Source organism: Typopeltis vanoorti, chromosome 1, assembly GCF_054136105.1.
Source record: "Typopeltis vanoorti isolate ZY-2024b chromosome 1, IOZ_Tvanoo_1.0, whole genome shotgun sequence".
NCBI lineage: Eukaryota > Metazoa > Arthropoda > Arachnida > Uropygi > Thelyphonidae > Typopeltis > Typopeltis vanoorti.
This window is the reverse complement of record NC_143549.1, coordinates 50,710,423-50,824,880: the sequence shown is the minus strand read 5'-3', so window position 1 is coordinate 50,824,880 and position 114,458 is coordinate 50,710,423. Positions and strand designations below refer to the sequence as shown.

The window sequence follows — 114,458 nt, the reverse complement described above, 5'->3', positions numbered from 1 at the left end:
TGTATAGAGCGCAGCTTTGCAGTGATTTTTTCCGTCATATTAATTTTAAATAAGGTACTTAATCTCATTCCTTGTTAGTTGCTTTCATCAGAGTTAGACGGCATGCATCGTATAAGGTCTTAAATATTTTTCTCAAAGGAACACTAAAACGCAAGCATTGACATCATAAAGGACTATCCAAAGGTATCGAAATGATAAAGATGGACTCACAAATGACATTCATCTTTTTCATTCTTTCTCTCATTTTTGTCAAAAAATCAGCTTTTTTTTTCTTTTTCATTTATTTTTCTCTTTAGTTCTATAGTCCCTTATTTATGACTTCTAGTACTTGTTTATCTGTTTCCTTCTCATGTGCAGCACTAATAATAATAAAAAAATGAATCAATATTATAACCTTTATGCTTTGAATGACAGAGTCTTGCTGCTGAATTTCTTTTACACAAATAATATGTTGTCATGCGATGAATTTTCAACTGATTCTGCATTATTAACCACAGAAAAATCACTGAGTGGGAATGTGTGGAACGTAAATAGAATCTCGAGTATACTTTGCATTGGAATGACGCAGATTTTAGCTAAGCGCTTAACAATCTTAAAGAGCTCATTCATAAGAACTGGCTATGAAACATACACAGAAATTACTTAGAAATATTGATAGAAATATTGACGAAAATAATCCATATCACAGTTTAAAGAAAACGCATCACACACACACACACACACACACACACACACACACACACACACACACACACACACACACACACACACACACACACACACACACACACACACACACACACACACACACACACACAGAGAGAGAGAGAGAGAGAGAGAGAGAGAGAGAGAAAATAGATACATAGAAGAGAAATAATACCAAATGGATAAAATGAAAGAATGAAAGAAAGAGAGATAAACAAAGAAAAACAGCGGAATATTGCAGTATAAGAGAAAGATAAACAATAGATAGAATAAGTAAGGTGGGAGCGAATGAAAGCGAAAAGAGAAATATAAAGATTGATAGAAATTGAAAGAAAGTAATAAATAATAGACTGAAAATGTAATACGGGAGAAAGAAAATGGAGGAAAAGAATAGATAAGAAAACAAAAAGAAAAGGAAAGAAAAAAGAGAGACCGAATGAGTAATGACAGAAAGTATAAATGATTAATCAAATGAGAGAAAAACAAATAGAAATGGAGTGAATGAAATAGAAAGAACATGAGATATATAAACAATAGAAATATATACTTAGATAGATAGATAGAGATAGAGAGAGAATAAAAATGGATAGAAAGAAAAATGTGTGCGATTAACGTAAATAAAATATAAAGGTAAGGCCACAGTAAAGAGAGAGAGAGAGAGAGAGATAAAAAGCGTTCGCTACCATTTTCTGTGCAGAACGTAGTCAGCGTCAACTACGTCCAATTAACGATGGCTTTTCGTTATAAATATTTCACTGTTGGTTGTGTTCAAAATATTTTATTTATTCACCTTTCGTTGCGCAGTGGTTCCTTCCTTGATGACTTCGCTTATTATCTGCGAACACGGAACCTCCATACAGAGTAATGAAGACGTCACCCAGCATCCTGAATTAGGGACGCCCTAAGTGATTTACGTGTATTCACTTAACATGGTGTCTAGTGAGTTCGCCACCCGGAAGAGAAAGTTCAATAATCCACGGTGAGTCTATGTAAAGCGTAATTTATGGTTCCAGTAAAGAGCCCTGTAAACAGGCGACCTCTGCCTACAAAAACGCTAATGGCTTCTGTGGATTCCTGCAAACACACTCGCTAAAACCGACTAGAAATGACGACGCACAAGACACGAGTACACTTGAAACGCCTTTCTTTCGTTTTCTTCTAAAGGGATTCTAGATATCGAAGGGGGAGGAGAAGTGAAAACATATGAAAGCCTTTCGCTTCTCTTCCTTTCAGGTAATTCTTTTTTCTTTCTCCAGTCCAAACTCAAAGTTTGTGGTCTTCATCTTTTTCTAAGACAATTTTGGCGCCGGTTCTGTCTTACGTCATTGAGTATCGCTGTTCATTTTTCTTGAGCTATGTTTAGTGCCCGATATTGCTGTGAATTATATTCTATTTATAGTCCCCCACTGTATGAAACCCGCACACTCTTTGATGAATTGATTTTGGCTTACTGTAGCGTGATGGGTCCTTTGCGAATAGCCCCATAAATTGTTTAACGGGGCTCCCTTAATAACGGCTTTAGACTACGGTAGTGTTGACAGGTAAAGCACCCATTAAAATATCTCTGCAGGTGTGGGATACTAGTGTTTTTTTAACTTCTTTCTTGAAAAAAACGTTAACCAGACATTCTATTATGGGTTAAATGGCTCTCTACGCTATTTTTTTTATACTGTGGAAGGATTCTTCCTAGTAGGATGACGTTTGGAAATTTTATATTTGGTAATCCTTTGTTTAATTGGAGTTAGTGATGATAAAATCTTATTTATTTGTTACGTGTTGCTCATATGTATTCTATCTTAAGGAATGCAAGATGAGCGTCTTGAAGCGTGCACGGGACACCTGTAGAGCCTAATAACACACACACACACACACACACACACACACACACACACACACACACACACACACACACACACACACACACACACACACACACACACACACACACACACACACACACACACACACACACACGTAAATGTGCTTGCGATTCATCTGATTATTATCAACATGTGATTATAGATTTTAATACTTACTCTTTGTTTCACTTGATTGGAACAACGTAGGTTCCATATCTTTAGTTTCTCATTATGAACTGTACTAGATTTAACGAGAATTACTACCGCTATAACTGTTTCGTTTACTTTCTATTTCACTGTATTTTATTATATTTTTTATTTTTTGTCCTTTTATAGAACAAGATTTAAAAAGAAAAACAAAATGCATCAATCATTTTGGCTTAATTTTAGTGAAGATTGCAAATAAATTTGGAAATAGATAACAGTATATGCAAAACTGGTATGTTATGAAACATATTAATACATGTATACGGATTAAAGATATCAACCTATCGTAAACATTAAATTAGTAATGCATGTCAATGTTAAAAGTAAGGATAGAAATAAAAGACCTGCTCGAAATGGATGCTACAGATTAGAGAGTTCCTTGGAATAGAACCCTATTAAACATAAGGTTATTGGGAAGAAACTTGATGTTTTTAATATTTAATAAAGTACTAGAAGAGTAACTTTATTAAGAGATGGAAGCCAGAATGACATGAAAAAAAAAAAAAAAAACGAGGAAAGACCAAGAACTTAATGGACTGGTGATTGATCTGACAATATTGGTAACTTCAGAAATACCATATTAATTTGAAAGAAAACTGTTGATGGAAGCGCCAGTAATAACATAAACTTAATTGTGCAGTATTATCATGGTATCCATTACACAAGTTGCGATTACGTACCAGGAAGCGATGCATCATATGATGTTTCCTTATTTTCTTTTTTTTTACTGAATTTTCTTCTTCTTTTTTTTTTTTTACTGAATTTTCTTCTTCTTTTTTTTTTCGCTTAAAATTTGGTCTCTTTTTTAATTTTTTTTCTTGTTCAATTTAGGCTCTCTTTCTTTATCATTCTTTAGCATTTTATGACTGTTTTTGTATATTTTATTTAGTTTTGTTCTTATTCGGTTTCTGTTTTTTGTTTTTTTAATATATGGTTTCTGTCTGTGAAAATAGTAGTGGTGGTCGGCGGTAGATGGCGTTGGTGTAGATGATGACGGTAGTTGCGGCTAGTGGAGTGGTGGAGACGGAGAGTTGTAGAGTGGGTGCCCTCCCTCGATGAGTCTTTGGACTGCCTGGGGGTGTTATCTAATAATAATAATAATAATAATAATAATAATAATAATAACAAATTCCTTCCTCTTCTATTTTCATTTCCGTTTCGACGATGCTTTCTCTTCCGGTTGCTTTGTTCTATTGTTAGTGTTGTCTCATTTCAGAGTTTGTGTTTTGTTTTCTATTTTTTATACTCAAAAAATATTTTTTATACTCAAAGTAAAAAGGTTTTAATATTAAAACACTACTAGTTTCGGCTTTTAACAGCCTTCATCAGGTGACATTATAAAAGAAAGAAAAAAGAAAAAACACTAAAACACTGAAGCTTAAATAAACTATGAACATCACAGAGAATCTCTATACATAATTAGCATTAAAACGTTGTGGTTGTATTTAAAGCTGTTCTTTCGTTTGTGGAATAGTTGGGAAAGTACGTGCTATAGCATCTCATTATATCAGATAGTCATTCAGCTGTAATCATGTACTAGCGTTCACGAGATGCTACTAGCACGTACTTTCCCAACAATACCACAAACGAAAGAACAGCTTTAAATACAACCACAACGTTTTAATGTTAATTATGTGTAGAGACTCTCTATGATATTCTTAGTTTATTTAAGTTTGTGTTTTAGTGTTTTTTCTTTTTTCTTTTTAAGGCTGTTACAAGCCGAAACTAGTAGTGTTTTACTATTAAAACCTTTTTACTTAAATCTCGGTTCTAGTCATTCAATTCTTTTAAAAAATATGTATGTTAACCGAGTTAATGATCATTCATTCATATATATATATATATATATATATATATATATATTTTTTTTTCCATTTATATAAAAAATCTCTCCTTTGGTCTCTCTCCTCTGGACTCACCTAAAGTTGAAAAGTCTTCGTAAAACTATTCGCATCCCAGACAGGATTCGAACCCGTTTTTTTTTTTTTTTAAACATTTTGTTATTAACAACTAAGATACTGATGTTATCTGAAATATCTGTCTCAGGCTAATAATGAAACACTGTAAATTCATTCTGCAATGTATACACAATCTTCATCTTTTTATTCCTTCTCTACTGTGATAAATTTCTGTTTTTCCCTTTCGACTCTTTCATCTTTTTATTTGTTCCATCAGGTTTTTTTTATTTTATTTGAATAATGCACCACTTTAAAAGATCATTTTGCTGCGGTCTTTATCACATTATCTTTCTTTCAACAATTGCATTTTTAAGCAATCGTTTTTAGCAAAATCATTTTCCATTAATTCACGTCACCCGTTCTGTTTTTCCACTTGGAAAAATTCTATAGCCTGTCTACATATCACAATAGTGAATTATTGTTTTAAATCTCGGTTTGGATTTGTTTTGTGCTTCCTTTTGTGCACACCTCTGTGGCAAAAATACATTAAGATTACTTAACCCGAAAGAGAATGATGAGATCCGAAAGAATTTATTATATTTCGCGGTCTAATTAAGATATTAAATAGCAAGAGTCAACAATAATTATATTCTTTCACGTTCAGATAGATCCATTGAATTTACCGAGACAATGAGCGTGCGCAGTTGGATGAATCCAACAACACAAGAAGAACCATCCGTGTGGAAATGGTCGCGAGACGTGCTAGCTGATAAACGTTATCGCACTTCATGCCGAGTTGGAGTGATTTATAAAAGAATGTAGTTTTGCAGACAACAGATTGTGTAACGTTTTCTAACTGAGTTATGATAGTTACAACTTCAGCTGATATTTTGTTTTACTTCCTATTTCTCAGCTTTATATATCGATCGTTCTAGTGTCAAAGACTACAATCATGGCCATTTATTCTAGCAGTTCTATTACAATTATCCATTTAAACAATGCCATACGTTCGTGGCAGCTACTGAAACCCGATGTGATAGGTGAGCTATTAAAACAATGGAACTTTGCCCCATAGAATCATAGCGTTTCCCAGATAGTACGTTAATCCGAAATTTCCTAAGCTAGATTAATTTTAGTATTCTACTCATTTCCAATTATGATGGTAGAATAACTTCAATGCGCAAACGATTAGTTCTAGAATATGCCGCGCATATAATCATTATGACGTTCTTGTTATAAAGCCATTCTGATTGTAATATGATGCAAAAAATTATTATTTACAGCTGCATTGTGTTTCTACAACAGATTTGTCTCTTTTTGCGGGGAGAAAACCATTTCCATCCCTGTATAAGACTAGATGTCTCATTTCCTGTTTAGTGTAGGAAAAAATCATTAAATCAGCTCATTCTTAACATATAGTTATGTACAAATTTCTGCAGCTATTTAGAAAAAATATGCATCCAATTCTTTGTATGACATCAGTAACAGTATGACATCACATACTTTTATACAAGTTAACCATATTAATTATTAAATTTAATTTTTATAAAGCATTAGTAAAAATAATGATAAATCTTTTTAGCTTTTATAGTTTTTTAAATATCCAAAATATTTTTTAAATTTAAAAAAAAATTCAAACACTTTTAAATATTTAATATCATTAAACTATAAAAAATATAGATATCAATCGAAAGTTTAATTTCATGAGTATGCTATGATGTACACATGAATTAGTACAATATTGATATTGAAGTAACAATGTCAGAGTAACATTCACAGCCTCGGGTTATTCATTGAGTGGTATACCATGTAGAACAGTATTTCCCAACGTTTTTTGGATCATGGCCCGCCTCAAAGATTTTGATCCCCCTCGCCGCCAATGCTGAGTGTTTTGAGTATATCAGTGATGAGGTGACGAATGCAACATCATTTTCTAATTGCCCCCCCTCTTTGGGGCTTACGCTCCACGTTGAGAAACACTGATGTAGATCTATCGTTTATATGGCATGATAGCTGCTGTAGAATGAAGACAGCTTTAGAATGAATTTCTGAATATTCTTACTTGAATGTAATACTACAAGACTATGCTACACTTATAAAGATTCTTCGCGTCATGCACAGGATTCGAACCTGCGCCTTTCCAAATTAAGCACAAACGTGGCGAAAAGTTCGTAACGAGCGACGAAGGCTCACAGAGTAGCTAATGATCACTTTTCATGATACATTACCGAGCTCTGAATACCACTGAAATATTCTTTAAAAATAAGTCTTTACTGGTTCGCTTACTGCTAGGACTTCGGAGAAATAACAGGGTGTTAAAAGCGACAGTAAACCAACAAAGACCTAGGAATTTCCCCAAATGCATTTCGCGTATAAGTCAGAAATAATAATTGTAATCCTCAGAAAAGTAAGAAGATCACGTCAACGAGGAACAATTTTTCTCTTCTTTAATTCTTTTTTTTTATCGAAATATATCTAATTAGCCTTGGTGCGTTTGTATCCTCAAAGGAATTACTCCTGGGATCTTTTTTTTTTATCATTGGTTGTATGTGAATTGTCTAAAAGCAGGCACAACAGTTTCTCATTAAAGCTAATAGTATTGAGGTTATTTCGCGCGTGCACACACTCTACAGCAAGAATGAAACGAATTATATTGAATTGCACGAAACGTGACAAAATCAGCCTTTTTGTGCATTGTCTTGACAAACTAATGACGTGTTTTAAGTCATTAGTTCAAATGTTATCGAAAACATTATCACCTCCACACAGTAAGAATTATATAGATCGACCCTTTCTAAACGTTATTCAGTTCATGTTGTTATTGACAAATACTGACTAATAATTAAAATATTTATACCATTATATAAATTATTATTATTATATTTATTACTGAATCAGAACTTCGTTATTTAAGAAGTTTCGAAATAAAATTTAAATTACCTCCTAGATTACAATTAATTAAGAAGAAACGGTGTAACATTTCCGATTATAAAATCAGACTATTACATGATATGAATATATAGTAATTATATTTAAGGAAAATTAATTTATGCTTAGATAAGTTAGAAAAAAATTAGATGAAGTTGCAAAAGAATACTATAATTAAAAATACCAAACAGATGATAAAATAAAATCCTGAAAGACCAAAATCTTTATTTTAAGAATGGAAAACAGGAAACTACGATAATCATACATAGTCCTTATCCTTATATAAGGACTGGCTTAAAGGGGCGAAGCAAGAATGCTTTTCATCTTCCCGATTATCTGTAGAGGACAGTGTAAGGATAAGGTGTTATTGAGCTATTAAAGCTCTGATCATGGCAGGAGGGTAACAGCAATAGCCGAGCCTCAGTTAGAAATTCATTGCCATCCATTACCCTCCAAGGGTATTGGATTGAATGAATCAATCACCGCATCTCACGGTCGATTGTTTTCGTCACCAATGTCTCACCAAAGAATATTTAAATGAAATATATTCAAAAAAATACATGGTGTTTTTAAGAAAAGTATGGAAAAAAATTAATTAGGAAATTTATTTTACATTTACATATGAGTAATATACGATAAAATGTAAAATATAAAATTATATATTTATTTAAATATAAATATAAATATATTTATATATTAGAGAAAATGAAAATGTGAACGCTGATCGTGAAGGAAACGAATTTTTTGCATCTTTATTCAGAATTATTATTCTGAATAATTCTGTAAACAAAATTATGGAAATAAGGTTATAATAAATTTATAATGATCGAAAAATAAGAATAGTTTTAAAGACCAGATAAAAGTAGAATATCGTTAGGAGCAGACAATTTAAACTCAGGATTACAAATATGCAGAAATAAAATTTAGAGAAAGTTTCTCAGTATTTTTGGATATACTCTGAACCGAAAACCCATTAAAGAAATGCAAGGGAAAAAAAAGGAATAGCAATTCATCTTTACAAAAGACGATCCACCGTAACTATTATAGACATCCGAGCATTTTAAATTGCTATTTCAAAATATACTGCAGAATATTAAATAAGGAACTTACAAAATATTTTGAGGATTTTATTCCAAAAAAGAATTTTGAAAAGGATGTTTGTATATCAGATTTCTGTCTAAAATTCATAATCGGGAAAAAAGGAGAAAAGAGTGCCTTCTAGAAACGCATTTCACATTTATGGCAATCGATAAGGTAAAAGAAAACAGTTTAAGATATAAAAATACCAAATCCCATTCCTTAGAATGGCATTTGGTATTTATATTTCCGTTATACGCATACCCGAATATGATGAAATACAGTTAAGATAAAATTCTTGATTATCATCATAAAAAAAAAGATAAAATAAACTGAGTAGTTAGATTCACCCCCCCCCTCTACCCTAAGAACATCATTTAACATACACCCAATTCGTAATCCCATCTTGTGAAATTCGGAGGTGGCGGCGCGATGGTGTGGTCCTGTTTTAGTCTCGGACTTCTGTTTGTGTTTCCAGGAACATTGAACTCCGACAGGTATCTGGACATTCTGGATAATGCTTCCTGGTTTGTAGCATTTCTACAGAACTGACCATTGTCTCTTTTCAGTAAGAAACTGAGTGGTTTGTGGATGGGCAAGAACGTCATTACACTTGACCTCCGCCCCAGAACAGTACAGGACTTGATTACATGCCTACAGAAAGAATGGTCCAAAATTCCCATTGATCTCTATCATACGCCTGTGGAAAGCATGATGCCACGTCGGATGGCTGTAGTGATCACAGCGAAAAGAGATCACACATCATATTAAGGTGGGCGCTATGGGTGTTTGCTCTTCACCCTAGGGTGTCCATTCCAAACAGTATATATATTTAATTGAAATAATAATAAATTGAGTAGAAAGAACCATCAACGTATTGACCTCATCTCTTATGTTATGAATTTAAAATGAACTCCGCGCAAATGACCTAGTTAGGAATGTCATCCGAAAGCTAATTGCTAATTTCGGGATGATTACCGTAAGAGAAAACATAAAAAATAAAAAATAAAAAAATGGCTAAAGGTCAAGATTTTAATAAAATATTAACAGTGAATTAAAATGATGCTGTTTATAATAGGGCAGTTAATCTTATCAACATAGAGTACTGTGGCTGTCAATTGCGTGTGTTCTTTTGGCCGGTTGCCTGTTTAGCGGGATGAAAAACCCAGTTTCCGTGAAAAAACTTCCATCACCATATGAGCATGGATAATGTATAGCAATGTATAAAATGTATAGCAACGACCGTCTTCTGTTGCTACGTTCACCCTCTTATTCTCCTATAGTAGTGATAGCAAAAACCTCTACCCCTCATATGAGATCAGTACACTCTTTACCCTCAGAAGTCCTTAAATATGCCTCTCCTATCCTCAATGCTAAACGTCACGCACTTATTTTTTACTCGAATACTGAGTAAAAAATAAGGACTGGCTTAAAGGGGCAAATAAACAACTGGAGTTGCGCTACTACTGAAATGGGCACGTTTTAGGGTTAACTCTTAGTGAGATGTCATCAGTCATACATCTGCGATTGCAAATTTATTCGTTACCCCCCCCCCCCCCTGGAGTCGCTTAATTTCCCGCTTTTAAATTTAATTTTTCGAACATTTGTGGATCATGTGGAACGCAACAACTACCGATTGACGCTAGTATGTCGCTCGGTCTCCGAACCTCTAAGACGTTATTCTGTCTGGTTGGTCCAGAATGTCTGAGGACGCTTTCCTTTTGTAATTTAGCGGAGTCAGCGCCAAGACGGATGTAAAGGATTAGTTCTGCTACTGGAGGTCCAACACGCTACTAAGTAGATGGTCGTAATATTTTGCAAATGAGCGTATACTTGTCATATACATGACAGATCGTGGGATTATGTATAAGTGGCTACGAACAGTGGCGCAAAGAACTCGCGAACTGAAGAGGAGTGAGACCAGGCGCAGCGGCGTCGAATATCAACCCTAACTCCGTGAGAAATTGATAAGAGAGAGAGAGAGAAAGAAAGAGAGGGGGGGGGAAACGGAGATTATCCTCTAGTATCACAAAACGAACTTTATGTAATAAAAATTAAGCATTATGAATACTTTTATTAATTAATTATTATTAATTACCAACAATATTAGGAGGTGAGTTAATTAATAAATTTAAATAAAAGTAATGAATTATATATTATTAATTTATTAACTGCTAAAAGGTTATTATTATTATTATTATTATTATTATTATTATTATTATTATTATTATTATTATTATAAGTGTTACGTAGTAAGTTTAAGTCTAGTTTATTGTAAACTTAACTGTTGGCTCAGCCAGAAGTCATTAACCTCCAGTAGTTGGGTAAACCAAATTATGATCTAATATGGATGAAAGTGAACCGGGCTTAAAGCACGCGTGACAGCTGCCTATAAAGAATCCATGTCGTGATATAAAGCATCTTGAGTTTTAGTACGTCATTAAATATGGTGAATATGTTTACCAAAAAACAAAAAAAAAAAAAAAAACGACGTTCTCTGGAGAATTAATAATCGAATATAGACCGCCGAACAAAAGATTTGTAGTGGTCTGCTAAAATAGTCTGTAAGGCGACCGGTTTTAATGAGCTTTCTAAGAATACTACGATACTAAAAATGAGAATAACACCAACTTAACAACGTTCGATTATTTCGCATATATTGCTGCACGCGGTCTCCAAGACAATCAAATACGTAATGAACAATCTGGCTAATACTATCGTCTAACAATGAGCTTGTAGTCACGGTTACTGTAATATGATTGTTAATATGGTTCGGGAATTTTGATTTATTGAAAACTACAAGCGTGTATCCATCTCGCGATTAACAAAATGAGTTCTGTCACGTGATCATCATGAAAGTGCATTGTGCATTTCATAATTTTCTTTTTATGGTTCAATTCTAGATGCTATATTTTATGAAAGCACAACAATGCTGAAAAAAAAAAACGATATTATAATCACGTGATATAACTGTTGTGTGATGCATTTGCTGAAACAGGCAGAGAAGAAAATAATTGATTTTATTATTTTTCTTTTTTTTTGTACGTTTCTGCAATCTATTAACGTTTATTCTCTTGGAATGAAATTTTAATTTATTTTCACGATTTCTTCGATAAAACTGGTAACACTAAACTCGGATGATTAAACCGTAATTAAACTCTGGGCTTCGTCTTCCCCGATTTAATAGGCCTTGAGTCTTAAGCATGCAATATCGCTTTGCTGATAATTGATAGTTCCGCTCGGGACTGTCTTAATTGTTTCGAAGACAAATGATATGTAATCGCTGTTCATTTAATACTGATTAACTTCTCTAGTGCAAATAGACCGCATCAGGACTTCACTGGCTGACGAAACCCTGTCACTTCGAGTTCAGGTGGGCCTTCAAAACTCTGCATACGAATAATGCCCGCTCAATGACTTCAGCATGTTCCGAAAGATTCGCACTTAATAATCATTTCCCTTCTAGTCTCAATGAGATTCAGATGCATCGCACAAGATATATTGCTCGACTGAAAGAGGGTTAACTAAGTAGAGAACAGCCGACACAGGGCTACGGCAGTTGATCGACGAAATACTTCGACTAGTTTCTAGTTAGAGAAGGAAGAAAACCGGATCAGAACTAAGTCACATGCTTTCCTTAACGGTCTTTATTTATTTTAGGAATTCGATATTTATTCTAATTTTGGACATTCCTTGGAATTCATATAATATAACAGATCTTGCAAACCATTAATATGCACAATGTACACGATTAAATATCAACGTAAATGAAACAATAAATGACATTCGTTCAAATTATTATTTCCTATATAAATGCATGATTCACGTACTTTTATACTACAAATGTCCATTCATTTTAATTGGATTGGATTACTCTATTCATGCAAATAACTGATATGTTAATAGATTTTAATTCAAATGAAAACAGAAGCTTGTGTAACCGCATGGCTTTTGAATCCATCGAGCTAAATCGCCACAAGGAAAACCGTTCTAAGTTCTAATCCATTGGTTGACTGATTAAAGAACTTTCTTCAATAGGTTTTCGAGTTAGTCGATCACCCCTAGCCTTTTTTTTTTATTTGTCTTTTTATTTCCCACAACTTAAAAAATCGACCTTAGAACTCACCATATATCACGCAACAGTTAGAGATACGGACTACCAACTGGTGGCAGTTGTGTATCGCTCTTTTCCCTAGCTGTCAGTTAAAATCTTTGATAGTGTTGAACCAGTTGTCGTGATTGGCTGAGTAGAGCTGGCTGTCCACAATTTCCAAGAAAGTTAAACCATTTAGTTAGTACTCAATGGATTCAACTACTCTATTTAAAGAATTAAAAGCATTAAGGAAGTGTTTTGTTAAATAATTTTTATTTATTAAAATTAAATACATTACTTCATTTTATTTCATTTAATTTATTAAAATTAAATTAATAAATATAGATATTTAATTTCGCAACTCTGGAAACATGCGGTTTTATTTACAGGAGATAATACAAAATTCTGCCGCCAGGGAACGTTTGGTCCTATATTATTATATGGCCCAACTACGTACTTAGGCCCTAAGTGCGTAGTTTGGTATTAAATAAACAGTAATGGCCAGAAGAGAGAGACAACAAATCAATTTTCGTGTTCATATAACTTACAGATGTGACTCAATATGTCCTCCTTTCAGATATTCTAAGAACCGCATTTTGTGAATGGCATTTTCTATAGCGGAACGCAACAGATTTGCATTGATTTGCCTCACGCGCTGCGTTATTGTCTTTCAAGACTGCTACATACATCACGCGTTTCAGATAGTCCCACAACCAAAAGTCACAGGGATTGAGATCAGACGAACGAGGTGTCCATGCTATGTGATATACACGAGTAATCAATCACTCTGTGTTCTGTGAAGTGTTTTGTAATTCGCTGTACCGGCAATGCAATGTGAGGTGTTGCTCCATCTTCCATGAAAATGGTAGAGTCAATGCATCTTCGCTGCTGGAGCTGCGCAAGAACCAAGTTGCACGGCATCTCTCGATATCTAACAGCAGAGACGGTACAAGTCATTGGTTCTGTCTCGCGAAGTTCTAAAATGTACGGACCAATAATAAGCGATGCAGTGAAATGACACCACGCCGTGACTTTCGGTGAGTGCAAAGGGGGGGGGTCTGATGGAACACGTGAGGGTTATTCGCAGTCAAAATGCGGCGGTTGTGTGAATTAACACTGTGTCTGGTCATTGCACACGATCTTGCATCATCCACCTCCACTCGAGCTAAGAACGTCACGGCAAACCGCGGACGAGTTTCCGCATCACCATGAAGCAGAACTTGAGTATGACATACCTTGTAGAGAAAAATCTTAGCATTTGACGAAGGATTTTCCACGTAGTTGAGAATGAAGTTGCCTTGATACTACCCGAGCACTTTTGGACCCTTGTGCGCTATTCATTCCGTGTTCCACGACGGCAGTTGCAACTTCTTCAACGTGTTGAGGAATAATCCGTTTGCGCCCTTGTGCTGGCTTCACTGCTAAAGATCCTCTAATTTCAAATCGCAAAATCATTTTTCTTATATTTATTATTGTCATTGAACCGTTCTCCTTTCCTTCAAACGCCAGAATTCTCGAAGCGCGGCATTAGCGTTACGCGTTGTTAAGGGTAAAGCTTGACTAGCAACGCCCATTAAAGTGAGATCCAAAGCACTTCAGTCTCATCAGAATGACGCGAATCCGTTTCCGTTTGCCTTATATCCACCAAATCGTCAGTAGAAACAGATGCAAACATCATGTGATTCTAGCGCCAATTGTCCGCTGGTGGCAGAATTTTGTACTTTTATTCGCCTTACTGGCCTGACAATTGATTGGTTGGTTCTCTTCAGAGACCAAGCGGAAACCTCATAGGACAAGAATTTATATTAGTATATTACTATATTTATATTAACAATAGTTCTATAAGTTGCCACATAGCGCTGCAATACATGCAAATCGGGTATGATACTTCTGCTATGCAGCGAAACGCTGCGACATTTATGCATTGACAAATGTCCCCAATGACGTATGCTTCGAAAGAAGCTTCGGTAACAGCAGGTGGCTACGGAATGCGTCAGTTCATTACCAATGAAAAGACAGCAAATGTCACCATTACCGAAGGATCGCTTACTTCTCGTGAAGTTATTATAATAAAATACCTTGCCTTGACAGCATTGCGAACGTTTAGAACATTAAAGGGATTAAAAACGTCATATGACTGCAAATGGTTTATGCAAAATGATTCGAGAATTTGAAGAGACAGGTTCTTTAGATGTCAAACTTGGCAGGGGACGAAATTCCATCCCGTAAACCCGCAGAAACCATAGAAACCCAATTAGTTCTAAAAGTTGCCACCAGGGTAACTTTTAGAACTAATTTTGTTTTTTTTGCACAAAATAAAATTCCATTTCTGCGCACATCGTCATGCTAAAGATTAAATCGTTCTGCCCCAGTAGTTAGCCACTTACAGCCTTTCGAAATACGAACTTTAATTATAATCACCCTTTATATAAGTATTAAGTGTTATCAAATACATTTCAGGGAATATACATCATTATCAGTTAGCAAAATACGTTTAAATTCTCAAAAATGCATCACTCCATTAAAACTTTCATTTGCAATCGCACCGTAATCTTACAGGCGACTCTTGGATATATGATTTTTTTTTTTTTTTTTGGCTAGATGGGTGAAGCAAAAATGCTTTTCATATTCCGCTATATGTAAAGAAAATGTATGGATAGAGTAATACAGTCTATAAGCTCTGATCATGGCAGGAAGGTAGCAGCATTGTCATCCATTACCCTCCCTGGGAACTCATTTTAGTCGCCTCATACGACATGCATGGGCTACAGTAGAGCGATTTTTAAGTAAAGCCCTGTTTAAAAATTAGAACGATCCCTAGACTACTTAATAGTGGCCGAAACGTCCAACTCAGCATTGGTTCCACTCAGTGACGGGGCCTCCTCCACCACTGCGCAGAAACGCTCAAATTCCAGGGAAAAGCATCCACCGACAAGCCACCCCCCCTCCCTCACGGGCCACTCCGAAAAATACCCTCCCAAGAGATTCAAAATGCTCTCCCAGGACAAACTCCCCCGAAATCTAAGCTCACCCCTTCACATCAGAAGCAAAATTCCGGGAGAAACCTAAGAGAGCGAAACTCCGTGTCCCATGTCGGTCGCCTCTTACGACATTATTACGTGATTGTAATGCATTACGTGACCGTAATTATAATTTTAAATAATAATCACGTAATTATTTAATTACGTGACCGCGCAGAACGTTACCGACTTGATGGGTGGAACATAAAGGCTTTTCATATTCCCCTTTGTCTGAGAGGGAAGTTCTTTGAGTGGAGAATTATTGAGCTTTAAGCTCGCCCTGAAAGGGCAGTGAGATTAGCTGTGGTCAGCTGAGCATAAAATTGACTTGGGTCTTTTGTATGTATTTGTAGAATTCTCTTTCATTCTAGTCTGAAGCTTGCTTGATCAGCGGGTTTGGATGATTGTTTGTCTTGGTAAAGAACTTTGCTGCTAGATCATGGAAGAGGGATGCGATGTAGGGAGCGTTGACTTCTCTGTGAATCTGGGAGTTTTTGATAAACCATGGGGCATCCAGAATCATTCTCAGGCATTTGTTCTGTATCCTCTGCAGTTTTTGAATATCTTAAAGTTCTTAAAAGAACTGGGAGATGGACTGAGTCCTTGACTCTTTATCCTGTCATCTGAATGAAGAAAATCTGTGTGGATGGAGTGTTATTGAGCTAAAAGCCCTAGTCATGGCTGGGTAACGGCAATAGCCGGGGCTCAGTTAAAACTTCGTTGGCTACTGAATAAGTAAAGTCATCTCTAAAAAAAGGACGATCCCTAGACCACTCAATAGTGGCTGAAAGACCGTCCAACTCAGCGTTGGCTCCACTCAGTGACGGGCTTCTCCACCACCGAGCAGAACCGCTCATATTCCAGGGAAAAGCATTCACCGACACAGCCTCCTCACCGGGCCATGCCGGAGAACACCCTCCCCGGAGACTCAAAATGCTCTCTCAGGAAAACCCCTCCTCACCGGGAGCAAACCTAAGAAAGCGAAGCTCAACGTCCCAGGGGGTAACAGCAACAGCCGAGCCTCTGTTAAACTTCATTGGCTACAGCATTGCTATTCCACTTCAAGCAAGGCAATCCAGTTTTGGAATATTTAACCTTTAACCTTTGTGGCTGGATGGATCTCAATTCCTTGGATTATAATCCCTTCATCTCTATGAAAAATGGCTTAAATTAATGAGAATGTATCGAGCACCGATGAGCAGAGCCGCTTTCGGACACTTGTGTTTCCACCTGTCGTTTTCATCGTAGTTAGATGACTCTCGAACGAGTTGATTGGGATGACTAGCTGCTTTGGTGAAATATGTAATGGCAGGATCACGGAGAAACATGTGAATATCAGCGTCTCGGTGGAGGAGAGCATGCTTGACAAACCACGGAGCATTGAATATCATACGGAGACATCTTTTCTGGATGACCTGTAGATTTTTTTGATGTTGCTAGGAGAGGTGTGACCCCAAGCCGGTGATCCATAAGTTAATATGGGTATAATGATTGTTTTATAGATCCGTAGTTTGTTTTCGGTGCTGACACGGCTTCTTCGGTTGAGAAGAGAGTAAAGTTGCATAATTGCGGAGTTTGACTTGATGCAAGCGTAGTCGACGTGAGAGTTAAAGTTGAGGCGGTTGTCCAGTTGAATACCTAAATATTTGGTGCTGGATTTCCATGGAATAATTGTGTTGAAAAGTTTGACTTCTCTGTAGTGGGATGCCTTCCGTCTTGTGAAGAGAATGGCAGTAGTTCTGTCGGCATTCACACATATTCTCCATTTCCTGAGCCATTTTTCTAGGTTTGTAAGCACTGTGTAGTTCGGCCTGAGAGATCTACTCAAAATTGCCATGTCATCTGCATAGCAAGCTGTGATGGTTGATGTCGTGTTAGGGGCGTCAGCAACGAAGATGTTAAAAAGCAGCGGAAAGAGCAACGAGCCTTGAGGAACACCTGCAGTGATTCTTTTCAAAGAGGATTTGAGTCCTCTCAACTTGACCTCTCAAATTTCCAGTTTTTTGGAAAGGAGTCGATAAGTTTGATAAGGTAGAGCCATAAATAATTTATACATGAGGCCTTTGTGCCAATCCTTATCAAAGGCTTTTGCTACATCCAGACAAACAGCTCCTGTATGTTGTCGTCAATTGAATCCAGTAGTGATGAATTCGACCAGTCTTATCCTTATAAGGACTGGCTTAAAGGGGCGAAGCAGAATGCTTTTCATCTTCCCCGTTTTCTAGAGGACAGTGTAGGGATAAGGTGTTGTTATTGAGCTATATAAATAAAGCTCTGATCATGGCATGAGGGTAACAGCAGTAGCCGATCCTCAGTTAGAACTTCATTGGCTATAACATTGCCATCCATTACCCTCCCAGGGTACCCAGTTTAGTCGCCTCGTACGACAAGAATGAACTACATTGGTGATACGTAAGTAAAGTCGTCTCTAAAAATTCGGACGATCCCAAGGCCACTCAATCGTGGGCGAAATACCGTCCATCTCAGCGTTGGCTCCACTCAGTGATGGCCTTCCACCCACCCACACACCACCACCAAGCAGAACCGCTCATATTCCGAAGAAAAGCATTCACCAACAAAGCCCCTCACCGGGCCATGCAGGAGAACACTTTCATCGGAGACTCAAATTGTTCCCTTAAGGCAAAAACCTTAAGAGTGCGAACTCAAACTCTTGAATCTCAGCGTCCATTTAGTCGCCTCTTACGACATGCTTGGATTTGCATTGGCGCTATTTTTATCCCGACAGCCACACGGGTAATTCGACCAGTCTTAAAGTTCTTAAAAGAACTGGGCGATGGACTGAGTCCTTGACTCTTTATCCCGTCATCTGAATGAAGAGAATCTGTGTGGATTGGGTGTTATTGAGCTAAAAGCTCTAGTCATGGATTAGTAACTGGCAATAGCCGAGCCTCAGTTAAAACTTCATTGGCTACAGCATTGCCATTTTACCCTGGAAGTCCTAAAAAGGACTTTTTTCCTTTCTCCTCATCAACCTCTACCAGTCTTTATAGTCCTTATAAGGATTGGCTTAAAGGGGCGAAGCAAGAATGCTTTTCATCTTCCCCGTTATCTGTAGAGGACAGTGTAGGGATAAGGTGTTATTGAGCTATTAAAGCTCTAATCATGGCAGGAGGGTAACAGCAATAGTCGAACCTCAGTAAGAACTTCACTGGCTACAGCATTGCCATCCATTACCCTCCGAGGGTATTATTAATCACCGACTGTTTAAGTAAAGGTGAACTAAAAAAAATTCGGACGATCTCTAGGCCACTCCATAGTAGGCGAAAGACCGTCCATATCTCAGCGTTGGTTCCACTCGGTGAAGGGCTCCCCCACCACCGAGCAGAACCGCTCAAATTCCGAAGACAATCATTCACCGACAAAGCCCCTCAGCGGCCCGTGCCGGAGAACACTTTCCCCGGAGACTCAAATTGCTCCCTTAAGGCAAAAACCTTAAAAGAGCGAACTCAAAACTCTCAGCGCCCCAGGGGGCAACAGCAACAGCCAAACCTCAGTTAAACTTCATTGGTACAGCATTGCCATCCATTACCCTCCAAGGGTATTAATCACCGCATCTCATGATCGATTATCCTATGAATCCCTCGACCAGTCTTAAGTTCTTAAAAGAACTGGGCGATGGACTGAGTCCTTGACTCTTTATCCCGTCATCTGAATGAAGAAAATCTGTGTGGATGGAGTGTTATTGAGCTAAAAGCTCTAGTCATCACTGGGTAACGGCAATCCCCGAGCCTCAGTTAACACTTCATTGGCTACAGTATTGCCATCCGTCACCTTGGAAGTCCTGAAAAGGACTGGGACGTTCCCTTACTAGCATTTTCCTTGACCAGTGTTATCCTTATAAGGACTGGCTTTAAAGGGGCGAAGCAAGAATGCTTTTCATCTTCCCCGTTATCTGTATAGGACGGTGTAGGGATAAGGTGTTATTGAGCTATTAAAGCTCTGATCATGGCAGGAGGGTAACAGCAATAGCCAAGCCTCAGTTAGAACTTCACTGGCTACAGCATTGCCATCCATTACCCTCCAAGGGTATTGAATTCACAGCGACCAGTCTGTGTATGCAATTATTATAATGCCTAATATGTATACAAATAATAAATTGGTGTCTTAATATATACATAGATTAATTTTTGATATTTGAGAAGAACACTATTTTTTTAATTTTTGATTACATTTGAAATATGAGTCAAATTTAATTAATATATCTAGGTAAAAATTTTTATATCCAGCCAACGCTGCAATCGAACACTTCATAAGATGCTGGAAAATTAAAATTTGATTTCACATTTGTGTTTGTTTTTTTATTCTTTTCTCTCTCTCTCTTTGTTATGATGATCATAGATGGATAAACTCCTGAGTTTCTTGAATTTCGAATTATTTATATTTTTCTTGATTTATTTGGGAATATATTACGAAAATTCTGTTCTTTTATTTTTTTCTGTAGGTATTTATTTTTAATGAAGGCTCTATCATAAATGTTCTGAAAGAAAAACTATTTCATTTCTTAAGAAATGAGATTAAAGATGTACTTCTTTAAAGTTTAGCACTGAATAAGGAATGTGCTGCCATCTAGGATTATGAACTGTAACATTAAAGAAATTCGTTTTTGTTTTTTGTTTTTTGTAAAGGAAAATTGAAAAAGATTCTCGTTAAAGTTGATAAAATAATTATAAAGAAGCAAATGATAAAAAAAAAGCTCACAGAATTCAAATCAGAGTCTCTCCTAGAGATGTTAAACAGAGCTTAACATCTGTAGGAGAGACTTCGATTTGAATCTTCTAGAGTTTAAATCTCCTAGATTTGAATCTCAGACTTCTAAGCCAGTTTAGAACCACTGATGAGGTGTGAATGTTCAAAGACAAGCAACATGAGTTTTAGATAAACATCTAAGTAATCCAGATTTGCTAAAAGTGAGAATACCCCCCCCCACACACACACACGCGCCCATCATGCTACGCAGTGACTTAATTGGATCATTTTTTTTATTTCTTTAATTAGTATTATGTTTAGTAATATGCAATGACTTATAAGTACTTTAATTTCTTTTTTCTTTTTTATATGCCCACATTTCATTTTATCTTTTAAGTTGTGCAGAAATATCTCGCAGAATCCATTTGGGAAACCAATGAATTACATTTTTCTTTATTATATCCCCCAAACCCTCAAGAACACTTTTGTTGCACTTGTGCAGAAACAGTTTTGAAAAAATATGAATAAATAAATAAATAAATAAATTAGAGAAATAATGCAAAGCATAGGGAAAATATTCTTAAATTTGTTTATCCAGGAATTTTTTTTTAATATATATTTTGGAACATTTTTATGTAAAAGTATGTAACTGTACTAATCAGACTATGATTGACTAGATTGCATCAGTCGTAAATGTTTAAAGTAATGCTGAAGTCCCCAGCCGCATCGGTCGATGACTGAACTCTTATCTGACTGAAGATATTCAAAGACGTTGACAGTCTTAAATTGAATAAATATTTTGTGAAGAAGCGTTGTAGTTTTTTTCATAAAGATTTGTCTATTTTTGCTAATAAAGAGTGTTATATTTATATATTTATTAGAGGTTCTGAAGAAAACGGATCAATAAAAGAAAAACTATTTCGTGATAAGCGAATATATCCTTAAGGAATACGAGTGATGAGTCAGACACGTGCCAAAAATCGATTTGGAACCTGATTTGAATTTAACTGAAGGAATGATTCGGTATCATCATCAAATAACAGAAAAACTAATACAAAATATGTGTGATGTTGTATCCGTCATCTAATTAGATATTTAACTCTAAGGAAAACAAGAAGTACATCGCGTTTTAAACATTTCTTATTAACTACTCCATGAAATTTTTTTTTCCAGATTTTCAAATGTTTCTCTACTGTTTAAAATGCCAACCGGAGTTCGCTTTAGCCATACGTGAGACATATTTCTTCTGAATAAATGTTTCACTGCATGTACAATATTCCTTAGAAGCAGACTGCGAGATCTAGATCAATGCTTGGAATTGCCTGGATCTGTGCAGGAGATGGGAAGGATCTTTAGGACTATAGTAACTGACTTTGACCAATTAAGGGTCAAAAAAAAAATCTGTTTCATTAGTGGCTATTTGGAAAGAAAAATTCCGTATTATAAATTTCATTCCAATTAAATGGCACATTCTGTCAAAAATAAAATATAACAAAGTAAATTTCAATTGATATTTTAATTATTTTAATTGTAGCATTAAACCCTGTAGTTCTATATGCCAATTTATATATAGAACATCAAAATTTAAATTTTATCATTTGTTATAATTATTTAAAACGTACAATACTGACCACAAAGTCATCTGCTAGTCCGATATTAACATTATTCCTGTTAAACGAATTTGTATCTTGTAATTTATCGTGTTTCCACCTCTGAACGATAGATGGCAACACTTTCCATGCATATTTCCTAACTTACAAAGGTGTTGGTGACGTTCAAAATATAACTTTGAATAATACTAATACTAATATATAATTATTTTTATAATAATATAATTATATATTTCATTATAAAGTACAAATATAATTACATAATTACAAATAATTATTGTAAATTATAGTAATATATAATTATACAGTTGACATCAAATAAACAACTAAAATCAATTTAATGGATATAATTTTTATATCACATACACCAGTGCTTCCCAAACTTCTGGATGTCAGCGCCCCCTTTGGAAAAATTAAAATATTTCACGGTCCCCTCGAAAAAAAATCGTGATATAGACATATATTATTATAATATTTATTGTATTTATATTCAATACAAAACATACACAGAGAATATTGCAAAAATCAAATGCAAATATAACATTTTTATTATTAAACGTAAAACGATTAGTAATAAAGAAAAAATTAAAAACATAAAAGAAGTTTAATAACAATTTAATGTGATGGATGTGTTTCAATACTGCTACTCCAATATCAGGCGAAATATTTGAAACTGCAATTCTTAGATTCCCGCTTCGAAATGAAACTTATATGAATCAGCATATATTTACTAATATTCATTAAGCGCCAAGGAAGCAAAATTTGTAAACCGCACCAATGCGTGATTTTTTTTCCATTAAAATATATAAAAAATAACAAAAAAAAAAATAAATAAATAATAAAAATTAAATACGTTTCTTTTAAGATAAACAAAACGTACTTAATCTTAAAAGATTTTAAATTTGTTTTCATTATTTCACGGCCTTCCTCAACAAAACCTACGGTCCCTAAAGGGGCCGCGGCCCACAGTTTGGGAAGCGCTGGATACACCACAACGACGAGAATTTTTGCTAATATGTTTATGATCCAGGTAGGTAATTGTTTATGTTTTCTAAGTAGCTTTCCTCTATATTTGGCAAGAAATGAGATAAAGGAAGAAAGTCTTTGAAAAATTCAATATGTTGCGTAAACCAGAGATCAGCACACTTTTTCTTTATTTTTATGAAGTATGAAGCACTGAAATTATTCTGTAGGATACAAAATTTCTGATTTTTCTAGCTAGGGCCAAGTGGAGATTATTTTCCTGTTTCTGGTGTTAACATTTTTTCAATCGATTTTTTTCCCTTTTTTTTTTTTTTGTCATTTCCATAAATAAATCGTTCCAATCCTGCATCGACGCCAATGCGGCAGTTATATCGTACTCCTTGTATTTTTTTTTTATCTAACTTCAATGCATATAATTATCAGGCCCTTTTACTTTTTTCAGTTTTAAACCATAAATTGCAAAATCTGTAACACTTTGGTGACACTTCTGGGCATATATTTCAATACATTAAACATTAAAAAAGAGATAGTCTCATTAAAACGTATTTTAAAATAAATATGTAATTTTTTGTAACCTTCGATATACTATTAATTAAAATCTTTAGAGAATTCATAAATTTGAAACTTATTCTCTAAATTATCTTCGAACACCATTACTTTTTCTATATACAGAAGCTACTTTATGATTTTGCATCAGTTAAAAAAAGGAAGTAGTCGTGTTTTTAATTGGGCAATATGATGGCTCGCGTGTTAGTGTTTCGTGTATTATTGATGATGAATTGCGAATTTGATTAATATGTTTTTTAGCGCTTTGTGCTTTAGTGTCGAGTATTATGTTCACATGTATTGATCAAGCTTTTTGATTACGAAAAGTTTTTGTAAGTTACAGGTGAGTAGATACTTTAATTTCAATTTTTAGTTTCCGTCGGAAACCGTCTTCTAAGCCCAATCACAGGGCATACTAAACAGTATATAGTACTGCTGGAAAACACCATATTGTGTCTACGGGATTTGCTATGGCAAAATCTCTGAACGAGACCATTTTCAAAGAGGTTTATAATGAATTCCTCAGATTAGGAAAACTTCTGAGTGACAGTTGGCCGGGAAAAGTTAAGGTTTTTGACTCATTCCTACCCTCTGCAGTCACAGAAGATAACTCGGACGATACAAGTGAGGAGCTCATTACTCAGTTGCAGTCTCTCTCAGACTTTGAAGACGTTGGTATGCGCAAAACCACTGACACAGAACTTCCCATAGATTTGGTATGGGAGGATACTCCCAGTTCCAATCCCTCGACCGCCACGAAAGAGAGGGTTCCACCGACACTCTTTCCGGGAAAAGTAAAGATGTAAACAATTAAGGTCCACCATGATAAACTCACAGATACAGTATCTCTCAGCCAAGAACACTGATGATGGTATAAAAATTCAGCCGGCTACTGTGACTGATTACAGGAAACTGACCAAAGTGTTAGACTCTAGCAACATTCAATACCACACCTTTTCTCTTAGTTCGGAGAAAAATCTGAAGGTAGTACTGCGGGGTGTCACGGAGGATATAACTACAGATGAAATTGAGGCTGACCTCCACCACCAGGACCTGCAACCTATTAAGATCAGCAGAATGACTAGAGTGGACAAATCCCCTATGCCTCTGGTCTTGGTGGAGATCCACAAAGCCTATAAGAACATCTATGATTTAACATCTGTTTGTGGACTCCGGATCACCCTAGAGCCACTCCGTAAAAGGGCATCTATGGTCAATGCCATAGATGCCAGAAGTTTGGCCATACTCAGACTCTGCAAGGCAGAGTATAATGCCTGAAATGTGCTAAGAACCACCCCACTAACACCTGCATCAAACCAAAAAAACCACCTCGGCTAAATGTGCCAACTGTGGTGGCCCTCATTCAGCAAACTACAAGAGATGTACTCAGCACCCAAAAAAACAGAGGGATGAGACAGCTAAACCGCCTTCTTCCCTAGTAAAAGAACACCTGAGGCCCCTGCTCCACAGCCTGAGACTCGGCAGCAACAGTCGGTGACCTTCAAAGACAGTGGAAGGCAAACGAGAAGTTATGCTGATGTGGCTCGTACTAACAAACCAATATCAGAACAAAATCAGCCAATAGCACGTACTAATCTGACAGCAGTTATTACAACCTCTTTAGCTAACATGCTACAAGATTTCAGCCTAACCCTTCAGCAATCGCCACTAAAAGATTCCTACAGGAAACACAGGCCATCCTCACAGCAATCATAAATGAATTAAAACAAACTCATTCCTGCCTCTCTTCAGACCATTGCATGGAATGCAAACGGCTTAAGGAACAAAATTCTGGAGCTACAAGATTTCATTTACAGATACCAACCCCTGATATTATATTAATCAGTGAAACACACCTTAGCCCCTCTGACAGTCTCAAAATACGGGGTTATCTCGTGTACAGAAATGACAGATCCAACTACAGAGGTGGTGGCACTGCCATCTTCATTAAAAATGACATTAAGCACCATTCTCTGAACAATTCACCAACCACTAACCTTGAAATTATAGGCGTGAAAGTTTTCACCTGCTGTTTCGGCAGATCGAAAATCTATTCAGTTTACAATCCACCCTTAAAAACTCTGCTGCACACTGATCTAAATGCCATTTTAGGAGTTAGAGAATACCCATCATTATTGCTGGCGATTTAAACTCCAAGCACCCTGTCTGGAATAGTAGAACCAATAACAAGAATGGCTGCATCCTTTCTAACCACATAAGATCAAACTATGCTGTCGTGGCTGGACCTACCGAACCAACTCATCTCAGTACGTTTGGCACTGCTGACATTGGATATAGCTATCCTTCAAGACATTAAACTTCAGTACAGCCTTAAATCACTAAACGAGCTGTCGTCAGATCACAATCCAAATCAACTACAACTGGAAGAACAGGAATACCTGTCTCCTCCCTCTCAGTCATGCACATCGTGGGACAGATTGTTTAATGCACTTAGGGATCAAATTGTATCTGTCCCTCACATATGCATAGAAGAAGATGTGGATTCCGCAGTGACCAGCCTCACCCGACAGATTAAGTCCGCTATAACGGCTGCAACCGTCCACAAACCTGTTCGAAAGCATGGTCGTTTGCCCGAGAATATTATGGACCTGATCAGAGACACAGAGAGAGAAGAACAGAGCTAGGAAGAGATTTCGTAACACTTGCACTTCTCAGGACAAACCAGTTCTTAATAGATTGAATGGGGCAGTGAGAAATGCACTTAAAACTCATAGAAACCAAGTTTGGGATGAAAAGTTAGTCTCTATGTCACCTATTGATCACTCTATCTGGAGGATACTGAGAAACATCAGAAATAAAAACAGATCTCCCCCCCCATAATTCCTAACCAGGGCCTAGTTCACACAGATGTAGATAAGACAGAAGCCACAGTAAAGAATCTAGAGGTACAGTGCAAACCCTCTTATAACAACTTAGATTTCAATCACTTGTACAAAACCCACAGACAGGTGAGACACGCATTAAATCTCCCAGATACCAGCGCTGACCATATTGCACCCACATCACTTGTTGAATTATATGATATTATTAAAAAACTTAAGAACAATAAAGCTCCTGGACCAGACGGCATCTCAATCAGGGTGATCAAGGTGCTGCCTCGGAAAGCTGCAGTGCACCTGACCAGTATAATAAATGCAATCTTAAGATTTCACTATTTTCCTTCCACCTGGAAACTGGCTGATGTAATTCCTATACATAAGCCAGGCAAAGACCCACACTTACCACAGAATTATCGTCCAATCAGTCTCATCTCCAATCTGGGTAAGGTTGCGGAGAAGGTCATCCTCTCACGACTCCAAACCTCAGTAAATGACCGAAACATCCTCCCTAAAGAACAGTTTGGTTTTCGGCAACACCATAGAACTACCCAGCAAATCCACAGAATTGTGGAATACATCACCATCAGTTACAAATGACGCCAGTGCACAGGAGTTGTTTTCCTAGACCTATCCAAAGCATTTGACAAAATCTTTTGATAGGTCTTTGGATAACATTATCAAAATATCATAGACGGTATCTCACTAAAAATGGTTCATCTAATCCATTCATATCTTCAGAATAGATCAATGCAAGTCAAAATCAACGGTTCTACCTCATCCCAGCGCTATATCTTTGGAGAGCCGCAGGGATCCCTACTAGCTCCATTGCTGTTTTCTATATACATAACGGACATCCCGCACAATCCGATGTCTTCCATTTTGGCCCTATATGCGGATGATACAGCAATACTATCCAGATATCTCCGATCCCATTTAATTACCAGAAAGCTTCAAGAAAACCTTCTAAAGCAGGAGGGTTGGTTCTCCAAATGGAGATTGAAAGTCAACCCCTAAAAAAGCTCAGCCATTCTTTTCTCGAAGAGGCCAATATCTCCAGAAGGAGATGTGCTACTATTCAATTAAAATTCCCTAGCAGACTGAAACAAATTACCTGGGTGTAATTCTCGACAAAATGCTATCTTTCAACCAACACATTAAGTCTGCGTGCGAAAAAGAATCTAAAGCCATAGCTCAGATCTATCCGCTAATTAATAGAAATAGTAAGCTCAGCAACAGAAAATTGCAACTATACCAGATGACGATTCGTCCTATAATCACCATGGACCTGATCATTGTGATTATAGGACGAATTATGCCTCTCCGGCCTGGAGCCACACCTCTAATACTAACATTATCAAAATACAGCGAGTGCAGAACAAGTGCTTGAGAATGATTCTGAACACCCCGTGGTATGTTAGAAAGAACCGACTTCATATAGATACAAATATTCCCTATCTTTTCTCTTTTCTACAATCCCTAGCATCTAAGTTCTTCCTAAAGACGTCCATACACGATTTGGTTCAGCAAGCTGCAGCATACGAGGCAACAGACATATTCAAATATAGAAGACCAAAAGCTATATTAGCCTCCTATAGCGATTCATAATCTCCATGCCCATTCAGGCCGAGCAAACTGCTCATAAATTTTGCCCTCACTGTAACCGCAACAGATATCGGGAATATGAAAAGCATCTTGCTTCACCCCTAAAGACTTAAATGTCAATTGTCAATTGTCAAAATTAAAAAAAAGGAAAGTCCATTCATAACATTTGAGCTTTCATATGAGATTTTGTGGATGTCCTATAGCTTGTTGAAGTCCGTAGAATATTTGTAGATTCTTTATTTTCGTAGCAAAATATGTGTGGATGGGTAAACGGCCATCATCATCATCATCATCAATTTCCCGATATGTATCCCAAGGGATGTTCAGGTTACTATGACAACATTATATGATTAATTTGTATTAATAGCATTCCAAGATTGTCAAATCTGACATTTTGTGCTTCTAAGGCACTTCTGACCGAATCAATCCACCTAGACTTTGGTCTTCCTCTGAGTCTCTTTCCTGCCATCTTGGCATCAAAACACCTGTTTTACTAACCTCCCTTTATTCTATTTAAGTGGCCAAGCCATCTTATTTTAGTTCTACCGATATATTATCGAATGCTAATAATATCATGTGGATTTCTAATATCTTCATGTTTAATATGATTCTGCCATTGGTTTACTCCCCTAATCTTTCTCAGAACCCTCATATCTGTGGTCTCCAGTCTTTGATCAAGTCCTTTATTTCTAACCGAACTCTCAGATCCATAACTTAAAATGGATTTAAACTGTCGTGTATACTGCTAGTTTAGTGTTTTGGCTAATTTCTCTCTTATTTGATATAAATTTATTCAGCTGGCTCCCCAATATACCAGATTTGTTTATTCTGTTGTCTAATTTCAGATTTAACCTGCGATCTTTCGACTATTTTGGATTTTCGGATTCTTAGATTTTCGGATTCTTAGATTTTCGGCTATTTAGGCACTAAAAACTGTGCCTAAATAGCCGAAATATTTTAATTGTTCTATAGGATCCCCATTCAGAATGCAGCTGAAGTTTTCTGTTCCTGCCTATTTTCGTAATTTTGGTCTTTCTATTGCTGATTTTCATGCCAAATTTGTTATAGCCGTTATTCAATTTAGTTAGAGAATCCTGGAGACTTGCTCTAGTTCAGGTTTCGGAGTACAACATGATCTACTTAAAGCAATGAGCTACGTTTGACAACTTCAATTCTAATACCAGGCTCGATGCCACTTTCTTTCATAGTGTGATCCATATGGATGATGAATAACAGTGGAGATAATATGCATTCTTGTCTTACCCCTGATTTAACATCAAATCATCTTCTTGTATTTCCAATTGCTGATTGGAAACTTAAATACAGACTGTGTATTGCTTTGTATGGTGTTCCATTCACCGCATCTAATTGTAGCCTCTTGAAAAGATTTTTTATGGTCACCTTGTCGTATGCCTTTTCAAGATCTACAAAACTTAAGTGCAAGTTCTTGTCATACTCCCAAGATTTCTCAACTATTTGTAAAGTGAACATCTGATCTTGGCAACCTCTATTTGGCCTGAATCCAGCTTGTTCTTCTCCAAGTTTCTCTTCCACAATCTTTCTCAACATCTTTTGAAGTATGCTTGCATAAATCTTACAACACTCATTAGAAAAATTCCTCTGTAATTCTCACATTAGTTTTATCCTTATTTTTTTAAGGATGGGTCTTATGAGAGTTCTACTCCAATCATTGGGAATTCACCCTTCTAACCAGGCTCTGAGAATTGTGCAGTGTAGAACTGCAAAACTTTTATACCTCCATATTTAAGCAATTCTGGGCGAATGTCATCTACTCCAGCTGCCTTTCCACATTTCAAATTTTTGATAGCTTTTTCTACCTCAAGTATTGATATGTAATTCCTCTTTGCAGTCTTTCAAAGTAATTACTCCAGACATCTAAGATATCTTTCTCTTCAGCTTGCATGTCACCTTTTCTATCTTTGATTCCTTTTACAGTACTCATTCCTCCATTTCTGAGCTTCTTCAACAACCTCCAGAATATCTTGCCACTTCTTTGCAGTCTTTCAAAGAAGTGGCAAGATATTTATTTTTTATATTCCTACCGAAATCTTCACATGGCTTTTGTTTAGCTACTCTTACACATAACTTAGCTCTCTTACATTTTTTCTGTATTCTTTTAGATCATCTGCTAACTTATTTGCTATGAACATTTGGTATGCTTTCTTCTTTTCCAGAACTGCTTCTTTAACTTCTTGTGTCTATCATGGTGTCCTTGTGTTTCTCTCCTTGGACAACTTCACACATACCTCCCCAGGTTTGGTTCTTGTTTTCAATTTGTTTAATTTTTTCCTCAATAATGTTTGTAAAAGTCTAGTTTACAATTCATTTGTAAAAGCTGCTCAAGTTTAATTCTTTTTAAACATTTCTTACATACTTGTTCTTTTCAATGTGATATTCACTTTTATCCTGCTTAGCACTAAGTAGTGGTCCCTTCCGATTTCAAATCCTCATGTACACTCATGTATCCTGAGCCAGCAGAAAGATATCACTATAAACAATGACTTAGTCAATGACGCTTTTCTTATTTCTTGTGTCTTCTCTCCGTGTGAGCTTGTGCACGTCTTTATGTTGAAACATGGTGTTAGTAATGACTAGTCCGAGTTCTGAGAAGAAGTCCAACAGGCATTTGCCATAATTATTAGCTTTGCTAACTTTCTTCAAATTTTCGCAAAATGTTCCACTGTATCTGATGAGATTCATTTCCTACTCTGCTGTTTAGATCTCCAATCAGGACCATTTTTCCATGTTCTGTATGTCAGCTACCTGTTCTAGTGACTCATAGAATTCTTCCACTTCTTCCTTAGAAGTATCTTTTGTGAGACCGTAGGCACAAATAAGTTTCATTGTCCATTTCCTCATTTTGAAGTGTGCCCACATAATTCTACTTGAAACTATCGTCCAATCAAGAAGTTTATCTTCGTGTTTGGTATTGAGTATTTTCGTTACTCCATCCTTTCCTTGATCATTATTATCTGAATATAATACTCTGGACTGATTATTTAGTAAGATGTCACCTATTTTTGTCTTCTTTGTCTCAATGATTCCAATTATGTCCACATGGTACTTTTCCAAATCTTCTGCAAGTTCAATTTTGTTTCCATTAATATCCTTATATTGATGGTTCCTGAATTCACTTCTTCTGATGTTGGCTTTATTTTCTTCTTCTAAATGTTGAGTTGGCGCTTGTTCCAGTAGCTGACTTTTCACTGTTCACCCTGGTTCTCTGACAAAAACAGCGGGGACCACTGTTTAACCGGGCGCAATCCCAGCCGGCATGAAATTTCATGCTGTACCACCATGTGTATTTAGGGTTTAAGCCAAGAGAGAGAGAGAGAGAAAGAGTACAATTTGGTCGGCTAAGTTCCAAATTACCAGCCCATCCTCTTTCGTTCAGTACCCAGTAGATACTTACTAACACGCCGCACCACACGAAGGTGAGGATTGGACATTAGGTCAGAAGCCCCAGTCGGTTCTCCGCATTCCTGAAAAGCAGTGTGGAGGTCTCCTCCCAGTTATGTGGTTTTGACCCTCAAGCAGGATCAATGGTAAAATCCGTAATACATGTTGCAAGAGAAGAAAACCTACGAAAACGCCAGGCTTACCCTTTATAGGGTAAGCTATAAAGACAATATAAACAGATATTGATCCGTCCTACGATGGGATCAATATCTGTTTATATTATCTTTATAGCTTACATAAGGCAGTAAGGAAGTTACATTCCATCTTCGTAATGTTTCTAGCTTATGGAATTAGCTGCGGGGTGTTTTGAAGAAAATCAAATTCGAAAACGAAAGCTATGACGTAATATTTGAAGGTACGTTGCCGATTTCATGATCTGTTACATGTTATATAAACAAAGACAAGAAGGTTAATGTGATATTGCATGCACTGGATTGCAATTAATATCTATTACTTCACTAAATACAACCACCATCTCCCCCACCTTAATACTGAAGTCGAGTGCCCTTCCGCTATGAGTCCTTGAATTCATGGAGATGTCACGTAATAATAATAATAATAATAATAATAATAATAATAATAATAATAATAATAATAATTAATATCCATAAGGAATGCTTAAAATCATAGGTAAGGATTACTTCACTATGTGAGTCACTTGCAAAATTAAGTTGCGCTAGTTGTGCTACTGGTCAAGTGGTGGCGCAACTAACTTCCACACATCCCCGCCAAGCTATTTTGGTCTTCCTATAAAATAGTTGTTAATAGTGTTCAATTATAATAAAAATTAAACATGTTCCTCACAACCTCGCCGCCAAAGACTTAAATTTCAAGTTTAATCACCGAACTGATTTATACGAACGGACGGACAGACCGATAATATGACTAAGCTCATCAGCACTATCCTCTCGAGGGCTCCCCGTAAATATAAATAATAAAAATAAATTGCTTCTTCAAATAGCTCGTGTACTGCATTTTTGGAAAGTCAGAGTATTACTTATCATGCGGAATATTTTAAATTTGCCAAATGACAATGGAAAGACTGCTTATTTAAATAAAAAAAAAATGTTAAGCAGATACGATTTTGTTTGTATTATTGTTTAACTTAACAATGTGACCGAATGGTTGAACAATTATTAGCTTAGACCGTTTATTCATGATGCAATTAGTCGATCATTGTTGCCAACTTTCCACGATCATTGTTGCCAACTTTCCATGAAAAGAACACACTGTGTTCTTTTCATGCAAAATTCTTTTAATAAATGGAATCACAACATTACAGAAAGAAATACATTTATGTCAGCAGCAGTAATATTAGTTATTTGATGAGTAACGTCTGCTAATGAAAGAATTCTCTTGGATGTTGTATTTCATTTTATTAACGTGTATGATTGTAGGATGTTTTGTTATTCAATATCAACTTGAAACAATACATTTAACGATATAGTTACGGAAACAGCAAATCTACACTTTTCAAAGATTTCTTCCACGTGATAGCCACTCAAAAAATATCTACATCAATTAGATCCGATTTTTAAATCCAGGAGGAATTTGATTTAGCTCGTGATTTCAAGGAAATCAAACCTCAAGTTGCTTTTTTAGCTGCTAAAAGAAGAATTTTGTGTTTCTTTTAATGCATTTCTAAAACGTTTTAGAATAATAACTCCATCGTTACGAAATCAATTTAATATTAATAAAACCGAAGCTCGAGATGCTGTAATTTTCACTGGAAGTTGCGTTATTCGCGTAATAACCTAAGTACAGTACATCTTAAACGAAATAGATGTCATTGAACAACAGAACTTTATATATTTATTTTTCATACTACAAGTGATAGATGTAGTATGTAGTAAAAAAAAAATCTTACTCAAGAATATACCCAAAGAAGAAGAAGACAGAGCAACAATGTAGCATTCCAAGAATTAAAAGCGGTATTGGCAGATAGCAAGCTAACAATTACAAACAGATTACGCCTGATTAACACTCTAGTCGAAGTGAAACGTGGTCTCTTCTAAACAAAACATGAAAAACGGTTGCTGGCATTTGAAATGATGTTTTATGAGACGTCTCATAAAACATCATACATCGTTCATATCGCAAATTCTTTGGCCAGTTCAAGAGATAACATCATAATAAAGATTAGAAGTAAACAAGGCATCTAACTTGGTCATTCCAGCAGATCTAATGGCCACAAAATGGAAGTTTTTAAAGGATTTATTTCAGGACCCAGAAAAAGGAAGTCGACCTAGAATATATTGGATAGACAATATAAAACCTGGAAAGGCGCTTCACTTACGGAGCTTAAAGCTAAATGCCATTCAAGGATTAATTAGAAGATTTCTGTGTGGAGCATTTTCTAATACCTACTCAACGGTTATGTTATTGACTGTGGGAAGATTAATAATAATAATAATAATAATAATAATAATAATAATAATAATAATAATAATCCCGCCGATCGAGAACACGGCCTTGTCGTGGCGGTGGGGCTTGCGTGCTTCAGTGATGTTGAGAGCTATTCTGGCGGTAGCATGGCTGCCAGCAAGACCACCCTTGTCAGACAGGTCTCAACTGAGGAGCCAGACTAACAGAGTTCCATCCACCATCTTAATGGTGAAAAGCAAGAAGAGATCCATACCGGATCAGTCAACGTCCGGGTCATCAAGGACTGCGTCAGATGTTGGGGATCCTGGGCATCAGGCAACAAGTGGACTACAGGACCCAGCTCTCCTTGCTGGGCAATCTGGGCAGGAAGCAGAAAAGCGACTGCAAGAAACCAAACGTAAAAAATGGACTGTAGAAGAAAACAGAGAAGTTATGAAATGTTTTTCCAGATCAACACCAGAAAAACGGGGTTTTAGAAAGCGTATTCATTTAATTTGGAAACAGGAATTCCAAGAATCTGCAATTACATATTCCAAAGTCGTATATCAAACTTTGGAACAGTGGCGGCTTGTACATAAGCACTGCGACACTGCAACACCCCGGAGGAAAAAATGAAAAAATTAAATTTTGTTTGTGTTTATAAATAATAACAATGCTTACAACATTACATAAATGCAATACAACATGTTAAAGGTTACAGCTTATTGACATTGATTGAATAGTTAATAACTGTAATTGTTCGATTAACGCTTTAGATTACGAAACAAATGCACTGCGATCTAACGCTGATATTCGTTTGCGCTTGTCATTGCACATTACGTCATTAGATACACTGCCCAAGAGGCAGTGTATCATGCTTGGCGCGTTATTTCTGGGATATGAAACGTTTATTATCGTGCGTGTTCGTGGTGAACTATTTTTGGTAAATCTTATTTTAGTTTGTTAAAATAACACAGAATTATTTATTTATTATAGATACAAGGCTGAATTATGACGAGTGTCACTGTTTAAAATATGAAAAGAATTATATTTTTTCAATTATGGTTACACAGAAACAAATGCACTGCGATCTAACGCCGATATTCGTTTGCGCTTGTCGTTGATATTGATACGAAACTTTTATTATTGGTGTTTGTTCGTGGTGAGAATGAAATATTTTTAATAAAGCAATTTTTTAATATGTAAATTTATTTATTAATAAATTCGTTACTGATTAAGAAAATATAATTTTTTATTTATTATTTTATTTTATTATTATTATATTTTTTTTTGTATATGCAGCCCCCCCTCCCCCTTTGTTCAAATTTTCACCGGCCGCCACTGCTTTGGAATTCAACTCAGTAAAGATCAAGCTGACGACATACCTCAGAATGTTTCGACAGAAGTGCAGTGCAAACTGAAGTCAGGGATATTGAAACATATGAACTCCATAAACGACCGTATAAGACTACTATCATTAAACGTTTTACAGAAATCTAAGCTAAAACAGCTCCTCTCAGACGCAAATGCCGTAATTGAAACCATCACAACCAATAGTATAAACGAAACAAATCAGCTTTTTTGCTACACGGCCTATATCATTTCAGTGAAGCTTGGTTGCAAACCGAAAGAGCAAAAGCCGAGGATGAAACAATCTGCACCATGGAAAATCCGGTTGGAATGAAAGGTCAACAAACTTCGAGCTGATCTGAGCAACTTAAGGAGTTTTAAAGAAGGACGGCTGAAAAATAATAAAATCAAAAACAAACTGATTAACACATATAATTTGGCCAACAAAACAATTGCTGAAGTTATCGAAGAGCTAAAACAAAGAATTACAACGACTGCACAGAAAATTAAAATATACGAAGCAAGAATAAACCAATATAAAAAAAATATGCAATTTCGACAGATCCAACGTCGGTTCTCTCCAGAGAAATACAAATGCAAACCATCATTCATCCGGAAAAGAAGAAAGACTGAAATTGTGGAAGTTAATCTGGGACAATCCTATTGAACAAAATAAAGATGCTTCATGGATTAAGGAAATAGAATTAGAAACGAAACAAAAACAAATGCAAAATGTCATTATCACTAAAGAAATGGTCAGTTCTCAAGCTTGAAAATTAAAAAAACTGGAGTGCACCTGGCAAAGACGAACTACATGGATTTTGGTTAAACATCTAACCAGTCTACATGATCGAATGGCAGAACAATTTAATTATTTGTTGCAGTCAGACTCAGTGGAAGACATGATGATAGCTGGGCGCACTTTTCTCTTCATGAAAGATAAGGATAAGGATCGAGACCCAAGTAACTATCGTCCAATAACATGCCTACCAACTATGCTTAAGCTGTTCACTGCAATCATAGCAAATTCCATATACCACTACTTATCAGATAATCAGATTAATCCGATTGAACAACAAGGCAATTTTCAAAAATCTAGAGGAAAAAAGACCAAATCTTTATTAATAACATGATTCTCAGAACCTCAAAAAGACGAAAAACTAACTTAAACATGGCACAGATAGACTACAAGAAAGCATTCGATTTCCTCCCATACTCCTGGATCTTAAAATCACTATAAATATTTGGAATTAGTAAAAATATGTGTTAGTTTCTGGTATGAAATCATGGAAAACAACTTTAATAGTGAATAATGACCGATTCGGAGATATCAGCATTAAACGTGGAATTTTCAAGGTGATTCCTTGTTACCATTGCTCTTCAACATTTTTTGATAAATTGTCCATGATTCTGAAGAAAACAAAACTTGGTTATGAAATTTCTAAATGTAATATTAAAATTTCCCATCTGTTGTATATGGATGACTTGAAGCTATATGGAAAATTGGCCTAGCAAATAGATTTTTTATTGAACATAGTTCTTATTTTCAGTCAGGACATCAAAATGGAATTCGGTTTAGATAAATGCGCAATTTTATCTATTAAACGAGGAAAAATTAATGACACTAGCAATTTTAATTTTGATCAAGAGAAATATATAAAAGCAATTTCAGCTGACGAACACTATAAATACCTAGGAATATTAGAAGTCAATGATATTCTCCACTCGAAAGTTAAACAACAGGCAGCATCAGAATACATCAAAAGAACTACAAATATTCTGAAATCAAAACTAAATGGATTAAACACAATTATAGCAATGAATTCTTGGGCTATACCAGTGATCCGAAACATAATAGATTGGACAAAAGAAGACCTAGACAAACTGGAGCACAAAACTAGAAAACTAATGACTATGCATTACGTCCACGAAGTGATGTTGGTCGGTTGTACCTACCGAGGAGAATAGGTGACGGGTTCTGCTGCAAGTGAGACAGACTGTGGAAGAAGAAGAAATTGGTTTAAGAAATTACATCGACAATAGCTCTGAGCCAATGCTTCAAGCAATTACACAACAGGGCCTTCTAAAAGCAACAGGAAACAAATCCGATTAGAAAAAGGAACAACAAAATATCCAATATGTGGGCTGGAAAAATAAACCCTTGCATGGCCAATTTCTTCGAGATACTGAGGAAAAAATTGGCGTAAACAAGATATGGCAATGGCTACAACACGGATATATGAAAAAAGAAACAGAAGGATTTATTCTATCAGCTCAAGAACAGGCATTACAAACTAATGCAATCAAAGCAAACATTTTCAACATCAATAATAATAGCAAATGCAGATTATGTGGTAATAAATATGAGACTATAGAATATCTAATCAGTGCCTACAGTAAAATAACTCAAACTGACTAGAAATACCGCCATGATCAAGTGGCCAAAACAATTAAAAAATATGGCTTTCCTACTTCTGATAACTGGTAGCAGCATAAAATAGAGACTGTATTGGAAAACGAAACAGCAAAAATTCTCTGGGACTTTAGAATACAAACTGATCGGCATTTGGAACACAACAGACCTGACATCACAATTATCGAACATCGACAGGTTTGGATTATCGATATCGCAGTACCAGTGATAACAATATTAACAACACAAAACTGGAAAAAAATACTGAATATCGAGATCTGGCAATCGAAGTTGGCAGGCTGTGGCTTAAACACACTTAAGTTATCCCAATAGTTATCGGTGCACTTGGTGCAACTTCAAAGAAGCTATCCAACTATTTACAGCAAATAAACATTAATGAAGTGACCCCCATATGAGCTACAAAAAACAGCATTACTTGGAACAGTCCATATTTTACGACGCTACCTGAAGGACTATTCTTAGATTCTTGGAGAGAGTCTGAATTGTTCTGAATCACCAGTCAAATTTTTATTTATATTGTTTTGACTGTGTATCAATTATGTGAATAAAATAATAATAATAATAATAATAATAATAATAATAATAATAATAATAATAATAATAATAATAATAATATAGGGCCGGTTATTCTTGAAGAAAAGCAATGAATGTTCCTAAAGTAAGCATATTAAACTAGCAAAATTCATAATTGAAAATACCTTCATTTTCATATTCCTATTTCCATATCGATAGAAACACGTGTAAAACTGAGACGAATGGTTTAAGTGTGCATATATAACATCCATAAAAATATAGGCATGCAACAAATAAACTTGAATATCTATGAAAAATGAATACAAGAATCCACTTCAATTCTCTTTTTTTTAATAATTAATCTTCTCAGCATATAAATTACAGCAAAATTGAATGATATCACAATGATTTTATACATAATGTCTTACAAAATACTCTAATACCACCATGCATGTGTAAATAAATTATTTAATGAGCAAGCATTGGGTCGTCAAGCAAAATTTCTACTTTCGAGATCAATGTGTTTCTTTCTTGGTCCACACTTCTCCAGAATATGTTCTATGCCCCATAAAAAGGCCGATATCCCAGACATTGCAGCTAGAACGTAGAAAACACAATCGTAGGAGCCTGTATAGTCTCGAAAATAACCTAATAAAAAGAGATTAAGAAATTGAGTTTTACTGCATTGAGTAATAAAATATCCATTCAGTGGTGTACGCACACACACACACACACACGCAAGGTTGTAAGTAGGGGAGTTTATGCCCTCAACGATTGGTCTGAGTGGAGAGTTTAATTTATGGATTTTTGGGAGTCTATATAATCTTGGGATCCATAAATTAAACTCCCCACTCAGATCAGTCGTTGAGGGTATAAACTCCCCTACTTACAACCCATCTAAATACCTCGCATCTTTTTTAAAAAAACCTATTTGGAATTTCCTTTTCTCATATAAAAAATTCAGCTGATTTTACAGGGTGTCCCAAAATTCACGCAAGATTTAAATTTAGCGCCATTTGTGCGGTAAAGTGTTGCCAACGAGAAAAAAAAAAGACAGCGTGACAGCTGACAGTTCAGGGTTATTAAAAATGACCACACACAGCGAAGAGAGTTCGTTCAATGGATTATGGAACGACAACAAGTGGATGCTTATTTTTCGAACAAAATCATCTTCAGCGATGAGGCTCGTTTTCATCTTGATGTCTTCGTTAATCGACAAAATTGTCGCATTTGGGGTCCAGAAAATCCACGAGTGATTGTTGAGAAACATATGCATCCACAACGTATCACTGTTTGGTGAGGATTTTGGGCTGGAGGCATCATCAGTCCATTCTTCTTCGAAAATGCGGCTGGTAAGACAATAACAGTTAATGATTCTCGCTATCGCGAGATGATAATCCAGTTTTTTGTGCCTAAATTGCAAGATATGGATGTGGACGACATGTGGTTTCAACAAGACGGTGCCACATGCCATACAGCCCGAGAAACAATTCAATTACTGCATGAGTAATTTCCTGGTCGTGTAATTTCCCGTTTTGATGATCAGGATTGGCCGCCCAGATCATGTGACTGAACGCCGTTGGACTTTTTTCTTTGGGTTTTTTTTGAAGTCTAAGGTTTATGCCAACAAGCCCACGACCACCCACGCCTTGAAGGAGGAAATTGAGCGCTGTATCAACGAAATTCAGCCACATTTATGCAAAACGGTCATAGAAAATTTCGACAAAAGAGTGCGTATGTGCCAGCAAAGCCGTGGAGGCCATTTACCCGATATGCTATTATTCAATGCATAACCCTATACTGTACGCTTTATGAATAATAAGAAATTACAATTTGTAATTAAAAACCTGTGTTTTCTATCAAAATTACTTTTGCATGAATTTTGGGACACCCTGTATGTCCAAAATCAAGACATCAAACTACAAATCAGATTTAATGGCAAGTTTCGATATAGTTTCTCTCTTCACAAATGTACCTACTCAAGAAGTCCTCCATCTTCTCCAGAACAAACTATTCAAGAAATAATTTTCCTTACTTTCTCACTGTGTAAATTCAGGTTGGGCAGTCCGCTCTCTCCGATTCTTGGTGACATATTTCTTAAGAATGTTGAAGAAAAATCAATTAATTTCTCTACTCTAAAACCCAAAATATGGTATCGTTTTTCTTTCGAGACCACCTCAACAAGTTTCATGAGAAAATCAATTTTACCTTCGAACTGGAATCCAACGACTGTCTCCCCTTTCTGGACCTAAAACTTACGAGATGCGCTGAAAATATCACAATCTCCATTTTTAGAAAATCCCCCCACATACAGACAGATACCTTCTTGCTTCTTCCCATCACTACCCTCCGCAAAATTTGGTATTATTTTAAACTTTGGCACATCGAGCCAGATCGTTACTAACAGATGGAACAGAAATTGAAAATGAACTCCATTTACTAAAAAAGATTTTTGTGAACAATGATTTCTCTCTTAAAAAGATTGATAAATTTTTCTCTTTCCATCGCTCAACTGCTATTAAATATTCTTTTCTCCCCAAGAGCTTTTATATCGTTGCCATACATCAGCTCTCTCCCCCCAAAACTGGCAAAAATTCTTAAGAAATTCAACATTAGAACTTGTTTCACTACGTTTCCAAAACTTTGCTCCATATTAAGTAGAACTAAAGTGAAACATCTTCCTATTCAGTATCCAGGAATCTACAAGATTTTCTGTGATTGTGGCAAAGCATACTATGGCCAGACAGCTAAATCCATCCTTTTACGCATGGAAGAACACAAAAGAGACATTTCCTACAACAGAACCAGAGCCAGCGCTCTCTGTAGCCACGTTCTCTTCTCTATCAACTCGGATGAGGGCCGCCAACACCTCGTAGACTGGCCGCAAACTTCTAATATCCATGTGTGTTATGATGAACTCGAAAGAAAGATTATCGAATCTAGAGAAATATCGCTCGATTCATCCCATATTAACAACAGTTAGCTACAATCTTTCTGACGCACACATTCCCACTGTCCAGTATTGGCGCACTCGTGACAGCTCAAGCACGTAGTCAACTTCAATTGGAACTCCAGCACGCATTCCTGTTTTAAAATGTAAAATTGCGTTTTATACTAGATCTGTTGATGTAATTTTATCATGTCTCTGTGATTTTATATAATTCTTTGCCTGTGATATCTGAAGAAGTTGATTTATTTAACGAAACTAGTAGTATCTTAACATTAAACCTTTTCTTTTTCACTTTCGGTATATAGTCATTCAAACTAACTTTTATAACATTATCTACCGAGTAAATATGAACATATGCAAACACAATAATTACATATAAAAATATGTAATATATGTAATTATTGTGTGAATATTATGTGAATTATTGTGTAATTGTATAATTATTGACTCATGTTATTTAGTTTTTCTAAATTTGTTTTCTATGATATTATTAAAATAGTTAATGTAAACTAAAAACACCTTTTTAAAGAGAAAATCAAATGATATAATAAGCGATATTTTACTCTGTGTGATGGCCCGAATAAGAATAGTTCCTAACCCCTGCATATCATACGTGGCGACCAAAATGGGCACCCAAGGAGGGCAATAGATGGAAATGCTGTAGCCAATAAAGTTCTAACTGAGGCTCGGTTATATATATATATATATATATATATATATATATTTAGAGAGAGAGAGAGAGAGAATTATAAGGATGTTCGAATTTTTTTGTGTGCAAACACACAGCCCAGTCTCATAAGCAATCTCAGAAACTATAACAAAATTGAGTAGTGAGCTTAAAACGAAGTAAACAGACCCAATAATGTGTTTATCTAGCCAGCGAGGTTATCATTAAATCTATGATCGAGAAGTGAAGTAGGATTTTGCATAATTTAACAGCAAAAAGAAAGCTGGAAGATTTAAAATCTCAGAGCGATTAGAATTCAGATTGTTAGCATAGTAATTGAAACTGGAGACACAAACATTTTAACGGACAAATATGTCAGTGATGACTCAACTTAGTAACGCCATGAAATACAAATCAGTATAGCGTTTACAAGCAAGTAAACAAAGTTGCAGTTCTATTTATTTTCTATTTCTATAATTTTGCAAAAATAAGTGCCTATTTAGAATGTGGGGGATGCTTAACTAATAGCACACCTTTCCTATAACCTTCAAAAAATAAAATCAAATATCAAGTAATTATAATATCCTATGACATGCTAACAAGTACGTGATAATATTGTTGTAAAATATCCATTCCTACTGGTTTTGGATAGGGCACTGTGGAATTTATTTCTTGGAGGTTTGTGATGTAAGTTTTGCATCGTTTTGAATCTTTTTTTTTGCTTAATTTTTAGTTTTAAATTAAGCGAAAATTCAAATTACTTCAAATTTTGTTATCTAAAATAGCAAATTTCATCAAAATTCTTCCAGCCAGGGTGGAGTCGTTATGTGTACCGACAGGGAATAGAAAGGTTTCATTCTACGAAGCACTCTCACGCACTTATACATACAGTTACAAATATCTGGAGTTGTGACTTTAGTATATGTTACATAAATTATTTAAATAATCTCAATCCATCCAAATCACTAGAAACGGGTGCACTGTTTTAGTGATTTAATACGTATGAAACTTTCAGCTAGGATAAGAATAAACCAAGCTTCTTTCTTTCTAATGACATTCCAGTTCGATTTAGACGATTGATGATACTGCTCTATCCCCCCCCCCCCCCGGAAAAAAAAAACATTTCCTCCTTGTATGTGATACCAGGATTAATTCCTGGAATAAATTCGCTTGAGTTAATTAAGTTATTTATTCCTTTCAGTTTACAACTCTATAGAATTTATTCAACACTATTTTTTGCTATAATGAGTTTTCGACGAAAAGTTGAGAACTTGGTTCAACTTCATTGTACTAGGCTTTTCTTTTGCGAAGGCAACGAGTTTGGTCCGTTTATTATGAATTTACGTTGCCTTAAACAATTTTTATTTAAAATTCTAAAGTAGCTGACGACGCACTTTGAGGCTTAAAATAGATTTTAACATTAATCCCGTTTTTCGTAAATTTCTCCAAATAAATAAACGAAAAATGGTACATCGCTTCCTTCAAATGAAAGGAGAATGTCATCGATATATATGTCGTAAATTAATAGACTGTAGGTTTTATATTATGTTATTATTTTTATTTATTTATCTTTCGCTAGATCTATTGTATTTCCGACTCAAGTGTCGCATTGGATAACGTCGACATGCATCTACTCTGGCATAGTTGTATGTGATGTCTTCAGGTAGCAAATGAGTTTCATCATCCGATGTAACACTACTACCCAACCTGCTTATCTGATCTGAGACCTTCAGGAGCATGAAGATCTCTAATAATACTATGTGCGGTTGGAGTAAGTTATTTTTTTCATCTAACCGTTAGCCACTCAAGGTAATTTACTTAAAATATGCTGTAGGCTCTGGTGGATGCGACTGTCATAAAAAGTTGACTTTTTAAAAACCCAACTTCCACACGACTACTTTATTTGCACCGTAATAACTTATATAGCGAAGATATAAAGACAATGCGACATTTGCCCTTTCAAGAAAGACCTAGATGCGTATCCCATCTAGGAAGCAAAGTATCTTTATAAGGGTTATCGGCTAATGACAACTCAGACGGTCTCATAAGGATTTTGTCTCCAAACTTTCTCATTCCACATAGCAGACAATCGGACCAGACACACCTTTAACAGGCATCGCACCACCCTCATTCCTAAAGAAACATTTTAAGTCATTTAAGATCCAAAATATGTGCCATCTTTTTAATTTTTTTTATTGATAATGGCCAAAGTTTGTTAACTTTTTAGATAGTCAATAGTATAATAATGAAGCGAAATATGTAAATTAAATTTTCATCAATTATTATTAGTATACCCAATGATCATAGCAAGACTCGAGATGCAAAAACTTGCTACAATGCAGTAGGAAATGGATCTCATGACTCCCACAGGAACACTGTCAAGATGTTGCTGTGAAAATCATAGATGCTGTCTCTAAGCACCCATCAATGAACTTTGATGTCTATCCACGTACTTATAATAACAATCTGATGGTAAGAGTATGTGTGTGTCCGTTACATTAAGGAATTATAGGATATCAAGGGTAGTATATCATCACCATTTTATACTTTATTATACTTTATCCTTAATTTTTAATTATATTTATAATATATAAGTTAATAAAAGGTGTATTTAATATACAGGGTGCCCATAAAATAACTTTCCCTCTTTGGAGGCATGTATAGCTAAAACCAATAAACGGAATGAGACCAAATTTTATATTGAGACTTTGAAGGCATGGGGAGATGATTTCTGCGAAAAAAAAAAAAAAAAAGGTCCAAAAGTCGCCGATAGGGGAAATTTTGGCGCTGGTAGAGCCGAAAACAAGCGGATAATTATATTAAAGGCAGATAAAATGGAATAATAACATTTCGACGGTGTAAGCGACAGCGGCATCACTCATTCCAGCTGGATATGTGGCGCGTTACAATGATAATAATAATAATAATAATTAAACTAAAACAACTTGCGAAAGACACAGAAATTAATGTACACACATGCACGATTTTCAATGCGCTGACCTTTCTTGTGTACAACAAATTGCATCCGGTGTGTGACATGCTCTACAGCTGAGAGTAAGGAACGGATTGGATGTTCATAACAGCCCGTTTTATGTTCTCTTTCAAGACATGCAAGTTAGGAATGCCACCAACATACACAACGGATTTCAAATACCCCCACAGCCAAAAGTCACATGGAGTGATATTGAGCACAATTCGTTAGTCATTCGAATAATTGCCTGAACGTTCCCAATCCCTTTTCAAGTGGAATTGGTGGCGCTACTGTCACGTATGCACAGTAAAATTTGCACAATTCTTTTTACCTGCGTTTACTGCAAATATTTGACTGATATCGGCTCCGCTAGCGCCAAATTTCCCCCTATCGGCGACTTTTGGAATTAAATCTTTTTTTTTCTTTTTTTTTCCCGCGGAATTCATCTCCCTATGCCTTCAAAAGTCTCAATATAAAATTTGGTCTCATTCCGTTTATTGGTTTAAGCTATAGATGCCTCCAAAGAGGGGAAAGTTATTTTATGGCCACTCTGTTCTTTAACAAATTTTTGCAACTATTTGATCACTTATTAGAAGAATAAGTATTTAAAAATAATATAAACATTAATTTGAAAAAAATTAATTTTTTCAAAATGTGAATAAAAATACAGTGTATTAACGATTTACTGATGGTTGCATTCGCGAAACGATGACGTAAATAAAGATTCACGTAAATTAAGACAAGTTTTCCTATAAAGAAAAATGTTAAAATTCAGGTGGATATGTGTTACAGAAGTAATTATCAACGTCGCAATTTTTTGGCGTATTTTATGCAAATAAATTAAAATTAATGGAGTTTTTAGTAATTGACGTAAACAAGATATATCATAATAGTTTTCACTTTTACTAGAAAAAATATTGCAAAGAAATTATTGCACCTTCCTTGCACAGAAACACTCATAGAAAACAGGGCATTGTGGGTAATTATATATTTTGTGTTGCTGCACGCAGTAATTGGTACAAAACAAACACGTTTAAGGGGGGGGGGGGAGAAATATTCCTCGATGCGATCTCTTGTTTTATATTTTTATTTTTTTTTCAGTTACAGGTAAATTCTGTAAGTGTATTTATTTAAATTTTATTTTTACCTTAAGCAAACATATACTACGTTTATCATCATCGTCATCATTAGACCTCCATGGAATGAACAAGAATTTATTTTTACTGGTTTTTTTTATTTATTTTATAAAATGAAAAATTTGATCACTGCAAATGACTCCCTTATCGTGTTGCAAATATCTCAAATCGCATAAGATTGTAAGCTGCACTGGCGTAATGTGCATGTGTTCGTGATTAGTCCATAACGAACTGAACAAACCTATAAATGCAGCAATCATCTATTTATATTCCAATCTTACTTACCGATCATTGGCGCCACGCCAAAGAGAAATATTCCAGCAAAGAAATTCATCGATCCCATGGCAATAGACTGCTGATCAGGGATGTAATAAGCCACGAGCACCGGATACATTACCATGATCATGCCTTCAACCAGTCCGTAGCAGATGGACACTGCCACCATTCCTTCAAATTCTGTAACAAATACGAATCCCAGCATGGATGCGCTTTGCAAGGCAAAGGTGATTGTCATGAAGTTCTTCTTGGACACAAACCCTTTGTCTGTCACCCACCCAAATCCCAGACGCCCAAAAAGATCTCCAAAGGCAAATGCCGGAATGATGTATTTGCCTTGGATTTCTGGTATCCCCTTGTCAATGCCCACATCTACGATGATGGTGCACAAAGAGACAAACACATACACAAACATCCCTAGAGTCATTCCTATTAAAAGAAACACCGGATTCCCTAAAACCCCAAGAGTTTTCTTAAGGGCACTCTTAGAACTCGATTCTTCCTTGACGTACTTCGGTGGGTCAGGTTTAGGGACGGGTATGTTTGTCGGTTTGTTTTCATCCGGGTAAGGCACACACTGTTTTTCTATTGGTGGCGGACTGTCCGAGATGGCTCCGTATCTGCTTTGTGAATGCTGGACGATGCCATCCTGGCAATGAACATCGCTGTTGTTGATACCATCATTGTGGGATGCCGTCACTACTGTGGGAAGTTTTTGGAAGCTTTCCTTTTGTCGAGATTCGTAGGCGGAGATTTGTTTCTTTAGTCTTGCTTCGCGCTGGATCCAAGAAGGAGTTCGAAGCAATAATCCGGCTGGAATTACGTGCATTACAATGCCACCAAGAATGAGGAAAGTACCGGACAGACCGTAGTAGCCGATTAAAATTTCTACGAGGATTGGAAGAATTAGAGACCCTAAGCATCCTCCTGAAAAGGCAATTCCAGCAGCCGTAGCACGGTACTTTACAAAATATTGGTTGATGGACACTTGAGGAAGAATGTTGCTCAACCCGAACCCGAGGCCTGGAAGAAAAATTATAAAGTGTTGACTACTGAACATGATATTTTACATATAAGGTAGAGTATAAAGTAACTTATATTATTTTTCAGACTACAAGTAATATATGATGAAATATTTCGGATGACTACAACTCAGGGTATATGCGGTTTCATGTTTCATATAATAATATCCAGTCTTATAATAACGAGTTATTATATAACTTTACATAATATTAAATTACCATCATAGCTTCGCCTGCTTACAATGTTTCTGTGATGTTTTCTGATTCAACGATTCGGTGATATTTTCTAGTTCTCATAAATTGTATATTTACATAAAATTTATTCGAAAATCTTTATCTTTTTGTTTTTTTTTTGTTTCGATTCTAGAAGATCATCATCAGGCAAGTGAAAGCCTTTTGCATCCCCCGATTAGCAAAAGTATCTCTGGCCTTCATAACCAGAATTTTAAAATGATAAAGTGATTATGTTTTTTTATTTGTGTGGAGGAAACCCCCATGAGGGATTGAGTATGTATTTTTCACCGTAGTAGCGTGTGTTCACGGGACCGGTTTGCCTGTTTTGATGTATGAAAAACCCAACTTACCGGGCGATAACACTCCCCCCCCCCACCTCCGTATGAGATCAGCTAACTCACTTTTAGTCGAAAGAGACCAGATAAAGGTTCCTCACTTCATAGATGGAAATCGAACCCAGGTCTTTCCGACCAAAGGGCTTCTTCTATACCGACTGAGCTACGGAGGGTCTACAAGGAGGGGAGAAACCGTGCCACCATAGTATGCAACAGGATAAGTTCACCTTAGGGAGGCGACATCCCTTTTAGATATTCTTCGCGTCCTAAACAAGATTCGAAGTCAAATGGATTTCAGGAAGTTCCTTTCTTTTAACCGACATTCGTTACTAAAATCAGCTGAACTACTGAAAAACACTTAGTCAGCTCATGATGCTTCATCAAATACTTTAATGAATTCACGTTAATTATCTTTTTTTTTTCCAGGTCTTTATTGGACGCATCATGACAGACAATGTATTTAACAGAACAAAGACGCAGTGGCAGCTCGTGCCTAAAAATCGTTGGGATGCTGCAACTTTCGAAATGTACATACACACTGTAAGTACAGTGTATATGTGTTTCGATAAAATATCAAAATTATAGTTAAAAAATAAATAAATAAATAAACATGTAAAAATATCGTTTATTATCGATAAAATTATACAGTTTAGTATAATTCAAAATTACTTAAAAATAAAATCCATTATCATAACCCAATGTTCTAAAATAAAAACTATAACAAATGTTATGTCTTTAATTGTAATGTCCAAATATTTAAAGAGACGGAGGAAACACGAAGAGCACGACGACCACTCTACTACTGATGCAAACTGCATATAAACAACAGTGGAACTGCGCGACGGACAGTGCCGCATTATGCTAATAGTTCGCATCTCACTATGTTGTGCATATGCTTGCGAGCGTAGCAATATGACACTATGGTAAATTAACACAGTGTTGCCTGCGTCGTTCGCCCTACTAAGTGCTACAAGATGAATTTTTATTATTTTTAATACAAAATAAGAGAATTGTATAGTATTCTTGATGATGAAATTAAATATTACAAGCAAATACAAATAAATTAATTATTTAAAATAAAGAGCCAATAGGCAGCGATGTAAAACATTATGTAAATTAAAGAGATATTAAATCACGCATTGTTTTAAAACTGAATAAGAAACTCAACGATCGGAATCAAAGAGTTTCATGCCGAATATAGTAACTATAAACGTATCGGCGACTACTAGCGTAAGCTAAAGCACGTAGTTCAAGTACGTAGTACAAACTAGGGCAACTCGTTGCAAAGTTGGAGAAAGTTCTGATCGCTATTCTTAGTATTTTCCCTAATGTAAAACCCATCTCCTAGGAGATGTATGATGTTATACATTATGGTGGGAGGTCACTACCCAGACCGGTTTCGATCTTTATTGAGATCTCATCAGTGAGTAGCTAATCCAAATTATAATACTAGGGTTTTTTTTTTTATATATAATTAGCTTGTAAGGACTGGCTTAAAGGGGCGAAGCAAGAATGCTTTTCATCTTCCCCGTTATCTGTAGGGGACAGTGTAGGGATAAGGTGTTATTGGGCTATTAAAGCTCTGATCATGGCAGGAGGGTAACAGCAATATCTGAGCCTCAGTTAGAACTTCATTGGCTACAGCATTGCCATATTTAAAGGTAAAGCCGTCTCTAAAAATTCAGACGATCCCTAGGCCACTCAATCGTGGGCGAAAGACCGTCCATCTCAGCGTTGGCTCCACTAAGTGATGGCCTTCCACCCACCACCACCACCACCGAGCAGAACCTCTCATATATTCCGAAGAAAAGCATTCACCGACAAAGCCCCTCACTGGAGAACACTTTCCCCGGAGACTCAAATTGCTCCCTTAAAGCAAGACCCTTAAGAGAGCGAACTCAAAACTCTCGAATCTCAGCGCCCCAGGGGGTAACAGCAACAGCCGAGCCTCAGTTAAACTTCATTGCTACAGCATTGCATCCATTATCCTCCCATCCTACCAGGGTTTCCTACCTACCAGGTTTATAATATAATACTAAAGTCCTTATAGTCCTTATAAGGACTGGCTTAAAGGGGCGAGCAAGAATGCTTTCATCTTCCCCGTTATCTGTAGAGGACAGTGTAGGGATAAGGTGTTATTGAGCTATTAAAGCTCTGATCACGGCTGGAGGGTAACAGCAATAGCCGAGCCTCATATACCCCTTCATTGGCTACAGCATTGGCATCCATTACCCTCCAAGGGTATGGTGGATTTTCCTAGTATCAGCCCACTCTCTATAATAGTAAGGGTATAGCGAAAAGAACTTATATACTCTGCTATACGAGTTGTCAAAAAGGTGCACCCATAAATTATTTAAAATAAACAGCCACTATAATATAATATAATATAATATAATATAATATAATATAATATAATATAATATAATATAATCATTTCGACGATGTAAAACATTATTTAAATTAAGGGGATATTAAATCCCACATTGTTTTAATACCGAATAAAAATATCAAGGTTAGGAATCAGAGTTTCATGCCGAATATAGTAACTATAAACGTATCGCGACTACTATCGTAAGCTAAAGCACGTAGTACAAACTAGGGCAACTCGTTGCAAAGGTGGAGAAAGTTCTGATCGCTATTCTTAGTATTTTACCTAATGTAAATATAATGTAAATACTCCCCAAAGTATTTTCCCTTTTTGACAACTCGTATAGCAGAGTATATAAGTTCTTTTCGCTATATCTTTAGTATTATACTTTGGTCTAGCTACTCACTGATGAGATCTCAATAAAGATCTAAACCGGTCTGGGTAGTGACCTCCCACCATAATGTATAACATCATACATCTCCTAGGAGATTGGTTTTACATTAGGGAAAATACTAAGAATACCGATCAGAACATTCTCCACCTTTGCAACGAGTTGCCCTAGTTTGTACTACGTACTTGAACTACGTGCTTTAGTTCACGCTAGATCGGTTTTAAAACAATGTGGGATTTAATATCCCCTTAATTTAAATAATAAATAAATAAATAAATATAATTTATATAGCGAGAAAAATTGGGGGTGCTGCAGTTCCGTAGCGCCTATGCACGAACCGCTCCTGAAAGACGTTCGATATTTTAAAGAAATGTTTCCCTAACGTAACATATTTATATTATGTTAGGCAAATCTCTCTCTCTCTCTCTCTCTCTCATTCACTCAGAGAGAGAGAGAGAGAGAGGGGGGGATACGTCTGTTGCAAGTTGCAATGATTTTATTATGAGCCATCTCAAGAAAGGATAACTACATTAGAAAGTGAATTTAAAAAGGGTTTCCTTATATAAAGAAAGACTAAAACGTGGACATGCATTAACAAGCTCACGTTCATAAACCTTTCTTTGGTGTTTTTGCTCAGAGCTCTTAACATTGCTGCGACATTCCATATTCAGTCACTAAAAGGATTTTATACAGAAGAGATACAAAAGTAGAACAGCCTTTGTAACACAAAACAAGGTTAGCCTCGGGCTTGGCAAATACTTAAAAAATTCAAAGTGGACTATTAAAAACAATTTAGGGCATCAAGGAGATAAAACAGTATTGACTTAAATTAATTCTATTGATAATTCGCATGTAAGATTTTTACTTCAATCAAAAACATATTTTAACTTAGAGTATTTAAATACAGAATTAAATTTTCATGAATTATATGAGTTATTATCTACGGAAATATTTATTTGCTTTTAATGCTTCGTGTTCCAGATTCTTCATTTATTTATGTTGTTGAAGAGTTCATGAGTTATAGTTAACAGTACTTTGGAGAAATAGTGTTCAATAGCAAACTGTCAGAGTACTTACCATACATTCCGCCCCAGAATATGGTGATCCAGAGTATGTTGTTTGCAGTGTAACATAGCGTCACTCCTAGCGAGGCTATAATACCTCCGAGAACAATTATCTTTCTTATCCCAAATCTTTGGCCTATAATACCAACGAGAGGACCTACAAACACAAGATGGAAATATAATCAAACGCATTTCATCTACATGTTATACAGTTTAAATTTCTTCATTTACAGGAGAAAACATTTTGTGCTTTGGGCCATTTTTATTACACGCAAACTTACTTCTAGTGTCGGAGAAAGTGGAGGTTCCTAATATTTTCCCCCGTTTGCATGCAAGAATTTATTTTTAGGCTTTATTGAAAGTGTACTTTAACCCTCCTGTTAAGATACGCTCTGAAAACATATTGCGACATTTGGTGACCTTTGTCGAGTAATATTTCTAGGTCAGCGTTCAGATGAGCTACGTCACATCAATATTTACTTAGAAAAATGACCTAGCCACCTCAGCGACGCCTAGCAATAGCCCGCTGACGTCTTAGTAATACTGAATTCGTCCTTGTGACGACACTTACCAGTTTCTGAACAGCTTTTTCTTTTAATTTTTTTTTCCTTTAGGAAGGAGGAGAACTTTATAAACAGCTGAAATTTTAATTGATGCAAGTTCCACACCGAACTGTGGAATGTAAAATGGAAAATAAGCTCGGTTATGAGAAACATTGACATGAAGCGAGGTTCGTAACAGTTTGGCCTTCACAAGGATGTTTTGATAGCCATAACGCATTTTAAGTGACTTGATTGCCTTCGTTTCGTCATATGATTGTGTAAACGAAGGTTCGTTATAATAAACAAATCAAGTGGAGATTTCAGTAACCTTTGACGGTTGTTCTGTTTCTTTGTAACGAATTATTTTCTGACTAAATTAAAAAGGAAAGAAATCCGAAACTCCCAAGTTGGTTAACATATTAAAATTAAACCAGTATGACTTCGATTATCTGTCATTTGAAGATTTCAGTTAGATCTGTTAAATGAGATAGCAAACACATGTCTTTTCTAAAGCAAAGTGAAATTAAAAAAAAAAAATTAATTAGCTCTCGCATTTTCTCTCTTACTTTTGTTCGGTTTTCACTCTCCTTCTCTTGCTCAGTTAGCCGATCTGATACGGAGATAGGAGGAATTTTTCTCCCCTAGAAAACAAAGGAAACCTTCCCCGCTGCAAAGAACAGTTAATAGTCATGTTGTACTCGCCTCATGACCTTAGCGCTTAGGTTAGAATTCTAAACAATGACGCCATAGTCTCTCATTTTCCTGATTTATGTTTTCTTTGTTTCGTGTCTTCTTTACCCTCTGTTCGTTTCTTTTTATTCTGTTGCTCTCTCTTTTTATAAACTCTTTCTTTTCTTTCTCTTTATCTCTTCAGGTGCCTTCGTAGTGCAATTGGAAGAACAGCGGAACATTTGTGCCCTTCGATTGGAAAAGACTTGAGTTCGATTCTTGTCGTGACGAGAGGAATCTTTATAGGACTTTTTCAAATCAAGGTGAGTTAGCCGATCTATAAGGAGGTAGCAGAGTTTTCTTCTCCCGGAAACTCGGGTTTTTCATCCTCTCGCTTACAGACAAATCGGCTTTCAGAACACGCACAATTTAGAGACAACAAATACTGTTGTTAGTGATGATTGGCGGTAGATGGCGTTGATGGTAGTAGTGTCGTAGTTGGAGAATTAAGTAGTAGGGGAGAGGGTGAGATGTATTTAGCGAAGTAGAGTATAGTGTTCTCCGCGATGAGTCCTTGGACTCCGTGGAGGTATCAGGTAATAGTAATAATAATAATAATTATCTCACTATTGATATGCCTACCTCTCTAATATTTTGTCTTTTCTCGAACTGCCTTTTTCTTTTTCTTTCTTTCTTTCTTTCTTTCTATCTTTCTTCGTCTGCTTCTTTTCACTTTCTATACGATTTTTTCTCGTTCTTTAGTTTTAATTAACTCTCTCTCTCTCTCTCTCTCCTCAAGGGACTTATAGGACTAGATAAGTAATAGACTACTGCTACCCACTACCTCCACCTTCTTTTTTATCACGTGCTGTTACTTTGCTTCAGATTCCTCTTCCGTTACTCTTCATAACAAAATTGTCACTTTTTAAGGAAGAGAATGTTATTTAAATACATTTATTGTTTTCTAAGTGTGTTATTTCTGTTTTTGTTACTTCTTTAATTATATATATGCAATACATATCATATTTCGAAATCAGCACATGAATAAACATATTCTAATAATATTAATTTCAGTGTTTTTGTCTTTTTATTTCAAATTCTTTTATTTCTTCTACTCCTTTCGTGTTTTATACATAATTAGAACAACCTTCTTTAATTATATGGCATTCACAATTTCAGAAATGTAACGCATTTATAATTAATAAAGAAAAAAATATTACCATTACGCTAACTTACTTACCAAGTAGATACCTGAGTGTCTGAGCTAAGGTGAATGCGCGTAGAACTTCAGTCCTCCCAACTGGAAACTGTTTCATACACGCCACAAATAGGATAGTAGTGGTTCTATTAACGCCACTTAGGGAGAAATATATAATCATCCCTCCGAAAGCTACCACCCAACTCCATCCCCTATCGGGTTTATCTCTTCTGTTAATACATTCGTCGCCTAAGAGCTTTAAAGAACCACTTCTGCTTCGAATCTTCATTATGATCACCTGTAATAGCTACCAAGAAATTAGCCCACATAGATATACCCGCTAAGCAACGAACCAAGATTCAATTCTATTGACGATTCGAGATTCTTCGCGAGAATGTTTATGTGCGGCTAGATTTCGTGAATATGAACTGCAAGCGAGTGACCAGTGAGGCGCACGCGACTGGGTTATCAGAATAAGCGTAAACAACTCTGGGAGTTTTCCATGCAAAGGTGAAGTAACCACCACAAGATTAAGAAAGGGACCGGATGTGTTGCCAAGACCTTGACGCATCAGGAAAAAACTCGTTTTCTAGAGAAACACTAAACCCGTAGGGGCGAAAATATGGAGGAAAAGAAAACTCCCTTGTAATTTTGTAAATAACTCTCTCTCGTTCTCCATATTAATGTTCGGCAGAGGTCTGAATGGTAATTTGTTTCATGTCAGTTTCTATTTTTGTTTCGGGAATAATGACGTCACTCCTAAAAAAAACTATCGCGATTTAGCTCAAGTATCACTTTCTTAACTACTAAACAGCAATAGCAAATTATCAAATGTATTTCAACTTTTCTGACGTTAAATTGAAAGATAAACTGAGAAATCCCCCCCCCCCGAATTTTAAGTAGTTGTTTAAGTGGCGATTACGTTTTTAATCAGACACTGTTCCTAACCACCATCCAAAGTACTTCCCGAAAATTATTACAAATATTTCAGTTGCTTTCTGAAGTTGACCAAGATAGGAAATAAGCCGAAGTAAACGTCATTTCTCAGGTCAAGTAGGAAAAATGAAATGTCCTTTTCAGGAATTTTTTGAAACTTACTTAACTTTATTGGGAGAATTAGAGATAATTTCTCAAAATGCTGCTTAGCAGTGGAACAACAGATGTAATAAGAATATCTGGGTTACGAGTAAAAAAAAAATATTGTTTTATTAAAACCTCACAAGCCAGCAAAATATTAATAAAACACAAATATAGGTTCTGGTCTAGAAGTAAGGTCGGTTATCTTTTAAGTAATGTTTAATTCCTTAAAATTAAAGGAAGCGTCTTATTGAAAGTTGTAGTCTTTTAAACTATAAGCACTTTGGAAACATTTGGTGTCAATCACAAATATTTCTTCTTCCAAAAATTCATTTTTTGCAGAAGAAATCTTGCCGTTGTTTTTATTTATTTATTTTTCCCTATAGCATAAATTTCAGAATTAGAGAGCTGCGATAGTAGATGAGTGATAAATAGTGAGACAAAGAAATCTTAAGCAAAAAAAAAAAAAAAAAAAAGGTCAAAAAGAGGTCATTCAACATTAGGCATCCTCTGGAAAGAATATTAAATTACACAAACGCACCATCTTTGTGGCGGAAGGAATCAATCAAATGAAGTTTGGAAAGTTGAAATGAATGGCGGTGAAGTTTATAGTCAGTGAAGTTTATAATCAGGATGGAGGGTCTGGGAGATGCGTTTGCCAAACACAGTGCACACTAGTAATCGATATTCCACCAATCTTGGCATATCTTGGACGTTAAACATTCCCTCGCCGCCCGTCTCTTTCCTCGAGACACGTCTGTAACCACCTCTTCTGACTCGGGAGGCCATCTATCCATCCATCTCGCAGAAAAGGAAGATGCGGCACAGCCCACAACCTGCTTCGTCAGCAGTGTCCTCACCAGAAATCGACCTTCATAACTCTCCAATGCAGAGACCAATTTTCCCAATGTCATAGCAGTACTTTCTGCAAGTGGACAATAGAAATGAAGTCTTCCTGAAAAGAACGTCCAAAAAATCTCAATTCCAAAAGAATACTCAAATCTTGGCCAAGCATTAAACTATACGTCAAAGGTTTGGATGAAATAATGAGTTCGATATATCATATTCATACATCCGATACTTGACGGAAAAACAAATTGGATCTAGTAGAACTGCTCCTTTAATTTCTATATTTAAAATATTTTTATAGGAGCAGTTATCTGTCGTAATGGATCCAATCATAAATTTAACTTCTATCTAATAGCACACCTAAAATTGGAATTCATCTGTAGTTAATATAAAAATAGTACCTCGTGTCATTGTAAATAATACATAAATAATACATAATACAAAGGCAGGTTGTAGTGTTACATAGTTTTGTATTTGATGTGATATTATGGCTAGGAGTGTGACTGTTTATCTGTTTTTCTAACGCTTCTAGTAAATATTTTGTAGCAAAAAAGGTAAAAGGTTTTAAGTTTTCGCCAGATGCAGTATCTTTGCCATTCTTAATAAGTGAACGCATCAGTCCTCTTCGGGGAGAATAGCATTCTCCACATGACCTGGAGAATGCTATTAAAAGGTTGTGGGAGATATATGTTGAATGAAAGATAGAACTGTTTAGTATATAAATCTATTGGTTATCCATTTGCTGTATTTTATATTGAAAAAAAAAAAACAAATGGTTGGGAATATCGAAGAATGATTGGTCTATTTGGCTACTTTGGCGTTGTTGTAATGGTAGGTATTCAACAAAAGATTCATTTAGCTTTCAAAAATTATAAACTTGAAAGTCAAATGAATCTTGATAATAATAGTGGATACTTTTAAAAGAAATAATGCTGTAGCTCCTAATATGAGGAATAACATTTTAGTAAAACCGTGGTATTAATATTAATATTAATTTCGAACATATTATTATTAAATGTTCCTTTTCTCAGATGTACACTAGGATGACTAATTATACTGTACAATGGAATTACGACAGTTAAACACTTCAATCCTTATCCTTATAAGGACTGGCTTAAAGGGGTGAAGCAAGAATGCTTTTCATATTCCCCGTTATCTGTAAAGGACAGTGTAGGGAGAAGGTGTTATTGAGCTATTAAATTAAAGCTCTGATCATGGCAGGAGGGTAACAGCAATAGCTGAGCCTCAGTTAGAACTTCATTGGCTGCAGCATTGCCATTACCCTCCAAGGGTATAGGATTGAATGAATCAATCACCGTATGTGTAAGTAAAGGTGATATCTCAAAAATATCGGACGATCTCTAGGCCACTCATTCGTGGGCGAAAGACCGTCCAAATCTCAGCGTTGGTTCTACTCAGTGAAACTCGAGTACCGAGCAGAACCGCTCATTCCGAAGAAAATAATTCACCGGCAAGTACCCCTCAGCGGGCCGTGCCGGAGAACACTTTCCCCGGTATCTCAATTGCTCCCTTAGGGCAAAACCTAAGAGAGCGAACTCATTTACCCAGGATAACAGCAACAGCCGAACCTCAGTTAAACTTCATTGGTTCAGCATTGCCATCCGTTACCCTATATGGGCATCTCATATAAAATCAATCACCGACTATGTAAGTAAAGGTGAAATCTCAAAAATACGGACGATCTCTAGGCCACTCCATAGTGGGCGAAAGACCGTCCTAATCTCAGCGTTGGTTCCACTCAGTGACGGGCTCCCCGACCACTGAGCAGAACCGCTCAAATTCCGAGGAAAATAATTCACCGACAAAGCCCCTCAGCGGGCCGTGCCGGAGAACACCCTCCCCGGAGACTCGAAGTGCTCCCTTAAGGCAAAAACCCCAAGAGAGCGAACTCAAAAACTCCTCGCCCAAAGGGGTAGCAGCAACAGCCGAACCTCAGTTAAACTTCATTGGTACAGCTTTGCGTTGCTATCCATCACCCCCAAGGGCATTAATGAATCAATCACCGCATCTCACGGTCGACTGATTCGAGATCCCAAACACTTCAATCTTTCGCCATCAGCTTATTGTAATATTATTATGTGAAACTGATAATGGTGTTATCAATTAACAGTTTCAAATTTTCTAAAATCATTTAGGAAATTTTAAATACTTAAATATTTGATGACAAATTTATATAAAAGATAACCTATGCTTTTTTTTCTTGTGTATGGAATGGTAAAAAAAAATATGAAAAGACATTTGAAAAAGATTATGCACATGTTACTGCAGATGAGCAATATAGGTAAAAGATCATTTTTTAAAGATTATCTGGTTCGCTAAACACGTTGAAATAGGTGATAAATCACTATCTCTTATTTAAATAAAAGTCATAATGTTATACTATGTTCTCACCTTACAATATCGCGAACTGAAATGGTTGATAATGTTTTTTCTTTTTCTTCTTAGAAAAGTAGCAATATAAAGGATGCATTTCACTAAGACCATTTTATAATTAGTTAATGAAGAATTCAAAGTTATTGTTTTCCACTTCACCAGCATTTTTCATTTTTCATTCTAAAACAAAATCACTCGGAATACAGATTTTAATTAACAGTTTTTGCCGTTTTAATTCTTCATTCGTGTTTATTTTCTCCTTTTGAGCTGCAAGTGACTCTACCTGACTCATTAAGATCTTGTTCTGTGCATAACATAAATTTCATATAAAACTACGCTTTGCAATTTGTAAATATTTACACGATTATGACATCGAATATACATTATATACTAAAATAATTTATTGTTTTATTCTGTAAAAAGAATGTGTTATACCAATTATTACGATTAAATATTTAAATAAATTCATTTTTTTCTGAAATTCTAAAAAGTTTACTACACCTTTTATTAATTTGGATCATTGAATAATACATACAGTACGTTCAAACTGTAATTTGATGGATCGGTTCTGATTGATTCATTCCATCTATTACCCTTGGAGGATAATGCATAGCAATGCTGTAGCCAATGAAGTTCTAACTGAGGCTCGGCTATTGCTGTTACCCTCCTGCCATGATCAGAGCTTTAATAGCTCATTACACCTTATCCCTACACCGTCCTCTACAGATAACGGGGAAGATGAAAAGCATTCTTGCTTCGCCCCTTTAAGCCAGTCCTTATAAGGATAAGGTAATTTCTAATTTCATAGAGATATTCCCTATATTTTCTGTTTTCTACAATTACATCTAAGTTCTTCCTAAAGACGTCCATACACCCCAACGATTTGGTTCAGCATACGAGGCAACGGACATATTCAAACTTAGAAGATCAAAAGCTATATTAACCTCCTATAGCGATGAATAATCTCCATGCCCATTCAGGGCGAGCAAACTTCTCATAAAATTTACCCTCACTGTAACCGCAACAGATAGCGGAGAATATGAAAAGCATCTTGCTTCACCCTTAAAATCATAATTATCAATTGTGATTTCGATTGACTGGATTTGGATTTGTGATCTTTTCAGTAATTATACAGCGCAAAGTAATATTTTTGACTTTTAATGCATCTTCCCCAGGACCGCTCTGTTCCCTGCCCAGTTCCCGTCAGTAGTCTTCCGCCTCCAGAAGGAGATTTCGACTGTCGGTCTACAGTTCATGGTAGGAAGGGACAAGGCAGGTCTTGAACCACGCGAAACTCCCATTAAATCACAGGTTAGGCATAGACATGGACTTTCCGTTCGAAGACCTAAATTTTAAACAACTGCTCGCAGTATTCAGACAAGTAGGAATATTGCTACATACCAAATGGCCGGGAAGAGTAGAGCTCCATAAGATCCCTGCAGTTGAATCAAAGGATTACCATCCCCTGATCCTCTCCCCAGTACTTCTCAAGACAACACCAGAGAGAATGTGTCAACAGTCGACGTTCAGTCCTTAGAAGACACTGACGACTACCAGGTAGTCAGCAGGAAAAAGCGTAGGAGGGCTCCAACCGCAGAGCCTGAAGTACCGATGGACACAGTGGCACAGCCCAAAGAAAGAGTAGCACCGATGGGCACAGCTCAAAGAGAGAGTAGCCCAATGATGCACACGGAGCCACAGTTTCAAAGAGATAGAGTTTTACAGGTGATTCTAAGAGCCAAAGAAAAATTGTCAGCAGTTACGGAGGTGATGAAAAACACCGAAATTAAATTCACATTGGCTTAAAAACCCCGATGAAGGAGTACGCATTCAATCCGAAGGAGCATCGCACTACCGTCGGCTTACTAAGCCCATGGATGAACTGGAAATTTCATACATTTCAGCTAAAAGAGCGAGAAAAACTTTTAGCTGAAACCATAACACCAGAAGCGATAGCCACTGATCTCAAGTCACACTTAGAGCCGATAAAAGTCTTGTGTATGTATCGAGCAGACAAACGTCCCATTCCTCTGGATTTAGTGGAAATCAGTAAAGATCAGAGAGAGATTTATGATCTGAAGACTGTAATCTAATAATAAAGACCGAACCACTCAGAAGGAAAACATCTGCAGGACAATGCCACCGCCGCCAGAAATACGAGCATGCGCACAATCAGCAGGAAAAAGCGCAGAAGCTCTGTAGAGAAGAGCAAATGCGTAATATGCGGAGACAATCACCCCTTCATACATGTTCCAAACTATGCACTACTTCCGCTAAGTGCGCAAATTGTGGCGATCCCCACCCGGCGAACTACAAAGGCTGCACATTCCACCCATCAAACCTGATGAAAGCTAGGGAAACAGAGCCCCATCAACTCAGAAGCGTACAACACCTTCTACAACCCTCTACTGACTACAACAACTAACAGATCATACGCATCAGTGGTTTCCTCGAGCACAAAACCGACAGAACCTGCTCCAAGCAGTCAAAACTCGACTGCTATTCTAGCTGCTACCTTAGGAAATATGTTAACTGCTTTCAGCAAAACAAACATCAGCCAGAGTTATACAAATAAATTCCTGAAAAATACCCAAGTCATATTCTCAATGCTTAATGGATAATCCGACTATTCTCAATTAATTCCATACAGATTGCATTATGGAATGCTAATGGTCTCAGTAACAAACTCCTGGAGCTACAAGAATTTGCAGACCACGTCAGAATTATTATTCTCTTAATTAATGAGACTCATCTTCGCCCCTGCGCAACCCTCAACTTAGATATTATTCACTACTCAGAAATGACAGACTCAATGCCAGAGATGGCGGCACAGGTATGTTTGACAAGAAAAACATCCGCTATAACGAAATCAAGAAGACCACTACAACAAATCTAGAAGAAACTGGTATTGAAATCTACACCAATAACGCAGGCAACCTAAAAATAGACTCAGTTTCCCTCCTGGCAAACCTCTCCTAACTTCCGATCTCTCTCAACTGCTCGATACTAATGAAGCAACAATCGTGGCGGGAGATCTCAACTTAAAACATCCCTTATGGAACAGCAAAAGCTTCAAGTAATGATGGGATGATTCTGTACACTTTTCTATGCTAAGAAACATCGTCATTGCAGGTACGGTTGAACCAACGCACTATAGACCGCAAGGCAGACCTGATGTACTGGATATAGCCATCTTCAAGAAGACCTCATAAAATCCAGCTACAGGTGATTAACGATCTTAGTTCTGACCACAATCTAGTACTACTAAGCCTAGGAGGGGACCCTGAACCCATCTACAGTCAGACCTGAACAAGCTTCACTAAATTCAATAGCGCAGTTCGCACTCTTATACTCTTATAGGCTCAATACCAACTATCTCCTCCTGTGAAGAAATAGACGCAGCAGTCAATGATCTAGAAAGTACAATTTATACTAGCTTGGCAGCAGCCTCCATCGTTACCACCCCAGCTCAAGTCAACCTGCTTCCGGAAGAAATTCTAAATCTAATGCGTAATAAAAACAGAATCAGACGCAGTCACAACACATTATCTCCCCAGGAGCTAAATAGGGCAACCAATTTAGTTCTCTATGCGCTGAAAGATCACAGAAATCAACAGTGGGAAAGGAAGCTGTGTTCCCTAAAAGCTGAGGATAACTCGCTGTGGAAATTGGCTAAAGCTCTCGCACGGATCATTCCCACATCCAGCCCATTCACGGAGAAAGAGGCATAGTTTACAGAGATGATGAAAAGGCAGAAGCTTTCGCGGACGCCTTGGAGCTTCAATGTATTCCGAACTACATGGATGGGGATTTGCTTTTCATCGAGAAAATCCACAGGCTTGTTCGCTGCTCGCTCCGTCAGCCCTGCCGCCGCGAAAATATTTGTCATACTTCGCTTAGGGAAGTTTATTCTATCATCAAAAAACTCAATAACAAAAAGGCCCCAGGTCCTGACGAGATTACTAACAAAACTATAAAGGCGCTCCTACATAAAGCAGTTATGCATCTGGTAGCTATTATAAATTCAATGCTCAGATTCAATTATTTTTCCACTCGCTGGAAACAAGTAGATATAATCCTCGTTCACAAGCCACGGAAAGCACCTCTACAACTAGACAACCGCCTCAGTTTTAACCCTCACATTGTATATGCCTGCAATAAAGCCAGTTCCTCAATTGTCCAGCTCTAATCTCTTCTAAACCGGAGAAGTCAAGTTAGCACTGAAAACAAGCTAAGGATTTACATATCAATCATCAGATCCACTCTGACATACGGATCACTGCTTGGGGCCACACTCCCCCCCCAGCAACATCAAAAAACTACAAATGATTCAAGATAAGTGTTTCCGTATGATTTTTGATGCTCCGTGGTTTGTCAGGAATGCTCTCCTCCATCGCGATGCTAACATGCCGGATATACCCACGTTACTTCGCGGAATTGCCACTACATACTTCACACGAGCAGCTATTCACCCCAATCAACTCATTCAAGAGTCATCCAACTACGATGAGAAGGACAGATGGAAACACAAGCGCCCGAAGGGGGCTCTGATCATCGGTACAAGCGCTCTCATATGGCCCTAAAATGGGCGAACCAGGTGCTCGATAATCTTTTATACATTTAATCAACTCCTTAGCGATGAAGGGATAAAAATCCACGGGATTGTCATCCATCTTGCCATAAAAGTTACCAATTACTGCGATTTCAATTTCCTTTTTATTTTATACTTCATGTTTTGTTTACAGATAAACATTATTTCAAATAGGATATTAATTTATATATTATGTAGTCGGATTCTAACATGTTTTGTATTGGGGATTGTTTCAATGTTATTCATTGCTACCTTCTTCAACAACCTTATGCTATTTTAATACCTCTAACGTTTCGACTTCATATGATAAATCGCATCCTAATATTTACTTCTAATGTTTTATTACTATTTTACCCTTTACTTGGTTTCTCCTCTGTAAACCATTGTTTCTTCTTCTTTAGATATTTGCGTATTAGATTGTTCTGAGATTTTATTTAATGATTTTACTGAATTTTGTAAATCATATTTGATATAGCTAATACGTTAATACAATTTAGTCATCTGCAAATAATCAGTGTGATCTGTCGGGTAACAGATTTGCATACCAAACAGCCATACGCTTTCCAAATTGTTATTAATTAATACGAATAGGCAGCAGGGTATACCGGTATACCATTGCCGTACTTCTCTTCATATGTATTTCCATTCTGATAATTTCTTATAATTTGATTGCTATTTTATTTTCTGTCCCTTATCTTGAATAGACTGTAAAAGTTGGTTTTGCATATTTATATCAGCTATTATTATTATTATTATTATTATTATTATTATTATTATATCAGGATTGTCCGAGACTACTTGGCAGCGAAAATCAAACAAGAATCGTGACGAGTGGAAGTGTCCCCATTGCAGAGACAACAAAGGAATGTCGCCTTCGACCGCAGGCGGAAAACAGCCAATGCAGAAAACAACCGGGCAGTAAACAGCTACCAACAACAGAGGGAATTAAAGACAAAGAAAACAACAACGGAAACCCAGGTGAGCCATCTTTAAATGCATTACTTGAAAATAGATTACAAAACCAAAAAGACTGTTTAATCGATTTTGTTGGAGAACTATTTAAAAAACATACCGCACAAATTACAGAAAAATTCAACCAATATGAGGAATTTATTAAACTTAATAATAACTAGATAGAAAGTATGTTACAGACCGTAAGAGAAATTAAAAACTGCGTCAAAGAGCTAACTGAAAGACAGCATAATTTAATTAAAGAGACAACGGACCTACGGCAAGAACTAAACTTTCTAAAGCAACAGGACGAGCTCTCAAACCAACAGCAGCACAAAAATGACCTCCTCATAAATGGTCTCCCAGAAATAGCTACGGAACATCTAAGAGACACTGTAATACAACTAAGCCAAAAAATCGGCTCCCCCATTGAATCAAGAGACATCCAGTCAGTGCATCGGTTACCACAAAAAAGGAAAAGAGAAAATAATACCCGTCCTTCTCCCGTTGTAGTGCGACTCACCAACAGCCTAACAAAACTACACTTATAAAAGCCAGCAGGATTAAAAATCCAGTAGTAAAGGATCTGAAAGGAGACCACGACAACACCAATATACTTGTCTGAATACCTTACTCCACACTATCAGAAAATATTCTACCAAGCAAGGAAAGTAAAAACAGAAAACAATTACCAGTTTATATGGATAAGAGACAGGAAAATATTCCTTAGAAAGACACAAGACGCAAAACCAATCGAAATAAAATCCGTAGATGACCTCAACAGGCTGTCACATTGAAAGGAATATTGACAACTCGTAAAGAAAGACCAGCACCCGAACCAACATGAATGCACACCATCAAGCAGACGTAATCACCCCAGAACATGATAATTGCCACATTCTGAAATCAATATCAGAATGGAAACAACTGACAATTCCCAAAAAAGGACTATCTATTCTCCACATCAACATCAGAAGCATTCAAAAATTCTGGCTGACCCTGCAAGCTTATCTGAAGGAAGATATAGACGAAATAGACATTTTAATACTGACTGAAGTATCTACGACAAACGAAGAGGCATCCTCCTACCAAATGCCACACTTCCAACAACACAAACACTGCAGACAAACAAAACGAGGCGGTGGTATAATAATATTTACCAAACATAAACTAGAAGTAACAGAAATAAACTATAAATTAGAATACGCAGAAAACATATGCATCGAAATTAAAAACATAAAACAAGAAAACTCCCTGATATTAAACGCAATATACAGACCACCCAACTTAAGCACCACAAAATTCCTAGAAGAACTAAACAGGTGGCTTTCAGCCACGAAAGTAGGCACCTCAAAATACTTGATAATAATAGGCGACATTAATATAAACATTAGGAACAATACCCAGACCTATTATCGGCATATAACATAACCCCATCCATACAGTCGTATACACGCGAAGAGATAGTCGGAAACACAACAACCTCAACCTGCATTGATGATATAAATATAAGGGCCCTCCAAACAGCCACACAGCAGCCGTCATAACATGCAAACTAGCAGACCATTATTTCACAGCATTGCAGTTACACACTGAACCAGAACCCATAAAAATCACTGAGACTACAAAACAGTATCATAGCATTGTAAACGAAGCAATAGTGAACGATGAAATCAGAAAAACAGACTGGATGCAGATAGCATCTTTGGACTCTGCTGAAGCTGTATACAATAATCTTAAACTTGCATTTAACAAAATATATAACAAAGCATTAACAAAAATAAAAATACGCCCCCAAACGAAACAAAATCCATGGATAACAGACAGCATACTAAAGAAAAGATGCCCTATGGAAACAACTTAAGAAGTCGCCGAACAATATCGCTTTAAAAGCTGAATACAAAAGAAAACGGAATCTCCTAACAACCCAGATTCGAACGGCAAAAAGAAACTATTACAGCAACAAATTAACAACAGCACAGAATGACATAAAGGAAACCGGGCAGATTAATGAAATGCTGGACAATATACACAGAACCACTGCCACAGAAACAATAAAACACAGCTTTGCCTGCGACCCCAAATCCCTCAAACAGTTGGCAAACAACTTTAATCAGCACTTCCTGAACTCTGTCCAAAAGCTACAAGAAACAACCTTTCCCCACACTAACGAACATTCTCCACTAGGTCCACGAGCAACCCAGTCGATGTGGTTCCCAACAGTAACAAAAGAAGAACTATCACTGGCAATTCAACAAATTAATCCTAACAAAGGACCGGGGATAGACGGAATCAGACCAAAAGAAATCAAGAAACACTCAACCGACCTACTTCCAGTTATACAAAAACTGTTAAATAAAATCTTCGAAACGGGACACATACTTGAAACACTGAAGACTGCATTAATCACACCCATACACAAACAGGGAAAAAGAAACATAAGTAATTACAAACCTATCGCCATGCTGCCTGTAATCAACCAAATCATGGAGCGCATTGTACATCAGAAACTCTCCACATATGTTGAAAAATTTCAAATCATACCCAAAACACAATATGGCTTTTAAAAAATAAAGGAACAGCAACACTCCTGGAAGATTTCACAGATCTAATAAACGCTGCATTGGATAAAAACAGAATAACATAAGTGGTATTCATTGACCTAACAAAAGCATTTGACACACTAACACATAAAACCTTGTTAACGAAACTTACCCATATCGGAATTGGGGGTCGTCTACTCCAGTGGTTTAAAGCATACACGAAAAACAGAAAGCACATCACACGTATAGGATCAGCACACAGCAAAGAGGTACATGTAACCTGTGGAGTACCGCAAGGAGCTGTCCTATCTCCCATTCTATTTAACATATACACACACGACATAAGCCAACTCCCCCTAAAAAGTAAAATCTTCCAGTATGCAGACGACACTGCCGTAGTAACCATTCACAACAATGCAAATATCGCTTACAAAAATATGCAACACGACATCAATCAAATCACTAACTGGTTAACCGAAAACGGTATATATATAAACCCTGGAAAAACAGAGCTAATGATATTCAAAAACCCCCAAACCCTGCCCATAGAAACTACATATCTCACTATCAAACATTCATCCTCCTATACACAAAGTGCAGAACCTAAAATCACAACCATCACACAGGTGAAAACAACACGCTACCTTGGACTTCACTTCGATGCTGATCAAGGTTGGAATAGCCATACAAACTGCCTACATACCAAGCTTAGGATAATAGCAAGCAAACTATACAGATTAAAAGACATTGCCCTAACCCTCATAAAAATAATAATCTATAAAGCATTATGTGAAAACATTTCAAGATATGCAATCACATCATACGCATTCTGCGCAGACTACAGACTTAACAGTCTACAATGGTTGCAAGATAAAATGATAAAAGTGATATTCTGGGAACAACCCACTCTTATGCAGGAAGCACGGACAAAACACAAAATATTTAAGGTGAAACACTTACGCCACTACACAGTCATGTTAAAACACTACTACAGCCCAACATATAGAGTAACCAGAACAACATATCAAATAACAAGACCACAGTCAACAAACAACATAACATATAAGTACAACAATCACCACAGCAAAGCCACCCGAAACTTCTACGTACCTGATATGATAAACAAACTGCCGTTCGACAACAGAAACCTAGGAACCTACAGAGAGCTGAAACAGGCGCTATATAAATATTATAGCGAGAATGAAAATTAGAGCAATTCCTGTTCTCTCTCCTCCACCACACATACACACACAAACCTAGGAAACCCCCCCGCTCTCAAAAAAAAACCCACAAAAAAAAAAAAGTTAAACTGTAATAGCAGTCGAAGTGTTTCAAGCACGTACCAACAAACAGTAAAATCAACACCTGGCTTTTAACCAATATAGGAACACAACCATGAAACCACCACCCTCTGTCATCTATTATCTTCCTCAGATAAGCTCTGCTAAGCTTCGAGGAAGAAAATTACTAACTTGCAAGTATCTGTTATACACACTTGTAATACGTTATAAATATTATATATATATAATTACTACAGCAACTATGTATGCAATTCATCTGAGACATAAAAAAAAAAAAATTCTGTATAATCCTTATTGTAAATACTGTAAATATTATTATTGTATGTAACTTATACTGAGATATAATAAAATGTTTAAAAAAATTATTATTATTATTATTATTATTATTATTATTATTATTATTATTATTATTATTATTATTATTATTATTATTATTATTATTATTATTATTATTATTATTCTGAGCATAAAAAACCTGAAATACTACATGACATTAACAAGGAATCACTTCAACATCATCTATCGAAACAACAGAGACACATATCGTATAACACGACCTACAATTACTCTCTACATCCCCACACCCTTCAACCACTCATACGATTCTTTTGTGAGATCACATCAGATACCCACGCAATTCAGCAACCTACCAGAAAGTTAAAACACGTAGATAACTACAGAATATTAAAAAACGAACTCTGGAAAATATACCAACAAAGTTAAGAAACCATTAACACTAATATACACTTCACAAATCACTAGCATCCAATGCCTACATCCCATACATAAACAGTAGCAACAACTCAAATAGTGAAGGCTAAATCCCACTCTCTTCATAAAAGCTAACCCAAGCTTCGAAGTAGGTGGGATTAACTTGCCTCACTCATCTACAAATAATCCTTATAAGCAAATGCAGAAACTTGTATGTATAATCATTCTTTCTCAAACCTAAAAAAATAAATAAAATAAAATAAAATAAAATAAAATAAAATAAAAATAATATAGAAAAATAAAAAAATTATACAAAAAATTCTGTATAATCTTCATTGTTTATATTAGAAGAACATGTGTTGTAAATGCATAATATAAAGGCAAAAAAGTATTATTAAAAATTTTAATTGAAATCCAACGTAGGAATTGCAGCACTTAGTGCTGAACTCTGTAAAATTATAAGATGCAATGTCACAAGATGTTTATTGTATGTAAAAATATTTTAGCAAGCAATAAAAATATATTATTATTAAAAAAAATTATAATGTTATTATTATTATAATAATATTATTATTATTTTATTAGATATTAGAATTAATCAATATCAGAATATAATATTAATAATATTAATATTAATAATAATAATATTAATAATAATGATAATAATAATAATAATAATAATAATATTATTATTATTATTATTATTATTATTATTATTATTATTATTATTATTATTATTATTATTATTATTATTAAGTCTCAACATGGCACCTGATTACTGAAATGCTGGACAATATACACAGAACCACTGCCTCAGAAACAGTAAAACACAGCTTTGCTTACGACCCCAAATTCCTCAAACAGCTGGCAAACAACTTTAATCAGCGCTTCGTGAACTCTGTCCAAAAACTACAAGAAACAACCTTTCCTCACATAAACGAACATTCTCCACTAGGTCCATGAGCAACCCAGTCGATGTGGTTCCCCATAATAACAAAAGAACAACTATAACTGGCAATTCAACAAATTAACCCTAACAAAGGACCGGGGATAGACGGAATCAGACCAAAAGACATCAAGAAACACTCAACCAACCTACATCCAGTTATACAAAAACTGTTAAATAAAATCTTCGAAACGGGATACATACCTAAAACACTTAAGACTGCATTAATCATACCCTACACAAACATGAAAAAAGAAACATTATAATTAATTACAGACCCATCGCCACTTTGTCTGTAATCAATCGAATCATGGAGCGCATCGTGCATCAAAAACTCTCCGAATACGTTGAAAATTTTGAAATCATACCCAAAACACAATATGGCTTTCAAAATAATAAAGGAACAGCAAGACTCCTAGAAGATTTCACAGACCTAATAAACGCTGCACTGGATAAAAACAGAATAACATTAGTGGTATTCATTGAACTAACAAAAGCATTTGACACACTGACACTCAAAACCTTGTTAAAGAAACTAACGCATTTCGGAATTGGAGGTCGTCTACTCGTCTACAGCGTACAGAAAGAGGTACAGGTAACCTGTGGAGTACCGCAAGGAGCTGTTCTATCTGCCATTCTATTTAACATATATACACACGACATAAGACACCTTACCCTAAAAAGAAAATCTTCCAGTACGTAGAAGACACGGCCATAGTATTTATTCACAACAACTCAAATATCGCTTACACAAATATGCAACACGACATCAATCAAATGACTAACAGGTTAACCGAAAACGGCATATATATAAACCCTGGAAAAACAAAGCTAATGATATTCAAAAACCCCCAAACCCTTCCCATAGAAACTAAAAACCTCCCTATCAGACATTCATCCTCCTATACACAAAGCGCAGAACTTAAAATCACAACCATCACACTGGTGAAAACAACACGCTATCTTGGACTTCACTTTGATGCTGATCAAAGTTGGAATAGCCATACAAACTACCTACATATCAAGCTTAGGGTAATAGCAAGCAAATTATGCAGATTAAAAGACATTGCTCCAACCCACATAAAAATAGTAATCTATAAAGCATTATGTGAAAACATTTTAAGATACGCAATCACATCATATGCATTCTGCGCAGACTACAGACTTAACAGGCTACAATGGTTGCAAGATAAAATGATAAAACTGATATTCTGGGAACAACCCACACTTATGCAGGAAGCATGGACAAAACACCAAATATTTAAGATGAAACACTTATGCCACTACACAATCATGTTAAAACATTACTACAGCCCAACATATAGAGTAACCAGAACAACATATCAAATAACAAGACCACAGTCAACAAACTACATAACATATAAGTACAATCATTAATACGGCAAAGCCACCCGAAACTTCTACGTATCTGACATGATAAGCACACTGCCGTTCCACGACAGAAACCTAGAAACTTACAGAGAGCTGAAACAGGCACTATATAAATATTATAGCGAGAATGAAAATTAGAGCAATTCCTGTTTCTCTCCCCCCACACACGCACGCACGCACGCACGCACACACACACACACACACACACGCACGCACGCACGCACGCACGCACGCACGCACGCACGCACACGCACACACACACACACACACACACACACACACACACACACACACACACACACACACACACACACACACACACACACACACACACACACACACACACACACACACACACACACACACACACACACACACACACACACACACACACACACACACACACACACACAATGACAAATCCCCCTCTCAAAAACCATCACTACAAAAACACAAAGAAACAAACACACCAAGTCTAAATCCAACCCTTCTTGCAAAAAAAAAGTTAAACTGTAATAGTAGTTGAAGTCTTCCAAGCACGTACCAACAAACAGTAAAATCAATAGCTGGCTTGCGACCAGTATAGAAAATAACCATAAAACCACCGCCATCTATCATCTATTATTTTCCTCAGATAAGCTCTGCTAAGCCTTTGAGGAAGAAATCAGAAATGCCTCCCAAAGAAAGAATATAATACATTAGAAAAATATTATTAACTTTCAAGTATCTGTTATTCACAATTGTAATGTATTATAATTATCACTGTTTCTATGCATGTAATTTATCTGAGAAATAATAAAATGTTCAGACGTGAAAAAAAAAAGGTATTATTATTATGACAGACCTCCACGAGTCAGGGAGTCATCGAAGGAGGCCATATACTACATACACCAGCTACCATACCTGTTATTGAATGCATTCATACTGCATGCACTGACAACATCCGACAATCCATTCCAGTCACAAACCACCCTATGAATGACAGAAAAATCTAGCCCTCATTACCTTTCTTGGTGGCATTCATTCTCAGCTTCCAAGGATGCCCTCTTGTCCTTTCCTCTCCTTTCATAAAATGAAACATTCCATCAACTGAAATCCTGTATGTCCCTTTCATAAGTTTGTAAGTCTCAATCATATCGCCCGTCCTCTTTCTCCTGTTTACTAGTGTCTACAGTGTACAAATTCTCAATCTGACTTCATACTCAGTATTCCAAAATCCTGATGCCATTTTAGCACTCTCTCGACTGTATTAGAAACACCACGGAAACCAGGAGACCAAATCTGCGTAAAATAGTCCAAATGGGGTCTTATCAAGGCCTTACAGAGGCAAATTAACATCCTTAGTTTTACATGTGAACGTTCGTTTCAGCATTGCAATTATCTTTTGATTTCTATTTGCAATCTTTGAAACATCGCCCCTACACTTCCTATCTATTAACATTCCAAGATTCCTTGCCTGATCTTTCTTCTAGCCTAATTCCACCAATATAATATCACATTACATATCTAATCACGCCAAAGTACGACTTGACATTTACTGACATTGAACTGACATCCATTTTCTCATGCCCACAATTTCAGCTTATTAAAATCATTCTGCAAGTACTGCATATCAGCGGGGCTCCTGAATACCCTTCCTATCTTTGCATCATCAGCAAATAGCTGTGTCAAACGTCAAATCCTTCCCATTCTCATTAATGTACAGAGTGAATAACAATGGACCAAGGACTGATCCTTGAAGCGCCCTACTAGTTACCTCGAAACTCAGAATTACGCCCTCCCATATATCACTTTTTCATATCTATCAGTTAGCCATCCTCTTATGCATTTTAAACAATGTTTGTCTTTAAATATTATTAAAGGATTTTACGTAATCAATAAAGGCCACATGAGTTTCGTGAAAAAATTTTCATATTCCTTATTTTATTCGTTGTATTTATTTTTAGTTCAGAGATTGTAATAAATTCTTCATAGGTTTGTTTTAAATATTTTGCTTCTTTATTATCTTTATTCCAGAGATATTGAAAAGAGTTATTACCCATGTTTCTAAGGCTATTGTTGACATCTTTACATTGTCCTTGATTTCTATTCATATATTTTATCATTGCAGTAGTACTATTTCTTTTGTATTCAATTTAATTTCTACTGTGTTGGAATTTAGACATTTCTAGTAATTCAATCTCTCTCTCTCTCTCTCTTTCTCTTTTTGTTCCATATATAAGCTTTTCAAGTATATTGCTGATCTCATATGGCAATGATTTCTTCTTAGAAACTCGGCTTTTTCATCAACAACAGTAAAACGACTAGATGAACACACGCAATATAAGATATAACAGACAATTCAGAGGAATAGTCGCCCTATCATTAGCAGGTTTGTAAGAAGCCACGTTCCTTGCTCGTGAGAGGCCACTGTGCCTGTCGCGTTAGTCACAAAGGGATGATGGAATTCTTCTACTAACAGTATCAATGTATTTCAAATCAGATGTACCTAGATAACCCCCCTCTTAAGCGATCATGGTCTTCGATTTTAGTTGCATTTGGTTGGACCATATTTAGAATGTAGTGAAAACTTTAGTATCAGGAACCACAATAATATTATTTTACGAGTATATCATGAAAGGGAAAAGGTCAGTATTTTTAACCCTTTCGAAGAAACAAAACTCCTACGAAAATCTGTTAAAGAAAATATCAACCATCACAACACAGACCTGTAGTTGTCTGAAGCATTACATTCTTTCTGAATACATAAAATACCACATTTATAATGGACTGCTGATAGAATTTTTTGAAAAGATACTTTTTTTTAGTCGCAGGAGAGAGAGAGAGAGAGAGAGAGAGAGAGAGAGAGAGAGAGAGAGAGAGAGAGAGAGAGAGAGAGAGAGAAGAAGAAGAAGAAGAAGAAGAAGAAGAAGAAGAAGAAGATACTTTTTTCTTAAGAATGTCGAAGATATTGCATCTATTGAAAATTGGAGAGACACGATTTCTTGCTTCATAATATTAAGTAAATATTAAGAGATTAATATTCATGATCCCAATTATAATCAGGAGTTTTACAGGTTGATTGTTTAGCTTAAGGGAGTAAAAGCCAGTATATACGAGGAGTATTGTTTCCTTGGGCCCACCATTGACTAATTCGGGAACAGACTGAAACAAGGATTAGAAAAAGTCGTCATCAGAAACTAGAATCAAAGACCTATAATGGTCGTTTTTGTGACAGCAGATACTACGTATATTGTGATTGTTTTTCATTATTATTATTTTCTTTTTTGTATGTTCACCATCTTTGCAGTCTCTGAAAGATCATCAAAAGATTGGTTACAAATGAACCAGTGGATGGTAGATTTTGTGATAGATAATATATGAATTTCATTGTCAAATGGGCCACTCTAATCATTGCGATCCTGAAGTAGGTTGAAAACAAGTTCCTGGTTAAAATATAGAAATGATATTAATCCCATAAGTTATACTAATGCACGATAGGTTTATAACGCCACTTAAAAAAATGCGATTGCACACTACTCTGCTATATTATTTAATATAGAGATATACCCCATTCATATGACCCGATCCGGACCACCGTCGTATAGTGAATCGCTATTTTTTTATTATTACTCTTGTAGATGCATGTACTGGCAGTCATGCACTTGTGTAAATGACGTACATAAAGATTTACTTGAGATACGCAAACGAAAATTTTAGAATAATTTTTATAAACGAAAAAGTTATCCTGAATAGTTTGGTTTATGGAAAAACGCCAACTATTTAGGTCATCGATCTACACCATTAAGTTTTTCCATTTCGAAAATAAGATTGTCACCTTTATGGATAACAATATCATTAACTAGTGATCGGTTAATGCTATTTAACAGATTTCATAATCTTTATTTTTAACAACTATAAAAATAGTAGTGCGAGGTAAGTTTAGCCTGCAGCCTATTTCAGTGTTTCGATACACCAGCGTGAATAAATTTAATAATTTTAAACTTGGCATGTAATGTAACATGTTTATGCATCTCTTCTTTTCAATGGAAGCAGCATCCTTGAATTTTATCTGCCATTATTAACAACAATAAAATAAAATAATTTTTATAAACAGTTATAAATTGACTTGATCATAATTGAAAACCATCGTAAGAGAAGATCGTCGTAAAGTGAAGCGTCGTAAGCTGGGATATTACTGTACTAAATTGCACAACTACTGTAAATATAATTTGTACATGCGAGAATGCGTTTTATAAGTATAATGAACTCATATTTTCCAAATAAAAATAGAAAAGTCTGTACTCATTTACTTAAAAGCATAAATATGTCTTCCAACGTCTCCAGCTATATCTAAATGGCGAGTCAATGTGCTGTTACCGGTGGACTCCGGTTTTTCTAAGCGGCTGATTACGATATACAAGTAAAAAGAATCCAACTTTTATCTGTTTTCAAGAGAACTGCATGCTTTTTTTGTTTTTTTTTGCCCGCGTTTCGTCAACATCTTACATCTATTCGCAATCGAAGGAATCCTTGCACAATCAGCCGTACCATAATGAAGTTGCGTATAACGACGAAATGAAGCAGGTTCATAGTCTACGGCCATTGACCTTATTTCTGTCATTGTTTACATCTTCCCAAACCAGTCCACAGCGAATAAACGCAGATTTTAGAGTTAGCAGGTCAATTCTGGAAATGCGATAACTATCTCTATTGAAAGTCTCGCCGTGGTTTTGATGCAGTATGAACCATGTACATTTGACATATTCAGCTCACTGTTTTCATTAGCCCTTACCTTCGAAAACATCGACCTTAACACTAAAAGATCTATTTCTATTTACTGTGGTCAAAGTGTATGTAACTGGCCTTGTTCTCTCGCATGTTAACAATCAAGGTACACTGAGGCTCAAAAAGCCTCTTCTCATCCTTCTAAAAAACTAGTCTTTCCATGAAATAAAAATGATATTTGGAATACATTAAAATTTGAATTTGAAATTTGCACATGCATTAAATATAATAAAAAGATCATTTCATTTTCGATACATGTTTTCGTTTAATTATTTATTTCATTTATTTTGTTTTTGCTTACCTTAATTAATTATTACGTATTACTTTCTTATAATCTTATCTAAATTTTGTTTTATGCTCTTTTGTATTTCATCGGATACCTTCGACTGGCTTTGTATCATGTTTTGCATATATTATTATTATTATTCGTATTATTTTCACTTTCTACTACGAAATCTTAGTCCATCAAGATTGACTGTGGCATTAACTGTCAGTTAATTTCTAAAAATGTACTGGACTTCAGAGAGGAATACCGGTCTACCTATACACCGGTATTCCTCTCTAACCTCCCCCCATCCCCAAACGACTGAATCATTAGACATCCTCCCAAATTCTCGGCTGAATAGGACGCCTTGAGCTTCCTCAAGATCATAATGCTACCAATGCATTCCCTACCACCTTTTTATTTATTTTATTTTTATACATATACAACAAAAATAAGATTATCATGTTAAACAGTAGTAATTATATAGTATAATCAAATGGATTATCAATATTTTTCCTTGAATGTCCATACAAAAGATTTATATTGCAATATAGCCAGTCTGGTAGGCTGAGTGGATCGCCCACCTGCTCTCCAACCAACAGTTGGTTGGTTCGACTTCCACGACTGCTATGAATTTCTGTAAAAACTTGCTCTAGATGAGCTTATAGAGCTCCTTGAGTTTATAAGGCTTGTCATTTTATTTTAATAATAATATCTTTAAGACGTTCTTTATAAGTTAATCACGAATCAGTTGATATTACCAAAAAGAGATTTTCAAAATACGGTAAACATTAGCAGCAATAATACCAGCTGTTCAACAACACACTGTTAGGAAATTATAATGTAATAATTCTCTTCAGTACCAATATATTATAACATAAATTATGTTTCATAATTTTCATAAATTAAAAAAAAAAACTTTCATAATTAAATCTTTAATTATATAGACGAAACCCTTTGGTCGGAAAGACCTGGGTTCGATTCCCATCAGTGACACGAGGAACCTGGTCTCTTTCGACTAAAGGCGAGTTAGCCGGTCTCATACGGATGTAAGGTTTTTTCCACCCTGAAACTCGGGTTTTTCGTCCCCCAGAACAGGCAAACCGGTCCCGTGAACACACATGGATTGCAGTCATGAATACGTCCTAGCCATATGCCGGTGTCCCGAGTCCAGATAAAATGGGGGAAGGGTTTGGGGAAAGCAATGGTGAACTACCCTGTTAAAAAATATCACCAAGAATACTTTGTGGGCAATGCCTACAAAGTCACCTACGGTCGGAAACGACTGAAAAGGGAAAATCAGAATCAGATTAAGACACACAGTTTTTATATATTTTATTTTTTTAATTGAATATTTTAATATATTTTAATACTTTATTGCTATATATATTTTATTTTATACATTTTCCCCACATGCTGTCCGTCCCATAGCTTAGTCTATATTTCATTCTAGCAGTTTTCTTCAAAAGAGGCTTGAAAGCGGAACATTCAAATTTCAGATATTTATTCAAATATTTATTCAAATACAAACAAATATTGGTGCTGTGGATTACATATCAAAATTTATTTAATTTCTTATAAGGTGTTTGAAATAAATTATCTACTTTATTGTATTTTTATTTTATTAATATTTATTTTAGAATTTCTTTTTATAATTAGTTTTATATAAATTATATAAATTAAATAGAAATATAACTGTTTTAAGCTTAAAATATGATAAGTCCAACTGTAGGTTTAATGGGGAAAAAAATAAGGTATTTTTTCTTTAATGAAACACAATCATGAATACCCTATGCAGAAATACAACAAGCAGATAATAAATACAGAAGAAAATTTTTAGATCTTAATTGATATTAATAGCGATTATTATTAACAAAATGGAAACAAAATCTCTCTCTCTCTCTCTCTCTCACACACACACACACACACACACACACACACACACACACACACACACACACACACACACACACAAATAAATAAATTCAATGAAATAATGCAATAAAGATAACGTATAATCATTTGGTCAATATTGTGACTTACGATTAAAATAAATCAGAAGCCGAGCTGCACGAGTAGAAGCAACATTTAATAAAACGATTATTAGCGTCTAATTAGTGAACTAACGAATGAATAAACTCGAGGAAAAGGATGAAATTTGAGATACGTTGTTTAAAGAGAAATGCAGAAAATCAAATGTACAGAAAGACTCCAGCAAGACTGCACGCGAAATGCGAGTAGAAACAAAAAAGCATAATTGTTTACGACTGAAGCAAGGACTACAACACAAGTACTTTGGTGTGTTATGCCAAGAGGAAGATGGCAAAACAGGAAGAGGAAGAAGAAGACGGTGGACGGAAGGATACTTGATAGTGAAAACTGAAGAGGGATTATTGAATAAAAAAAAATTCTAAACCGGAAAAAAAAAGGAAATAAAAACGTGTTGTTGACCGCTAAACTCAGTGCCATATGATGATGATGAATCGTAAAATTTTTATTTAAGAAAATGTAAACATCCTTCGAGGTCATACGACTGTTGGTCGCCGGTTCATCAAAAAAAAAAAAAAAAATCAGCTGAAGTTTGGTGTTTGTCCAGCTTTAACATAATTTTACATTCATTCTATTAAATTCATGAAATAAAATAAAACTGTTTGAATACTATAGTTTTATTACGAAAGAAAGAATTATGAATTATTCTTAGCAAGTGCTAATCTTCCAGGCACGCTAAACACATTCGAGTCCAGATTTCTCGACCGAAAGGCGTGTATCCTACCATCGGCTGCACGAAGTCATATTCTCTGAAGATTGAAGAAATGAAGAAATATTTGCAAGAAATTGAAATGTTTCTCTCTCCCGTTTTGTCTTACACATTCTGTACTCACCCGTGAGATTCCTTATTGAGGGGGCAACACTAAATGGACGGGCTGCAGCCGTTCTTTCGATTCCATACTGGTGCACCAAAGCCACGTACAGAATCCCGGAGAGACGCGAGAGTCCTGGTAAAATGAAGTTATTGACACAGCAAGAAAGTGCTACTATCCAACTCCATCCTCTGTCCGGAGCTTCTCCACGTGGCTGTGGAGTTTCTTTCTTATCCTCGGTGTTCACCATCTGGAGACTTAGTGTTTAACACTGATGGAGGATTGTTAGAGTTGTACTGGCTTATATGAATCACTGTGGATAAAATGTAGCCTTGTGCAGTCAGAGAGACTTAGTTGGTAATAAATTGTTAGACAAAAGTCTGTTCGGACGAGATAAACGGTAAGTAGTTAAGTAGGAAACGAAATTCAAATTTAAAATGAGATAAACCTGCTAAGAGACTCCACGCTCATGGAGTCTATTAGCAGGTTTGTTCCCTCTCTGAATGCTCATGAAAATGTAGAATTAATACTTTAATTTCTGTCGTTTTTGAATGAATGAAAGTAGAATAAATTGGGTAGAAAATGAATCAGCTCACAATATTCACTTCAGTAGCTACTTAATAAATTAAGAGAACTGGTTGTTATTCTGCCCGTAATTACATGTTGTTGCGCTATCAAGAAAACACAGACGCGGTTTTTAATTCACATGCTTGAGACTGGTTCTGCTCTTTCTAGTTACCCACTGAAACCGTTTTCGTAATTCCTTATCGTGGTCTGGTCCTTAACTAAAGCAGTAATTCTTTTTAATTACAACTTTTGTACTTTTTAACATGTCAGTTGTGTGAAATGGATTCACTTTAGGCCTAATAAGTAGGAATTGTCGATAATTAATAACATTTATGGAGTGAAAAATAGCTTTTAATTAAAGTTAGCTATACATTCAACGCTTCACTGTCTGTAGTAACATCACTATTAAGATTGAAAAAACAGTAATTACGTTACTGTAAAGACTTAAGAAGCATTCATGAGGCATAAATTATTTATGCAATATCTGTAGAGAACTTAAGATAAACGCTTCCATTCTTATCGCCTCATTGCGACCGCCCCAGGAGAGCGAAGATATTCGCTCTCCTGGGGCGGTCGCAAAAGTCTTCCCTCTCTGAAACTCGTTTCTTTGGTGGGGGGGGGGGGGGGGGGATGAAACCATGTTACTTCAAGACATCTGACATAGTGAAACGTATTATTTCTAAGATATCCACAAGAATTCTCGACAACATGACCCTCCAGTTTTATCTGTCCGTTCCTGTCCTACCGTTATCCTTCTATCGCATGAAAAGGGTAAACATGTCTATTCTATAATCAATGCGTCCCAATTCACGATCTATTTTTCTTTTCTTTTCTTCCTTCTGACCTGCTCAGCAAGTCTGTCTGCTGTTTGTGTATAGTCTGATTTCGATCTTACATCCTGTTTTCCATGACCTGCTAATGTTCCACGAAATACGGCTATATCGTCAGAATTCATTTTCATCAATTAAAGATTTAAACAACTGTGTTGTAGATTATTTATGAATAGATAAAGCTGCTTAATGGGGTAACATATTAAATAATATCAAGAACCAGAAAAGCCTGAGTTTTGCGATGGAGTACAAAATTAAAGCTCTATCATCTGTTTATAGGGATATAACATAATCTTTTAATCTCCTTATTTTTCTATAAAAAATTGTAATCTTTAATATTTTTTTACAATTTTGATTTATTTATGAAATTAAAACTTTTTAACTCTATATCTTTGGTATTATGCTTAAACACCTACTAAATGTTTATTTATGAAGAGTATATGAATAATTATTTAACGTAAATCCAATACCCTTCGAGGGTAATGGATGGCAATGCTGTAGCCAATGAAGTTTAACTGATGTTCGGCTGTTGCTGTTACCCCCTGGGGCGCAGAGATTCGAGAGTTTTGAGTTCGCTCTCTTAAGGTTTTTGCCTTAAGGGAGCAATTTGAGTCTCCTGAGAAAGTGTTCTCTGGCACGGCCCGCTGAGGGGGTTTGTCAGTGAATGATTTCCTTCAGAATATGAGCGGTTCTGCTCGGTGGTGATGTGTGGGTGATGGCCTTCCACCCACACACATCTCAGGGGTGGCTCCGAGTGGAGCCACCCCTGAGATGGACGGTCTTTCGCCCATGATTGAGTGGCCTAGGGATCGTCCGAATTTTTAGAGTTGGCTTTACTTACACATCGCCAATAGTTCTAATTGAGGCTCGGCTGTTGCTGTTACCCCCTGGGACGCAGAGATTCGAGAGTTTTGAGTTCACTCTCTTAAGGTTTTTGCCTTAAGGGAGCAAATTGAGTCTCCGAGGAAAATGTTATCCGGCACGGCCCGCTGAGGGGCTTTGTTGTTGGAATTTTTAGAGTTGGCTTTACTTACACATCGCCAATAGTTCTAATTGAGGCTCGGCTGTTGCTGTTACCCCCTGGGACGCAGAGATTCGAGAGTTTTGAGTTCACTCTCTTAAAGTTTTTGCCTTAAGGGAGCAAATTGAGTCTCCGAGGAAAATGTTATCCGGCACGGCCCGCTGAGGGGCTTTGTTGGTGAATGCTTTTCTTCGGAATATGAGCGGTTCTGCTCGGTGGTGGGTGGAAGGTCATCACTGAGTGGAGCCAACGCTGAGATGGACGGCCTTTCTGCCACTATTGAGTGGTCTAGGGATCGGCCGAATTTTTAGAGATTGGCTTTACTTACACATCACCAATGAAGTTCTAACTGAGGCTCGGATATTGCTGTACCCTCCTGCGATGATCAGAACTTTAATTGCACAATAACACCTTATCCCTACACTGTCCTCTACAGATAACGGGGAAGATGAAAAGCATTCTTGCTTCGTCCCTTTAAGCCAGTCCTTATAAGGACTTAAATCCTTTTTAGGACTTCCAGGGTAATGGATGGCAAAGCTGTAGTCAATGAAGTTTTAACTGAGGCTCGGTTAATGATTAATGCTGTTACTCAGCCATGACTATAGTTTTTAGCTCAATAATACCCCACCCACACAGATTCTCTTAATTCAGATGACGGGATTAAGAGTCAAGGACTCAGTTCATCGCCCAGTTCTTTTAAGAAATGTTTGTTTGTAACGACAACTAGACCTTTTTTTCTTGATTACTTGTATTAGAAATTATAACTCATTTAAAAATGTTAGTCAAGTGAGTAATATTTATTATCCGACTAATTTCATCGATTTTTGCTATCGGCATCTTCAGGGATACAATTGGTAAGCGACATGAAGGTTACAGGCTAGGTTTTAACTGACAGTTCTAATTCATACAAAATTAGTACTGTGCGTGAGACAATACACGTGTCGCGGGTACATGATTTATTTGTTGAGAGATAATGTAATTAGCATGAAAGTTCATTTCTTAGGTGTTTAGTGATCTAATTAAAGTTTTCCAAATCTCCGGTAAGAAACCCTTTATTCTTATTTAGGTTTCCTGTTGAACGGGCGACTATAGCAGCTTCCTTGAAGGACAGTTGGTAAGTACTCTGGAGTATACAATATACCTTGTTCCTGTGGTGTTAGTTACATTGGTCAGACCTCTAGAAGCTTCGAAACGAGACACAAGGAGCACATAGGCTATGTTAGAAACAACAGACAAGATATTTCAGGCTTTTCGTGCCACTTTGCCTCTACCAACCATCTTATTGAGTGGGATAAGAGTCATATGCCCTATATAGAAGAGAACTACCATTTCAGAACCTTCAAGGAGGCTGCTATGGTCGTCCTTGATCCTAAACAAGAATCAAGGTCTAATCCTACCGGAAATTTGGAAAACTTTAATTAGATCACTAAACATCAAAGAAATGAACTTTCACGCCAATTACATTATGTCTCGTAACAAAAAAATCATGTTCACGAGACACGCGCATTGTCTCGCACAATACTAATTTTGTATGAATTAGAACTGTCAGTTAAAACCTAGTCTGTTACCTTCATGTCGCTTACCAATTGTATCCCTGACGATGCCGATAGCAAAAGTCGATGAAATTAGTCGGATAATAAATATTACTCACTAGACAACTAGACCTGTTGCTTTTTGTTTTTGAGATATTTGATGATGTTAATGTTAATAATTAATTAATTAATTAATTAATTAATTATGCTGGAGAAGTAAGGTTAATCAGTTCTGATTGTTTTGGGGTTGTCTTAAAGTAAGTCTGACATATTAGTGAACCTTGTAGATGAGCTTGATATTATTTATATTTTCATATGCTGGATATACTGCTTTTCCTGACTGATGACCAAATTTCCAAATCTGGTCATCAATCTGGATAATTTTCCAAATTGAGTGATCTACAGGAAAATCATCAAACTACTTCTACAAAGGTTATAGCACATCTTGTCAACATCATAACGGCAATACCACGATTGCATTATTTTCTTGCAACATGGAAAATTGCCGACATTATTCCAATACGCAAACCAGGTAAAAGTTTTCAGTTTTCTCAAAACTACCGATCCATCAGCTTACAGTCCAATCTGGGGAAAACTGATGAAAAACTCATCCTATCCAGACTCCAAGAATCAACAGATAAATTAAACACGATTCCAAATGAACAATTCGGTTTCAGAGAATGTCACTGTACAGTTCAGCAAATCCATCGATTTGTTGAATACATTACTACACGATATAACTGGATACAGGATACAGGAACAAGCACACTGGTGCTATACTCCTGGACATTGTAAAGACTTTTGACAAAATCTGGCACCAAGATCTTCATTACAAACTTATCAGAGCAAATATACAAATAAATTTAAAACGTCTACTAAATCATACCTCAGTGACAGAACAATGTAGGTAAAGATCAGTGGAATAATATCTGCGAACGTAATATTTTATCTGGAGTACCACAAGGCTCATTGCTGACACCGCTTTTGTTCTCGGTCTACATGGCAGATGTCCCACAAAATCCAATGACGACCATCACATCTCTAACGTAGACGATGCTGCAATATTAACAAGATCTCTCCATCCTTACCTGGTAACCATAAAACTACAAGACAGTATTGCCACGCAGGAAAAATAGTTCTCTGATTGGAAATTTCAAGTAAATCCTCATTATCAAGTATTAATGCTAAAATCCCATGGCAAACAGAAACTAAATATCTTGGGATAGAATTAGATAAAGGACCACGATTCAACAATCGCATGAAACTCATCAATACAAAAGTATCCAAAGAAATCGCTGAACTTTACCACAAGATTAACCTCCTTAGCAAACTGAATAAAAGAAATAAATTATTACTTTGCCAGATGATACATTCCTTAATCGCCAGCGTGGAGCCATATTTCAAATTCAACATACTGATACTACAACGAATACAAAACAAATGCTTAAGGATGATACTAAGATGCTCCATGGTTCATCAGAAATAATCAAATTCACCGTGACATCAATCTTCCACACATCTCTTCTGTTCTTCACTGTCTAGCAGTGAAATTCTTTTCAGTTGCAGCCATGCATCCAAATCAACTGATCAAACAAGCTGCTGACTATAATGAATGAAGGCTAACTCAGATATCAGCTAATCTGAGTTAACCTCAACTTAGATAGGCTCACTACCTGGATATCAGTCATCTTTGCACTTTAGTTTCAATTGGTCTTTTGGTTGTTTATTTCAATGAGATCGGTGAATGAGACTTTTTCTCTTTTTTCATACTGTCCATCTGTCTTTTCTTTCTCCTAATACTATCAGGCTCTCTTGCAACCCCATAGTAACTACTCTACGTCCCTTTACTTTTCACCTCATGAAATAGATTTTTGCCCCATAGTTTGTGGGTTTTAAAGGGTGCGGTCCAAGGTCGAAAGTTATGTTGTCGTGAACTCTGGTAAAATTTTCAATCTTTTCAAGTTTCATTTTATTTGGCTATAAACAGATGATGAATCTGTAATATCTTCATGACATGTTAAAGAAATGTACTAGCCAATTGTATTAAATAAATCAATTTTATTTAACTCGTAAGCAAATATTTAGTCTTCATTTCATCATAAAATACCAGATTAGTAATCTACATATATTAGATTATTTTAAAGGTGAAAATAAAAACTGCCCATTTTTTTTTTTTTTCTCATTCGTTTCTTTCTCCGACGCAGATGCCGTGAATAAAGCTATGCAATTTAACTTACCGAGCTATAAAGAGGCATTAGAAACATCGCCACAAACGCAGTTTGACTCTCTCTAATCCCACTTACTGATTAAGTGAGATGTAGACTCAAATTCTTTGCCGCCCCCGTCTTACAGATAACACTCTAATCACAGTTTTACGACGCGTTAACTGTCTGAAGAAATATTTATTACAGTTTTAACTGCATTTTTCAAGGAAATCGTGTTATCGCTTTCTAAAACCGATGCTGTGAAACAAAAAAAAAGCACTTTCAACGAGCTTGCTTTATTTATAAGTTGTATAACAACGTGGATAAGTTTTAAAGACATCACTTTAATAAACGATAACTCAGGCTGGAAGTTATTATTCTATGCTTAACGGAATAACCAAACTACGTTATCTCACTGTACGATAAAAGAATGAGTGCCTGAAAGAGATGGGACCAGAAAAAAACCGATTGGCAAGGGAAGTAACGGAAAAGGAATGGAGTCCACTATGATTAAAGCAAGGTAAGGTGGTGAGAATGTTAACCGTTATAAAAGCGAATCGCTGACCAACGGTGGCCACTGAATTTGTTTCCACTTGTGAAAACATGTGAAAATTTATTTCACATGTTTCCACTTCATCGATCTGTTGCATTGTAACTAACAAAAAGTCAATCTCTTGGTTTCTTGCATTTCATATTTCTTCATTGACAATCTTGGAATCTTGTTTGATGCCATGGCGACATCCTAAACAGGCTAAGAGAGACAAAGTGAGCGGCGATAAAAAACATTTCCTTGTCCTAATGATATTTCTGCGATTCTTTTGAAGGTTGCTTCAGAAGAGTCCAATAATTGACTCCTATTCTGTCTTCCTCTTTTTCATTCTCTCTTTTCCACTGGGTTCTGTCCTGGCAGCTGAGAAATTAGTCGGAAGGGCGATAAATCATTACCGGAAAATATTTAAAATGGACAAATCCATTAACAGTCCGTGTTTATTCTACCTAAAACCCCTTTCAACTATTAAACCATCTATCGCCAGTAAGGATTCATCCTTGTCATTCAACAGCAGATCTTACTCATCTTCTAATTCTTAGAAACGTTTGATGATATTCAACTTGTTTACTCTGCATGTCTCTAAAGCATTTAATCCAATTTTTCAAAAAAGGTCTATTAGGTAAGTACCGATTTCTCTTATAGTCTGCTGTGTTTTGCGTAGTTATCAACTTTTTCTCTGGTTGTACATTATGCGTAATGTAGGATGAATTTTTCCTCAGATTTTGCAAGTTGTTCCAGGCTTCCACAAAGCGCCGTTTCTTCACATAGATTAATAACACTTTCTCAAGCTGACCGAGAAGTATTTATGACTGTAGCTCCGTGTGTGTTCACAGGGTCTGTTTTGAGGGACGAAAAATCCGAGTTTCCGGGTGAACTCCCCCACCCCTACCTCTGGGTGAGACCGGCTAACTCACCTTTAGTCGAAAGAGACCAGATAAAGGTTCTTCACGTCATAGACGGGATCGAACCCTGGTCTTTCCGACTAAAGGGTTTCGTCTATATCGACTGAGCTACGGAGGTTCTCTTTCAACTGTTGAATACTGTTTTGACATTTAGAGTGATCTTTTGGAACTGTGTTTCGTCTGAAGTATTCCCTAGACAGTGCAATTTAAAGGACTTCAAATGTAACGAAGTTAACAAATTTAGTTTTTACGAAGAATCTCACTCCATTACAGGGATTGTTGCAATTTGAAAATGGTTCGTTTTCGATCAGAAATAAATGTTTGGTCAGGTGAAGTATGTAAAGTGACCTATAGGTATCTATCAGCTTTTAGATAAACCGAATAGTGGCTTTGCTTACATATGAGCGAAATGTGAAGTAATATCGTGCGATAACAACATTGCAAATAGATATCAGTGTCACATTTATGCTTCTTTTATCACGGAATCTCTTAATAAAACCGAGGAAAAAACACAAAGAGATACCGGTCGAACTTCGTTCATAATTGTAGATAATACATGACCCTAGAATATGCAGCCATCCCAGTTGAAAGTTAGGTCACATTAAGCGATTTTTTTTTTTTTTGAACTGACAGGTTTTTACTCCTTCCAGAAAACAAAGTTTTTCATCAAGCAAAACAGGCACACTGGGAAGAAAAATACGCTCAATTAACAGATATACTACGCTGGCATCGTAGCCTCAGTCCTTTAGGTGAGAAGGTTGAGATGGCTATAAATTGCGCATGTTCTGTTCTATGGACAGCTTGTAAGCTACATGGAGTTTTAGGCAGAATTGAGATATGATATTTTACGTATATATGAACATGAACAGGATGTGTAGCAGTTAAACCACTTTAGAATACGTGCAATCTTTTGCAAAGAACTTTTTTTTTTTGCATCGGAAATGCAAATTATGAACAGTGACTTTAGAAACTTTGTTGTCAACAGATTGATATTAATACCTGGGTTGAAGAAGGATGTTGGATATTCAATACGAAGTATAAAAAAACTTGAGTAGTGGGGATAGCGGGATTCTCGCGAGAAGACCTTTCTATTCAATAATGTCCAATGGATGGTTAGGCGTCACGTATTGCTGGTTTTATGCCTACTTGGAGGGGCCTACACTAGTAAATAATTTTATCTACAGTAGCAAATAATTATAATTCCTGTCTCAATTCCATGTTTTTTTTCAAAGGCATTAACTGCTTTAGTAATTATATTATTATTTTTTTTTTCAAACAAGGGTCTAATAATTAATCAGAAAAACATTCCTGTTGACTTTGAAGTATTAAGTAACTGTCCAACAGAATAAATCTCTTCCGATTGTGGCGACATCTGTTATCAAATGCAGAAGTTAGATCAAGAACGAAACATCTCTTGCAATTAGCAAGATAAAGTGTTAACTTTGTCTATTCCAGTGGAGTTGAATGCTCATTTCGGTTGGGTGTGCTGTCATGTAAGTTATGCAACCCGCGCTACAAATTTCACGTGAGTTTGACAGTATGCATGGGCGTAAGTCCGCAGAAAATTTTACAAGGGGGGGGGGGTCAAAGCGTGAAGACAAATAATTACATTATTAAATTTTTATAATTATTGATTTAATTAAATAATTGAATAATAATTAAAAAAGCAGTTTGTTAAATTCAATAAACGTCTTTTAGCTTTTTTATGTAATTATTTGTCAATGTAAACTATAAATACATTATTTTTATTTTGCATCGATTTTAATGATTTTAATTCTTGAAAAAAAAATGGCATTCATAATTAATATTTTTAGCACAATATCATATATAAAAAAATTGACCGGCATATTTTATTAAAAATCAACTAATTAATTAATCCCCTAAATTAAATTATTTCAGTATAAAAGCAAAAAAAATTATAAACCTACAAATAAAATCATATTAAATTATACATTTACCTTTTAAAAATTACATTTTTCTTGTATATGCTTAAATTTGTGTCATTATAAATTTACAATTCACACTTCATTCAGTAACTCGTTAGACACAGAGGGCAAACTAACCGGTTACTGTTCACAAATCAGAAAAATATGAACTAAAAACAGGAACACATGTTCCTGTTTTTAGTGCTGCAATAAAACACGTGTTCTATGGCTATCCCAACATGGGCCGAAACAGGCCAACCCATAATAAAATTTTAAGACAGAAAGCGTTCACAAAGCCTTCCCACGGTCAAGGTTGTAAGATTACATATCTCAATCAATTTTACGATTATAATTTGTGGAATTTTTCAATCGATCCCAGGTGAAGGACCCCCCCCTCGCTCCCTCGGACCCCCATGACTGTGGGATTGCATTTTATCGATGTATGAAAGTTTTGAGAGGGCATAGCGCATCAGCGCTCATCTTAATTGGTCCAATGCAATTAATTGTAAGATACCTTTGAATACTTCTGCGTAGAGTGGGAGAACAATCTGTTTTATGATTGATCAGAAAACAACAATGCAGGAGAATGCTATATGTGGTTGGTATATTTGAAATACTCAAAGATGAAAATATGTGAACAATCATTTATAAGTCATGTAAAAGGAAAGAATAAGTGTGAGTAGAAACACTTTCATTAATGGTAAAGAATAATTAATAATTATCATTTACCATTAATGAAAGTGTTTCTAGGACACAACTTATAGGACACAAGTTTCTGGGCAGAGCGAATAGCACAATCCTATAAATTCTAAACATGAATAAGTGAATTTATGATGGCATAATTTAAAAACAAAAACTTATGAGGGAGAGAGAATTGCAGGAATAAAGATGGTGTGATGGAACAGCAAATCATCTCGTAAAATTTGTTGCACTTGTTATGTGTATTTCTCTGGTTTGTGTATATTTCGCTCCGTTTTCCCAGAATTTTATTTTGTTTACTGAGACTCAGTATACAGTACATAATATCCGATCATTATCGGAATTATCCACACTTTCGGGAATCCTAAATTCATTATTATTTTTTTTTTTTTAGTATCAGCGGTTCTTCTGTCTTATCAATCCCACATATGCTGGTATTTTGTTGTAGATCGACAACGTCTTATGATACACAGAATATTCATTTTTATTCAGAAATAGATAATTTTTACTGTCTGTTGTTTCTGTAGATTAGAATAAAAATGTTCTCTATACCGTTAAATAACTTTGCAACCTCAACAGATGCTATACTGCACAAGCAAAAGAAAAAACAATTAGCATTTTTCTCCTAACATCCACTTTCAAATTTTCAGTTCCAGAAAACACGCCTAACAACTATTTGTAATATATATTGGATACGAAAAGCGCTCGACTCATGACAAGCGACAACGTTCAATTGGATTGGTTGACACAATAACCAATCACAGATGCTAGGTGCTGAGTGAGCTCAAAATTTTAGCTCACCTAGCCATTCCTTCTCAGTGGTTTAAAATATTAGAAAGCTAAGAATTTGACCTGCTGCACCCTCTTTACATCTTTTCAGAGGGCTCAAAGGTGTATGCATTTCGAAAGCACACCCGGACTATTAACACGCATGTGACGCAATATTTACGAGGAGAAAAGGGCCTTCTTCATGAAACACGCTTTATTACCCTCGTGAAGAGAACAATGAAGCATTATTGCAGCATATTGTGTTCAATTTTAGGAATCGAGCACGAAGTCTGCAAACAATTAGTCAGTCTTTAACGGGAATAAACGCAAAAATATAATATGGGTGATACTGATATTTCGTGGATGAGCACCGCACACCTAGCACACCCGGAATATTCGCCCCTGGTCTATTCATTTATTATTATTCAAAAATTAATTACGGACTGTTACCCACGGATATTAAAAACTCTTTTTCTTTTCTTTTGGATCATTTATATGATCATTTTCGTTCCTTTGCTCAAATAATCTGATACTTGTATTCTTCCAACACTTGTCTTTTAACCAGTACTGTTCCACGTTTGCCTAAATCTTGCGTGCAATAGAAGAAACAAATCTGAAAAAACAAAAAAAAAAAAAAAACAGAATATCTGGCATTGGTCTGTCTTCGAGAAAACCTGATATATATATATATATATATATATATATATATATATATATATATATATATATATATATATATATATATATATATATATATATATATATATATCAGAGATGGCGATATTACTGATCACGTGAATATTATCATGAGTATACCTTTCCACCTTGACATCATCACCACAGATAAAAAGGATAAAGCTCTACCAGAACGTTACACGCGATCAAATTAAAAACATACATAATAGCAAATGACGTAGGTATATCGTGAAACAAAATGTCGATATCATCTCGATATCATCTCATTCTCCAATAAAGGCAAAAAAAAAAAAAAATAGATAGAACAATAAAGGTCATTCTTCTCTTCTCCCCAACTGCAGAAATTTTAGCAAAATATTAGAATTTTTCAAATAAACTTCATAATTAATAAATGTTAAAAATATACAAATAAAAATATTATTATGGTATTCAACCCATTTGCTAGTACGAAGGTATGACATTTATCTGAATAAGCGAGAGTGGATTGAAAAAAAAAATAGATTTGTGCAAATATACTCTTTCCAAAATGAACAAAAAGACAAGACAAAAGGTTAATTGAAATTAATGAAAGAATTCTTAATTTCTAAAACAACGTTTGAAATTTCTGTTTCGCATTAATATTTCTATAAAAACTAGACTGTTTATAAAATACAATTAAAAGTTTTAATTACAAAGTCGTTATTCACAGTCTGGTAAGACATCCTTGAAGAAGGAAGATAGATAGATAGAGAGAGAGAGAGAGAGAGAGAGAGAGAGAGAGAGAGAGAGAGAGAGAAAGAGAGAGAGAGAGAGAGAGAGAGAGAGAGAGCTATACTCCCTACTCCTGTCTTTCTATACCCCATATTATCTTCCGTGAATGTACGGAAGTATTATCGGTTCTTTTCAGCGTAACCCGAGTGGACTTTCAACTAGGAGATTGTTAAGTTTATGAAAAAGGTAGTAACTAGTATTAGTAACTACTTACCCATTGCCTATTAGCATATATATTCATAGCTCATATTTTATTCTCCTTCTGACATCTTCTTTATATATATATATATATTTAATTTTATTGCTTTTATTTATACACAACTGCATAACAAACAACTGATTTTTTTTATTCCCAATATACGATGGATATTCACAACTTTACCTTCTCGGAAACAGAACGACTTGGCAAGAAGCGGATTCACTCAAGAGAACGTGCAGAACTAAAGTCAGTTTTTTTGAGTAAAAACTATCAGAAATGAAACTGCTAATTTACTTACTCATCAGATCTCTTTCCATGAGTTTTTTTCAGATTCCTGAGACGAAGATATTCATTGACAGGTACTCAAATCAATCTCTTAAAGATTTCATTGAAGAAAGTTTAAAAAGAAACTCATTTGCAGAATTGTTCTTACACTTACGAGGGCATTGAGTTAAAATAAGAAGAAAAGTACTTTTTTTTAAGAAGATGATCTCACTTGTTACCGTTAGTCCTGGAGTGATGTTTTAAAGTGATTCATTTGCTCAGTGTATTCAAAGAAACAGCATACATCTTATTCAAGAAGAATTTTGTTCCTCATGAAATCTTTGGTACTTCGGTCGGCACTTCTTCAGAAGCGGTTCCAGAGCCCACAAAAAAGCACAAAATCCGGAAATGCCCGCCAAAAAATAGAAAAGATAATCATATGACCCCAGAGTATCTCTGAAGTACCCTGCAATGCAAATAAATCATTTTGAAATAAAATTAAATGCCTTTTATTATTTTTTTTATTTTGAATTAGTAATTAAAATGGAATGTAAATTAATGTTTAAGTATCTATTTTTAAATTGAACACTTTGAAATTGGAAACTAAATTATTACTTAATTCGTTTAAATTATTGAATTTATTTAAAACGTTTTGTAGATTTCTAAGGAGTTTTAAAAGATTGGCATCATCATATATAAAGTAAATAACTCAGTTTAACATCTTCGATATGAAAAATATATCAGATTTAATAATAATGTTAATAACTGCTCACTTATGACAGTTGTTTTTGTACAAAACACTTATGTATCAGTACACGTTATTTCAAAGAAATATTTTGTGCGTTTCAATCATTTGCACCTCTAGATCAGTAGTCCTCAACCTTTCTCAGTTGGGTAATTTTTTTTTCCCTTAAGATGAGAGCCCGGTCCCAACAAATTTACTCGTAAATATCTTTCCACTTTTTTTTAAAGTTCATACATTAAACTAACCTAAGTTTTAATAATTAATTATGGCATAATTTTTCAATAAAGAATTTTAATATATATATATGTGTGTGTGTGTGTGTGTGTCTGTGTGTGTGTGTGTGTGTGTGTGTGTGTGTGTGTGTGTGTGTGTGTGTGTGTGTGTGTGTGTGTGTGTGTGTTAAAGATACCAAGCTATTTTAAACCTGGTTTTACTCCATTTCCCAAGCAAGCAAACAGGCAAACAAGTCAATTTTGCGCCTGTACGTAATGCAAGTCTAGCTGACCCTGCAGGTAGTGCAAGACCAAGGTAACTCATGGTAAAAGTAGAATAAGCTCTGATCACTAATCTTAATATTTACCTATAATGCAAAACACATCTTCTGGAGGAGATGTATGATGTTATGTATTAAAGGCAAGGGGCCACTACCCAGACCGGTTTCGACCTTTATTGAGGTCTCATCAGTGGGAACCAGGCTAGAAATACCAAGATTTTAGTAATACAGAGCTTATAAGTATTTTACCACAACAAGTTACCATAAGGTGTTTTAACCTTATTAAATAAAAATAAAAATCTCAGGAGAAGATAAAAATGTAGAAAGTATTTTACCTTGGGTATAATAAATGTTAAAGATACCAAGCTATTTTAAACCTGGTTTTATTCCATTTCCCATGTAAGAAATCAGACAAATAAGTCAAGTTTGCACCTGCACGTAATGCAAGTCTAGCTGACCCTGCAGGTAGTGCAAGACCAAGGTAACTGATGGTAAAAGTAGAATTCATCCACCGATAAAGCCCCTCACCGGGCCATGCCGGAGAACACCCTCCCGGGAGACTCAAAGTGCTCTCCGATGGCAACCCCACGAAATATAAGCACTCCCTCACTGGGAGCGAAATTTTCGGAAGAAACCTAGGAGAGCGAAACTCAGCCTCCCAGGGCAACAGCAATGCCGAGCCTCAGTTAAAACTTCATTGGCTGCAGCATTGCCATCTGTTACCCTGGGAGAGCTTGTCAATTGTCAAACTTCTGTTAACCTCAGAAGTTTGACAATTGACATTTATGTCTTTAGGGATGAAGCAAGATGCTTTTCATATTCCTTGCTATCTGTTGTGGTTACATTGAGGGTAAAATTTATGAGCAATTTGCTCGCTCTGAATGGTCATGGAGATCATCCATCAGTATAGGAGGCTAATATAGCTTTTGGTATTCTATGTTTGAAGACCAAAAGACGTCCTAAAGTTTTTCCTAAAGACGTCCACACACTCCACCAAATGGCTGGAGTGTGTGGACGTCTTTAGGAAAAACTTGGATGCTAAGGATTGTAGGAAAGAGAAAAATATAGGGAATATTTGTATCTCTATGAAGTTGATTGTTTCTAACATACCACGGGGCGTTCGTAATCATTCTCGAGCACTTGTTCTGCACTCGTTGTATCTTGATAATGTTAGTATTAGAGGTGTGGCACCAGGCCGGAGAGGCATAGGTGAATATAGGACGAATCGTCATCTGGTATAGTTGCAATTTGATTCTGTTGCTGAGCTTGCTATTTCTATTAATTAGCAGGTAGATCTGAGCGATGGCTTTAAATGCCTTTTCGCACGCAGACATGATGCGTTGGTTAAAAATTAGCTTTTTGTCGAGAATTACACCCAGGTATTTTGTTTCTGTCTGCCAGGGAATTTTAGTATTGAATAGTAACACATCTCCTGCGGGAGATATTGGTCTTTTCGAGAAAAGAATGGCCGAGCTTTATTGGAGGTTGACTTCTAATCTCCATTTGGAGAACCAATCCTCCAACGTTTACCAGAAAGCCTCAAGAAGGTTTTCTTGAGCTTTCTGGTAATGAAATGTGGTCGGAGAGATCAGATTAGTATTGCTTTATCGTCCGCATACAGGGCCATGATGGACGACATCGGATTGTGTGGGATGTGCTACATGTATATAGAAAACAGCAATGGAGCTAGTAGGGATCCCTGCAACCCTCCAGCGAAGATATGGCGCTGGGAATGAGTAGAAACATTGATTTCGACTTGTATTGATATATTCTCAAGATATGAACGGATTAGATGAACCACTTTTAGTGAGATACCGGCTGAGATAAGTTTGTGTAGGAGTCCGAAATGCCAAATTTTGTCAATGCTTTGGCAAAACGTGGTGGTGATGTATTTCACAATTCTGTGGATTTGCTGGGTAGTACTATGGTGTTGCCGAAAACCGAACTTTTCTTTAGGGTGGATGTTTAGGTCATTTACTGAGATTTGGAGTCGTGAGAGGAGGACCTTCTCCGCAACCTTACCCAGATTGGAGATGAGAATGATTGGACGGTAATTTTGCGGTAGGTGTGGGTCTTTTCCTGGCTTATGTATAGGGATTACATCAGCCAGTTTCCTGGCGGAAGGAAAAGAGTGAAATATTAAGATTTCATTTATTATAATGGTCAGGTGCACTACAGCTTTTCGAGGCAACAGCTTGATCACCCTGTTTGAAATGCCACCTGGTCCAGGAGCATTTTTGTTCTTTAAATTTTTAATAATATTATATATTTTACTAGATAATATGGGTGCAATGTGGCCAGTACTGGCATCAGGAAGTTGAGTGAGTGTCTGACCGGTCTGTGAATTTTATATATGTGATTGATGTCTAGATTTCTATATGCAGGTTTGCACTGCTCTTTCAAATTTCTTGCCATGGCCTCTGCCTCGTCCGCATCGGTGTGTACAAGGACCTGATCAGAGAGTATCTGGGAAATAGATTTGCCTTTGTTTTTGATATTTCTTAGTAATCCCCAGACAGAGTGATCAGTAGGTGAGATAGAAGGTAACTATTTTTCCCATAGATGGATTCTGTGAGCCTTGAGTGCATCTCTCACAGCCCCAGTAAGTCTGTTTAGATTTGTTTTATCTTGTGGCGCACGAGTGTTACGAAATATTTTCGTGGCTCTGTTTTTTTCCCTGATCAAGTTCATAATGTCTTCAGGAAAATGACCAGGCTTGCGGACAGATTTGTAGAATGTGGATACCGTTATGGCGGAGTTAATTAGTTGGAAGAGGCTTGTAACTGAAGAGTCTATGTCTTCTTTTGTACGTATGTGAGGAACAGGCCAATACTATCCCTGAGCACTTCCGACAATCTTTCCCACGATATATAGGAGTGAGAGGGAGGACACAGGTATTCTTTTCTTCCCATCTGAAGTATTATTGGGTTGTGATCAGATGACAACTCATTTAATGATCTTAGGCTCTAATGAAGATTAATATCCCGCAGGACAGCTATATCCAGGATGTCCACAGTTCCAAACGTACTAAGATGAGTTGGTTCGGTCGGGCTTGCCACAACAGCATTGTGTGATCCTATGAAGTTGGAAAGGATGCAATGGATGCAATCCTGCATGGATCTGCAATTCCATGCAGGATGCTTGGAGTTCAGACCCCCGGCTATAATGGTCGGTTCTCTGACTCATAAGATGGCATTTAGGTCAGAGTGTACCAGAGTTTTTAGGGGAGGGTTGTAAGCAGAGTAGATTTTCAGTCTGCCAGCCAAGTTGGTGAACACCTCCACGCCCGTGATCTCAAGATTAGTAGTCGGAGGGTTGTTCACAGAATTGTGCTTGATGTACTTTTAATGAAGATGGTAGTGCGGCCACATCTGTAGACCATTCTGCCATTTCTCTGTTCACCCTCATTATCTGTCACCCTCAGATAACCCTAAAATAAAGATAACCCCTTATTTTAGGGTTGTAAGCAGAGTAGATTTTCAGTCTGCCAGCCAAGTTGGTGAACACCTCCACGCCCGTGATCTCAAGATTAGTGGTCGGAGGGTTGTTCACAGAATTGTGCTTGATGTACTTTTAATGAAGATGGTAGTGCGGCCACATCTGTAGACCATTCTGCCATTTCTCGGTTCACCCTCATTATCTGTCACCCTCAGATAACCCTAAAATAAAGATAACCCCTTATTTTAGGGTTATCTGAGGGTCTTAGATGTGAGTCACTGATTAATATAACATTTGGTTGATATTTGCTAGTGAAGTCATGAAGCTTCAGAATTTTGTTTCTTAGACCATTTGCATTCCATGAAATGATCTGCAAAGAGGCTGGAATAAGTTTGTTTCTACTCATCAGTTAGTACTGTGAAGATGGCCTGTGTTTCACGGAGAAATCTTTTGGTTGAGGTTGGTGAAAGGTTTGACAGGGTGAAGTCTTGTAGCATGTTGACTAGCGAGGCTGTAATAACAGCTGTTAGATTTGTAGGTTCTGATTTCTTTGTACGGGCCACGTCAGCATAACTTCTTGTTTGCTTTTGGTCCGCTCTATCTTTGAAGGGTCTCTGTAGACAGTTGACGCTGAGCCTCTGGCTGTGGTGCAGGAGCCTCTGGTGTTCTTGTACCGTTTGAAGTGGACCATTTGGCTGATTTCATCAGTCTATTTTTTGGGTGCCGAATGCATTCCTTTTAGTTGGCAGGATGCGCCACCGCAGTTGGCACATTTAGCTGGAGTTGTTTTCGGTTTTGTGCAGATATTGGTTGGGTGGCTGTCCCCGCATTTCAAACATTTAAATTCAGCTTTACATAATTTCTGGCATGGAACTGCCCAGAAGATGCCCTTTTTCGGAGTTGCTCTGGTGTGACAATGAGCCCGCAGATTGTTTTCAAGTTGTAGATATTTTTATATATGTTATGGATCTCTTTACGAGGACTAACCGCATGTGAGACTTGTTGGATCTGTACATTATGCTGACCTTAATTCAGTAGAAGGTAAATCCTGTAAATTAAGATCAGCAACTATATCTTCTGTATCAATGTCTTCAGAGACGCCACGGAGGTCCACTTTTAAATTTTTCTCCTAGCTGAGCGAAAAGGTATGATATTATATACCTCTACTGTCCATTTGTTTTGATACTCGCCTGTAGTCTATCACTGTTGTAGGATATATATTAATTCCTTCATCCACATTTTTGGCCTTTAGATAGCCAATGTGTAGGTTGGACATTGTTGATCTTAAATCTGCCCATCTCTGCTTCTCTCTTAATATAATCGGAGGCACATTTTCTTTGGGAGAAGCAGTGGACTTCAAAATTTGACCATCTTGTTCCATTGTGAAGTCTTTGAGTGGTTACGTAGGTGGACTGCTTGAAAATCTGCAGCAGTGGGGTTGGCCGATTCTGACTGATCTTCCATAATCTTGACGTCAACGTCTGCGGCACTTGCCGGGAGAAACGTATCGTGAAGTTTCGACTTTCCTGGCCAATTTTTGTTGAGTAGTCGCCCAGTCTGATAACTGGCTTAAAGGGGCGAAGCAAGAATGCTTTTCATCTTCCACGTTATCTGTAGGGATAAAGTGTTATTAAGCTATTAAAGCTCTGATCATGGCAGGAGGGTAACAGCAACAGCTGAGCCTCAGTTAGAACTTCATTGGCTACAGCATTGCCATCCATTACCCTCCAAGGGTATTAATCACCGCATCTCACGGTCGATCATGCTTCATTCCCACAGCCTCAGAATAATTACAATTTATTATATAGAAATTATTAGCGTATAGTCATAGCATCACTTAGTGGAAGAAATGGGTTGAAATGGGTAGTAACCATTTCAACCATGATTTGTGTGTGTGGTGGTAATTCTTTTAAATGACCTCAAATAGAAGGTAGCATACAAATAACAAAGAGAACAATACCTAAATCATTGTAATGAATAAAATGTCTTTCGTTTCCTATGATATTCTACTTACCAATAGTAGGAGCAATTAAAAAGGTCATTAAGCCAGCAATGAAAGATATCCAGCCCATGGAGGTTGCTTGATCATTCGGCATATAATGAGCTACAAGAACAGAAAACGTCACCCTGATGGCTCCTTCAACCACACCGAGACAACAGGCCATCATAAAAATACCCACATGTCCCTTTATAAACGCAAATCCTAGCATAATTCCTCCTTTCAAGACGAAGCCAGTTAACATAAAATTTTTTATGGTCACGAAACCTCGATCTGTTATCCACCCAAAGCAAATACGACCCACTAAGTTGCTAAATGCAGAAGCCGAGATGAGATATTTAGCTGTTACTTCTGGTATTCCTTTATCCATTCCGACTTCTACGATTATAGTAGCCAAACTGAGGTATATGAAACCAAACCCTCCTTGGGTAATACCTATGGCAACGTACAATGGTTTACTGAAAAATCGAAAGAAGTTTTTAAAAATATTTCCTCTCTTATTTTTCTTTTTTTCTTGTTCAGGTGGCAAACAGTGGGAAGAAGTTCCATAAGTAATGTGCCCATTGTGGATTGGAGATGATTCCTCAGGAACAGCTTTATTTTTTCGGGTACTCCTGGGAGTTGTTTCAGGATGAACTATGGCCTTGGTCTTGTTATCGCTGGAAAGAGGGCTACTTTTGTTATTTCTTCTCTTGATCCACGAAGGCGTTCTGAGCAACATTCCTGATGGAATTAGATGCATTACTATGCCACTCAGGATGAGAAATGTTCCCTGTAAGCCGTATTTTGCGATAGAAATCTCGGTGATTATTGGAATTATGAAAGCACTAACGGGACTCCCTGTAAAGGCAAGTCCTGTTGCTGTCGCTCGATATTTATCAAAGTGCTGATTTAACGACACCATCGGTAGAATGGTGGTAAACCCCAAGCTTATTCCTAAAAAAATTTTAAAAATAAATAAATAAATAAATAAATAAATAAATATATATATATATATATATATATATATTAAAAGAATACTAAATTAAAACATATACAAAAACAGAACAAATTTGGGATTAATATTATCACACATTAATATAATTTAAATATATCCATATATAAAAATTTAAATTATATATTAAATTGAAAATTATTCATATATAGCAAGAAGGTAGCAAAATATTCTGGAGGTTGTACGAAGTTTAGAAATGGAGGACAAGAGCGCTGTAAAAGGAGTTAAAGATGATAACGGTGACATGAAAACGGGAGAAAAAGATATCCTTGAAGTATGGAGTAATTACTTCGAAAAATTGTTAAATGAAACAAGCAGTGATAGCACATTGGTAAAAAAACACTCAACAGGCGTACAGTCAGGAATACACATCCATACTTCAAGTAGAAAAAGCCATCAATAGCTTGAAATGTGGAAAAGCAGCAGGAGTGGATGATATTCGAACAGAAATGCTGAAGTATGGTGGTACAAAAGTCTTACAGTGGCTGCTCTGCCTAGTTCAGAAGCGTGGACAGAGGGATGATTGGAGTAGAGCTCTCAATAGTACTCATATATGAAAAGGGAAATAAAACTGAATGTGAGAGTTACAGAAGTATTTCCCTACTAAGTGTTCCTGGCAAGATCTATGCAAGTATACTTGAGAAACGGTTGAGAAGAATTGTGGAAGAAAAGCTTGGTGAAGAACAAGCTGGATTCAGGCCAAATAGAGGCTGTCAGGATCAGATCTTCACTTTACGACAAATAGTTGAGAAGTTGACACAAAATAGATTGAATCTTACGAACCGCACATTCTACAACTATGGAACAGCGATGATGTCAGAGGAGGAATCACATTCAAGCATTACTATATAAGGTTTTACGAAATACCAATAAAATCTCAGTAACATATTAACTAATGGCTGTGCACCACTTCGTATTCTGTTGATCTGATAATACGCTTATATCTGTTTCAATAACTGTCGATTTTTATAGTGATCTTAAATCATTGTATTAATGAGTAATTGTTGAACCTTTATTTATCCAGTGCCGTAGATCGGTGGCTGATTACGAAGAAAAAAAGAACAGATTTGTTGGATTAGATTTGAATACATTTAATTGTCCTTTTCTCTCTAATAATTAAGTAAAACTTGTTTGAAAGAAAAATATTTATTCCGTTAAACATGCGATCTCTACCAGACATCGAATCCATTGGATTAAGTGCTTTTATAAAAGTAATTACCTCATGGAATGTTTATATTATGAAATGTTTATATAAAAAGAGTCGTATCACAAACAACCACACTTGCAGTGATCTTCACAACCAGATTCTGTTGGTAGGAGAACCGGATATGCTCATCCAGATGGTAACACAAATGCTATAAATATAAATACTGCAGTAATACTGCAAATACGAAACACTTTTATACTTTCTTTAGAATTTTATAGAATATCAAATCTACTTCCATTCTTATTTTGGAAGTAAAAAATAGAAGGTTATTATTTCTAACATAATATTAAAACGAAATTAAACAAAAAACGACACCGAGGGTTTCATAACATGTAAGACCAGCGCTTTCGGAAATTTGTAAAATTTCTAATTTCCATGTTTTGTTGTTCAGGGAAACGCATTTCTTTCCCCTAATCATTAAACACATCCGCAGTATACCTAAATATGCTGGTTTCCAAATATCATAAGAGAAACGCAGTCTTACTAGCAAAAATAAATCTTGTCACACTGATAAGTACAACTCACCATAAAGAACTCCCCAGAACAGCGTGATCCAGAAGATATTATGAGATAAGAAACACAGCGCGATTGCTGCTGATCCAATCAAACCACCCACAGAGACTACTTTTCTGACTCCAAATCGTTCACCTAAAATACCGATAATTGGGCCTAAATTAATATATAAAAAATAAATAGAGAATGAAATTATAACTTGTATAAATTAATTGAAACATTATATATATATATATATATATATATATATATATATATATATATATATATATATATATATATATATATATATATATATATATATATATATATATATATATATATATATATATATATATATATATATATATATATTTATTTATTTATTTATCTACCCTATATATATAAAACCCTCCGCATTCGTGTCTTCAAAATTCGAGTCATCAGAATTCAAGAAGAGCCGGCCTACTAGTCCGGAATACGGGGGTTGGGCGACATAGGCGCCTGGGGGGGAGAACGTAGCCTCCCTAGTTTGTGTATATATATATATATATATATATATATATGAGTGGGTGATTTATTTATTTTTGAAATTTTGAATCATATTGTAAGCATTTCATGCGTAAATGTATACAATAAAATTATATTTTATAATTATTATTATTATTGTTATTATTATTATTATTATTATTATTATTATTATTATTATTATTATATATAAGATTATATTTTATAATTTTAATACATTTTGAAATAAACAAAACCTATTAAAATCAAGTAAATAAGTTATTTATACACATAAATAGATTAACCATAATTTTATTTATATATAAATACATTATTTTTGAATATAAACATACATGAAGGTGTGATCCTGCAAGACATTAAACTACAGTACAGCCTTACATCACTAAACGAGCTGTCGTCGGATCACAACCCAATTCTACTGCAATTGGGAGAACAAGAATGCCTGTTTCCTCCTTCTCATTCAGGCATATCGTGGGAGAGATTGTCTAAAGCACTTTGGGATCAAATAGGACCGGTCCCTCACATATGCACACCAGAAGATGTGGAATCTGCAGTGACTAGCCTCACCCAACAGATTAAGTCCGCTATAATGGTTGCAACCTTCCAGAAACCTGTTCCCAAGCCTGATCGTTTGCCTGAGGACATTATGGACCTGATCAGAGAGAAGAGCAGAGCTAGGAAGAGATTTCATAACACTCGCGCACCTCAGGATAAGACAGTGCGTAACAGATTGAATGGAGCAGTAAGAGATGCACTTAAAACACATAGAAACCAAGTTTGGGATAAAAAGTTAGCCTCTATCTCACCTATTGATCACTCTATCTGGGGCATACTGAGAAACATCAAAAATAAAAACAGATCCCCCCCCCTATAATCTCAAACCAGGGCCTAGTCCACACAGATGCAGATAAGGCAGAAGCCATACTTAAAAATCTTGAGGATCAGTGCAAACCTTCTTATAACAACATTGATTTCAATTATCTGTACAAAGTCCGCAGACAGGTTAGGCATGAACTAAAACTCCCGGATACAAGTGCTGATCATATTGCACCCGCATCACCTGTTGAATTATATGATATTATTAAAAAACGTAAGAACAATAAAGCTCCTGGACCAGACAGCATCTCAAACAGGGTGATCAAGCTGCTGCCTCGAAAAGCTATCGTGCATCTGACCAGTATAATAAATGCAATCTTAAGACTTCACTATTTTCCTTCCACCTGGAAAATGGCTGATGTGATTCCTATACATAAGCCAGGCAAAGACCCACACTTACCGCAGAATTATCGTCCAATCAGTCTCATCTCCAATCTGGATAAGGTTGCAGAGAAGGTCATCCTCTCACGACTCCAAACCTCAGTAAATGACCTAAACATCCTCCCTAAAAAACAGTTTGGTTTTCGACAACACCATAGTACTACCAAGCAAATCCACAGAATTGTGGAATATATCACCACCAGCTACAACTGGCGCCAGTGCACAGGAGCTGTATTCCTAGACCTATCTAAAGCATTTGGCAAAATCTGGCATTTTGGACTCCTGCAAAAACTTATCTCAGCCGGTATCTCACTAAAAATGGTTCATTTAATCCGTTCATATCTTCAGAATAGATCAATGCAAGTTAAAATTAACGGTTCTACATCGTCCCAGCGCCATATCTTTGCTGGAGTGCCGCAGGGATCTCTACTGGCTCCATTGTTGTTTTCTGTATACATGTCAGACATCCCACACAATCCGATGACTTCCATTTTAGCACTGTATGCGGACGATACGGCAATACTAACCAGATCTCTCAGACCCCACTTCGTTACCAGAAAGCTTCAAGAAAATCTTCTAAAGCTGGAGGGTTGGTTCTCAAAGTGGAGATTGGAAGTCAACCCCCTGAAAAGCTCAGCGGTTCTTTTCTCAAAAAGGCCAATGTCTCCTGCAGGAGATGTGTTACTATTCAATACTAAAATTCCCTGGCAGAAAGAAACAAATTACCTGGGTGTGATTCTCGACAAAAAGCTATCTTTCAACCAACATATCAAGTCTGCATGTGCAAAAGCATCTAAAGCCATAGCTCAGATCTACTCGCTAATTAATAGAAATAGCAAACTCAGCAACAGAATCAAATTGCAGCTATACCAGATGACGATTCGTCCTATAATCATCTATGCCTCTCCAGCCTGGAGCCACACCTCTACTAACATTATTAAGATACAGCGAGTGCAGAACAAGTGCTTGAGAATGATTTTGAACGCCCCGTGGTATGTTAGAAATAGCCAACTCCACAGAGACAAAAATATTCCCTATATTCTCTCTTATCTACAATCCTATAGCTTCCAAATGTTTTCCTAAAGACCACACATCCCAACGATTTGGTTCAACAAGCTGCAGCATACGAGCCAACGGACATATTCAAATATAGAAGACCAAAAACTATATTAGCCTCCTATAGCGATACATAATCTCCATGCCCATTCAGGGCGAGCAAACTGCTCGTAAATTTTACCCTCACTGTAACCACAACAGATAGCGGGGAATATGAAAAGCATTTTGCTTCACCCTTAAAGAATAAATGTCAATTGTCAATTGTCAATGAAGGTGTGAGGTTTGGAATCGACCGTGAGATGCGGGGACTAACTTAACCTAACTGAGGCTTGGCTACTGCTGTTACCCTCCTTCCATGATCGGAGCTTTAATAGCTCAATAATACCTTATCCCTAGAATATCCTCCACAGATAACGGGGAAGATGAAAAGCATTCTTGCTTCGCCCCTTTAAGCCAGTCCTTATACGGACTATGAAGGTGCATAGGTACAAGTATAATAATTTAACATTTTCTAGGTTAAATCTCCAAGTCTAATTCTTCTGTTCGAACAAATACTGTGTAAAAATGAAGATTTATTACTTTAATTTTTCTACAGTTGGAACAATGAAATAAATATTAATTAGGGTCATTAAGTTTATTTTTATTTATTATTTCTTCAATAAATTCATGACAAACTAGTTAACACAATACAATAATAATAAACAAACTGTAATAATCAAATTAATATTACAATCTACTTCTAATGAAATATGAATGTATTAATCTTATTCTTTATTTGGAATACATTTCTTAAATTTTAAACTCTAGATTTTCGAGTTCTAATTTAAATTAATAAGATTTCATTGAATATATCTCATAGATTCATTGAATATATAAGATATATTCAATATTACTTAGAAAGCCACAATTCAAATAAATAAATTTATCTTTCATTATTATATTATGTTTACATGAATATATTCATACCCATTAAGTTTCTCACAGATGCCGCTATGTTAAAGGGACTTGCAGCTGTCTTTCTGTCCATTTCAGATATACTTATCAATGTCACATACAAAACACCAGCTGTGTGACCCAACCCTCCTGTAATAAATTCATTGACAAAGCAAGAAAGAGCCACAACCCAACTCCATCCTCTGTCTGGTCCTTTCAAAGAACGGGAATTTGATTTCATTTTCACGAACTTCATTTTCTATCTTAACACATATTTCACAAGTTAGTAACAAAACTTCACTTTATATAAAAAAAACAAAATGTGCTTTCTCTGATTAGGTATAATCTCGGAAAGTGTTAACGGGATCATCAGCTGAAACCCGTGGAGATGACATAACTAATTAATGGGCTAAATTCGGAAAATATCAACTATAGTTGAACATCGAGCATTTGGCGACGGAGAAATGTTATCAGTACTTTTCATGTGATTACCTGTGAGATCATCCCATTGAGAGAATCAGTTATCTAAATAATGATATCAGTTTAAGATGCTCTTTGAGCCCTATTCATTTTTTCCCATGTGCGGTTGACTACCCAAAGGACAATACTAAAATGTGCTTTATCTTTGTAAAAATTTCAATATTTTTTTGTGCGTTGTGTACGTTTGCGCATCTACTTATTTTATTTTTCCTTTCACAACAACTGTTTCTCGAAATAACGGATTTCTTTCTAACCAGATTCAAATATACAGTATTTACCAATTTTAGACTGGTTTCAATCACTTATAGAATGCAGACTTTACTGGGGATTTCAACTAAAGGCGAGTTAGTGCGCTAATACTATGGACACAGTCTACAATAAATATTGCGCAGACTATGTCGATAATGGAACACCAAACAATTCTATGGTTACCTAGGACGACGTTACCTAGAGTAGAAGGAGGCTGTGAAGAAGAAATTATGCAACTAAGCATTGAACTTGGATGTACTTAAGTAAACATCGTGAAGCACTCAAAGGAAGAAACTGCAAATTGCAAGAAACAACACTCAAAAATGGTCAAAGTTGATATCTCAATGGCATCCCAGAGAACTACAATAAGATCAGTACGAATTTTATTGAGGCTGTTCATATTATCATGAAATAAAATATTTCGGTCATTGCATGGAATCTCTGTAACTCAGCGTTGATGATATCCTTTGGGTAGAACGATCTGGGGTCAAATCCCAGAAAGTGCGTTTATTTAAATAAAACTTTAAAATGTGAGATCAGATAACTCATCTCTAGTTGAGGTAACTTATCTCTAGTTGAGATAAGTTACCTGATCTCACACTGCTGTCGATAAATTCTTTTTGCTTGAAAATCTGATTGTTCGTCCAGATAAACCATTTAGAAGAACACGTAAAATTATCAGATTTCTTAGCCTTATAACCTTAGTTATTTCACTTATGATAAAATCTTTATCGCTGTTTTGACACAATGTTTTGATTGTGTCAAAACCATATTTTCTTCCGTGCAATCTGTTATTCCGTACTGTTCTATCTTAAGAACCTGACAATATATGTTTTTATTCTACGCCTCCTCCTCAAAAAATCCCTTCCAAAGTTTATTATCATACCCTGTGTCTTTCAACTTCAACTACTGCGCTTATAACTCTCTTATTAATCATCTCTAGAAAACCAGTCTTTCTTCTAAAAAAATGTATCTTCTAAAAAAATTTAACTGAAAAAATGTAAAATTCCAATTTTAGCCAAGTTTTGTACACTGAAATTACGAGATCGGTTCAGTGAAATTCGAGAGTAATTTAATTGTACAAATAACAAGGAAATAATTTTAAGCAATTATACAACGATGTGTTTTCTTAAAGCTACTATCACAACAGGTCGACTTTTAGTACAAGAAACGTTGTACAGCCGAAGTGTACTAATTGTGTGTAAACTGATTTAGGTACGTATGTGTTCTTGTTAATCTTAATTGTTTCCTATAAATTACCTTCTTCTTTTCGGCATTTTAGTGCCAGACAGTCCTGGGGTCTGCCCTCGGACAATTTTCTTTCACTTATTTCAATGTTGGGCATCCTTTCTTTCCACTCCACCTTCTTCCATATCCCTTTTAATGTTTTCTCACCATCTTTTCTTTGGCCTTCTTTTTCTTCTCTTACTCTTCACTTCCATTGTTTTGACTCTTTTTTTTTTTAATTGTTTCTTCTGAGTTCTCTTTGTTGCTCATGTCTCTCTGCACAATAAGGCTGGTCTGATGGCTGATTTATATATACTTGTTTTACTTTTTTCGGTGCATTTTTGTCGCATAACACTCCTGACATGTTCTTCCATTTAGTCCTACCTGAGTTCTTTCTCTGACAGCCAAGTGACATGTGCCTTCCCTCTTTATTGTTAATCCCAGGTACTAAAACGGTCAACGTCTTTCAAGATACCATCCTCTCCATCCTTTGTACTAATTTCTTCGTGTCATTCCCTCTCACTAACTATTACTTCGGTTTTCGCAGTATTTATCTTTAGACCCGTACCCTTCAAGGTATTGTGTCACTCTACGAGTATGGTCTGAAAAGCTCAAAGCGCAACAATAAAAAAACAAATTCTTAATTTCGAAATTATTTTTATTTTTCACCATATCTCCCTTAAGACTAATACATTTATTCCAATAATGCTCCAGCGCCATTATCCGTCCCTATAGTAGTTCTCAGTAAGATCTGCAAAATACCTTTCTACACTTCAATCTCCTTTTGATTCGAAGAAAAACGCTGACCAGCGAGGAAGAGTTTTAGTTTTGGGAAGAGATATAAATCAGAGGGAGCCAAATCTGGGGATTAGGGTGAATGTTCCAACAATTCATATTGCAGATCCCTTAATTTTCCCATTGCCAAAACACTTTTGTGAGCAGGTGCATTGTCCTGATAAAAGATGATTTTTTTCTTCTGCAAACCGGGTCTTTTCTCACAACTTTTTTCGTCTATCTGATAAAAGATTGGAATAATATTCTCCGGTTATTGTTTTACCCTTTTCAAAATAATTAATAAACAAAATGCCTTTAGCATCGCAAAATACCGATGCCATGACCTTTCCTGCTGATGGAACCGGCTTTGTCTTCTTTGGCGCTGAACAACCGGCTTCTGTTCACTGGTTTGACTGCTGTTTGGATTATGGTGTGTAATGGTGAATTCAAGTCTCATCCAAAGTAATAAATCAAGGCACAAAATTAGTTTTATTCTTATTAAAACTTTCAAGCACTATTCAGAGATTTTCATGGGAGTGCGTTTTTGATCTGCTGTGAGCATTTCTTTTGCTTTAAACCTTCTTTTACAAAGAATTTTATATCCGCACGATACTCAATTTTATCCGTTCCAAGGGATACAGACAACATTTTGCTTCAGACAGCTGTATAAAACAAACTCTCAATAGAATGACTTGCAATTTCAGATGGATGCTTATGACAGATATACCAACTTAGAAAAAATCTTGCTGATAGTTTTACCATCTATGGTCAATGCCGAGAACTTTTCAGACCACCCTCGTATAAAAATCTTTTGGTACACTTCTACAGTTTCCTCTATGACAGCCAACTCATCTGAAAATAATATATTCCATTATGTATTTTTGGATACTCCTTCACTGAGTGCGCCTAAGATAATCACAAATTGAAACGGGCTCAGTGCTGATTCTTGATGCAAGCCCACTTTGATGTTGAAAAACTGTTGTCCCAATACTATATTTTATTGCCATCTCGATTTTTTCATACATTGCTTTTGTAATTATTACTAATTTTTCTGTTACACCCTTCCTTCTATCCAGTAGATTAAGTCCCTTGGTATTCTGTCACATGCCTTTTCTAGATCTACAAATGTATGGATAAGCCTTTTATTTTTCTCGAGGTACTTTTCTGGTAGTTGTCTCATCATATAGATTGCATCTGTTGTTCCTTTCCCTTTCGTGAAACCACATTTTGTCTGGTTAATATCCACTACACCATTCGATCCCTTATGTCCTATTCTTTCAAATGACTTTAGTAGGAGTCTGTAACGTTTATTCCAATGTAGTTTCCACATTCTAGAATTTGCCATTTTTGTTTGTAAGTAGATACTACAAAGCTTCTTTCTCAGTCCTCGGTATCTTTTTTACTCTCCGCACTTTAAGAAATATTTCACCGGTCCAGTATACTTCTAATTCCCCTACTGCCTTCATCATTTCTATAACTACTTCTGATGGTTCTGGTGTTTTATATTACCTCTTACTTTGTAACTTCTATCTTTGTCCCCTGTATTCTTTCCTATTCCTCCAACATCTTCCACCCATTTTCTATATTTAGCAATTCTGCTAAATATTCCTTCCATCTGTCCTTCACCTTCTTTTCATCTAATAATATGACTCTATCTGTTATCCTTTGTGGCATTTCTTTTCTGTGTTGCTATTCTATATATTACTTTCTCTCCGTTTTTCTTTTCTATCTCTGAATATATTTTATTGCATGTTTTCTGATTTGCTTTCATCACAAATTCTCTTATTCTCCTCCAAGTCGCAAATGCTTCCTTTTTCTTTTTGATTGTCTCTTGCATTTCTTCAGTTTACCACCAAGTTTCTCTATCCTTCCCGGGTCTGAATTCTCTCGTTCTTCTATACACTTTCTCCGCAGCTTCCACCAAGATGCTCTTCATTTGATTTCAAGTATTTTCTACATTGTTATTTCCTTTAGATTCTACTCTTTCATCCATATCCCTTTCTTTTAATTTACTTTTATTTTCTTCCCTTAGCATCCATATCTTCCGTCTCTTTTCCAATTTGTTTGTTTTCTTTTTCAATACTCGCACTATAAGATTTCACACTAAACTTTGTGTTGTATTGTTATATGTTCATATGGGATTGTCTTGCAATTTTTAACATATTTCTCTTTACTTTATTCCCTTTGTGAGAATATAGTCTACCTGAGGCTTATTTTTTCTGCTATCAAGTGATCCCCGTTCTTAAATAGGGTGTTGGCCACAGCAAATCCCGATCACTCTGCAAATTCCAACATTCTGTAGAATTTCTCATTACTTTCTCAAAACCATGTTCTCCATGTACACCTTCGAATCCTTCACCTCTAGCGCCATTTTGACCATTTAGGTCTGATCCTATTATTACCATTTCCTCCTTTCTGATGTTATCCACGCAGCTTCTAGTTCTTGCCAAAATTGATGTTTTTCTATTTCCTCCCACCCTGTCTGTGGTGTATTATCCTGAAATAATCTTTAGGCTGTTTTTCTTTTCCCAGTGTCACTTTTAGTGTCATAAGGAGATCGCTTATTCTTTTGTTCTCTATTACCTTATCGTTTAGACTTTCGTCTACTATAATTCGAATTTAATTCATTTTGCTCTCCTTTCCATAATAATACTGTTTATATCCTTTCCTCGATGATTTTGCTTTGTCTCCCTTCCGTTTTGTTTCTTGGATGCATGCTATTTGTATCTTCCTCCTCTTTAGAGTATCTCCACTAATTCTCTATATTTTTTCTGTCAAAGTACCCACATTCCAACAATAGGGGGAACTTGCTGCACACTGCCCTGCAGGCAATGTGCAGCAAGATCCCCCTAGCTCTTATACTTATTTGCCTTTGTCCGAGATTCATTTCTATTTCGACTGGTTTTTATGGCCGAATGTCTATACTGGCACCAACCACAGAGGGATGGTTCTGCAGATCCTTACACTTGGCAGCGCCACTGAACATGGATCTTCCGCCCTTCCGACTGTGATGAGGTGTCCCGAACACTCTGCAAATTCCTGCATTCTGTGGCCTTCCTCATTCCTTTCTCAAAACCATGTTCTCCATGTACACCTTCCAATCCTTCCCCTCTCGCGCCATCATGTCCATTTAGGTCTGATCCCATTATTACTATTTCCTTCTCACCCTCCTACTTTCTCATCCAGGCTTGGGACCTGCAATGGCGAAGTTTGGAGCAAAACTTCCCGGGTAATTTTTTTGGCTTACATTGAACTGCATATTAAATTTCATATTCTGTTGTACTCCGGAATCGATTTGGGTGTTTCCTAAATTATATTTAATGTGTGTGTGTCAAAAAAGGCGTAAGTAGTGTAACCCTTCACGAAAGCCAAATAACTTCTTCAATTCAGAAAACACAGTATTGGATGTTCGTTTATAAACAACAAATCTTGCATTACTGAGCGCATAACATTAAAATGAAAACGCGTTTTATGCACTAGAAACTGATGCTTGCCAGAGCGGTGTTGCTGAGATACAAATGATAAAACAGAATCAAATAAAATAAAAAACTATAAATTATAGACGGCATGAAATTATTCTTGGCTTAATGTTTCATTCAAGTGTAAGCAAACAAAGTTTGCGCGTGAAATCACTTCACTTTCATCACTGGGCTACTTGTACATAGAGGTTAATGGCTTTACATCAATTTCCTTAGGTTCCCATAATGCAATGCACATATCCTTACGGACATATATAATGCTATCCATTATGGGAAGCGCCACTGCCCGGTTTCGACCTCTATCGATATCTAATCAGTGGGACTGGTTAGAAGTACTTAGAATCCCAAGTGAGGAACAAAATATGATTAACTCAGATTTCACCATCACTGAACTCAACGCTGCCATAAACCTATTAAATCTTAGAAAATCTGCAGGCCTTTGATGATGTTTGCAATGAACAGATTAAATATTTTGGAAACAGGACTAAAGAATGGTTATTAAACCTATGAAACACTTGCCTCAGACCCTAAGGATACCAACCATCTGGAGGCATGCCAAAGTGGTGGCCTTTCTGAAACCAGAAAAAACTCCAACAGAAGCAAAAAATTACAGATCTATATCACTACTCAGCAACCTCTTTAAACTCTATGAATGATTAATTTTGAATAGGCTACAACCCCTAATCGAACCCCCATCTTATTGCTGAACAGGCTGGCTTTAAACCAGGCAAATCCTGCACATCACAAATTCTCAACCTCACTCAATATATAGAAAATGATTATGAGCAAAAATTAGCCACAGGAGCAGTCTTTGTGCCTGCAGCATATGATACCATAAACTATCTCACCACTCAGAAATAAAATATACAGAATAACTAGAGACTATCGCCTTGTCTTCCTGATCCAATCACTCTTGAAAAACAGACGCCTTTATGTGTACCTGGGGGGGGGGGGGGTAGGAAGAGCCGCTGGCACCTCCAAAAAAATAAAATGGTTTTTGGAGGTGCCAGATCTATTACCAGGTGATAACACACTCCTCCAGGGAAGTGTGTTATCACCATTACGTTTCAACATCTACGTCAATGATCTCCCCATCTTTCCAGGAACTAGGTCATCAGCATATATGAAATTTCTAGTTCCTGGAAAGATGGGGAGATCATTGACGTAGATGTTGAAAAGTAATGGTGATAACACACTTCCCTGGGGGAGGCCATTTTTTGGAGGTGCCAGCGGCTCTTCCTACCCCCTCCCAAGGAAATATAAAGGCGTCTGTTTTCCAAGGGGTAAACGACAACTGGGCGATGGTCAACTGAGCGATTGCCAAATGGGCCGCGGACAACTGGGCGACGGAATAAAAGATCAAATATGCAATTCTCTTCTGTTGATCTATTACTTACCAGGTAAATTTAAATAATATTTTTTTAAGAAATGAGTTAAAAGAACGGTATAAACATAAAATTTGAAAAATCTCACTTATAATTAAGTTTATTTTTATTGTGTAGAATTACGAATTGCATAGAAGTTATATTGAAATTTCCCATACAAAAAATGAGTCAGCTAGTTCGTAAATATTTATATTGTATATTTTCGTTTATATCATATATCAAAATTTGTAGGATCGTTTTAAGAAAGAGATGGTTAAAAAGAGTGGTCCGAAAATTATTTAAAAATGAAAAGGTATTGCATAATATTAAAATAAAGAAAAAAATACAGTTTTTTAATTCATTTATTAATATTATTTTGTAATTAACAAATATATTTACACATGTTACATATATATACTAAAACAAAAAAGTATATGAAATTCAAAACAATTTTTTTTGAATTTATTAATTCATATTATAGTTATATGCAATACCACGTAAATATTCTATTATGTTTTCCCTATCGTAATTAATAACTTTTTTCAAAATTCTTTGATCAGCTTCATCATAACGTCTACGTTTGTGCTGGTGTTGAAAACCTGCTACTGCTCTTTCATAATCAACATCATATGTTTTTTTGAATATTTTATAGTCCATTTATAAAATTCCATAAATTTGGATGACTTGCGCTGCTGCCAAAGCTCAATTGCAGTTTTCGATGACAGGCTTCCGCAAAATTATTTGTCCTATCGGTTCCATTTATTGTTTTTTGGTACTTTTTATGGATAGAATGTAGGCGTTGGATGTTAGTGATTTGTGGAGTGCATACAGGTGTTATACTATATTAACGGCGTTGGTATAGTTTCCACAGTTCGTGTTTTAATGTTCTATAATTGTCGATGTGTTTTAAATTTTGTGTAGGTTTTTGAGTAGTGTGGGTATGAGGTGTGACTTCAGAATATAACCGTATGAATCGTTGAAGGGTCTAGGGGTGTAAAGAGTTGTTGTGGGTCGTGTTATGCGATACATGTTTCTGTTGTTATGACTGGTGTGGAAGTAATTCCTCAGTAACAATGTGTAGTGTTTCAGATTTTTAATGATCAGGATTTTTCTTATCACCATAAGCGATTTGGTTATTGGCTGTTGTATGTGAGGCCTCCAGATCACTGTTGAAACGATTTTCCTATGTATTGTTTCTAATTTCGTTAAATGGCTGTTTGATGTGTTTGCGTAGATTGTTATTCCGTGAATGAGTAGCGATTCGCAAATACGTGATATAGGAGGGTTTTTGGTTCATTTTATTTATTTTTAATTTTTTAAATTGAGATGGAATCACGTCATTTACTTGCAAGAGTTTAGCATGTAGGTATTCCACTTCTACATGTTTTATCCATTTAAGGTGTCAATCTGTGTAAAAGTCAAGGTAATTTGCGTGTATTAAGGATGTGATTTCGGGGACATTGGCAACTATTTTTATTGTTAATGCAGTGATATGTATGACAGTATAGGGTAGAGGTGCCGAGCGGATGATTCTCGGATGATGTATATTAACATCATCATCATCATCATCATCATCTGCGTTTTGATGCTCATTACTATTGAATTTTGATGGAAGTAGGTTGTGATTTCTATTCGGGTCTTGTTGTGCTGTGGAGAGTGGTGTTGATGTCTGTATGGACTGATCATGTTGGGAACGTCGTTAATGCATGTGTTGAACAGGGTAGGCGATAATATGGCGACTTGTGGGACTTCGTGTTTTATCTGCATACCCCGGTCTTAACATGTGCCTATTTTTGTTAATTGTGTTTTGTTTGAGAGAGAGTTCCTGAACCAGGTATGCAGTGTTCCTCTTATTCCGACTGAATGTAGTTTGTTCAACAGTATTTCATGTTCAAGTGCATCAAAAACCTTAGTTAAGTCGATAAGCATAAGGACAGCGAACTTGTTTTTATCCAGAGTTATGTTTATAGCGTCGGCGATATCTTCTAATAAGGTGATAGTGCTTTTTGTTTTCTGGAAGACGTATTGGTTTTGTGAGATAATGTTGCAACTCTGTAAAAAGTTCGCATGTATTATTTTTTCAAGAATTTTTAAAATGACTGGCAGCTTAGCTATTGGTTTATAGTTCTGTGTATCATTTCTTTTGCC

General features: G+C 36.1%; 1 protein-coding gene across 1 annotated transcript; it reads right to left on the bottom strand.

The window, feature by feature from the left end:
* Positions 1–38,551: 38,551 nt before the first annotated feature.
* On the bottom strand, positions 38,552–104,993 carry LOC150109967 (uncharacterized). Its single transcript, XM_090400577.1, has 8 exons — positions 104,771–104,993; positions 100,997–101,140; positions 98,286–99,206; positions 91,916–92,061; positions 54,083–54,347; positions 51,645–51,788; positions 46,227–47,240; positions 38,552–38,865 (listed from the first exon to the last, which is right to left on the bottom strand). Exons 1-8 carry the CDS (start codon positions 104,991–104,993, stop codon positions 38,708–38,710), a joined length of 3,015 nt encoding a protein of 1,004 aa, XP_090256703.1. The 3' UTR covers positions 38,552–38,707.
* Positions 104,994–114,458: the final 9,465 nt, after the last annotated feature.

Bases quoted from the DNA above. Each gene is read 5' to 3' on its own strand.
- LOC150109967 (XM_090400577.1), bottom strand. From the start codon at position 104,993: ATGAAGTTCGTGAAAATGAAATCAAATTCCCGTTCTTTGAAAGGACCA. The intron at 101,141-104,770 runs GTATGAATATAT...ATATTAATTTAG, and splicing joins ATCTGTGAGAAACTTAATGG to GCCCAATTATCGGTATTTTA. The intron at 38,866-46,226 runs GTAAGTAAGATT...TCTTTTTATTAG, and splicing joins TGGCGTGGCGCCAATGATCG to GTTATTTTCGAGACTATACA.